The sequence below is a fragment of the Anabrus simplex genome, chromosome 14 (genome assembly GCF_040414725.1).
Source record: "Anabrus simplex isolate iqAnaSimp1 chromosome 14, ASM4041472v1, whole genome shotgun sequence".
NCBI lineage: Eukaryota > Metazoa > Arthropoda > Insecta > Orthoptera > Tettigoniidae > Anabrus > Anabrus simplex.
Genome location: NC_090278.1, coordinates 86,092,041 through 86,230,102, shown reverse-complemented (window position 1 = coordinate 86,230,102; position 138,062 = coordinate 86,092,041). Strand labels below are relative to the sequence as shown.

Genomic DNA, 138,062 nt, shown 5'->3' with positions numbered 1-138,062 from the left:
GCCAGGTCAATCCCACCATTTAAGTATTATCCCACGGGCAAAGCTATTTTGTATTTCATTTGTTTTGTGGTATTGTAACGTCCACTTTTCTGAACTCCGATTACATTTGAACTACACATGTGTAAACAGAGTTCAAGTTTATACAACGCCACAAAGTCGTAATCTCAGTTCATTTTCGGAACTAAGTTCTAAATTGATCTCGGTCAGATGTCTTTATGCAATCAGGCCAAGTGAAGTAAAAGGGTAAGGAATGAAGAAACTAAGAAAGTGGTACACCTTGTACTGGATGGGTAACAGTAAAGTGAAAAGAAATGGAGAGGGATTTATAGTGAATCAGAATTTTGAGTTATGTAAAAGATTTATAATAATGCGCTTACATATAAACAAGGAACTACTGAAGATTGTACAGGTGTATGCTCCACAGACAGGATGTAGGGTGGAGGAAAAAGAAGAGTTCCTCAATGAACTGGAAATACATTTTATTGACGATGGGATCATGATAATGGGAGATCTGAATACTTATGTGGAAACTGATAAAATGGGATATGAGAATGTTCTGGGCCCACATGGGTATGGTGATAGAAATGAAGATGGAGAGAAACTGTTGGACTTTTGTATCAGAAATAACCTGATAAGAACACATGGTTTATGAAAAGGAATAGCTATAAGATCATCCGATATAATTAGGATGGACAGTATGGAACACTCATGGATTTTATAATAACAGACCGAGAATGGGGAAGATACATCATGAATACGAAGATAAATCTCCAGTGAAAATATGGAAAGTTATCATAGATTATTAATTACAGAATTAAAATGAATAAAAAGAGCCTAAAATTGTACTGAAGAAGAAACCAAAGATCAGGATTTGGGAATTTGAGGAGGAGGATAAAAGAATAGCATTCCAAGATTTGATAAAAAAGGAAGTTGCCTAACACGCAAATACAAAGTGGAGAAGAAGAGTGGGACAATTTAGGTCGGGCATTTGTGGAAGCAGCAATGAGGTATGCGGTAAAACCAAATCAAATGTTAAGGTAAAGGAGACACAGTGGTGGACGGACAAAATAAAAAAAGTAAATAAAAGAAAGGAACAAGGTGAAGAAAAAAGTGGATAAGGAAAAGCATTAAAACATATTAGAGGGATGAGCAGTGGCGGCTCGTTTGGGAGGCGCTAAGGCACGCGCCCCCCACGGGGTTCCATTAAATTCGGGAATTTTAATCTTATATGTTAACAAGGGAAATATTTTACTATAAGATTATTATCAAGGGCGCGAGTTGTACTATGCTGCGGTGCGATGCGCTGCTGGCCCTACGCAGGAGGGCGCTCTCTCACAGCGGACCAAATACTCCCGAGTCTCGCTTGACTGGCCTTGAGGGAGCCAATCAGAGGCGCAGTAGAGATGTGCTGTTCTACGGATATTCCGGCGCGTTTCTGCCGCGGCCCATCGTTGCAGCCAACCTACCCGAAACATTGGTGATCTGATTTCTATTTAACAGGGGTCAGTTTATGCCATTTCTCTCCTAAAACTAGGAACTATTTTACTGAGGCACTTACCTGAGTTAAATGTGCCGGTATACATTTAAAATAGTCTTGTAATTTTTAGGATTATTTACTAACGAAACGAGTAACGACTGTAACTACTGGCTCCTCGCACTTGACTCATGTTGGCCATACTCATTGGAGAGCGCGATGTTTAACTTTGTGTTGGTGAATGACCGTGATGTGACTGTGACAAGGTGAAATTAGGAGAAAGGTTGTGATTTATATGTAGGCGTAGTGTTATGTATGCACTTCGTACAGTATGATTACCGTCGAACATATTAAAGAACTAACGTTTTCTTCTCTTTCTACCGAGAAGAAAGTCGAACTGAAGGAGTGTTTTAGGCCGACACCAGACTTGTTGAAAAAAACCGGAGTCAAAGAAAAATGAAAATAGGGCTTTCCAAAGACAAATTAGTTCTCCTGACGTATATAACAAGAACTCGCGGATATGTGGAAGTGATATCTCAGAAACCTTTTACTGCTTTCCTTGCCCGCTATTCTCCCGTTCTAGGAAAGGAGATAAATGGATCACCACAGGGGTGATATCAATAGTACCATGGACTTTGAAATGCTTGGTGAAGTCAATGTCGTGTCTTGTGTAAGTGATCACTACAATGAAACTATTCGTAAACATAACTCGATGGTGGACAAGAACAGGCAATTATTATTATTATTATTATTATTATTATTATTATGTATGTTCAGTCTTCAGCCCTAAGGCTGGTTGGATCCTCAACAGCTCTGCCATCAGCTGTCATAGATGGCCTAGGCATCACTGAAGAGGCATACTAGGGAAATGAGGAGTGAGGTAGTTTCCCGTTGCTTTCCTCACTGAGCCAGAAGTTGCTGTTACATATCAGTCTGCGAAGCCCACTGAAATGCACGCACCAACCGACCCTATGAGCAACATTTTCACACCATTCATAGCAGGGACTGGCTGCAGAAGGAATGGAATTACTAGCATCGCTCATACCTCAGTCACTTTCATATTGTCAAAGCCAAGGATATGACAGAGACAGATCAATGAAAGTAACAAAATTGCTCTAGCCCATACCAGAAGACATAGTGCACTGTAAACACTAGGTCCTGCCAGTAAAGGCATATAATAATAATAATAATAATCAAAACAATTGCGTATTCATTGCACCGTATAGTGTTCGAATTGTGTATCTTGATAACATGTTTTGAAGAACTTGAGATATTTGTGGAATTATGAAACTAAGGTGCGCCCCCCACTGCTGATATCCACGAGCCGCCACTGGGGATGAGAATAAGATAGAGAGGTTACATGTGAAATACAAAAGATTGAAACTACAAGTAAAGAGGAGTATGAAGGAAGAAAAGGAGAAATTTTGAGGAGAGTTTACCAACAAAACTGAGCAAGATAGTTGAGGAAATAGAAAAAGAGTAATAAAATCAAGGCATTAGAGAGAGAAGATGGGTCCATTGTACATGACGAACAGGGTCTTCAGAAGGTGATGGCAAAATATTTTGAAGAACTTTATAATGAGGATGACTGCTCGGAGGAAGAAGGAGATAAGAAAATGGAAAATACTAGATGGAGAAAAAGAAGAGAAGCTGATAACATGGTTGGAACTTAAAAGGGCAGTGAAAGCAATGACCAAAGGTAAAGCAAGTGGAAACGACAAATTCAGTGCTGATTGGATTAAGGCAGCAGGAAGCATTGGACTACAGTGACTATTGAAATTGAAATAATAACATTACGTTATTTATTAGACCACCTAATCAATACAAAATCGTCTTGGATGATTTACATAAATTTGTTAGCTAATAGTGGGACATGTTTCGCCTTCCCTGAAGGCATCATCAGCCATAGTCTTAACTTTAAATTAAAAATAAGCGTCTAAATAACATGTAGTGATGAAATGAATTTTAAAATCTTGAAGAGATTTGAAGTAAAATAACATTAAAAATAACAATGATGGTTTGAAAATACAATGTGATGAGATACAATAGTGGAAGTATTAGCAAAATTAACATTAGAAGGCTACTAAAATGATATTTATTACATGTAATGTACAGTGACTATACCGAGCCCTCAATGCCATATGGAAGGATGAAAGGTTACCTGAAGATTGGCCACAAGGAAGCATTGTACCATCATTCATCATCATTGTACAGTTCCAGTTTCCTGGGTACTGTTAATTGTACCATTATTCAAAAAAGGAAATCTGAAGAAATGTGAAAATTATAGAGGTATAACCCTATTATCACATGGGCTAAAAATAATGGTGAAAGTCATAGTCAAAAGACAGGGAAATAATAGAAACACAGTTGGAGGAAAAACAATATGGCTTTAGACCGAATAGATCAACAATGGACTTGATATCTACAGAGCGAACGATAATGGAAAAGGAACAAGGAAATCATCTTCGGAAGATGTCGCAGATGTTAAAATTGGTAGGCCGTACTTGGAATCTCTTTTAAAAATATATGAACGCACTCTTTCTGGAAAATCCACTTAAGGGGGGTGGAAAATGTTTTAAAAGCGGGTGATATCTTAAAACGAGTATCTTCTCTTCTATCGGTTTTCCCACACCTGTGGGGTCGCGGGTGCATGTGAATTTGACACTGTTTTACGACAGGATGCTCTTCCCGATGCCAACCCTGTGTGTAGGGATGTAATTACTATTACGTATTCCTGTTTTGGTTGGTAATGTGGTGTGTTGAGTGAAAATGAAGAGGAGAATATTGGGACAAACACAAACAACCTGTCCTCAAGCCAGAAGAATTAATCGCACGCGATTAAAATATCCGACCCAGCCCGAAATCGGAACTCTGTGAACCGAAGGCCTCAACGATGAACTCTCAGCCAAGGAGTGGGGCAGTTTTTAAAATTAGTATATCTCATAAACTCAATATGTTACAGGCATGAAAATTGGTATTTGTAATCTCCTTCAGAATTAAAGAAACCTTTTTTTTCTTTTTGACTGCTTCTCACATGTATAGTTCCATTGTTCCAGATTTAGCTCTGCCAGTAGCTTGATCATCTTAGCCCCAAAGGCAGTGCCAAAAACGTGGTTTACAGAGAGGTTCTGGCATAAAAGAAATGCAATTTTTTGGCGAGTTTTTATACTTAGGGATTTTCAGATAATGTCTTAGTGCAGTGCCGAGGAACAATTAATTTTTATCAACTTACGAAATCCTCGCGAGCGAAGCAGTGGGTAACAGCTAGTAACTAATAAGAGTAATTTCATATTTGAATAGAACTGTGTGTCAGTAAGCTTGCTAGATATATTTATTTAAAAGCCCCCATTTATACTATCACAGCAAACTGTGAAATGTCTTTGGTTATGCTGTAAGAAATAAGCCTGTAATATTATATTTTTGTGTCTATGTGTAATCAAACAAAATCTTCTAAATGTAAATGTTCGAATAAAATAAAACTAATTCAGTAAAAAAAAAAGGGCTATTGTACAGAACAATGTGTATTCAAAGACTCGCTTAGCCAAGATGCCCACAATCATATCTCCCATTCCTATCACCTCTATTTACCCTTGTACCTCATCTTGCACATCACCTTTAACCCCCCCACAACTCTCTTGGCCAGAGAGTAGGTGGCCGCCTCCCCCTTCAGGTGAGGAATGAAAGCTTGAATAGATGAAGACAGTGGAACTGGGTTATCAAGTATCCGGGATACTGGAGATGACTGGATGATCGAGTGAATGGCCTTTGGATGGTTCATATCCAGACGCAGGTGTCACAAGTTTAATAATAAAGAATCCTGCTGGTATCCTGGTCCAGGTACCACTTCAGTGGTAGACTTGGTTTGGTAAGGGCTAACGAGCAGCATAACAAAGGGTAGATTTTGGCATAAAGCTTGGCAAGCAGTTTCTTATTGGTAAAGGGAACTGTTCTGGGATGATACCACTTGTGGACTGATGTGGTTAGCTGGACAATGGAGTGCAAGTATTCACTAGATGTAGGTGGGTTAATAGGTTACCAGTACAGCTGGGAATGTTCAGTGCAAACTTTGGATCAAAACGGTGCAATAATCTTTCACCTTTGCTCCTAGTTAACGTGGATCATCTGCTGAAAGTTATAGTCACAGGGAGGGATTCAGTTAGGTGTTATAAATCTTAGAAGTAGCAAGAATGATTGCTGGTACAAACAGTTGGGAACAATGGCAGGAAGGTACTTGGAATGGGGAGATAAAAGCTAAGTTAGGAATGAACTCAATGGATGAAGCTGTACGCATAAACCGGCTTCGGTGGTCGGGGTCATGTGAGGCAAATGGAGGAGGATTCCCTAGCAGAATAATGGACTCTGTTATGGAGGATAAGAGAACTAGAGAGAAACCAAGACGACGATGGTTAGACTTGCTTTCTAAAAATTTTAAGATAAGAGGTATAGAACTAAATGAGGCCACAGCACTAGTTGCAAATAGAGGATTGTGGCGACATTTAGTAAATGCACAGGCTTGCAGACTGAATGCTGAAAGGCATAATGGTCTATAATGATGATTAGAGATGAGAATTATAGGCACTAAAAACAGTTAAAATAGACAGGCATATAGGCTCTTAAATTAGCCCAAATAGGCACTAACATGTAAAATAGGCATGAAAAAATTACTTATAATTTAATAACACTCAATTACTATAAAAGGAATTTACAAGCGACGTTTCAATGTTTTCCGGTAACAATCTTGTTCTCTCATGCATAATGTTTTTGTACTGAGAGAAAGATCTCTCAGGATCACATGAAGTGATTGGAGAAAAATTCAATGAAGTCACTTCATCTGGTTTTATTTTGCTGACAGCGGCTGCCTTCCCAGAGGTTCAATCAAAACTTCCCCTGACTTCTTCCACAATCCTAAATGACTCCACCAGGGGCATGCCACTCTTCTCCAACTTGGTGATTGCTCCCGGCAGCTTGTTAAAATTTGAAGATACTCCGGTTTATGCGGGCATATTAGCTCCCAACAGTGCAGTGCATAGGTCTGAAGAAAATGGTTGTTGGTTGCTGCCCAAAGTGGACTGTTAGAAAGGCTGCATTGATACAGATTTCTGTACTCTTATCAGATACATTGCAGTATTTCTAAGTTGATCTATGTGGTATTTTTCTCATATTTGATCTGAAAAATAATAAAATTGACATAAATTATATTTTCTCTATATCTTAAATTTCTAAAGTTGGGCTAATTGGCAATAATGCTTAGTATATGTCATGCATTTGTTTCATGAAAAAGGTCTATAAGAGATGATGTTTCTAGAAGTACAAAACTTTAAAGTAAGAACAAGGGAATTAGTAATTTACATGGAAATATGTCCTCAAGAATTTTCAGTTATAATTTTGGCAGTATCGTGTCGAGTTCACTGGGTGGAAAACATAAAAAGACATGAAACGATACCGGAGTAGCGTAGAAGAGAGATTCCATGTATTGAATAGGTTGATCCTAATAAATTTTAGTAATATCTTAAATTGAAGAGAGATTTGTCGGTTATGTTTGCCAAGGACCCACCAAGCTGGCCCTAGCAGTATTCTTACTTGCATAGAAGAATGAAAACGGAGGCACTATAAATCTCAGATTTGCAAACATTTTATTTGTTTCTATTCGCCGGCTTTGGTCCGCTGTTTCTGTTGCCTGCAATACATCCTGCATCATGTGTGCCCACAAGGCTGCCACCCTCGTTGAAAATTAAAAACCACGTAATTTGAAAGGGTCGTGACATGCGCCCATAACCTTATTTTTGTCACAATTTAGCAAGACGCTAGAGGTTTGCTAACTTGGGAGCTTAAGCCCCTCAAACTCTCTTTGCCTCCCCCCCCCCCCAAGCACAGTGGTTACTAATTGGACCTCACCAGTCCAGACCAATGGTCTTTTTGCTAGCCTGGTCTTGTAAAGATAGTCTTGGCAACCTTGTAAACCACGCTGTGGCATTGTCCTAGCCGGGCTACATTGGATCTGCAACCTGTGTTTCGCGAAGGCTTAGCGGAAATGTAATAGAATTCACGATTTTTTAAAGGGAGTTTTAAAAATTGCATTTCAGTTGTAAATCTATATTTTCACAGGAAATGAATCACAGTTCAAAATACTGATTTAATGTTCATCCATTCTGTGACAAGAGACCACCAGCGTTCTAACTCCTCGTTCAGTAATTTAATGATTATTTACATTTTAGCAATATAAATGATTGAAAGTTCACGACTAATACAGCATTGCAACAAAACAACTTGCCACAATACATAAATTAATAGGCCTATTTATGCTACAATGAAATGCGATCATAGTTATCAATCACAAACAAGATAAAAGGAACAAACGAACTTACCTCCTTACCGCAAGCTTGACAGACTACCCTTCCATCCGTGGTGAAATTGGGATCCCGTGATCCTATGGTTCAGCCTGTAGGACTTCAACGATTTTTCTTTGAGCATTGCCGCAAACACACTTCTTCTTCCACTTCACAATAAATTATTATTACAAAATGCACACAAGTTGTGTATATATATATATATTACATAAGTTATATAAGTTTTGACGATACATTTTACCCCACATTTTGATTGTATACATTTTAATTAAGCACAGTAATCTACCAGGGGTATTCCTCGTTTTTTACAAGTGGTAATGTGGTAACGATCACAAGGTTGATCGCGTAACTCATATATACAGTTATTCCCGGGATCGTGAAAATGCTTATTCCTGCATACTTTGTGGTGGTACCCGTGCACAGCTACTGCGGTCATCAGGTGTCAGAGGTCTTGATTCTTGTTGGCGATGGCTTTTGTAGTATAAAAGTCCAGCCAAATTTCTCTTTGTTTCTTTTGTCTTTCAAGGAGCAGTTTATTCGACCTGTTGGTAGATGGGAGTCTCATACGCAGTTCATGTATAAAGAATGGTTCTCTCGCGACCTCGTATACTAGCCTCAACTTTGTGTGTTTCGAAACACCTAGAGCGGCTTTTAAGAATCTTCATTTAACTGCTTCCAAAGTCATTAGATCTTTTAGACTTAACTTATCTGAAATAATATCTATTCCATATGTTGCAATGGGAACTATTTTTGTGTGGAATAAGGCTATAGCGGTTGTTAATGATAATCTGGATAATTCTTTGATGTCAAAAATTGCTTTTGTGGCAGATGCTACACGGGATTTCACGTGTATTCTGAAAGATCTGGCGGTGGTTTGCAGAGTCACTCCCAGGTATTTGAAACTGTTGACTGTCACAAGAGGTTTCAGTCCTAGATATATCCTGTCCTCCGCAGCTTCTGAACATAAAGCGAATGCGTACAACAATTCGCATCGAAAGGGAGGTACAGGGCATATGGGTTGTGCAATATAGTTCGACGTTGACTGGTTCTCGCATATGTCTTAGGAGGTTGGAGGGATTGAAGGCTTCGAGGTCAAATTGTTCCTTGTTTCTCCTGATGGAAATTTCCCTAGAACTATTTCTGGTGACTTCTGAGAATTCCCATTTTTGTTTGTGGGGTAAACAGATATTGACAAAAGAGAAGAAAATTCTGTCGAGCACACAAGCTAGAAAGAAAATCAGCTTTTTAAAATACAGTCAAAAGGCATCAAATAGGCAATTATACTCCAAATAGGCATTTATAGGCACAATAAAACAAACGAAATATAGCTAAAAAGATCCTAAAAGGATTTATATCTCAAAAGCCTATGTTTCTGAACACAGGAATAAAATAGGCAAATTCCCGTCTCTAATGATGATGTATGTATGCAATAATTTAGTTTGAAAAGGTGAAAGTTTAAAATGTAAATATTCCTATGCATAGGAATTGGTAATCGATTTCATGATTCCTTAATGAATTTATGTGAAGTTACATGCCTGCGTTAAAAAATAAATAATTGAAAAAGAGGTTCAACCTATTCAATACATAAAAGAAAGAAATGTAGTGATTACATTCTTATTTAATAGTTACTATAAATGAGACCGGTTTCGACCCTAGTCCAGGTCATCGTCAGCTGTAAAAACATGTAAAACAATGCATATGAAAAAGATTAAGTGAACTCTGGATCGGTATAAGATGAAACATAAATTAACGATGGGGGTAGAAATTGTTTAAACATTCAATACGGCATGTTAAACTGATATTCTTGTACGAAAACACGTGGCAGTAACATGAAGTACCACCGGGCGAGTTGGCCGTGCGCGTAGAGGCGTGCGGCTGTGAGCTTGCATCCGGGAGATAGTAGGTTCGAATCCCACTATCGGCAGCCCTGAAAATGGTTTTCCGTGGTTTCCCATTTTCACACCAGGCAAATGCTGGGGCTGTACCTTAATGAAGGCCACGGCCGCTTCCATCCAACTCCTAGGCCTTTCCTATCCCATCGTCGCCATAAGACCTATCTGTGTTGGCGCGACGTAAAGCCCCTAGCAAAAAAAAAAAAAAAAAAAACATGAAGTACGGTACTATAAAGCTGAATAAAGTGGAGACAGAATGGGGTAGATCACAGAGTTTATTGAACGATACAGTTCCTGGTCCGAAGTTGTGCGTAATTCTCCCTATTTCTAGGTTACATATTGTTGTCCATTTGAAACCGGGAGTGGCTTTGTAGCTGAAGACTCACAAAACCAATTGATGTTAACCTCCCTTATTATCTGTTCTATCGAAAAGAGTAAAATGGCTCTTTAAACCATTTAACTCATCTTGAAATGACATGACAGCCTGTAGAACAGTCCATTAATGATAACTCCCTTGTTATCCTCCTATCAAAAAGGTGCACACGAGAAAAAACTTTAGAAATTGATTTCTATTATGGTTGGTCATGTATATTTTGTGGGAAGGTAAAATCACTCTTTCAACTTCTTATAAACCCCCAAACCAATCTGGGATTTAGAAATAATATTGACCCTAGTACCTACTCAAGGACAGATATAAAGTTTGGTAGAAATATATAGAGTAGTTTTCCAGTTATAAGAACTCAACAATCAACTATCGTCGCCATAAGACCTACCTGTGTCGGTGCGACGTAAAGCCCCTAGCAAAAAAAAAAAAGAACTCAACAACCAGACAAACACACAAATTGACGAAAAAGCTAAAAAAAGGTTTGCAAAAAGTTAGACTGAAAAACGTTAATAATGTCTCTCTTATTAATCCTTGTATCGAAATGATGTACATGAGGAAAAAAAGTTCAGAAATTGATCTCCATTAAGGCAGGTAGATTTCCATTAAGTTTAGTTGTGTATACTTTGTGGGAGTGGAAAATCAAGGTTTTGGTTTTATATAAACTCCCAGTCAATTCATGGATTTGGAAACAAAATTGGCCCTAAAACCTACCCAAGAACAGGTGGATTCTAAATACAGATAAACCCCGTTATACGCCGATTCGTTATCTGCAATTTTGCATACACGCGATTTTGGTTTTAAGTCTAGTGTTGCAAACTGTTAACAGTACGTGGAAGTATGCCTTAAGGCAGGTACAGACGTACACTACGTCACGCGCCGAGGTTAAACGGGTCAAGCACATCTGTCGTGTTTGTCGAGACGTGAATAGTTGGTTCCAGTCAGTAGAGCTGTGAAGTTGCACTTGACAGGCTTCGTATTTAAAATACCATGTAAAAGGAAATAAGCGTGAACCACAACCGTATTTGTTAGAAAGAAGTTTTGAATCGCTATGGGAAAGGTGAGCGTAATGTTGACATTCAGCGTGCTTTGCGACTTAGTGAATCCTCTGTGACAACTATTCATAATGAAGTGGAATGAATTAGAAACACTGCTCAATCTTCTACTAACTTCAGTGTAACTAGTGACCAGATCTCGCTCGGAAGCAATGGAAAAATGGATTGTATTGAGCATCACAACCAACACCACATGTCTCTTTCTGGAGCTGTTGTTCAAGCTAAAGCCAAGAGCGTGTATACAATTTGCATTAAAATGCTCTCCAGAAACATGATAATGGTTATTTTTGTGTAAAAACACTAAGAGTCTCTGCTGTTTTAAACTTATGTGAGTAAACAGAAACCTAACCCTATATTTTGCATATAACGTGACTCAATTTACTTGAATTCGACATGCACTGTAATTCCACGGAACATAACTATCGCGTATAACGAGGTCTACCTGTATGAAGTTTGGTAGAAATATATATCCAGTAGTTTTTAAGTTGGAGAATGTAATGGACTGTATCGCGATTGACCTGTCTAAAGCATTTGATAGGGTGGATCATGGGAGACTACTGGCAAAAATGAGTGCAATTGGACTGAATGGATTGCTATATTTCTAGAAAATAGATCTCAGAGAATTAGAGTAGGCAAAGCTTTATCTGACCCTGTAATAATTAAGAGGGGAATTCCTCAAGGCAGTATTACTGGACCTTTATGTTTTCTTATATATATAAATGATATGAGTAAAGGAGTGGAATCGGAGGTAAGGCTTTTTGCGGATGATGTTATTCTCTATAGAGTGATAAATAAGTTACAAGATTGTGAGCAACTGCAACGTGACCTCAAAAATGTTGTGAGATGGACAGCAGGCAATGGTATGATGATAAACGGGGTTAAAAGTCAGGTTGTGAGTTTCACAAATAGGAAAAGTCCTCTCAGTTTTAATTACTGCGTTGATGGGGTGAAAGTTCCTTTTGGGGATCATTGTAAGTATCTAGGTGTTAATATAAGGAAAGATCTTCATTGGGGTAATCACATAAATGAGATTGTAAATAAAGGGTACAGACCTCTGCACATGGTTATGAGGGTGTTTAGGGGTTGTAGTAAGGATGTAAAGGAGAGTGCATATAAGTCTCTGGTAAGACCCCAACTAGAGTATGGTTCCAGTGTATGGGACCCTCACCAGGATTACCTGATTCAAGAACTGGAAAAAATCCAAAGAAAAGCAGCTCGATTTGTTCTGGGTGATTTCCGACAAAAGAGTAGCGTTACAAAAATGTTGCAATGTTTGGGTTGGGAAGAATTGAGAGAAAGAAGAAGAGCTGCTCGACTAAGTGGTATGTTCCGAGCTGTCAGCGGAGAGATGGCGTGGAATGACATTAGTAGACGAATAAGTTGGAGTGGCGTTTATAAAAGTAGGAAAGATCACAATACCGTATGAAGATAAAGTTGGAATTCAAGAGGACAAACGGGCAAATATTCATTTATAGGAAGGGGAGTTAGGGATTGGAATAACTTACCAAGGGAGATGTTCAATAAATTTCCAATTTCTTTGAAATCATTTAGAAAATGGCTAGGAAAGCAACAGATAGGGAATCTGCCACTTGGGCGACTGCCCTAAATGCAGATCAGTATTGATTGATTGATTGATTGATTGAAGACAAAGACACCAAAGCTAAAAAATATGCAGATGGTCATTATTACACCTGAAACGGATAACTGAATGAAAATTTTGCCCAAGTAGTCAGTGTACAGACAAACGGTCAATACGATTTTATTTATATAGATTAGAACACAAATTCATACATATTAAAAAGACTGCTAAAAATAGTCCCAAAGCACAATTTTCTTTTACAATTTGCTTTACGTCGCATTGACACGGATAGATCTTACGGCTACAATGAGATAGGGAAGGAAATAACCATTGCCTTAATTAAGGAACAGTCCCAGCATTTGACAGGTGCGGAAATGGGAAACCATCTTCAGGGCTGTCAAACCCTCTATCTCGCGAATGCAAGCTGACCGCTACGTGCAGCCGCTCGGTCGATCACAACGTTATTAAAGTTGCTCGTCCAGAAACTTTTTTTTTTTTTCTGTGCGTTGCACCTCTGCTCACTTAAGTACTTTTATATCGAAAAGAAACATCATCAGACAAAAGGGGTGCATATTTTGTTTGTAGTCAGTAATGTAGATCCTAGTTTGTTGCACCTTGCAAAATCTTCAGTGTCAGGGTTTGTGACTAAAATTGCTCCGCTTTCCAGTATCCTCCAGCCCCATCTTCCAATTCTGCAGAACAGACCATTGTGCATCTTTCTGAGGACACTGTTCCTCCAATTTTGTAACGGCAGTTGTCAGAAAAGAGTGACCATGCACAGTAAAATGTTCATCGTGCAATTCCTGTATCGGTGGTAGTTCTTCATCCTTTGCCACAGCTGAAGAATGATTCGGTAAAGCACCTAAGAAATTGCATGCAGCCTTAATATGGTTAAAGATAAACACCACAACCTTAAAGCTCATGTACTGAAAACTGAGGAAGTAGTTATTGAAAAAATGAAAATATCAGGAACATTGCACCGCAGAACAGACCAGTCACTTTGAATATCATCTGTGCTAAAATGTTTAACATAATGCATTTTCCCAGCAGTCAGTTTTGACATGCTGAATATTGGCTACAAAGGAGAATGGCAAAAACACCACTCACTAATCAAAGTGTAGCCTGGACTGAAAAATTACAGCAATTTAAATTTGTCCCCCATTACAGCTGTCAGTGATACTGTTTGGTGGGATCACTAAATGGTCAGTTTGACTTCACTTCCCCCTTTTCTTACTGTTTGAAAGATTTCGCCTCACTGTACTGCAGTAAAGCGTAAACTGATTTTTAGAATGGGAGAAGAGTAGATAAAGCCACAGATGTTTGGTTTCCTTGTTGGATTTCATAGGAATCTACAGTGGACCCAATCTTTAGCAGGAGACAGCTGATGGAAAAGAACTGGGAATATGGAAAGAATCTGGTCATGACTTTCATAGATATAGGAAAGGCATATGATAGTGTCCCCAGAGAAAAGATTTGGGAAACCATGGTTAAAAAGAAACTTGGAAGAGAAATGTTAGAATTGGTGCAATGTACAACAACTGTGTTAGCAGAGTACTGACCCCAGTTGGAAAGACAGAATGGTTTAGGAGTAAGGATGGACTAAGACAGGGGAGTGTGCTGTCACCTCTTTTGTTTATTATGGTCCTGGACAAAATTGTAAAGGAAACAAAGGAAGCCTGTGGAGATAAAGAGATGATACTGCTATTTGCAGACGATGATGTGATCTGGGGAAAGAACAGCAAAGAAGTGCAACAACTAGATGTACTGAACGAAAAAATTGAGAAGTATGTCATGAAAAAGCAGGACTATGGTGATGTCGAGAAGGGAAAGGCAAGGAAAGGCCACTGTGAAAATTGAAAGCCAGAGTCTGGAAATTGTGGACAGTTTTAAATGCCTAGGAAGTGAATTAATGCAAAATGCTAGTGTGGACATGGAAATTAGCAGGAGGGTACAGCAGAGTAATGCATTCTACCAAAGTGTAAGAAAATTTGTTTGGAGCAAAGAAGTACCAAGGAAAAGTAAAGAGATAATGTACAAAATGTACTATGTACCCATACTGACACATGCAGCTGAGACTTGGACTTCGACTAGCAGGAAAGAGAGTAAAATTCGAGCCAGTGAGATGAAATTTCTAAGAAGTATGATAGGAAAGAGAGTGAGAAATGAATATGTTGGGATAGGAAAGCTAAATGAGAGAGTTGAAAAGAATAAATTAAGGTGGTTTGAACATGTAAAGAGGATGGAGGAGAATAGAATTCCAAGACAGATGCTGGAGGCAAAGTAAGAGAGCAAGAGGAAGACCTAGAACAAGGTGGATTGAATTGGTGAAGAGCGGCATAAGAAGACGAAATTTAAACTGGGACAAGATTATGGAAGGAAAGAGGAAGATGGAGAAGTGCCATAAATACCCCGACCCAGCAGGAGCTGGATAAGGGGAAATGATGATGAAAATGCAGAAAAGGAGAAAAAACATGACTTGGGAGAGAGTGCTAAAAGGTGCTGACATTGATTTAAGGTGCAAAAATATACTGGCATTGAGAAAAGGTGCAACCAGAACACAGTTAAGATTGTTTATTTCATGTTCTCCTTGTATAAAAAGTCAATTGGAATGTTTTAATAGTAAAACATTAAGATGCAGCACCTAAAATTCCTAGTTCTAGTTACCATTTGCTTGGACTCCCTGACTCTTAAATCCCTCTGAGCTGGATAAGCCATGATCACCAATGTCTGATCATTTTTTTGTTCAAACTGTTTGTCACATTTAAAAAGAAATTTGCTGATTATTTGAAATTACTTAATGCCTTGTATTCTATTGATGACATCTGTAACCTTCAAATTGCACTTGATCATTTTGGGCAGTGGTGTCAGTAAAATGATATGAAAGTCAACACAGCTAAAACTAATGAAAATGGTGACAGGATTTAGACTGAGAACAGAAGTATTGCAAAAAAGAATCTCGTTCAATCGTATGCAGGTGAATTACCTTACTCTTGTTTGTTAAGAAAATCAACAAAGGGATCAACAATACAGCCACCTGTAACAGTTAACAGGATAGAACAAGGTTACCGTACGTCTACAAACATTTTGGAAATTCTCTAATTTGTCTTCAAGCTTTATTTATTCATTATTGTTTTGTACATATGAAAAATGATATTCAGCGTTCTTTATGCGTTTAGAGTTGACAATTTGTGCAAATGAAGAGCGCGAACGTTGGCCATAGACAGTAGAATTATTATTTTAATTTCCGATTTTCAGTGATCAGGGTTTTTTTTTAATACGAAGAAATATTTCACTTTGTAATATGGGAAAGCAGTCAGGCCAAGAAGAATGGTGTGACCGTATTAAACTTTACGAAATTCTCTAAAAACTGTAGAAGTAGTTAGTGGGACGTAAAAACCAATAGCATTAACTTTACAAAAGTGAAGAAAAGTACGCAATGATGTGAAGATCGCTCAGTTCCTTCTTGTAATACCAGTACAGTCTTTTTTTCTCGAATACAGGCGCAGTTGAAATAGTCTACCATATTTTCTTCAAAATAAGGGAGGGACATTTAACTATAATCGGTTTTCTAAGGAAGTTAAAAACAGTACTGGTAGCTAATGAAAAGTGTATTGAGTAAAACAGAAACAAGAGAGTTAAGATTAATTCTTTGCAGAGGTTTGTTTTCATTCCCATTATCTCTTGAGCCCATCTAATAATTTTTCCTTTCTGTCCTGAGAGAGTGGTTTCCGGGACTTTCTAACTTTTAGGTGGAGGGTACCAAGAATGATCCATATCACAGAATTTGGAGCAGTCTAGGAAATGAAAGAAAAATCTCCCAGCAAAAACCAGGTCTTTTTAGACTTTGTTGAACCACAGGCTTCCAGTTTTATCAGTGAGAAGATCTTCTTTGTAAGCTTATTGTCCATTCATGAAAGGTGCTTATAGAACTTCAGCTGCCTACATCACATAATTCATAGTTCACTCTTGGTACATTTCCTGAGGATATGTCTTTCAACATTTTTCAGGACTTCCAGTATTTGACCAGTTCTCTACCAACGGTTCTTAGCATTCTTCGAAATGCAGTTCTTGATGTATAGGTTTTGCATTAGCTGGTAGGCTGTGTTGAATTTTTTTTACATCGTTCTAGGAGGGAGGTGCCATTTCTACCATTGGGTTGAGCTCGTTAACCAAGGTATCAGAAACAGTCAGCTCTCCCAATCATTCCCTTTATAGTTGTTGTCATGCGTTTCTCCAGAGTGCAAGTTCTTGAAGTACTGTATTTGGTCTTATATGATATTTGCAGTCATGTCTTCAAAACTGTTTTGTGTAGGATTTGGGCAGCGATGGTAGCTTTCTCAGAGCTGTTGGCTAGGATTACAGTGTCATCTGCAAAGGCCAGACACCGATTTCTGTCTTTCTAGTCCTGGCTCCAATGATAGCTGGTTTTATTCCTAGATTTCTCTCCTTTTTCCCATGGTTTTGTTGAGCACCAAGTTGAACAAAATGAGCGAGAGGTCATACTCTGGTTTTGATTGAGAACTCCCTGGCAGTTCTTCTCTGAACTTCACCTTGGATGTGGTGTTCGTGAGAGTCTCTTCAATGAGGGTGTATTTGTTATGGTCCACATCTCATTATCATAGCAGCAAGAAGAATGTCTGGCGGTCAATCAAGTCATATGCCTTCTTGAAGTTGACAAATATTACAGTAAATTCCATTTCATACAAGCTGTGGCATGCTCATCGACTACACGGTTACATTCAGTGTTCCATCACCGATTACATCGCTTCCGTTGTCCAAGGTTAGTGATGGTTTTGCTTAAAGTGGACTTCAGTTGGTTCCAGTCGCTAATTTCTCTTTGTCAGATATCAGTTGTAAAATGTTCTTAATTCTCATGAAGGAACTGAGGACTTATTCTCAGCAGGGCTTCATTAGGGAGTAATTTTCATTTTAAGTCACTATTCATGTTAATAAATTGTCCGAGTCTACGTTCCAGCCTTTATGAGCTCTCACATATCTCTTTCCCGTACCGAGCAAGTGGCTGTGCAGTTTGGATCACGTAGCTATCAGCTTGCATTCAAGAGATAATGGGTTCGAACCCCACTGACTGCAGCTCTGAAAATGGTTTTCCATGGTTTCCCATGTTCATACCAGGCAAATGCTGGGGCTGGATTTTAATTAAGGCCACGGTTGCTTCCTTCCCACTCATAGACCTTTCCCATCGCATCGTCACCATAAGATCTATCTGTATCGGTGCAACATAAAGCAAATTGTAAACAAACAAAAAAAATGCTTTCCTGTGTTTACTCTGATTGCTACATGGTCTATGGTCTGATATCTTGGATTTCTAGAAAGTACTGTGGGAAAATATTCATTTACAGGAAGGGGAGTTAGGGATTGGAATAACTTACCAAGGGAGATGTTCAATAAATTTCCAATTTCTTTGAAATCATTTAAGAATAGGCTAGAAAAACAACAGATAGGGAAGCTGCCACCTGGGCGACTGCTCTAAATGCAGATCAGTATTGATTGACATGATACACATATGGTACCACCAACACAGTTGTCTTATATGCTTACTGTTGGTGATGTTACACTTAACCTGTGTGCTTTGTAAGGTCCTATTATGTCGTGGTGTCTTTGGTCTTTCCCAATTTGAGTGTTGAAGTCGCCTTGACATGGTGGTCGGCGATCTTGTCAATTTCGTCTTTCAAAAGCAAAACAATAATATTGTCATTTTATGAAGAAACTATCTCTGTGCCTCTGCAGTGTAGTTGTTAGTGTGATAGCTGCCACCTCTGGAGGCCCAGGTTCGATTCCTGGCTCTGATATAAAATTTTAAAAGGCATACGAGGAGTGAAACAAGGTCCACTCAGCCTCAGAATGTCAGGTGAGTAGAAAGGGGTGTGATTCCCACCTCCGCCATCGATCCTCGAAGTGGTCTTCCCATTTCTCCAGACAAATGCCGGGATGACACCTAACTTAAGGCCATGGTTGCTTCCTTCCCTTTTCCTTGCCTATCCCTTCAAATCTTCCCATCCCGCACAAGGCTTCTGTTCAGCATAGCAGGTGAGGCTGCCTGTACGAGATACTGGTCCTCCTGCCCAGTTGTAACCCTGACAAAATATCTCGCACTCCAGGATACTGCCCTTGAGGCTGTAATGGGATTCCTCGCCTAGTAGGTGCGGGGGGAAACCAACCCTGGAGGGTAAACTGATTAAATAAATAATAAAAATATGAAGAAACATCATTTTTCACAGTATGAAATGCATTTTTTAAAATACGGGGCTTCTGTGTGCCCCGACAAAAATTTCTGGGGCACCAGACTCCTGAGCGAAAATGCGACGGTCCCATATTTTTCGTATGGTAGGCTTAAACGAAAACAAATATACTTACCATCGATTCTGTGAAAGGATTTGCTTTAGTGAAATTATAATTTCAGACGTCTTTACATGCAAACCTATGTTTGACTTCTGCACAGTAATCGAGGAAATATAAAGGTAAATTAGGGCTAATGGTAAATGTGCAGAATCTGCAAAATGATATAAATAACCAAGTTGGTACATGGAATTTGTTGGTGAGAGGAAAGCGTCAGTATTTCCTATTACAGAATACGGTAACCCCAACGTAGATTGTAAAATTTGGTTTAGTAACTTCAAAAAAAAAAAAAAAAAAAAAAAGTGTATGTGGCTCAGACGGCAGCGCGTTGGCCTCTCACCGCTGGATACCGTGCTCAAATCCCTGTCACTCCATGTGAGATTTGTGCTGGACAAAGCGGAGGCGGGACAGGTTTTTCTCCGGGTACTCTGGTTTTCCCCGTCATCTTTCATTCCAGCAACACTCTCCATTCTCATTTCATAGCATCTATCAGTCATCAATAAATCACTTTGGGAGGGGCGACCCCATCGTACTAATAGCCCCGGTCAATGACTGGAAAACAGGTTACTGTAGGTTTTCATTTTCAACTTTTAAAAAATGAACGCGCAGGTGTTTTGATTTAATCATTGTGGTGTAGAAGTCGTCATTTTCGTATTCTACCTGCGCGAATACCCTAAAATTTCATTACTTTACCAGCTTTGAATTCTCGCCGAAGTCCGTAACTACATTTTAAGCCACATCCACATCCTCACAACAGTGCTGCTCACTGTAGACAGCGGTAGTCTTGATAACCAAAGAGCAATGTTTGAGTGAATTGCTATGAGATGGCAGCGGCCATTCATGGCCAAGATGCCTGAGAAATAAAGACCTTTCATAGTCTCTTCCTTCCCGAACTTTGTTTTTGTTAATTATATTCTTAAAATGTAACAGTCCTATGATGGGACCATGTACAAAACTTAGACCAAACTTACAAATGTTGTTTATATAACTAAAATAACACACCTGGATGTCACGGCACTGCTGGTGTAGTGGTATCATGCAAGATTCCCATTCTTGCGACCCGGGTTCGATTCCCGGGCAGTGCACTGTTTTTAAAAATTGTCATTTATTCATTATTATTTATAAAAATGTTTCTTTAGAGCACTGTTTTTAAAAATTCTCATATATTCATTGTTGTTTATAAAAATGTTTCTTTAGCGCTCTGTTACGAATACGTAACATATCTCAAGAGACTTACGAAATTCGAAATAATGGCTTTTCATGTGCAACATGTTTTTTCTTCTTTTTTTGCTAGTGGCTTTACGTCGATATGTATGTATTGATACATTTTAATCCTTCCGATTACCAGAGATAAAAAAAGGTGAAGGAAATGCAAATGCAAGGAGAGGCCGTGAATGACCACTATTGAGATTGAAGGACACAATGCAACGCAGTATTATAGAAAGAAACCTGGACTGGGGCACAGCGTTGGAGGAGGAGTGGTGGAAAGGCCAAAGAAAGAGGAGAGGAACCATATTTGCCCCTACCCAGCTACAGCTTGATAAAGGGAAATGATGATGAATGACATGATAGCCTACTAGTTCAGTCTTTTTTTACCTCTTTCCCGACACCTTGTGGTGTCACGAGTACGACGGGTGTAGAGCACGAGGCTTTGGACCTGTTTTACGGCCGGATGCCCTTCCTGATGCAACCCTAATTACTTCTTTCTTTCTTTTTAAAATCTGTTTACCCTCCAGGGTTGGTTTTTATGCATTATCCAAAACTCTTACAACATTTTGACTTTTTCACATTTATAGTGTCAAACCACTGTGTTTTCACGATTTTTTTGCAATTTCTATTTACTATCAGATACATTGTGCAACTCGTGATTTGGCTGATGATGAACTTAAAAAATGGGCCAAAACTAGTTCCATTAAATGTTTCTTCCATAATGTAACCCACATTACGTGATTTTGTATTGAAAATGTGGAAGTATTTTACTCTTAATTTTTAATTTAATTGTAATCACAGTTCAATGCGGACCACTCAAAATGAATTTCATATCTCTTAAGGATACAACTGGGCAGAATAGCCAGTACCTCACCTCACCTGCTGTGCTGAACAGAGGCGTTGTTTGGGATTGGAAGGGATAGACAAGGAAGAGGGAAGGAAGGGACCATGGCCTTAAGTTAGGTACCATCCCGTCATTTGTCTGGAGGAGAAGTGGGAAACACACTTCCAGGATGGCTGAGGTGGGAATCGAACCCACCTCTACTCAGTGGAGGCTGAGTGGACCCCGTTCCAGCCCTCGTACCACTTTTCAAATTTCGTGGCAGAACCGGGAATCGAACCCAGGCCTTTGGGAGTGGCAGCTAATCACACTAACCATTATACCACAGAGGCTGACGATGTAATTACTATTGTGTGTTTCTGTGGTGGTTGTGTTGTCTGAATAGGAAGTGTCGGGACAAACACAAACAACCAGTCCCCAATGCAGAAGAATTAATCACACGCAATGTGAATCAAACCTGGGACCCTCTGAACCAAAGGCCTCAACGCTGACCATTCGGCCAAGGAGTCGGACATCATGATACTAGACGTAAGACCTTCTGCAGAACGGAGGCCCACAATTCAGGAAGTAAAGATCTATCCACAACCTCAGCACTATCCCGTATTAGTGTCGGGAGTGTCCGAGGCAGCATTGCCAACTCTATGGATTTATCCGTTATTTTGTAAACATCTAGGGATACCATACACCATCTTAAGATCAGACATTATTATTAAACTTTTAGGTAAGAAATTAATATGCTCTTTTAATGTGCTAATTTAGTACTTTTTCTTTTTTGCCAATAGTATTTTGTGTTCATATTGTTGTTCCTCATGTCTGTCCGTCTCTCTCTCTCTAGATATATATTTATATCATACACGGTGCTCTTAGCGCATTTGTTTGCAGTTCTCTCAACCTGCAACTTTCCTCAGTTTGACTTCTGCAACATTATCATGTAGTGCCATACCTGAAATACCCCTAGTTGATTACTGTTTGCATGAAGGAGCAATATCAAATGAATGGAGAGTCGCTATAGTAGCCCCTATAGGAGGGAAAGGGTGACAAACAAAAAGCAGATTATTACTGGTCAGTCGTGTTTGTAAGCTCCAAGAAAGCAGTCTTTCCAATTATATTAGACATGTTTTTGGTATTACTAATTGGATTGATAGAAGGCAGTTATTTTAGTGAGGTAGCAAGATATAGCAGATATTTTAGATTCAGATTGTTAGATGGACTCTATCGCTATTGACCTGTCTAGGGCTTTTGATAGGGTAGATCAGGGCACAGAACTGCAAAGAAATGACTGCAAATGGACTAGGCAAAAGAGTGACTGAATGAGCCTAGAAAACAGAACTCGGAGAATTAGTGTAGGTGAAGCAGTAACTGTTCCTGTAATCATTAAGAGGGGAGTTCCTCAAGGCAGTATTATTGGACCTTTATATTTTCTTATATATGTAAATGATGTGAATAAAGAACTGGAATCAGAGATAAGGCTTTTTGCAGATGGTGTTATTTATTACAAGATTGTGACCGACTGCAAGAAAACCTCAACAATGTTGTGAGATTGACAGAAGTCAATGGTATGATGGTAATGGGATCAAAAGTCAGGGTGAGTTTCCCAAAGAGAAAACGTCCCCTCAGTTTTAATTGCCTCATTGATAGGGGGTAAAAATACCTCATGGTGATCATTAATATAAGTTAATATAAGGAAAGATTTTCATGGGGGAATCACACAAACAGGATTGTAAACCAAGTTATAGATCTCATCATGTGGTTATGAAGATATTCAAGGGTTGTAGTAAGGATGTAAATGAAAGGGCATATAATTCTCTGGTAAGGCTCTAACTAGAGTCTGGTTCCAGTGTATGGGACACTCACCAGAATTACTTGATACGAGAAATGAGAAAATCCAAAGAAAAGCAACTCGATTTGTTCTGGGTGATTTCCGACAAAAGAGTAGCGTTACAAAAATGTTGCAGTTTAGGCTGGAAAGACTTGGGAGAAAAGAGACAAGCTGCTCATCAAAGTGGTATGTTCTGTGCTGTCAGTGGAGAGATGGCATGGAATGTCATCAGTAGATGAATAATTTTGAGTGATGTCTTTAAAAGTAGAAAAGAGCACAATATGAAGATAAAGTTGGAATTCAAGAGAACATGGGGCAAATAGCTGTTTATAGGAAGGGGAGTTAGGGAATGGAATAATTTACTAAGGAAGATGTTCAATACATTTTCAAATACTTGGCAATTATTTAAGAAAAGACTAGGTAAAAAGCAGATGGGGGAATCTGTCACCTGGGTGACTTCCCTAAATGCAGGTCAGTGGTGACTGATTGAAACTTTTATGTCACAAGCCTGTATCTGTTGCTAGAATCTTGCATCCATCGTGTTTTCATGGGTTTATTTTAACACTCAGTTTGTATGTCATTTGCATTACAGGCACATTGAGGATTTGAGGAGGAGTATGAATTTATCATAATGACTGTTGTCCGTATTCCCATCTGCTTCTCTGTAGGAAATCGGATGTTATGTATTGAAAATGTGAGCACAGTTATTGTTGAATGTCAATTGTTTCAAGAACTACATGTATGTATGTCTACTCGTTAGTCCCGTTTCTTGCTGTGGGGTTGGGGATGAGGTGGGATGAATTCGTTGCTGGATGCCCTTTCTGTCGTCAACCTCAGCTGAGGAGTTAATGAAGATGTTTGAGAACTACATACAATAAAACTGATGATTATGAGTTTGGTATTGCAGTGGAATATTCAGTGTTTGAGGACATTTTTGTTTTGTGTTTGGATAAATGATTATGCCCCAAACATTTACAAAATATTTTTTTACACGTTTTTGCTGATACATTTGTTGTATGACCGTTATAGTACGGTACACATCGTTGTAAGAGTTATGTTGCAATTACGGACTGCTACAGGGTGATACTGATCATAAAAACAAGAGGAAGAGTAACTTATACGGGACACCTCCATATTTCGGAGGCTTTTCATGTCTGTTATGAGCTGATATCCAGGATCAAGTGTCCTGTACGCAGATGGCTTGAGGATTGCAGGAAGATTGGGCTGTTCATTGATTGTTAACGAAGATAGGTTTCTCTTATTATTATTTTGTTTTGGCCGATTATGGACCACATTAATTCGGTTTCAGCTTCATCTGTTTCTGGACTTTAATCCTCATCCATTTCTCCTTCATCCTTTCACTCTTCAATCTCTTCCTTTCTTCTGTCCACGGCACTTGGGTACGGGATCTAACTTTTTCCTGAAACTTCTTCACGGCCTTGATTCTCGACTTGTAGGTATCCCTGTTGCTGATTTCCATTCCTTGTATTCCCATTTCTTCCAGGTCCTTCTTCACCTCCAATACCAGCGCACCATAGTTTTCCTGATCTCAAAAAAATCTTAGTATCTGATTGGTCAGGCTTTCCGGTTTCATTCTGTAGATAGTAGGTTTCTCTATTGATTTTAATTCAACTTTGATTTAGAGGTAGTTATCTCCTTTCATAGTTGTTTATTTACAATGAAATTTATAAACTGAAATAGGTTTCTTTCTTCCCTTCCTGAAACCTGCAACGCGTGCTACAGAGCTTTATGCCATCGAGGAAGCTCTGCAGTATGCGCTGTCCAGTGCATGTCAACATTACCTCATGTGCAGCAACTCCTCGAGCTCAATGCAGTCTTTAAGAGATAAGAATTTCATATTGTTCCATACTGAAGTGAGTTCACTAATAAGTTAAAAGAGGGTATAAATGGTTCAACCTTTCAATACTATTGAAATGGGAAATGTGAGTTTACATTCCTATTTAGTTGGGATTGGTACCGGTTTTGACCGGTGTTTTTGGTCATCATTGGCCAATCAAGAATAAGTGTAAAACAATGCACAGTGCCGATCTACTCTTCAAGAACTTGCTCCGTAGTACATTTGCGTGTTTGATCGGCGACTTCTTCATAATTTTTGGATCTATTGACGGGCAGTGCTATTCCCTAAAATTACACAGTGTCTCAAACTGCAATTAAACTCTTCAAGAATATGCTCAGTACTATATTTGGATACGTATTTGATTCTGGACTTCTTCCCATAGTAAACCCAGGTGCAACATGTCCACGATCTGCTGGCTGGATTGTGAGAAGCAAGCACCAGAATCACATTCGTGTGGCTTCCTAGCAGATCAGGCTGCCAAGAAGGCCTTAGTTCTTGCCAGGGATATATATTCTCAACAGAGACATCTCCCGGAGAGAATCAGTGGTATTGTGTCGTCTAAGGATTGGCCATGGTATGACAACACTCTCCTATCTGCTGAAGAGAGAAGTCCCTGCGGTGTGTACTTGCGGGCACCATCAGACCGTAGTACACATTCTTTTGGAGTGCCCGGACCTGTCCGATCTGTGCCGTAGTCTAAAACTTCAGCATGCTATTTCACTCATTCTACGACAGGATGAGCAGTCAGTAGACCTCGTCATCTGTTTTATGAGAGATAGTAGCCTGTTTTATTTTTTAAGAAGTGAAATTTTAGTTATTTGCCTTTAACTTTTCTTTTATTGTGAACTACACTTTTATTCCTTTGACTATGTGTATTTTAATACTTACTTCCCTTTCTTTCTTTCTTTCTTTCTTTCTTTCTTTCTTTCTTTCTTTCTTTCTTTCTTAATCTGTTTAGCCTCGAGGGTTGGCTTTTCCCTCGGACTCAGCAAGGGATCCCACCTCTACCACCTTAGATGTTAGGGCCCTTTAAATAACAAGCATCGTCATCATCTCACCTGCTTTGCTGAACAGGGGCCTTGTGGGAGGATGGTGAGATTGGAAGGGATAGACAAGGAAGAGGGAAGGAAGCGGCCGTGGCCTAGGTAAAATCCCAGCTTTTACCTGGAGGAGAAGGGGGAAATAACTGAAAATCACCTCGAGGATGGTTGAAGTGGGAATCAAACCTACCTCTACTCAGTTGACCTCCAGAGGCTGAGTGGACCCTGTTCCAGTCTTCGTACCACTTTTCAAATTTCAAGGCAGAGCCAGGAATCAAACCCGGGCCTATTCAAATTAACCACTACACCAGAGAGGCAGCCTTTATTTTTTATTTTTTAAGTTGAATAATGTAGGTGATTTTCCTTTGAAGTCAGTGCGCTATTCTACTACATTTTGATTTATGTTTTAATCATACTATAAACATAAGGCATTGAAAATTATATTGACTGACAACTTTGAAATTAATCATCCTCATCATTATTATCCTTTTTTAAAATCTTAGCCGGTGGATAAATATTAATCCATCACCTCGTTTCACTTCTTCACCTACCACTAAGGGCTAATCACCTAGATTCTAGGCCCCTTAAAACACCGTCCACCTCTAACGATATTCCCAATGTACCTGAGCTGCAGTTCTAACAAATTGAGGACTTCCTCACTGGTCTTCCTTTTTACCCAGGATTTTCAAAGCATTATTGTGTACAAGTACACTTTGAAAGCTTCAATCCGCCTCTCCAGAAAAAGGCTCAGCAACCAGCCTTCAAAACCACACAGAAGGGCAGGGACAAAATAACATCACAATATCCGAACTCAGAGCTGAAGGTTGAGATTTCTACTGGTGAATAGGGGTCTAGTGTTGAACAGATATTTGGCTTGCCCAATCCTGGATAAGATTGCATTCTTGGGATCAGAATGCTCATTTACTATGTGGTAGTTGCACAAAATTTAGTGTGAGTCCTTCTGAACTAAGGTTAGTTTGAATGGAGAATCCCACCTTCCAATACTTATTTGTTTTTATTGCTAGTCTATGTAATTATGTAACATAATCTGCACATGCTTATGAGGGTATTTAGGGGTTGTAGTAAGGATGTAAAGGAGAGGACTTATAAGTCTCTGGTAAGACCCCAACTAGAGTATGGTTCCGGTGTATGGGACCCTCACCAGGATTACCTGATTCAAGAACTGGAAAATATCCAAAGAAAAGCAGCTCGATTTATTCTGGGTAATTTCCGACAAAAGAGTAGCGTTAAAAGAATGTTGCAAAGTTTGGGCTGGGAAGACTTGGGAGAAAGGAGACGACCTGCTCGACTGTCAGTGGAAATATGGTGTGGGAAGACATCAGTAGACGAATAAGTTTGAGTGGTGTCTTTAAAAGTAGGAAAGATCACAATATGAACATAAAGTTGGAATTCAAGAGGACAAATTGAGGCAAATATTCGTTTATAGGAAGGTGAGTTAGAAACTGGAATAACTTACCAAGGGATATGTTCAATAAATTTCCAATTCTTTGCAATCATTTAAGAAAAGGCTAGGAAAACAACAGATAGGGAATCTGCCACCTGAGCGACTGTCCTAAATGCAGATCAGTAGCGACTCATTGATTGATTGTTATGACTGTTCACACGAGCATTAAGATGAAACTAGAAATTTTACATACGAGGGTACTGAAATGATAACTGTCTCACCATGTTAACAGCTGAGATTCAGACTGGCGACTCATGCTTGCCAGGTCGAACACATACAGGCTGCTTACAAGGTCAAGAATTAGGCGTGTGCCTCGCATACTGCAAGTGCCGTAGCGCAGAGTATGAACACCCTGTGTTTGGTCTGGGTTATATGAGAGACCCTGTATTTAAAAAATTTACGAACAAGAGCTATATGGAGCTCATCCGGCCATTCTATTACCAATTTGCTTCATTTTTGTTTTTATTCTCTCCGGAGTTACCTGCCAGTGAATCATCAGACAGTGATAGGTCTTCAAGTTCAGTCAAATAATTGCAGGCGAAGGCTTACCTTAGCCCGCAATACATTTTGTACTTAGCAGGTTGCACACAGTTAAGGAGCAAAATCTTTACGTAAAGATGTCTGCGAAGTTAAGCGATTAAAAATGACAGGCAACCATAGGCAAACTTCCAATTTCAACCAAACTTGGTACACATGTGAGTTAATACTGTGGGGAGGGGGAGGGTTTTTTTGCAAACTGCTTTACGTCGCATCGACACAGACAGGTCTTATTACAAGACATTAGAATCATTCCGTATTGACGGTTTTCACTTTACAAAGATAAAAAATTGAGTATATCCTCCTAATTCAATACATTACATAATTCCATCATTAGATGGAGTAATCAAATTCAAACATGATGTAGCATTTTGCCTCTAACACCCCTAGAAGTGGGGAGGGAGTGACATTTAAAAATAATAGAAAACTACTTATTACCAGACCCCGGATTATATGTAATATAAAAATGAGAAATTTGTACATAAATATATAGCTAAAATTGACAAAATATGTAGTTAAATATGTAATAAATAAAAAAATATGTAATCTCTAAGCTTTATTTCATGTATTCTTGTACACACAAAAGAAAACAAAACCGAAAAAAGTTAAAACTGCATACACTATTCAATCTCTAATTTTCATTTGGAGGTGCAATTAATCACTAAAGAGTTTTCCACATTTTCTGCAGTCATCAAATGCCTTCTGTCTGTTAGGATGTTCTTACATACAGAAAAAGACCTTTCAACTTCACATGAAGTCACTGGTGCGTATTTCAAATTAGGAATGATACTGGAAGATACGTTCTCATTTTCAGGCAGTTCTTTGTAAGAAGAACTTGTTTCTTCAATGGAGTACTTTTTTATTTCTCACATGAAGATCAGTTTTTAAATGCCATTCTAATTGTGATTTCATGAAGCACCCAATACGTTTGTCACACACTCTGTCCATGGCACGATTGTTCTGTCACTTGTAAAGGCTTCATCAATTGAAATCCAGTCTTTTAACTTTGACGTCAGTTTGGATGAGACTGGTGCCATAACGATTCACTAACTGTGACTCAGAATATGGTTTGAGCAAGTGTTTTCTTTCACGGGTCATCCCAGCCGCAGGGCAACTTTCACTTTGTCTCTTTCTCCGTAATAGAAGCAACATGTCATTGACCAACCCTTCACAGTGTACCATTACTTCATCAATATAGCTAAGGGATGCAAATCTTTGACAGAATACTTCATTTTAAATTATTCAATTATTTTTAATGTTAGAAATGTACAGGCTTTAAACTATTTTCAGGTGTTTTAAATTGCTGTAAAATTAATGAAAAATGAATTGTTTTTTCTTTCAAAAGCGCAGTATTTTTAAAAAATATTTAAAATAAGTAATATTTATTATGCATCAAAATACGTAACTCCTGTAATAATGGTCATTTTAGTGTGATTCGCCAACATTTTAGCTTTTCTTGTAGCTACTTATAACAGTGTTGAATCCATACTTTTTTGAGGTGGCCGAGATGCACAGTCACATTCCAAATGCTGTTGAAGTCTTTGTCGGTAGGAGGGTGGGAATAAAATATATGTGGGTGTGTTCCAACATAGCTCTCAACCAAACTTAAACTCTATACACATATGACTAATGTGGAAAAAGAACAATACTGTGGGAGTAAGACAACTCTTCAGTTGAATGTTAGGAGGGAGTGACATGTAAACATTATCTAAAACAACCTGTATTAGGATAGAACACATATTTTTTGATAATGAAAATGAATGAAAGTGTTTTGTTCTGCAAATTTTGTTTCAAAAACGTCTCTTTCGAGACTAGCATATATTCTTATGCAGGAACCTTTCATAATAGAGGGGTTAGGAATAACAGCACAACTATTATACCATCTACTAGACAAGAGCAAGAGTTTTCAAGTATCAGGAGGATGAAAGCAGGAAGCATTCTACACCACGGATGCCATGTGTAACAGGAGCTAGACGGGACCGAACTGTCAGATGAGAAGTGCTATCACAAGACTGACGGTGCACGAATTTCACCATAAGCTGGGTATGCGAGCCGGATTTCATCAACCCAGCAATGCTCGAGAGAGAGAGAGAGACCTTTACCACTTTGTTAAGTGCTCCAAAAGAGTCAAAACACTGAACTACTATAGTAAAGAATAACAGTGATAACTGGTGGTATCTGAAGCTGGGTGTTGCACCAACATTTTCAGTGTCACATTTTTATAGCTTACAGAAATAACAAGAAACTCCATTATTGTTAAGTAATGATCCACACTCCTATTAAAACTGAAATATATCTGGCAATTACAACCCAGGAAATAAGAGGCTAGTTATACACTGTGACTATATCCTCCAGTTGTTCATTTCCATTTCGGACTGTCATAATTCCGGCACATGTGCAAGGTATCAGTTGATTGTCTTCTCCTACAACCTACAACACTACTTATAACTTGTTCTCTGACGTATAAAATATATCATATATATATATATATATATATATATATATATATATATATTTTTTTTTTTTTGCCAAATATTTTAACTTAAAGATTGACCAACCTTATGCATTAATCCACTAGAAGACCCGTACTGCTCCTCAGCTAGATCAGATAACGTGTCTTGATTTGAAACGGCTCCGTGCGCTGCCCAGGTACTGTTTTGAACGTTTACTTTTACCTATTAATTATGTGTCAAGTGTTTTGTAGATTTCCTTATTGTGACATTGACTGATAATTTACGAACTGTTTAAAAAAAGTTTTACATCGCACCAAGACTTATGGCGATGATGGAATATCTTTCAAATTATAAAAATCAGTGATAATTGTATGCATTTACATGTAGCGCTATAGATATGAAGTATACGGTTCCAACTGTCATTGGAACTGTTACCAATCAGCCTAGAGAACCCCAAAACTGTAAATTTAGTACCGATATCTGTCATTTTGGACAGTTTTTCCTCACCCCTTATGACCCGCATACCGGGCGAGTTGGCCGTGCGCGTAGAGGCGCGCGGCTGTGAGCTTGCATCCGGGAGATAGTAGGTTCGAATCCCACTATCGGCAGCCCTGAAGATGGTTTTCCGTGGTTTCCCATTTTCACACCAGGCAAATGCTGGGGCTGTACCTTAATCAAGGCCACGGCCGCTTCCTTCCAACTCCTAGGCCTTTCCAATCCCATCGTCGCCATAAGGCCTATCTGTGTCGGTGCGACGTAAAGCCCCTAGCAAAAAAAAAAAAAAATGACCCGCATGTCGATGGAGGTCCCCCTGTGGGTGGGGGCGGTAGAATAACACCCACGGTATCCCCTGCCTATCGTAAGAGGTGACTAAAAGGGGCCCCAAGGGCTCTGAACTTTGGAGCGTGGATTGGCGATCAAGAGCCCTATAGCTGAGTCCTGACATTGCTTCCACGTACTTGTGTCAGGCTCCTCACTCTAATCTATCCTATCCGACCTCCCTTGGCCAACTTTTGTTCTTTTCCGACCCCAACGCTATTAGGTTTCGAGGCCTAGGGAGTCTTTCATTTCCACACCCTTCGTGGCCCTTGTCTTTCTTTGGCCAATAACTTCATTTTTCGAAGTGTCGGATCCCTTCCATTTTTTCTCTCTGATTAGTCTTAACTAGAAGATGGTTGCCTAGTTGTACTTCCTCTTAAAACAATAATCACCACCACCACCTGTCGATGAAGGCTGAACTTGGACTTAAATGTCATGTATACTTTTTTTGCTAGTCGCTTTACGTCGCGCCGACACGAATAGGTCTTATGGTGACAATGGGATAGGAAAGACCTAGGAGATGGAAGGAAATGACCGTGGCCCCAGCGTTTGCCTGGTGTGAAACTGGAAAACCACGGAAAACCATCTTCAGGGCTGCCGACAGTGGGATTCGAACCCACTGTCTCCCGGATTCAAGCTCACAGCCGCGCGCCCTTAACCGCACGGCCAACTCGCCCGGTATCATGCATATTATTCACTGTCACAATTCATCCCAGCGGCGGCGAAAACTGTGGATCCTGGACTAATATAGGTCGTTTTCGATTATGTTTACTCCCTCCCCATCCCTAGGGGTGCTAGGTGTGTCTTACTCCCACGGCATTTCTCTCTAGACTGTAAGTGTATGTATGTTGGGTAGTCAGCCCGAAGGCTGATTTGATCCTCTGTAGCTCCGCCAACAGCTGTCATAAACAGCCTAGGCGTCACTGAAGAGGCGTACTAGGGAAATGAGGAGCGAGGTAGTTTCCCGTTGCTTTCCTCACCGAGCCAGCCGTTGCTATTACATATCAGTCTGCCAAGCCCACTGAAATGCATGCACCAACCGACCCTATGAGCGATATTTTCACACCATTCATAACAGGGACTGGCTGCATAAGGAATGGTATTACTAGCATCACTCGTACCTCAGTCACTTTCATATTGTCAAAGCCAAGGATGAGACTGGGACAGGTCAATGAAAGTAACAAATTTGATATAGCCCATACCAGAAGACATAGTGCACTGTAAACACTACATCTCGCCAGCAAAGACTGTAAGTATCAAGGGATAGGGATAGGGAAGGGCTAGGAGTGGAAAGGAAGCGGCCGTGGCCTTAATTAAGGTACAGCCCCAGCATTTGCCTGGTGTGAAAATGGGAAACCACGGAAAACCATATTCAGGGCTGCCGACAGTGGGGTTCGAACCTACTATCTCCCGAATACTGGATACTGGCCGCACTTAAGCGACTGCAGCTATCGAGCTCGGTACACGAATGGTTACCTGGGTGTGAGGGGAGTTAAATAATTTCCTATTCTTTGGCTGACGTCTTTTTCAATGCACTGTATTTGATTGTAGATACTATTTTTAAAATAGACAATGTGCTGCAGCACATAAGGTACGGCCGCCCCTGCCCTTGAGGTTGTATGTTAAGTATTCAACCCGAAGGCTGGTCTCATCCTCAAAAGTAGACGATGACGGCAACGCCATTCCTGCTGGATGCACCATGGTAGATCAGTTCATAGCCATCTCCGATATCACGCGATTTCTCTCCTTTCCAACGTGCACGCATGCAATGTCTACTTTCCGCTCTTTAGGTATCGTTGCTAGTTCGCGACTGCGTCTATAGTAAGAGACCCAGTGTTGAGCGTGGAGATGCGTAAATGCTGTCTGCGTTGGGCTAGCTTCTTTAGCTGGGTCCGTCCCTGAACCAGTAGCCCTTGTCCATTTGTCGCGGCGGTCAGACGCGCGTCTCTTCTGGGAGACATCCTAGCATTATCCGACAAAACTGAGGTAGACATGATTCACGGGTTGCGACTATACTCATAAAAGTCAGCCTCAAATGTCTAAAATATAACCCTCTTTTATGCTTTCTTTGCACTTCTACGCATACATCTCAGAAGACAGCTACGAAAGAAAAACATAAGGCACATAATTGTCGTCAAAATACGATAAGGCGATTTATGAATTGTTTGAACAGAGCATGTGATGAACAACAAAACTACAGCGTCAGACTGGACTCGGAAGTGCTCGAAATCCGAGTTAACTCGTGCTTGGGACAGCGGAAGACATGTTGGCATCCGAGTTAAGGTCATTTAAGATAACTTAGGTTATTCATATATTGCAATTCAGTGTGGGTTAAGGTTACATAAGGTGACAGAAGACCATTTTTTTATTTCTTCTTCTTCTTAATCTGCTTTCCCTCGGACTCAGCGGGGGTCCCATCTCTACCGCCTCAAGGGCGGTGTCCTCGAGCTTCACACATCGGATCGGGGGATACAACTGGGGACGATGACCAGTACCTCGCCCAGGCGGCCTCACCTGCTATTCTGAACAGGGGCCTTGCGGGGGGATGGCAAGATTGGAAGGGGATAGACAAGGAAGAGGGAAGGAAGCGGCCGTGGCCTTAAGTTAGGTACCATCCCGGCATTTGCCTGGAGGAGAAGTGGGAAAGCACGGAAAAACACTTCGAGGATGGCCGAGGTAGGAATCGAACCCACCTCTACTCAGTTGACCTCCCGAGAGCCGGGAATCGAACCCGGGCCTCCGGGGGTGGCAGCTAATCACACTAACCACTACACCACAGAGACGGACACCTTTAATATCGCTGTATGTAGATGCTACAGCGGATAACATAGCCCTGTGAACGTGATCAAAGTACACATGTTAAAACGATATTTTGTCACAGATACTTCCCTGACAGCGCATCCGATATATCGGAGACAGAAAAATATCGGCGACAAAGTAACAGGCTGTGATTTATCGACCATCTCTACCCACGGGAGTTCGTTAAGTCTACCGACGCGGGGCTGACGTATTTGAGCACGTTCAAATACTACCGCACTGAGCCAGGATCGAACCTGGCAAGCTGGAATAAATAATTGCTTGCTTGTTGATGATGCTTGTTGTTTAAAGGGGCCTAACATCGAAGATCATCGGCCCGAAATAAATAATTAAGTGACCTCTAACCTTAAGTAATCTTAAGCAAACTTAAATGTTCTAAGTTACCGCAAGTCACCTTAAATGACCTTAAGTAGGGACTGCCTGGCCGAGGCGGTAAAGGCGCTCATCCAGAAGGACGTGGGTTCGATTGCCCGCCAGGGAGTCGAAACATTTAAGAAACGAGATTTCCACTTCCGGAGGTGCGCATGGCCCTGAGGTACACTCAGTCTACAGTATACCAAATATGAATACCAGGTTAATTTCAGGGGGTTACGATGACCGGATCCAGAGATAACCACTTTACCCCACCAAGTGTCGAGGTTACGGATAGTGGAAACCTTTACCTTCCACCACTCAAGGGCCTTCTCGGTCTGCACGGAGATGACTTTGCTCTTTTAAATGAGGAGTGTGTTCAACAGGTGCTATTTCCACTTGTAAAAAAATCGGTATTTGGTTCACATGCATCACAGAAGATGTATTTAAAAAAACACTGTGCCATACCCAATCATGAGTACGTTTTATGTGCTTTTTATTATACGTTTCTTGCGTTTTCCTCTCAAATAGCGCCTTTTGAACACACTCTCCTCAAATTACCTTTCGTCAGTCATGACGCGCAGACCTGAACCTGTCGAGCCGAACATGTCCTCGGACACTCCCGGCACTAAAAGCCAACCATTTCATTTTGAAAAATTGACGAGCTCATTCCAACACACTTTGCAACTTGAATTCTGATATACATTCATACAGTACAAGAGGATCTACTAAAATTCACTGTAAATCATCAAAGTCTACTTCCTTCCCTCTTCCTTGTCTATCCCTTCCAATCTTCCCATCCCCCCACAAGGCCCCTGTTCAGCATAGCAGGTGAGGCCACCTGGGCGAGGTACTGGTCATCCTCCCCAGTTGTACCCCACGACCCGATGTCTGACGCTCCAGGACACTGCCCTTGAGGCGGTAGAGGTGGGATCCGTCGCTGAGTCCAAGGGAAAAACCGACCCTGCAGGGTAAACAGATGAAGAAAAAGAAGAAGATATTAAAGGTGTGCAATAATACATTGTATCGTAGTGTATTTCTGAGTACAGTAGAGAGAATACCTATCTAGTAACTCTATGCCAATAGCTTGCTCATGTTTCATACGTAGCTTGAATCGAACAGATTAGTCCTCAGCTGGCAAATAAGGCATGTTTGAATACGTCATATTTTTTCGAGAAGTATTGCCCGATTTTCAAAATAATCACGGTACAAAATAGTGTGGTACCATGATCCCAGAAAATATTAACGTCATGGCCAGGGCCCGGACTTTTAAAAAATGCATATGCGCACATACAAATGTATATTTTGAACGTCAGTGCATATACAGACATATTTTTCTATTATGTGTGATCGATTATCTAAGATTTCTGAACGAAATGAAAAAATCAATGAGCTCTGTATGTAGCACATCACTTGGCAACACGAGAAGACTTCCCTGATCAAGGAAAGTGCTTTCAGTGTCGCAATACAAGTAGGTAGATACATAATCATGTTTTTCACAACAGCAATTTCCTTCTTTCTGACATTCCTTTCTCCTTCTCCTTACAGTAGCCTCGCAAGGTTTGCTTAAACAAGTGCGTTCATCTGTTAACTTCCTCTTCGTCTGTTGCAGTGTTTTTCCAAATTAAATTGTAAAAATGCCTAAAGTCTTTGCCAGAAGAATGATCCGAGCAGTCAGTGCCGGTGTACAAGTATTGCCCAGTTACGTCCGTTGACGTAGAACGATCATTTTCACCTATAAATTCATTCTGTCCGACAACAGAAAGTCATTGACTCCTGAAAACATTGCAGGTCATTATCCTCATGGTTGTTCCGTAGTGAATGATGTTATTTACAGCAATTATAATAAGAAGTATTTATATCCACCTATACAATACAAATGACCTTTATTGGTGTTTACACTTTCATACAATTAATTCTTGTGTCGGTGCGACGTAAAGCCCCTAGCAAAAAAAAAACAACAATTAATTCTTCTATGGGACATGTTCCACTCTTATAAAGAGCATCTTCAGCCATTAATTTTAATCTTAAAGATGTTCGTGAACAGTCGTAAACATATTAAAAAAGACAATAGTCAAAATTAAAATCACAGTAGTCTAAAAACCAAATTACATTACATGCAAAACAACATTAAAGCACTTCAAAAACGTGATAACATGAACATTTTAAATTATCACAATGTCCATTCAAAACCTTGTGTCTGAAACTATTGTTGAATCTTCGTCTTAAAAACAGTAGTAAATGTTTTTCTATAAGAACAGCACCAAGGTGAACACCAATCTTACGGAAAAACGAAAATTAAAATGCAACTTATGTGACGTGGTGTTTCCAGAATGTAAGTTAAAATAGAGTGCCCACAAGCTAAATTGTGAAAACACAATAATGTATATTGTTTTAAACATAACAGACAGGACGTAGAATGTGTGCAGGAGTCAAATGTGGGCTCTAGTTGAAAATGCTGATCAACTTGTTTACAGATGTAGGTTGTAAGTTATGTTACGCAAATTTGCGAGGTAATCTTGACCTCCCACCAATTTATACAGATAGTGGAATTTGTTATTATTAAGATGATGGGTACGTCCTGCTGATTTGGAGTTGCTAACTTGTCTCTTGTCCTGAAAACATGGAGAAACTGTTGAAACCTACTGCCGTGGATCATTTCGCAAGGAATTTCATTGAGTAAAAATTAGATAATGAGTTTGGTAATTTATTCTGTTTCATTTTTAGTGCATATTTTGGTGCATTTTTCAACATTTTAGTGCATATGTGCATGCTATTTTCGGAGTTTTTAGTGCATATGAATCCAGGTCCCAGTCATGACACAGTAGGCCTGCTAGCCCGCTTATTAGCCCTTTGACACCAACCGAAAGTGAAAACAAAATGTCAATATCTTTAACCGTTCACGAATTATTTGACGTGGACACCTTCGCTGAATAGTACTGTATATGGGAGGAATTTTTGTATTCATTATGTTTAGTCTTTTTATTTTTAAACCTACATTAAGTAGGCCATTGATATCCCGGAGACACGACACGGGTAATCACAATCCGCTTGTTAATTTTTTGCGCATCATTTTAACAAGCTCTTCCATGTCTGTCTGTTAGGTCATCAGCCCAGAGGCTGGTTGGATCCTCAAATAGCATCACCAAAGGCTATGCAGTTATAGGGAAACCACAAAAACCTTCCTTTTTCTTCTTGATTACCAGCGGCTATGGCAGCCCCGACACCTGTATCAGCTTTAGTACACTCATCAACATTGGTTACGGCAGGGGTTTATCTGTTGATTCGATTTAATAGAGCATTTGTGGATACTTGATTGTCTAAGTTTTTATTGCTTATAGCTGGTCTTACTATATTTATGGCGGGCTTAGGAGCTAACTTCGAATTTGATTTAAAGAAGGTTATTGCTTTATCAACTTTAAGACAGTTAGGTTTGATGATAAGAATTTTAGCTACCGTATGGGTTTTCCTAAATTAGCATTTTTTCATCTTTTAACACACGCATTATTTAAGGCCCTTTTATTTATATGTGCTGGTTCATTAATTCATAATATGAAGGATTCCAAAAATATTCGGTTTATAGGAAATATTTGTAGTCAAATGCCACTGACGGCTGTTTGTTTTAATATTTCTAATCTTGCGCTTTGTGGTATACCTTTTTTAGCTGGATTTTACTCCAAGGATTTAATTTTAGAAATTGTTAGATTATCTTATGTTAATATATTTAGTTTTTTTAAATATTTTTTCTCTACGAGGTTGACTGTATGTTATTCTTTACGATTAGATTCAATAACAGGTGAATTTAATTCCACATCATTTCACCCATTAAATGATGAGGGATAAATTATGTTGAAGAGAATATTAGTGTTGGTCATAATGGCAATTTTAGGGGGGTGTATATTAAGTTGAGTTATATTTCCATCACCTTCTATGATTTGTTTACCAACCACTTTAAAATTATTAGCTTTAATTGTAAGAGTATTAGGGGGTTAGTACCAAAATGGGGCGTACTAGGCAAGATGAGGAGTGAGGTAGTTTGCCATTGCTTTCCTCACTGGGCCAGACAGTGCTATTGTAGCACAACTAACCCTATGAGCAACACCTTTCATGACACTCAGACACACTGGTTGTGCTCTGAATGTCATTAATCAGCACCACCCATACCCCAGCAGCTTCCATATTGTCACAGCCATGGATGAGACTGGGACTTCAGTGGAAGCTACACTTTGCTCTAGCCTGTGCCAAGAGATGGATGCAAAAGTACTGTAACCATCAAGAAATGACAGCAGGCAGAGCTCTTCCATATGTATTATTAAAACTTCAAATTATAAATGTGAATATTATTTTTCTCACTTCGAATGTTCTGAATCTTCCCGAAAAATATCAATTAGAAGTATTTCCATACTAGCCGCTCGCCACCAAAGAGTGACCGTGACGATAATCATATGCTCGTGCTTCCTGTGACTGAATCACAGATGTATGTATGTTCAGTCTTCAGCTCTAAGGCTGGTTGGATCCTCAACAGCTCCGCCAACAGCTGTCATAGATGGCCTAGGCATCACTGAAGAGGCGTACTAGGGAAATGAGGAGTGAGGTGGTTTCCCGTTGCTTTCTTCACCGAGCCAGAAGTTGCTATTACATGTCAGTCTGCCAAGCCCACTGAAATGCATACACCAACCGACCCTATGAGCAACATTTTCACAGCATTCATAGCAGGGACTGGCTGCAGAAGGAATGGCATTACTAGCATCGCTCATACCTCAGTCACTTTCATATTGTCAAAACCAAGGATAAGACAGAGACAGATCAATGAAAGTAACAAAATTGCTCTAGCCCATACCAGAAGACATAGTGCACTGTAAACACTAGGTCCTGCCAGCAAATGCATGGATCACAGATAAAAGTCAGATATTTTTGTACAAAAAAAGAAAAAAAAAGAATCACAGATAAAAATCAGATATTTTTGTATCACGGATGTTCTGAAATATAATTTAAGCTCATCTCTACCCGCCGGTCCCGAGGCGTAGGGGTAGCGTGCCTTCCTCTTACCCGGAGGCCTCGGGTTCGATTCCCGGCCAGGCCAGGGATTATTACCTGGATCTGAGGGCTGGTTCGAGGTCAACTCAGCCTACGTGATTAGAATTGAGGAGCTATCTGACGGTGAGATAGCGGGCCCGGTCTCGAAAGCCAAGACTAACGGCCGAGAGATTTCGTCGTGCTGACTACACGTCACCTCGTAATCTGCAGGTCTTCGGGCTGTGCAGCGGTCGCTTGGTAGGCCAAGGCTCTTCAAGGGCTGTAGTGCCATGGGGGTTAATCTCTACCCGTGGGTCAAAACTGTGGCACTTTGCTGTCTCCGAAAAGCGTAAAACTTGTTAGTGGGACGTAAGTCCAATAACATTATTATTATTATTATTATTATTATTATTATTATTATTATTTACAACTTTCTTCAGCTTCTTCCACTAATTTGTGGGGTCACTGGAACCACCGAGGCTCATTTTGGTTTTAGCCGACAGTTTAAGGGCGGTGGCCTTCCTGACGGCACGTAGTTTTTTAGATGAAAATCTCAACCCAGAAACGACCGGGATTCGAACTTCAGCCTTCCGGGCGGGAAGTCAGCAGCTAAGGCACTGAGCTAATATGGGCCCTTATGTATGTTGGGTATTCAGCCCGAAGGCTGGTTTGATCCTCCACAGCTCCGCCAACAGCTGTCATAGATGGCCTAGACATCACTGAAGAGGCATACTAGGGAAATGAGGAGTGAGGTAGTTTCCCGTTACTTTCCTCACCAAGCCAGACGTTGCTATTACATATCAGTCTGCCAACCCTACTGAAATGCATGCACCAACTGACCCTATGAGCGATATTCACCATTAATAACAGGGACTGGGTGCATAAGGAACTGTATTACTAGCATCGCTCACACCTCAGTCACATTTTTATATTGTCAAAGGCAAGGATGAGATTGAGACAGATCAGTGAAAGTAACACATTTATTCTAGCCGATACCAGAAGAGTGTAAACACTACATCTCGCCAGCAAAGGCATCGGCCCTTATGATGATTGATTGATTAATTATTTTGTGTATGCTTTACAAGTGGCGAAGCTAATGCTCTTGGTCCTCTCTTACACTTAACTACTTTGTCCGGCTCCATGGCTAAATGGTTAGCGTGCTGGCCATAGGTCACAGGGGTCCCGGATTCGATTCCCGGCAGGGTGCGGAATTTTAACCATAATTGGTTAATTTCGCTGGAACGAGGGCTGGGTGTGTGTGTGTGTCTTCTTTATCAACATTTCATCCTCATCACGACGCGCAGGTCGCGTACCGGCGTCAAATCAAAACACCTGCACCTGGCGAGCCGAACTTGTCCTCGGACACTCCCGGCACTAAAATCCATACGACATTTCATTTTTTTTCTTTTCATACTTAACTACATTATTTGTTATAGGTTACATTTCCTATTCTTACAAATAAATAAGATACTGATGATGATGGGGAAGACAACGGCGGTGATTAGGAGGGATGAGGGTGCGGTCGCTGTCCGCACTTCGTGGGGAAAACATGAAATCCTTGCTCACTTCGTCGCCATCCGCAATGCTGCAGGTTTACTTCCGTATGGCAAACATCCGTACTCGTCTTGTCTAGAAATGACCTTGGACTACAACTGAGATTCCCCTCGAGCGAGAAATGCTGTCACTAATACGTAGAATAAAACCTATCATGAACGTTCTTGTTAGCACGAAGCGGGGAGGAAGTGAGAAGTGAATCCTCTCGCAGTTCCGTGAATATACGCTTGGCGCTGCGTGTGTATTGTTGACGTAGAGCAGAACCTGTTCACCTTCCTCCTGTAAGCGGGCGTGCGGGCATCAGCCGTCATAGTCAACCTGTTTGTGGTGTGGCTCTGAGTCAGGTGGGCTTCGCGGCGTGAAACAACTAGGGCGTGCTGTGTAAGTAGCTAAGAGCTTTCTCTCTTGTTGATTATCTGTTTATTTCAAATCACTGTGTGTTAATGTTCTGAACTATTGAATTCCTGGCGTGTTTGAGATATAACGGTTCTTTGTTTGCTCTTGAAACGTGCGCGCGTGTTTCTCTGTTTTCAAAACAAGTGTGGTGCTATCAGATGGCGGTTGGTTATCGTGTGGATGTTCTTTGAATGGTGTTATGTTCTATGAGGTAATTAGCTGGAATACAGTAAAAGTCGAAAAGAAGGCTGGCTTAGTTTTACCCTGTGGCGTCATTCTTGTGCTATATTGAAACGCATTAACACAGATCACGCCCATGAAGTTCAGTGTGCAGGCAGGTCTGGATTTCTCAATAGCTCCGATGCTAGGACGGCACTTCTCTGCTTCCCACCCTTAATTTAAGGAATAGCTTACTTAATATTCGGATTGCCCTGTTTTTAAACACAGAGTGACTTCATGTAACCTGTAAAATTCATGAAGAATATTTTAAAGTAATACTCGGAACATTAAAGGTAAACATCTTCATTATAGAATGTTAGGCCTCACAGCGTTCAGCCTCTAAAATGTCGTATGGCTTTTAGTGCCGGGATATCCCAAGACGGGTTCGGCTCGCCAGATGCAGGTCTTTCTATTTGACACCCGTAGGTGACATGCGCGTCGTGATGAGGATGAAATGATGAAGACAACACATACACCCAGCCCCCGTGCCATTGGAATTAACCAATTAAGGTTAAAATCCCCGACCCGGCCGGGAATCGAACCCGGGACCCTCTGAACCGAAGGCCAGTACGCTGACCGTTCAGCCAACGAGTCGGACTTCAGCCTCTGTGAATTTACTAAACTCCTCTACAGTCTGTTTGTAACTAGCTCTGTCGCCCCGTTTTTGTTCCTCTTATCTTTACATCATTAGAAACTGACCATAACCATTGTCGCCTTTGCCTTCCTCTACTTCTCTTATCTTTCATAACAGAGTACATATCATCCTGGGTAACCTATCTCCATTCGCCTCACATGACTCCACCACCGAAGCCGGTTTATGCACGCTGCTTCATCAGTCGAATTCATTCTTAACGTAGCCTTTATATTCTTATGCCGAGTACCTTCCTGTCATTGTTGGCGCCTGTTTCTATCAGCTATCATTCTTGCTACTTTCATATGGAGTGCAGTCGAAACAAGTCAGGTAGAGCAGGCAATACTAGATTAGGAAAATAAAGTACCACCTAGATGAATACTGTTACTTGGATTGTAGAATAATGATGGCAGAAGAAAGAAGGGCATAAAATGCAGAAAAACACAAGCAAGGAAGGCTTTTTTAGACGATTGAGGCGCCGGCCTTTTGACCCCAACTTGGTTCATTTCGATGGTTTTTGAAGGTGCTAAAATAGGTCAGCCTCGTGTCAGTAGATTTATTGGCACGTCGTAAAAGAACTCCTGTGGGACAAAATTCTAGCACCTCGGCGTCTCCGAAAACTGTCGAAGTAGTTAGTGGGATGTAAAGTCAATAACATTATTCAGGAAGGCCTTTCTTAAGAAAAGAAATTTTCTCATCTCAAACACTGATATAGGAATTAGACAAATGGTTTTGAAGAGCGTGGCGTTGAATGGAAGTGAAGCATGGACGATAACTAGCTCAGAAAGAAGGAGAATAGAAACTTTTGAAATGTGGTGTTACAGAAGAGGAGATGGGTAGATTGAATCACGAATGAAGAGATACTGAATCGATTTGATGAGGGGAGAACGATTTGACTAGAAGAAGGGACAGAATGATAGGTCACATCTTAAAGATACTCATGACTTGTTCAGTTGGTTGTTGAGGAAAGTTTAGGCGGTAAAAACGGTAGGGGTAGACCAAGGTATGAATATGACAGCAGCTGTAGGATGTAGTGGTTACGTAGAAATGAAAAGGTTAGAACAGGATAGAGTGGTATGGAGAGCTCCATCAAACCATTTTGTGGACTGTTGACCTAAAGGACAACAAATTGTGACTTGTGTATGAATAAGATATCCTGAGTTCACCCAGCTTTCACTTCCTTACAGCAAAGTCTGATTTTTGCTTGTTGTTTAAAGGGGCTTAACAACTAAGGTCATCGGTCCAACACTTCTTTCATTTTAGAATAGCGTTGACTGTAACTGCGAGCACACTGGATTTGCTCTATCTTGATTTAATTCCACGTACAATACGCGCGTGATAAGTACTTGAAATGATTTACCTGACAGAGTTCAATCAATCAATACTGATCTGCATTTAGGGCAGTCGCCCAGGTGGCAGTTTCCCTATCCGTTGTTTTCCTAGCCTTTTCTTAAATGATTTCAATGACATTGGAAATTTATTGAAAATCTCCCTTGGTAAGTTATTCCAATCCCTAACTCCTCTTCTTATAAATGAATATTTGCCCCAATTTGTCCTCTTGAATTCCAACTTTATCTTCATATTGTGATCTTTCCTACTTAAGACACCACTCAAACTTATTCGTCTACTGATGTCCTCCCACGCCATCTCTCCGCTAACAGCTTGGAACATACCACTTAGTCGAGCAGCTCGTCTTCTTTCTCCCAAGTCTTCCCAGCCCAAACTTTGAAACATTTTTGTAACGCTACTCTTTTGTCGGAAATAACCCAGAACAAATCGAGCTGGTTTTCTTTGGATTTTTTCCAGTTCTTGAATCAAGTAATCCTGGTGAGTCCCATACACTGGAACCATACTCTAGTTGGAGTTTTACCACAGACTTATACGCCCTCTCCATTACATCTTTACTATAACCCCTAAACACCCTCATAACCATGTGCATTTATGTGATTACCCCATTTAAGATCTTTCCTTATATTAACACCTAGGTACTTACAGTGATCCCCAAAAGGAATTTTCACCCCATCAACACAGTAATTAAAACTGAGAGGACTTTTCCTATTTGTGAAACTCACAACCTGACTTTTAACCCCGTTTATCAACATACCATTGCCTGCTGTCCATCTCACAACATTATCGAGGTCACGTTGCAGTTGCTGACAATCTTGTGACTTATTTATTACTCTCTAGAGAATATCATCCGCAAAAATCCTTATCTCAGATTCCACTTCTTTACACATATCATTTATGTATATATGAAAACATAAAGGTCCAATAATACTGCCGTGAGGAATTCCCCTCTTAATTATTACAGGGTCAGAGAAAGCTTTGCCTACTCTAATTCTCTGAGATCTATTTTCTAGAAATATAGCAACCCATTCAGTCACTCTTTTGTCTAGTCCAATTACTCATTTTTGCCAGTAGTCTCCTATGATCCACCCTATCAGATGCTTTAGGCAGCTCAATTGCGATACAGTACATTTGACCTCCTGAATCCAAGATATCTGCTATATTTTGCTGGAATCGTACAAGTTGAGCTTCAGTGGAATAACCTTTCCTAAAACCGAACTGCCTTCTATCGAACCAGTTATTAATTTCGCAAACATGTCGTATATACTCAGAAAGAATGCTTTCCCAAAGATTACATGCAATGCATGTCAAACTTACTGGCCTGTAATTTTCAGCTTTGTCTATCACCCTTTCCTTTATACACAGGGGCTGCTATAGCAACTCTCCGTTCATTTGGTATAGTTCCTTCATGCAAACAATAATCAAATAAGTACTTCAGATATGGTACTATTCATACACTTCTCTCGCAGTCACGGATGATCACCAGCTGGCGAGAACGTATTCGTTTATTGTAATCTAAAACATTACATGCAGTTAAATTTGAACGTACTACAAAATAAATCAATAATCCTTATTAGGTATTTCCTGGGTTTAAACTTATACACTCCAGGATACCTGTTCCTTAACTACATGTAATTTTCTCTGATTTCCTTACATTTCTTTTCCCAGATACCTCTAATAATATTAAATAATTTTACTGTTTTTCCAGGTTTCTTCCATTCTCTGTTTAATAGCTTAGCAGGTGTGTAAAGTTCCTGTTCATTTAGAATGTTATCCAAATCTTTCAAATCTATATATTTATCTCTATTACTCGTATTTATCGTTTCTTTACACTCCTTAATCAGATGTGCCACTTCCATATGTGAATTATATAAATTAAATTTGTTTTCGTCATTTTTTTTCTCTTAAAGCTTTATTTCTATATACTCCCATCAACCACCAGATTATTCCTCTCATTTCCCTTTTTGTTAACATTTGTGCCCTTATAGTAATATTTTCACTTATTTTGCAAAATTCTATGAGTGTTATCTTGCTGTTGCATTCTGTCATTATTTGTCTTTCTATATTTTTCACTCGTTGGACGACCTTATACAACCTCCTGTCATCCCTTGACGCATTGCTTTCCCAGTGAGATCCCATTCCTCTGTATTCTAGAAGCTTCTTCATCCCATCTACCCAGTAGCCTTCGTTTAGATGTTTCATTTGGTGCTGATAAGCTAGGCCTAAAATTTCACTACCTCCCCCCGTTTAGTGATAATGGAGGATGATTGCGTAGTTGTGCTTCCTCTTAAAACAATAATCACCACCACCACTCTCACCCTTCAGGAATCCAACAACAGTACAGGCAAAGGAATATTCAATGTTTTGTATAATGAAATGAAGAAGATGGGGATTCCGTGGGATAACTGCGTAGATTTTGCGTGGGGCAGTGCAAGTACTATAAATGGTGTTTCCAAAGGTGTGAGAGCTCCTTTATTTGTAAAGAAAATCCTAATATTCGTCAGACTCCTCGGCTGAATGTTCAGCGCTGAGGCCTTCGATTCAGAGGGTCCCGGGTTCGATTCTTGACCGGGTTAGGAATTTTAATCGCGTCTAATTAATTCTTCTGGCTTGGGTGTTAGTGTTTGTCGCAACACTTTCTTCTTCATATTCAGACAGTGCACTACACTACCAACCACCACAAAAACACGCAATAGTGATTACTAGGGCCCGGATGTTTATGACCTAAAATGTTAGAAATATGATAATAAATATAACTTAACATTTTTTTGGTCACATTTTCGAAATCTTCAAATTCTTGCCGCTGTTTAAATTAACATTATATTGAACATGTACTTTTTAAAACTAGAACATTCAATAATAAATAATTATATTAATTTTATACATACATTATCATTATGCCTTTCAGCGTTCCGTCTGCAAGCCTCTGTAACTAGTGTTGTGGCCTCATTTAGTTCTATACCTCTTATCTTTAAATCGTTAGAAACTGAGTCTAGCCATCGTCGTCTTGGTCTTCCTCTACTTCTTTTACCCTCCATAGCAGAGTCCATTATTCTCCTAGGCAACCAATCCTCCTCCATTCGCCTCACATGACCCCACCACCGAAGCCGGTTTATGCGTACAGCTTCATCCATCGAGTTCATTCCTAAATTAGCCTTTATCTCCTTATTCCGAGTACCCTCATGCCATTGTTCCCACCTGCTTGCACCAGCAGTCATTCTTGCTACTTTCATGTCTGTTACTTGTAACTTATGAATAAGATATCCTGAGTCCACCCAGCTTTCGCTCCCGTAAAGCAAAGCTGGTCTGCAAACACACCGATGTAAAGATAGTTTCGTCTGGGAGCTGACTTCCTTCTTACAGAATACTGTTGATCGCAACTGCGAGCTCACTGCATTAGCTTTACTACACCTTGATTCAATCTCACTTACTATATTACCATCCTGGGAAAACACACAACCTAAATACTTGAAATTATCGACCTGTTCTAGCTTTGTATCACCAATCTGACACTCAATTCTGTTGAATTTCTTGTCTACTGACATCAATTTAGTCTTCGAGAGGCTAATTTTCATACCATACTCATTGCAGCTCTTTTCAAGTTCCAAGATATTAGACTGCAGGCTTTCGGCACAGTCTGCCATTAAGACCAAGTCGTCAGCATAGGCCAGACTGCTTACTACATTTCCACCTAACTGAATCCCTCCCTGCCACTTAATATCTTTCAGCAGATGATCCATGTAAACTACGAACAACAAAGGTGGAAGATTGCAGCCTTGTCTTACCCCTGTAAGTACCCTGAACCAAGAACTCGTTCTGCCATCAATTCTCACTGAAGCCCAATTGTACTCTGCACGAAATGAAACAAATGTCATATTTTGATGGGCGATCAGAAAGAATTACAGTAGGAAATTACGTATATTTTAAAGTTGTCAAATAGGAACGATCTTCTATTTTCACGCAATATTGACTTGTAAGGGGAAAGCTCAACATCGCAGGATTTTATTGGGGCATATTTGAAATATGTCAAATCATTGGGATTCGATTGAGGCTCACTAATCGCATCTGTCTCTTTCTATACAGCCTACCCTCCTAATTCATATAAATATATATTTCTTAGAAAGATAATTGTAAGGAATTACAAACAACAATTAGGAGATGTGAAAAATCCCTCTTTGAGACGACTCCAAGCAGGTATGCGAAAACAGAATTACAATATAAAAATATGACAAACACAAACATTCACGGGGAAATATTTCCATAATGCGAAAAATTACCAGAAAATGACAAAACGTTAAAAAAAATCCAAAATATGACCCGTGAAAAATGCATAATTTTAGTCACCGTAGATAAAATCATATGCCTTTGCTGGGGAGATGTAGTGTTGACAGTCTTCTGGTATGGGCTAGAGCAATGTTGTTACTTTCATTGACCTGTCTGTCTCATCCTTGGCTTTGACAATATGAAAGTGACTGAGGTATGAGCAATGCTAGTAATCCCAATCCTTATGCAGCCAGTCCCTGCTATGAATGGTGTGCTCATAGGGTCGGTTGGTGTATGCATTTCAGTGGGCTTGGCAGACTGATATGTAATAGCAACTCTGGCTCGGTGAGAAAAGCAACGGGAAACTACCTCACTCATTATTTCCCTAGCACGCCTTTTCAGTGATGCCTAGGCCATCTATGACAGCTGATGGCAGAGCTGTTGGGATCCCACCAGCGGAATCGCTGACGGACTGAACATGCATACATACAGATAAAATCATGCTTAATTTGCAATTTCCATGGAAATACTATAAAGAAAAAATATGACGTCATAAACATCCGGGTCCTAGTGATTACATCCCTCCATATATAGTTGGCGTCAGGAAGGCCAGCCGGCCGTAAAATAAGGCCAAGTCCACATATGTATTTACACAGTTCGGACCCACGTGCCCACAGGTATGGGGAAAGCGGCAGAAGAAGAAAAAGTTGTAAGGAATTGAAAATTAATGACTTTGACTTGACCTTTCTCAGTGAATGTTTGCATCTGAAATGTTATCTGCAATTAACAAGAAGGAAGCAGATTTGTTATATCTGTGTCACTTCTTTTGCAAGGGCGGTCTTGCAGGATACAGCTAAGTAAACCGACCTCCATCTGTTCAGAGGAGGACTTAACTGACCAGGGTCGGCTAATTAGGCTGCAACTACAGAATTAAAAAAAAAAAAAAAAAAATAGTTAAATATGTTAAAAGTAAACAGCATTTTAGCTATTAAATATGGCCTAATCTTGAATATACAAATTTTTTAGTTGGTGTATTTTCTCTGCTATCCAAATGTTTGTTTGTCTACCCCATAGTCTCGTTTCTTGATACGGGGTCGGGGAAAGGTGTGGTTAATGATATGTTTTACGACCGGATGTCCTACCTGACGCCAACCTCAGTTGAGGAGCTAAAGAGGATGAAATGAATGGTGGCGAATGAAATTTGGTACACCTGAAAGTATTCGTACACTGAGAAAAAAATATATAAATAATAATGCATAAAGATAATACAGTTCTAAGTTTTAAGAAATGTATATTTTTCTTACAAAATAGTAGTCTATAATAATAATAATAATAATAATAATAATAATAATAATAATAATAATAAGCCAGGGGACATAAACAAACATACATACATGCATACATTATCATTAGACTGTTATACCTTTCAGCGTTCAGTCTGCAAGCCTCTGTGAATTTACTAAACGTCGCCACAATCCTCGATTTGCAACTAGTGTTGTGTCCTCATTTAGTTCTATACCTCTTATCTTTAAATCCTTAGAAACTGAGTCTAGCCATCGTAGTCTTGGTCTTCCTCTACTTCTCTTACCCTCCATAGTAGCATAGTAGAGTCCATTATTCTCCTAAGTAACCTTTTCTCCTCCATTCGCCTCACATGACCCCACCACCGAAGCCGGTTTATTCGTACAGCTTCATCCATCGAGTTCATTTCTAAATTAGCCTTTATCTCCTCATTCCGAGTACCCTCCTGCCATTGTTCCCACCTGTTTGTACTAGCTATCATTCTTGCTACTTTCATGTCTGTTACTTCTAATTTATGAATAAGATATCCTGAGTCCACCCAGCTTTCGCTCTCGTAAAGAAAAGTTGGTCTGAAAACACACCGATGTAAAGATAGTTTCGTCTGGGAGCTGACTTCCTTCTTACAGAATACTGTCGATCGCAACTGCGAACTCACTGCATTAGCTTTACGACACCTTGATTCAATCTAACTTACTATATTACCATCCTGGGAGAACACACAACCTAAATACTTGAAATTATCGACCTGCTCTAGCTTTGTAACACCAATCTGACATTCGATTCTGTTGAATTTCTTGCCTACTGACATCAATTTAGTCTTCGAGAGGCTAATTTTCATACCATACTCATTGCAGCTCTTAAAGTTCCAAGATATTAGACCGCAGGCTTTCGGCACAATCTGCCATTAAGACCAAGTCGTCAGCATAGGCCAGACTGCTTACTCCATTTCCACCTAACTAAATCCCTCCCTGCCATTTTATACCTTTCAGCAGATGATCCATGTAAACTACGAACAGCAAAGGTGAAAGATTGCAGCCTTGTCTAACCCCTGCAAGGACCTTGAACCAAGAACTCATTCTACCATCAATTCTCACTGAAGCCCAATTGTCAACATAAATGCCTTTGATTGATTTTTAATTATCTACCTTTAATTCCATAGTCCCCCCAGTATGGCGAACATCTCTCTCGGTACCTTGTCATATCTTTCTCTAGATCTACGAAACATAAACACAACTGCCTATTCCTCTGGTAGCATTTCCCAGTTACCTGGTGCATACTGAAAATCTGATATAAAATGGCAGGGAGGGATTTAGTTAGGTGGAAATGGAGTAAGCAGTCTGGCCTGTGGTCTAAAATCACACTGGTTTTCATCCAACTTCCTCTCAACTACTGATCGCACCCTCCCTTCCAAGATGCCAGTGAATACTTTGCCTGGTATACTAATCAATGGGATTCCTCGATAGTTGTTGCAATCCTTCTTGTTCCCTTGCTTGTAGATAGGTGCAATTACTGCTTTTGTCCAATCTGAAGGTACCTTACCAACACTCCATGCTAATCTTACTACTCTATGAAGCCATTTGATCCTTGCCTTCCCACTATACTTCACCATTTCAGGTCTAATTTAAACTATTCCTGCTGCGTTGACAATGGACATAAACATGTGAAGGTTAAAATCTACTACCCAGCCGGGAATCGAACCTTGGGTCCTCTGAACCGAAGGCGACTACGCTGACCATTCAGCCAATGAGGCGAAAATAATAATAATAATAATAATAATAAGAATAATAATATGGCCTTAGTTATCATATGCAGGCAGGCATTTTGATTTGGCGCCATGTAGGATTCCTTCCCATCAATTTCGGCGTTCCGATTTGCTCCACCAGATGGCAGGGTAAACCGGGCAATCCTTGGCTGATGTTTAGTAAATTTTGTCGTGTGGACATGGAGTGTCGAATGGATTTCTTTCCAGCTTTCAAAACTCCGACTACCTGTGCCGGGTTCGAACTCATGATCTTCGGCTCCAACTGATCCACAGAGGGAGCCACAAATCTTGGTACTTGTTTTAAAAAAGCTGTGGGTACTACTGGAAGGCCTGGGATTCACTTATCCTACACCAGAAATGAATACCAGATGAATGATTGGACAAAAAGGAGGTAGGATGTAGCGCCAGCCTCTGTGTCGCCTTTGGTTAGCCAATCTATCATTCACGGAGCGAGGAGCTACGCGGTGTGCGTCACGTAGATGTGATCTGGCACTCGGCAGAGGCGATGGTGATCATTATTTTAAGAGGAATTACCACTGGGCAAGCATCCTCTATTAATACAAAACTGAGAAACATTGAAGGTGTCTGTTCGTATCCCCTGCCTGTTGTAAGAGGTGACTAAACGGGGCCCAGGGGCTTTGAACTTTAGAGCGTGGGTTGGTGACCATGGGGCCCTTAGCTGAGTCCTGGCATTGCTTCCACTTACTTGTGGCCGGCTCCTCACTTTCATCTATCCACTCTGGCCTCCTTTGGTCAACTCTTGTTATTTTCCGACCCCAACGGTATTGGAGCATTCGAGGCCTAGGGAATCTTTCATTTTCACGCCCTTCGTCACTCTTGTCTTTCTTCGGCCGATACCTCAATTTTTCTCTCTGATTAGTGTTATATATTGGATGGTTGCATAGTTGTACTTCCTCTTAAAACAATAATCACCACTACCACCATCTGACTGCTCGAAAAATGAAGGTATCGGCCGAAGAAAGACAAGGGTCACGAAGGGCGTGAAATGAGACTGCATAGGATTCGCAAAACTAACCCCGTCGGGGTCGGAAAAGACCAAGAGTGGTCGGATAGGATAGATGAAAGTGAGGAGATCGGCACTAGAAAGTGAAAGCAATGCCAGGGCTCAGCTAAGAGCCCCGTGGTCGCCAACCAACGCTCCAAAGTTTGAGGATCTGGGCCTCTTTTAGTCGCCTCTTAGGACAGGCAGGGGTTAGCATAGGTGTTACTCTAACACCCCCACTCACAGTGAATCGTTCGGAAGATAGTGGGTTCGAACCCCACTGTCGGCAGTCTTGAAGATGATTTACCATTTTCACACCGTTCGTTACCTTAATTAAGGTCACGGTTACTTCCTTCCCACTCCTAGCCCTTCCCTATCCCATCGTCGCCATAAGACCTATTAGTGTTGGTGCGACGTTAAGCAATTTTTTTATTTTTTTTATTTTTTAAATCGCATACGATAATAGGCTGCACTGGCCTATTTGAGACGATATAGAATTTCAGCGTCAATGTTCGCATTTGTTGAAAGGTGACTGCCCAGATAAGGAAAGTGTTCGATATTTTTAAAGCTAGTTCCATTAATTATGGCAGCAGGAGCAGTAGCGTTACAGGTTGGTGCAGATTGATATAAAATGTGCGTTTTACTGTTGTTTGACTAGACCAGTGTTCCTATATGCCTCGTTAAATGCATCCAGGGTATGCTGAATGAAGATCATCTTCTGAGTTTGACAATATAGCATTATCGTGTGCATACTGGAGTTCAAGAATAGAAGTAGTGATAACAAGAACATTACTGTATTTGATCTGAGTGAACGCTTATGAAACCGGTGTAGTCAGATTAATGACGCGCGAGGGGATCTCCAGATTAGGAAATAGAATATTATACAAACATAGCCTGGAATATTACACGAACTAATCTCGACATACGCAGGATTAATAGCGTACTCTTCTTGCCATCTGCCAATACTTATGTTTACATTTTATCCCATTCATAAGGTACTTTCTAATATTATTTGAATAAAACAGCTGAAATACATTGCCATACTGAATCAGCTGATTTGAGACACTCGTGCTTTCATGCACTGGTTCACAAAACGAACATATTTTTATCCATGGAATGTATCAGAATTCAATTCTCAAACTATAAAGGGTTACACACACACAAAAAAAAGTTTTAATCAGTGCTTTCTGAGAAAACATCTAAAAAATTGTATATTATAAAAATCTGTTCAGTAAGTCAAAGGCTGTAAGCACAAATCTTTGTTCAGAGTTTCTGAAGAAACCGAAGTCAGCCGACAATCATCAGCACTATAATAGTCACATAATGTTCAGGAAGTGGAAGGATGAAAAGCTATGTGCTTTAATGATAAGATATGTGCAGTATTCTTAGTATTTGTTTGTTGGGTATTCAGCCCGAAGGCTGGTTTGATCCTCTGCAGCTCCGCCAGCAGCTGTCATAAATAGCCTAGGCGTCACTGAAGAGGCGTACTAGAGGAGTGAGGTAGTGTCCCGTTGCTTTCCTCACCGAACCAGCCGCTGCTATTACATATCAGTCTGCCAAGCCCACTGAAATGCATGTACCAACCGACCCTATGAGCGACATTTTCACACCATTCATGACAGGGACTGGCTGCATAAGCAATGGTATTACTAGCATCGCTCATACCTCAGTCACTTTCATATTGTCAAAGCCAAGGATGAGACTGAGACAGGTCAATGAAAGTAACAAATTTGATATAGCCCATACCAGAAGACAGTGCACTGTAAACACTACATCTCGCCAGCAAAGGCATTCTTAGTATTCATAAATCGAAAACAACTATGTAATAGAGATCCGGTTATGTCGTTTAAGTCATCAGCCCATAAACTGGTTTAATGTAGCCCTCCATGCCACCCTATTCTGTGCTAGCCTTCTCACTTCTACGTAACTACTGCATCCTACATCTGCTCTAATCTGCTTGTCATATTCATATCTTGGTCTACCCCTACCGTTCTTACCGCCTACACTTCCCTCAAAAACCAACTGCACAAGTCCTAGGAGTCTTAAGATGTGCTGTATCATTCTCTCTCTTCTTCTGGTCAAATTTAGCCGAATCGATCTCCTCTCACCAATTCGATTCATTACCTCTTCATTCGTTATTCCATCTATCCATCTTACCTTTAGCATTCTTATGTAACTCCACATTTCAAAAGCTTCTATTCTTTTTCTGGAGTGAGGGTTGTGAAATACGAAAATATAGTTTGTGCAAATGTTATTTTTTATCTATAACATTTAAATGAAATAATTGTTCTTTGTTTCTTTCTTTGTTATGGCCAATTAAAGAGCACGGTTGAACTTGTTACGTTGATCTGACGGCTTCTTATTCTCCTTCCAAAATCTGTTCACGAATTCATACTGTTGTTTCTTGTGTTCTGCTATCCCATTTTTTTCCTAGTGTTCTTTTTAGCTTTCTCCGCGAATGTGTAATTTGCAACGACGATGGTATCTTCTCTAGTGTTTATTTCTTGTAAACCCTGTTTAATTTGTTCTAACCAGTTGATCTTGACCTTTTTTAATTGATTATATTAATAGTTTCTTAATAAATCTATTATTGTCCAGTCCTGTACCGCAGAGGAAATTAATGTTCGCATGGATTAAGACCAATTTTCCTCAAATGAGAGATCTCCTTTCATTGTGTCCTTGGCATTTAATCGAAGACCCCCCTCAGTCTATGAGGCGTTAACACTTTTTTTACAACCTCCTTCACGCTATAATCAAAGACACTGTACCGTCCAGGATAGTTAGCACGTGGAAGTACCCATGCTGGTACGACACAGAGGTAATAGATAAATTAAAAGAAAAGGAGAGGGCAAGAGGGAAGTTCAAAAAAACGGGCCTTAGTAGTGATTACTAGAGCCCGGATTATAAATGTAATATGAGAAATATGTACATAAATATGTAGCTAAAATTGACAAAAAATGTAGTTAAATATGCAATAGATAATAATATGTAACTTAATATCTAAGATTTAGGCTATTTGATGTGTTCTTGTACACAGAAAATGAAACAAAATCGAACAAAGTTAAAGTTAAAAGTGCACATGTCATTCAACCTCTAATTTTCATTTGGAGGCACCATTAATAATTAAATAAACCAAACCAAACCCCATGTTGCCTACCAAGCGACCGTTGCTCAGCACGATGGATCCTATCGCCGTCAGATAGCTCCTCAATTGTAATCCCGTAGGCTAAGTGGACCTCGAATCAACCCTGAGACGCGGGTAAAAATCCATGACCTGGCCGGGAATCGAACCCGGGGCCTCCGGGTAAGAGGCAGGCACGCTACCTCTACACCGCGGGTCCGGCTAATAACTAGTTTCCCAAATTTTCTGCGGTCATCAAATGCGTTTTATCTGTTAGGACGTTCTTATAAATTGAAAAAGACCTTTCAACTTCACATGAAGTCACTGGCGGCGTATTTCAAATTGCCCGGCAAAGAAACATTTAATTGTAGACTTGCTCAAGCAAAGAAGGTCCTTATTAAGAAAGAAGAAATTTCATCTCATCAAACACAAATATGCTTATTAGAAAAAATGTTTCTGAAGAGTTTTGTGTGGAGGGTAGCCGTTTGTGGAAGTGAAGCATGGGCAATAACCGATGACATTAAACCGAGGACTGGGAAAGGGATCACAAAAGAAGTCTGAGAGAAGAACAATGTGACATAGTTTGTGCAAGGGAAGATTGATAAACACAGGTGGAGACACCCAAGACTTGCACCTTCAACACAGCTAAGGGATGAGATTCTTTGACAGAACACCTGAGTTGAAATTGTTTTTAGATGTTAGAGACGTAGAGGCTTTTATAACTATTTGCGAATGTTTAATTAAAAAACTTAGTTCGATGTAAAATTAATGACAAAGAAATTCACCTCGTACGGTCGAAAATTGCACGTAATCACTAGAGCCCGGATTATATGTAATTTAGATATTCTGTTTCCATATGTCGAATCACACTAAAAGAACCATTATTCCAGAAGTTTAAAGTTACACATTTTTACATGTTTCAATGCATATTTTGATAAATACTACTTATCTTAAATATTTATCGACCATCTCACCTTCCTATAAACGAATATTTGCCCCAATTTGTCCTCTTGAATTCCAACTTTATCTTCATATTGTGATCTTTCCTACTTTGACAAACACCACTCAAAATTATTCGTCTACTGATGTTATTCCACGCCATCTCTCCACCGCCAGCTCGGAACATACCACTTAATCGAACAGCTCGTCTTCTTTCTCCCAAGTCTTCCCAGTCCAAACTTCGCAACATTTTTGTAACGTTACTCTTTTGTCGGAAATCACCCAGAACAAATCTTTGGATTTTTTCCAGTTCTTGAATCAAGTAATAATCCTGGTGAAGGTCCCACATACTAGAACCATACTCTATTTGAGGATCTTAACCACAGACTTATATGCCCTCTCCTTACTACAACTCCTAAATAGCCTCATAACCATGTGCAGAGATTTGCACCCTTTGTTAACAATCATATTTATGTGATTACCCCAATGAAGATGTTTTCTTATATTAACACGTAGGTACTTACAATAATCTCCAAAAGGAACTTTCACCCCATCAACGCAGTAATTAAAACTGAGAGGACTTTTCCTATTTGTGAAACTCACAATCTGACTTTAAAACCCGTTTATCATCATACCATTGCCAACTGTATATCTCACAACATTATCGAGGTCATTTTGCAGTTGCTCACAATCTTGTAACTTATTTATTACTCTGTACAGAATAACATCATCTGCGAAAAGCCTTATCTGTGATCCCACTTCTTTACACATATCACTGATATATAAGAGAACATAAAGGTCCAATAATACTGCCTCCTCTTCATTATTACGGATCAGATAAAGTTTCGCCTACTGTCGGCGTGCCATAATTATGATACGATTGACATCACTGGTGGGAAGTAAAACAATTATGTTTAAAAAAACTTCTCATTGTGTGTAGTTCGACAACTCCTCTGCTCTTATAATCTGCAAGCAATATAATATTCGGAATAACTACTGTTGGAAATGTCCCGTGCCAGTACGTGCTTGAAAGTGCATTTAAGTAATCTCCAGTGATAAAACCTTTGTTAGGCAGTGAAACATACGAACAATAGGTTTTTTTTTCTATTTGCTTTACGTCGCACCTATACAGATATGTCTTATGGCGACGATGGAAAAGGAAAGGCCTAGGAGTTGGAAGGAAGCGGCCGTGGCCTTAAGGTACAGCCCCGGCATTTGCCTGGTGTGAAAATAGGAAACCACGGAAAACCATCTTCAGAGCTACCGACAGTGGGGCTCGAACCCACTATCTCCCGATTACTGGATACTGGCCGCACTTAAGCGACTGCAGTTATCGAGCTCGTTAACAATAGGTTTGTGGCCGCATGCCTTACAATACCCACTTTACTGTGCTTATACACAAACTAGCTGATATGCCCGTGCTTCGCTACGGAATCCTCAGAAAGACTGTGGTTTTCCCAACTGAAGTCGACATATGTCATCACGATGGTGTCAGGAGGAATGTAGCGATTAAAAGCAATGTTATCATATAAAATACTCGATCAAATGAAAAACCGCACATTTTCTCGCTTTTAACGAACAGTACAACGCTGCCGATCTAAGAGTCCAAAGTTTCATCCAGTGCTGGAATGACCAGGCCACGAACACTTCTCTGCTATTATTCCGTTAAATGTGCACACTGTTCATTCCAATCAGCGCCTCTGAGAAGGGATCGAATTGCTCTAATACTATGATGAGCCAGTGTCTTACGTACCAGTAGTATCAGAAAATGTATGAACCAGAGGAATGGCATGCTAAAGAAGAGAGATCTAACTCCCCAGCTACTTCCCGCCAATATTCTGGCAGGCGTTCTACTCTGTACGGAGCAGTAATCCCATCTATCGGAGATAAGTGGCAGCAGAAGACACAAAGCACATCACAACAAACAATGGTCAATGTAATGTTGTTGTTGATCAATTTTATGAAATTTCTATATTGTAGGCCTTCATATTTAGTTTTCTTCCGACTCTGTGATATTAGGGCATCATGAAAATGAAAACCTACAACCTGCCTTCCAGTCTCTGACCGGGTCATGGATGTAATGAATGAATCAGATATAGGCTATTAGTACGATGGGGTCGCCACTCCCAAAGTGATTTAGTAATGACTGATAGATGCTATGAACTGAGAATGGAGAGTGTTGCTGGAATGAAAGATGAAAGGGAAAACCGGAGTACCCGGAGGAAAACCTGTCCCGCCTCCGCTTTGTCCAGCACAAATCTCACATGGAATGACCGGGATTTGAACCGCGGTATCCAGCGGTGAGAGGCCGACGCGCTGCCGTCTGAGTCACGGAGGCTCGTTCAGGGCATCATATAAAATTATTTATACCGTAGACTGTAGTTCCTTATTCCCCGACTTAACATACCTATTTTCATTACATTTTATTTACCCATTTTCTCGTTATTTGGCGCTGATATGGACTTAGCAACTAGAATCTAAATTCATGAATATCTCTGTTATCACAGCCGGTACGGTTCCGGTAAACATGTATAAGAAATAAATGATTGGGAATTTAATACTGCATAACTTAAGTTGTGTAGTATTTATCGATAGGCTGTCTCACTAATATCATAAATATTTGGGAATTACATTTTAGGCCTTCCCCTAATCTACCATTTCACTCAGCATGAATAAAATTAATTATGGCCTAGATTGTAGTGACTTATTTCTCGACTTTATATTCCGATTTTCATTAAATTCTTTTTTGCCGTTTTCTCGTGATGCGCGTACATACATACGTACATACATACATAAATTACGGAAAATTAAAACGTGCATTTCCTTGTTAGTGTACATACGACCGATACAGAAATACCAATATTTTTAAATTCTGACCATTGTACAGACAAAACTCTTATATATACAGATTATTTTCTATCGGTTGTGCTCTGTGGTTGTGTAACCCATTAGGGCCACACTTCGAGGAGACTTACTGAAATTTATATGTTTGAAGGAAATAATAAAACAATTATGTTATTGGCTTTCCGTCGCTCTAACTACTTAGTTTTCCGAGACGCCAAGGTGCCGGAATTTTGTCCCGTAGGACGTCTTTTTACGTGCCAGTAAATCTACCGACATGGGACTGACGTATTTGAGCACCTTCAATAACCTCCAGACTGAGTCAGGATCGAACCTGCCAAGTTGGGGTCAGAAGGCCAACGCCTCAACCGTCTGAGCCACTTTATACGAAATGTTAGCGTTAACTGATACGGCTCTAATTAAGAACATTAAAATGTTGCCTAAACAGAGCAAATATTTCCGAAATTACGACATTTCTTAAAAAGAAAATTGGTCATTCTCAGAATATCCCGAATAATAATAATAATAATAATAATAATAATAATAATAATAATAATAATAATAATAATAATCCACAGCCTGTTTCCAGTCGTTAGACCGGGTCAGGGATGGAATGAATGAAGGCCTCGTCTAGCAGCAAGGATAGGAATTGCGCTGGCTGCTCGAAGGTTGTCGCACCCTGTGGGTGGGGGCGGTAGAATAACACCGACTGTGTTCTCTTCCTGTCGTAAGAGGCGACTAAAAGGGGCGCCAGGGGCTCTTAAGTACCGAGCTTGTGTTGGCGACCACGGGGCCCTAAGCTGAGTCCTGGCATTGCTTCCACTTACTTGTGCGAGGCTACTCAGTTTCATCTATCCTATCCGACCTCCTTTGGTCAATTCTTGTTCTTTTCTGTATTAGAGGACTCGAGGCCTAGGGAGTCTTTCATTTTCACGCCCTTCGTGGCCCTTATTCTTTTTTTTTTTTGCTGATACCTTCATTGCTCGAAGTGTCGGATCTCTTCCATTTTTTCTCTCTGATTAGTGTTATATAGAGGATGGTTGCCCAGTTGTACTTCCTCTTAAAACAATAATCACCACCACCACCACCACCAGCAGCATTTAATGGCGAGGTTAGGAATTGTGCCGGCTGCCGAAGCCTGTCGCACTCATTTGGAGCAATGATTTATGACTGTCAGTTGAAATGAAATGATGTTGGAGAGTGTTGCTGAAATGAAAGATGATAGGGAAAACCGGAGTACCCGGAAGAAAACATGTACCGCCTCCGCTTTGTCTGGCACAAATCTCACTTGGAGTGACCGGGATTTGAACCACGGAACACAGTGGTGAGAGGCCTACGCGCTGCCGCCTGAGCCATAGTGGCTACCCTAAGTATATTATTAAATCAAAACCTTAAAAACCTATTACCGCAGTTGACTTGGTTAACCTTTACTTGTCTGTCGAAATTCTCTCAGAGAGCATGAAATACTTATTTTGTAGCTTTTTTTTCTTTCAATGTTGTTGTTTACCTACAGAACCCTCCGGTATTTTTTGTTGTCTGCTTTTGTGCCTCCCCCACCCCTTTCCACCTAATTCCCAGTCGCGCTACTGGCGACGTTATGCTTCAGAATTTACTGTAGTCGGATATTCCAGTGTCCCCCCTTCTAACTCCCAGTCGCGCCACTGGTGACGATATGCTTCAGAATTTACTTCCGACGGATATTCCAGTGTTCCCCCTTCTAATTCCCAGCCGCGCCACTGGTGAAGATGTTCTTCAGAATTTACTTCCGACAGATATTCCAGTGAGTATGATGATGTGGAGCGTATACTGAGTTGTTTGCACAGTTTCGCAGACACATACGGTTGACTCAGACATGCTCCGCTTCCTCAAATTGTCCCTGGATCTTGTCACATGTATTGAGAACTTTTCTTCTCGTGCCTAGCTTCAGTGCGCTCGGCTCAACTGGTTCCATCCAGCGATGCTCAGCCCTCTCGTTCCAGGTAGCTAACCGGGATTTCGGGTTGGTGAACCTCTCTCTGGGTTGGGGGAGGCTGGTGGCCAGGTATAGCTGGTGTTTTGTCTCTCTCTGTGTGTGTGCACTTCACCCGTTAAATCGCTCCGAGCTAACACGCGATGTGGCGTACGCCGTCATTTGATATAGACATGTCTTCCATCATTCCAGCCATTATAGTGAGCGAAAACCGAACTTCTCAAGAAAGTAACCCTTTATAGCCCGATGGACGAACCTTTCTTAAGTTGAAATTTTCATCGCTCAGGGAAAAATATGCAGGTCTTCATGCACATTTTAAATCATAGCTTATAACGATTTTTGGAAAATTTGACATTTTTTCAATGAAATAACTTTACTAGGCACGACGGTAATTTTGAATTTATGGTGATCCTTGTAGTTTCTCCTGATGTAGTAGGTTAGCTCCGGTTGTGTTGGACCCAATTCCTTTGAAAGTAATTTAGAGTTTTAGTTTGTAAATATCTCACTTGATTCATTTAACTTACTGTCAATAAATCAAGTAATCGAATATAGCTGACACATCACATGCAAATGACACTTTAGTAACTATAAAGAAAAAAAAAATCTTTACTAAAACGTATGAAATAGCGACATGCACCGTAAGCGCGCCCTACAACAGACAGGAACTGTGTGTTTGGTTCGGCCTGGCCAACACAACTGCATGGAAAACAGACAAGCAGGAAACGAAAATCCGCTTAGTTACTTTATCGTAAGTGAATAATAAAAATAAATTTTTATTGCAGTCAATGGCCAAAAAACACTTTACATTAATATCACATTATTCATGTTTGCAAAAGGCTGTCGGAGATTCGTGCCGACAAGTACAAATCATATCATGGTATCGTTCACAAATTTTGCCACAACGTACACGAACACAGTCCGTCACTGGTTGATGGAACTGCTTGGTTTTTACACAACTTATCTATATATTTTAAAAAATTATGAAAATTAAAGTCCGTTAGTCCGGATATTCCATCCGGTCGATTTCCTTCATTTTTTTTAACTGAAAGGTCTTCATGCACAGATTTGTCATCAAACACTATAAATCACTTAACTTCCGCCTTCTTCAAATTATTTGATATTTTTTCAATTTTTGTATCTTTGAAGCGATCATATCTTTGGTTCTAATTGAGGTGCGGAGTTCGTTTTGGCCTAAGAACACTCAGTGGATCAAGATCTTTCATTTCGGCTCTTAACTATCCAAATTGGTTGATTCTGAGGAAAGTTATGAGTGCACATTCAATTTGACGTCTAATTTCTTCAACATTTTTTCTCATTGAAGCAATCATATCTTTGGTTCTAATTGAGGCACGCGGTTCGTTTTTATCTAAAAACATTCAGTGGATCAAGCGCTTTCTTTTGAGCTAATAACTACTTAAATTGGTAGATTCTGAGAAAAGTTATGAGTACATTTGTCTCCATGACTAAGATCTTTGAAGGACTTTTCAATAGTTCGGCGCGTAGTGTTGTTCCAAGGAACGTTTAATTCAATTTCTTTGCGTGATGTATTTTCGTGTTTTGTTGACATAATATTACATTCTATTACCACAGCAGATCATGTGCTTTATTCCATTAACTCGAAACTTTGCAAATACAACCGTGAGGATAGTAACGAACACCACCATACTTTGTACTTTGCGGGCAGAACGAGCGGGAAACTGGTAGTCATAAATTAAAAGGAATGTTTCTATGCCGCTAGAAGAAGTTGAAATAATCACCAAATACGTACTTAAACACAGCATTATTTTTCAAAATTCCTCTTGCAAGAAACATTCCGAATCCGGTAAGTCTAGTGGAAAAAAGTGCTACATTGGGATCGCTGGTTTGGTTCACTCTAAAACAATGACAAGAAAAACTGCAAGAACATTTCATTTTTTTTGGCCTCATTTAAGTTTTTAGCCTTGGTGTGTGCAGTTGCAGGGGCTGCTATTCCAGCCAGAGTACGGTGACCGTACTTTTCGAATTTCAGAGGTCTGTCCCAGTGTGTCGGGAAAATAATGGAAGTCCCGATTTTCATCCTGATTAATTTATTCGCTTTTTTATGCACGAAGGAATAACAGCCCGGAGACTCCTTCAGAGCGGAATGATAGGAGCTAACACGGACACGAGAACATCAAAGGACCTGAAACGAGACATAACCGTTCCCAAATATGATTAATATTACAAGCGAATGGACCACTAAGGATCACGCTGCAACTTCAAACTTTTCTCTTCGTGCGGAGTATTGTGTCCAGTACTCCTTCATGCGTTCGCTGGCCTGCTTCCGTTGTTCATCTGTCCAGGCTTGAACCCCTTCCAAATTCTTCACTGTGTTCCTAAACGTATTCCTTTCTAACAGCTGGACTTCCGAGATGCTTAACCTTTCCATATCCTTCTTCCTTTCCTTAATCCATGCTATAGTGGTCTTTTTTTCTCCAGAAGTAATCAAATAATCTGTACATATGTCCGAGAAACGCCAGTCTCCTTTTCTTCATGGTCTCTGAGATTATTTCCACCTTCTGGTAAACTTTAGTTGTCCCGAAATTTCCATCCGTTTTCAGTTTGGACAGCTCCCATAATTTTTCTGAGGATTCTTCTTTCCAGGACCCTGCCTGTTGTGAGAAGCGACTAAAAGGGGCGACCAAGGGATGATTGAATTAGAACCATGAAACTACTTTTGATTCGTACCATCACGCAGGGAACACCATGGGTTACCTGTACTTGCGAATAGTACCACTATATTAGGTACGAAATAGGTTTGTGATTAGTAGCAGTAAAGAGGCTGGTCTGTGGGTTTCCAGTACCAGTGCGTCGTACCCATGTGAGCAACACCGCGGGTCTGGGCGTTTCCTGTGAGTTGTACCACTATATGAGCGACACCGTGGGTCTGCGTTGCCTGTGATAGTACCCACTATGTGAGGAACACCACGGGATATTAAGAGTCCCTGTGGTTAGTACACCTAGGTGAGGAACCTCATCGGTTTGCGTTGGCTATGGGTGGCACCATTGTGTGAGAAACTCCATAGGTTTGCGTTACCTATACGAAGTACAATACTTGTGAGTAGTACCATCTTGTGTGGAACACCGTGAGTCTTCGTTACTTTTGATTAGTACCCCAACATGACAAATACCATGGTTCTACTTTACTTGCAACATGTACCATTTTGTGGGGCCTTAGACGTGGATATTGCACCCCTTTAGACATCAAGCATCATTGTGCTTTATAAGTGGTCCCTTGGTCAGTAATACTATTATTTATGACCTTTTTTTTTAGCCGGATCAACTGGTTTTTTTTGGGGGGGGGGGGTTCATGTCCATTCATTCATTTTTCATGACATTTGTTTTATTTTGGTCAGTGGATTTTTTGAACTTTTTGTTATTTCATTTCGTACCATTAGGGGCCGATGACCTCGATGTTAGGCCCCTTTAAACAACAAGCATCATTATCATCTTTCCAGGACATCCGGCTTCCCCAGCTTGTAGTTCACTGACATAGACATTTTGTTTTGACCACGTTGTTGTAATGTTTTCATTTGTAATCATTACTATTGTTATTATTTGCGATGAGGCTTGCTATGGACCACGTGTCAAATTCAGTTCATCCTTGTTTTCTCTTCCGTTCTTCTTTCCAGTATTCCTTCATTATTGGACCATGCTTTATTCATTTCTCCTCAGAACACTTAGGATCGGGTTTCCTTTTCATTCTTCTTTGGAATCCTTCCATTCTTAAAACTTCTTTCTTTTAAAATCCCTCATTCTGTAGTTTCCTATTCTGTTATTTTCTTTCTAAATCTTTCTTGACCTCTTGTATCCAGCCTCTTCACATTTTCTCCGAAAGGTACTTGAATATTTGTTTTGTCAGACTATCATCTATTCTATAGATATGTCCCCAAAACATCATCAATCTCCTTTTTCTTATTGTTTCTGTTACATTTTCTATGTTCTGGTATATTTCCTTATTACTCCTTAATTTCCATTGTTCTATTGTTTTCGTTGAACCTAAGATTTTTCTCATGATTCTTCTTTCTAGTACTTCCAGTTTCTACAGTTCGAAAGTATACATGAGTAAAATGACCTCGATAATGTGAGATGGACAGTAGGCAAATGTATGATAAACGGGGTTAAAAGCCAGGTTGTGAGTTTCACAAATAGGAAAAGTCCTCTCAGTTTTAATTACTGCGTTAATGGGGTGAAAGTTCCTTTTGGGGATCATTGTAAGTACCTAGGTGTTAATATAAGGAAAGATCTTCATTGGGGTAATCACATAAATATGATTGTAAATGAAGGGTACAGATCTCTGCACATGGTTATAGGGTATTTAGGGGTTGTAGTAAGGATGTAAAGGAGAGGGCGTATAAGTCTCTGGTATGACTCCAACTAGAGTATGGTTCCAGTGTATGGGACCCTCACCAGGATTACTTTATTCAAGAACTGGAAGAAAAATCCAAATAAAAACAGCTCTGTTTATTCTGGGTGATTTCTGACAAAAGAGTAGCGTTACAAAAATGTTGCAAAGTTTGGGCTGCGAAGACTTGGGAGAAAGGAGACGAGCTGCTCGACTAAATGGTATGTTCCGAGCTATCAGTGGAGAGTTGGCGTGGAATGGCATTAGTAGACGAATAAGTTTGAGTGGTGTCTTTAAAAGTAGGAAAGATCACAATATGAAGATAAAGTTGGAATTCAAGAGGAGAAATTGCGGCAAATATTCGTTTATAGGAACGGGAGTTAGGAATTGGAATAACTTACCAAGGGAGATGTTCAATAAATTTCCAATTTCTTTGCAGTCATTTAAGAAAAGGTAGGAAAACAGATAGGGAATCTGCCACTTGGGTGACTGCCCTAAATGCAGATCAGTATTGATTGATTGACATTCACTTACTCACCACTGTATTGCAGTTCCTTATTTTAAGATGTTTACAAAAGCATTTCTTGAAGTGGATATTCTTAGTGATGCCATATGTTCTTCGTCTTCTTCTTATTCTTTCTTTGCCCTGCCTGACTAAGGAGCGCGATTGAACATAATTATTTAGCTCATGTCGTTGCCGTTTTTTTTTTTCTGTGTCTTTTCTTGCGATCTTCTGACCAGGTTTTGTTGGTGATAGTGCTTGAGCGGTGATTGTCGATTAATTTTCTGAACTTCTGACTTGTCTAATACAATATCATCTGTGATGCCTATTTCCTGAATATTTTTTTCCAACTTCGAGCAGCCAATTGTTTTTTAAAAATATTATCATTGATAGGGCAAGGTTCAGAATTCTTTTGGCCAATTACTCATTCTGAGAATATGTCCGTAAAATTTCAAACATCTTTTCCTAAATGTGTCTGTATTTTCTCTGAGTGTTGGTACAGCTCATGAGATTTTCTTATCATCCAGATTCTCCCTGTACAGATTGATCCCAAAAATTTCCTTTTTTGCCTTTTTTCTTTTCTACATCTTTAATCAGTGATATGCCCCCAATGATCAGTGTTTCAGATGCTTGATTACAGTGTTGTAATGCCTTATTTTCTTTTACATCGTTATGCCCTACTTAGGAGCTGTGTTGGCCTTCTTCTCCTCCCAAAATCTCTTCATCCTCTCGCTGAGCTTCTTCCTTCGTTCTTCTGTCAAAGTTATAGTGGCTCTGGTGTTGGATTTGTCTTCAAAATGGTGATTGTCGATTTTGGTTCTGAATTTACATCTGTCCTGTACAGTGTCTTCCGAGATGTTGATTTCCTGGAGATCTGTTTCAATTTCAGGAAGCCAGGTCTTCGTGGTTTTAGATGAAAAGGCCAGATTGAGAATTCTTTTAGTTAGTATGTTACTGTTCATTCTCATAATGTCCATAAAATTTCAATCGTCTTTTCCGAAAAGTGTGAGTTTTTTTTTTTTTTTTTCAGAATGACAGTATATTTCCTGGGATGATTTTTTCCTCCATATTCCCTCTACACAAATTGGGCCAAAAAATTGTCTTAGAATTTTCCTTTCCTGTTTCTCTGTGTCCTTGATTAGAGACCCGCCACCAATGATTAAGGTTTCTGAAGCATATAACGCTTCAGGTTTGATTACTGTATTATAGTGTCTTAAGTTTTACTTTCCGAGATGTTGATTTTCTATTGTACCTGTTCCAAGTGCTCCTGTAAGCTTTCTGTAATTTGGAAATTCATTCTTTATTTGCTTCGCGGTTTAAAACCAGACGGCTGAATAATTTCTCCGAAGTATTTGATGAATTGGTTCACCTGAAAGATTTTGTCGAACTTATTTATCATAGGTTGTCCATCTTAAGTATCGTGAAGCTCCTTCCATGTATAGAGTTTACTCATACGAGATTTGAAATCCCGTTTTAATGGCAATTTCATGTAATTTTTCAATGCCTGTTATTGGAAAGGATTGCTATGTCATCCGCAAAGGCCAGACAGTGCAAGTGAAATATAGTTTTATTATCTGTAGCTGATGAGATGAGCTCAGTTTCTTCTGTCACTGAACTCCTCCCCTCTCGCACGGTCATGCAGCTAGTTTATAACTGTGTAGAGATGGTCGAAAAATCACAGCCTGTAACTTTGTCACCGATATATCAGATACGCTGTCACGCAAGTATCTGTGACAAAATATCGTTTAACTTTTGTACTTGAATCACGCTCACGTGGCTATGTTATCTGCTGTAGCTCAAGGTCTATATCCGTTTTTCATTTAACAGTTACCTACGGCAATATTAAAGGTGTTAAATCATACATTTTATCATAATGTATTTAGCAACTCAATATGTCAGTAGCTAGCTCATGTTTCATACGCAGCGCGAATCGAATCAGTCCTCAGCTGGCAAATAAAGCATCTCTGAATACATATTATTTTTTCGAGAAGCACTTGTTCGATTTTCAAAATAATCACGGTGCTGAATTTATAATGTTAGTAGATTTAAGGCAGTGTACAAAATAGTGTTGTACTGTTTAAAAAAAGCGAAGTTAGTACACGCACGCACATTAATGGTGTCCCGACATAAACAATCAACACTGCCCCACTCCAGTACTGAAAAGGAGGGTAAGGGAGTGAACAGGTAGTGTTCAATACACAGTGTGTGTATTCCGGCGTTATACTTTAACATTGTAATAAGATGGCTCCTATCATATCACAAATGAATCGAGGCCGTATTATTGGCATGTGAGAGGCTCACATGGTCCCCCAAACAATAGCACAAGCAATACCATGCAATCTTAAGACAGTTTGGAGATTGATAGAAATATGGCAAGAACGAGGTGAAGAAGGATTGGTAGACCCGATATAACGCAGCTACAAAATATTCCTAACTAGTATAAAATACTTTTCGGTTAAAAACCTCCTTTACCTCTTAATACTGTAATTAACTGAGTAGGCTACTTTTTAATTATTTTATGTTAAAATGCTATTTGTTTGGGGCGTCGACCTATAGAGTTCTTTTGCCCCTACTTGCACAATATATGATGAACCTGCATGTAATTGGAATTGCGGAAGTGTTGAGTGTTGAATGTGAGGAACGTTGACGACACAAATACGCAGTCCCCAGGCCAGGGATATTAATCATTACAATAAATAAACTTGATATTTCCACCTATTCAATACAATTTTAATGCTGTTATTCAATTACAACATATTAAATTTCACAGGACTAGTTTCGACGCGGACTTGCGTCATCTTCAGCTTTTTTCGGAAAATAGGCAACCTTAAAATTCATGACATGTCTTAAAATGTTTGGCATGAAATCAATTAAAACCCCCTGACCCGGCCGGGAATCGAAGCCGGGGCGGCCGGACGCGTTGCCCCGTACACCGCGGGGCCGGACGAATAGGTAACCTAATGTTGTACTTCAATACATCCGCCACTGTGCCTATTTCGATCACAACGAAGTCTTGTAGCGGGCAGTCTGCATGCAGTCCATGCAGCAATGCGTTAAGCGAGAAGGTGAGTCATTGTGCCTTCGACACTACCCCTTCACTCTCTCCCCTTCTTTTCAGTACTGGAGTGGGGCAGTGTTGATTGTTTATGTCGGGACACCATTAATGTGCACGTCTGTACCATGATCCCAGAAAATATTAACGATACCATTACTGAAAGTGAAAACAAAATCTCTATCTTTAAACGTTCACGAGTTATTTGAGGTGGACAACTTTCCTGAATAACCTTGTATATGTGAGGAATCTTCGTATTAAGTTCATGCATTTATTATTTTTAGTCATTTTATTTTTAAACCTTCATTAAGTAGTGTACTGTAAATAACTCGCTATCCCGGAGACACGGCACGGGTAATCACATTTCGCTTGTTAATTTCTTGCGCAAAGTGTTAACCTTTCCCCTATCCAATATTAAAACTTCAAATTATAAATGTGAATATTATTTTTCCCTGTTCTAATGTCTCGAATCTTCCGAAAAATACTACCCGACATTGTCATCATATCAACTAGACGTATTTCCATACTGGCCACCGCGACCAAAAGTACCGTGACGATAATCATGTGCTCATGCTTCCTGTGACTGAATCACAGATAAGTCGGATACTTTTGTGTCACATACACGCCTGTCACAAATATTCTGAAATATAAGCGTGTATAGGTCTCCGTCTCATAGTGTTCCTACGGTCAACAGCTGATGGCCTTGACCACATCGTCCTCTTCACGGAAGTAAATAGGGAGCGGCGTGCCTCAAGGTTAGGAGGGGAAAGTTAATTTCGTCTCGTACAGATGTTCTTGTTTGTTGGGATCACCATCCTTGTCAGGAAGGAATCAACACGAACAAGAAGAGAACTTGAGGTTCTGTCACGTTCCTAATGTTCAGTAATAATCAGGACTCGGAAGTTCAAGACTTATTATCCCTACCCCCCCCCCCCCCATGGCACTACAGTCCTTGAAGGGCCTTGGCCTACCAAGCGACCGCTGCTCAGCCCGAAGGCCTGCAGATTACGAGGTATCGTGTGGTCAGCACGACGAATCCTCTCGGCCGTTATTCTTGGCTTTCTAGACCGGGGCCGCTATCTCACCGTCAGATAGCTCCTCAATTCTAATCACGTAGGCTGAGTGGACCTCGAACCAGCCCTCAGGTCCAGGTAAAAATCCCTGACCTGACCGGGAATCGAACCCGGGGCCTCCGGGTAAGAGGCAGGCACGCTACCCCTACACCACGGGGCTGGCATACCTAAAAAAGACCTAAGATATTCAAAAAGAAAAGGAACAAAACACTGAAAAAAGGGACATGAAAATGCGATCTAAATTCATTCATAATTTTTGATTTAATGACTTATTTATAGTGGTTAAAAATGCAAAATTTTGGAGGTATACAATATACAGTGCCAAAATATATGAATGAAATACTTCTTTTTTCAGACAGTATATAGTTTTAGATTATAATAACAATGGCGTATGGCCTCCGGAGAGGCCTGGTGCAGGTCTTTTTCTAGTAGACGGCCTATTAGGCGACCTGCATGTCTGTGAAGATGAGGGCCCTACCTAGGATGATTTCTAATGTTGGATACGCCACACACAGCCTCCGAGCCATTGGAATTAACCAATTAAGGTTAAAATCCCCGACCCGGCGGGGAATCGAATCCGGGACCCTCTGAACCGAAGGCCAGTACGCCGACTACTGAGCCAACGAGTTGGATAGTTTTAGATTAACATAATTAGAAAAGGAATACCGCGTTTGTTAAAAAAATGTACTTGCAGAATTTAGAATGAAATATTCTTTCCACCTAGAATGAATTCAAAGAACCTGCAATGGAAATCCTGAGAAAATAAATTGAAATTGAAGAGTCCAGGGGAAAAGGGGGATGTCCAGTTTGGATCATTTCTCAGGAAATGGTATTAAAAGTTTGAAACAATATAATTCTGAAGCTAGTTAAGAACAGTACCTCATATTCATTCTGTGTATGAACTGTAATATACTGAACTATGGTGAACAGCTGCAGGGATAATAATTGCTTATTAGAAGAACAATAGTTGGAAAACACACTTAACGTTTCATTCTACAGTGGAAAAAGGGGTCTTCGACAAGACCAGCAATGACTAAACGGTGCTCACGGTACTTTAAAACATAAAACACTCAAAGAGCCGCCTATAGATTATGACCTAGTATTACATAAATTTTTGCAAAACAAACCACATCTCAACAGTACGGTACTTCTGAAATCACAAAATATTCTACTTTGTACAACATATTTCTCAGAAATAAACAGTGGTTCTCTTTTAGAATGCCTCATCATGAATATTCACTTTCTTGGCAATTCTGCATAGAACTTCGGGATTCAGCTCTACACAAAAACTTTAAAGCCTGCAGATCTCGTCACTTCTGTTGTGTTATCGGCAAATCACCTAAAATGCAAAGTCGTGTCTGGAGGTCATATGAACTTACAATGTAAAATACAGTAATATCCCTACCATTATATTGATGCTCTATCAGGATACAGGAATTCTCCTTCTGATAGTTGTGCATTCATTGGGCGGGGTACGTATCACAGAAGAGTACCAAATATCATTCTTGGATGGTTCTCTTGTATTCGCAACTCCCTTATAGGCCTTGATTGAAAAGGGCACCTCTTTTGGTAGAATGATACTAGGAACATGGTCCAGTGTCGTACCATCGAAGAGTCAGCTTCATTAACTCGAAATGGGGTTGGTTTTGATCGTGCACTCCTCATTACGTTGTTCCAGTCTTCAGGCATTTCACTTCGTGATTTTGAGTTTATTAGTCTCATATTTTTGTCACATTTCAGGTAGGACTGATCTCGATTCGGGAATATGACACAAACAGACCTGAACATTTTCTTCATGCACCATGTGATGGAGATATCAAGGTGTAATTCTTGTTTTGGCCACTGCACGAGTCACAAAACGGTTCGAGGTGGTTAACATAAGCAGATAATTTAGCCTGAAAATAGCGGTCCAAAAAGGATACTAGTTCGTTAGCACATTTTCTAGCTGTAACTTCTGTGTACGTGGAAAAAACTGATTTAGAATCCGAGAGCTCGTGAATATTGAATAAGTAGAATGACAACTGGCGCTTGTAGTACACTGTTACATGAGATGTTCGGCAAAGGAAGATTGGCTTTTTCTGGTAGTCCATCACTAAACTCTCGACTTCTTCAGACTTCCTGCTTCGGATTTTGGATTTGCGTTTTCGCTGATAAAATGTCTGTGCTTTTAAAAGGTGTACTTTCTTCTCGACTTCTAAACATTTCCTTTTTCATCTCGGCCTTCCTTTCAGCCTGTTTCACTGAAAGATTGTTGAATTCGGTACTTTATGCTTTTAACTTTACTTCACACTCGTCGTAGGTACTGCATGTGTCCGATCTAGGGTAGCCAAACGATATATTAAATTCAGTAGAAAATATACGTTTCTATACGTTTCGTAACTCACTCGATTCTCGCTGAGCATCTCGCAATAAATTTCATACATTTTCTTTATGTTAAGATCATCGGGAAGGCAAACTTTAGAAGTTTTCTCCGTGGCTTTGTCGGCCCTTGAAGGACTTGATATGCTCGCAAATTCTATCATGAATGTCCACTGGAAGTTTGTGGTCGATTTGTGTGTTTCCCTCTGCCATCCTTAGGTGCTAGCCCACACAGTTTCAAAGAGCGCTGAATAGTTTGCAGTCGTTTTTTCCTTATTCCGTGAAGGGATAAGAAGGCTTTCTGACATACCAAAACATCAGCAACGTTTGCATCTTCGTCAGTTCTCCTTATTCTGTAAGAATACGAAGCATCGTGCCATTATGCTTCATCCTCATTCTTTCTGTTCCTTCGTCGTGTTATCCACTGGACTGTAATAAAGTCCGCCAGGTGAGCACTTTGTGAATTCAAGTCACTGAACGCTTTAAAGTCACGAATAATCCTCTGTATGTCACAAGCTTGTAACTTACTGATACACAGTAATCACCACAATCGCCACCTCCTCACAGACTATGTTTCTCTTATTTAAATAGCTAATAATTTTCTCAGTAGTCGGGTTTCTCGACACTTAACCTACGTATAGCCAGGCTCTTCTTTCACCAGCTTGGAAGGTGCCGTCTTCGTCTTCTCTTGTACCCATTATGGTGTTAGGGAGTTGCAGTCTACGTCGTCTTCTGTGAATAACTTGAGTGTATGCCTCATTGAGTTCCTCTTGTTCACTCGCTGCCTGTCCGTGGCTGTTCGTGAGAGGGAGGGTTATTTGTTATATCCTCCCTTCTGTTTTCCAGTTGATCTTTCTCTAGCTCCTCGTCCTGTGGTGCTTGTTTGTTGCTCGTCTCTGAGGTCCGTGCTTCATTATCTGGCTTTTCCTTTGGTTCAGATGGTCCTGCTTGACGGAATGGCTCGTTCCCCTGTACTTGCGCGATTCTTATGCTTTGATCATTTTGCCGTTCTTTTCCATTTCTCTGGATAGCTTTTGGTTCCAGATTTTGCGTCTCTTTCTGGAGGTTGTGTTTGGTTTACGGTTGTGGAGTCGTTCTCTTGATAAATGTTCCATAATTCGTCTAATTTCTCATTTACATACTTTCTCAATGATTCCAATTCCCTTTGCATGGATTTTCCCGCTTTATATTCTAGGAAATCCTGTTCACAATCACAACACAACAACATTAGTTTGGATTTCTTTTTATTTGTTGTTTTAAGGGCGTTGAATTGTCCCTGCTTTAGCTCTGCACATGTTAGATGGTGCCATTTCTGGCATATTCCATCACACGGGACAGCTGTTTAATCTTCGAATCTCTTCTTACAGATGGGGCAAATGTCGTTTAAGGCGCACTCTTTTGGGTTTGGTATACACAGTTCAAAAAAATTAGGGGAACATGTTTTGTAATGTCTGGTATGTGAACGTTAATTTGGTAGATGGGGTTCCAATAGTCGTACAGCATACCTTGAGAACTTAGCTACTCAAGGTATGTCAAGTCGAAGTTTTACTCCATCTGTAGGCGTAGCCATGCATTAAACTGTCAGGTGACCCCTCAAAAAGAAGTGAATAGGGGTGCGTCCGTGTGTCGTTGTGAGGTACACAGACTACTCCGGTCATTTGAGCACATTTTACGTCAACCAGCACATCCCATGAGACCTCTTAACGAGGTTCAAGTCGCAAGGGCCGTCACTTTGATCCAGGAAGGATGGAATTTTCGTCGTGTTGCTGTGGATCTCAGTGTCTCTTCGTCAGTTATTCACCGCTTGTGGAATCGCTACAATGAACATGCCAGTTCACAATGAGGGTTGGACAAGGTCGTGGACGCATGAGAACCCCACAGGATGACCGATATATGACCATGTGTGCGTTGTGGCGTCGTTCAGCAACAGCCAGAGAACTGCAACAAGACGCAGGAGGGTCACTGGAGTCAGGGTGTCTGACCAGACAGTAAGGAACAGATTAAGAGAAGTGTCCTCATGACCCAGACGTCCTGTTCGAATGGCCCGTTTAACGCAGCAACATTGCGCAGCTCGCCTTCTGTTTGCCCGTACTCACGTCAACTGGCATCTTCGCCAATGGGGACCTGTGTTGTTCACAGACGAGTCCAGATTTCCCCCAACGCAGCGTTATGGACATCAACGTGTATGCAGACGCCGTGGGGAGCAGTACATGCCAAATGTTATCCAGAAAGGTGGCAGATTCGGACAAGGTTCTGTGATGGTGTGGGGTGGCATCAGTATTGATGGCCGTACAGATCTTGTCGTCGTCCGTGGTAATCTTACCGCTGCGGGGTACATCGAGCAGATACTGCCACAGCATGTGTTGGTTGCTGCATACGGTGTTGGCCCTGAATTCGTACTCACTCATGCACGACAACGCCAGGGGTCATGTAGCGCGCATCACCAGAGTTGTGTTGCGAGAACTGGGCATTCAAGAGATGGAATTGCAAGCAGTGAGTCCCGACCTTAATCCCATCGAGCATGTGTGGGATAGGCTTGACAGAAGTGTTCATGAGCGTCCAGTTCCACCACATACTCTCCAAGACCTCGAACAGGCTGTCATTGAAGGACGGGACCTGATACCGCAACGTGACCTCCGTCGACTTATACGGAGCATGCCACGTAGGTGCCAAGCTGTGACAGATGTTCGTGGAGGACATACACTATACTGAAGCTCTCCATCTGTGATAAAAATCCACCCTGGAGGACTGTTGTTCTCGCCCCTGTTTGGACATTTCCGTTTGTGTTCTGAAAATGAACGTGAATTCATCGATGTTCTCTTGTATACTTCAATGGTAAAAAATAAAAGTTTAGTTGGTAATATACCTGGGTGTGAGGCAATGATTTGTGGAGCGTGGCATACGTTCAAAAACATGTTCCCCTATTTTTTTAACTGTGTAAATGTTTCGTGCTTTCGTGTTGTCTGATATGAAGACAAGGAGGCTAGCTTATTCCGTACTTCCGTATTTGTTTTATATTTACCTATGTGTGATAGTCTCTTGACTTCTAGAGAGAACTTATACGTTAATTCGGGAAACTTTATGGTCACTAGTCACTAACAACTAATCCACTTGATATTATTCACTACAGTTCTTCTCTTTTAGTGGCTTTCCTCAGGTCCTTAGAAAAAAGTCAATGCAGTGATTCCTCAGAAGAATTTTATGGGTACGCAGCACGTATATTATTGTACTATGATTATTGAGCCACCAGGGAGCTCCGTACTGAAATCGCCCATTGCCTTGAACGCCTGCCGCTTAGCAAGGAACAAGTTGAACATCTCGAAAACCCTATTTCTAAGCTCATCCAAAAAGTACTCCGCGAAGATTCCTTTAGAAGTTGGTGCACATTACCATCCAAGGGTGTTGTTGTTTGAGTCATCAGTCCATAGACTGGTTTGATGCAGCTCTCCATGCCACCCTATCCTGTGCTAACCTTTTCATTTCTACGTAACTATTGCATCCTACATCTGCTCTAATCTGTTTGTCATATTCATACCTTGGTCTACCCCTACCGTTCTTGCCACCTACACTTCCTTCAAAAACCAACTGAACAAGTCCTGGGTGTCTTAAGATGTGTCCTATCATTCTATCTCTTCTTCTCGTCAAATTTAGCCAAATCGATCTCCTCTCACCAATTCGATTCAGTATCTCTTCATTCGTGATTCGATCTATCCATCTCACCTTCAGCATTCTTCTATAACACCACATTTCAAAAGCTTCTATTCTCTTTCTTTCTGAGCTAGTTATCGTCCATGTTTCACTTCCATACAATGCCACGCTCCACACAAAAGTCTTCAAAAACATCTTTCTAATTCCGATATCAATGTTTGAAGTGAGCAAATTTCTTTTCTTAAGAAAGCTCCAAGGTAAGGGAGTGATATTCTTTTCCTACTGGAAGAAAGGAAACGCTTGGATCAGTAATAAGAGAGGTATGTCATGCGGACAATGGACAGAAGCAATTGAAATGAACTGTAATGTCATTCTAGTTCGATCTCTCCCTGGAAGGAGCCTGAATTCATCCCGTTGCAGAAGATGTGACGAGTTCGAAACCTTATCTCATGCATTAGGTTTCTGTCGTAAGGGCGAGCTGATGAGGATCCATCGGCACAAGAAGTTCGCACATTGATTGCTGGAAGCCTTCGTAAACATTTCGAGATCCATGAAGAAGTAGGATGTCTTTCCACAAATTGTTCTACAACACAGTAGTGAAATCAGAATGTCTTTATGCCAGCGAATGTCTAGCACTGAACTACAAGCTCGATAAATTAGAAATATTAGAAAGAAGAATGATAAGGGAAATATTAGGTCTTCTAAGAATTGCAGAGTTTTGGAAATTAAGAAGTAACAATGAAATTTACCGGAACATAGAAAACATATCAGAAACAATAAGAAAAAGGAGATTGCCATTTCTTGGACACATTTACAGAATGGATGACAGTAGACCAACTAAACGAATCTTGAAGTACCTTTGGGAAAAGAAATCAACTACCACCTGGATTCAAGAAGTCAAGAAAGACCTGGAAAGGAACAACATACGAGAAGAAGAATTATTGGAAAGAAAGATTTTTAGGAAGAAAGTCTTACAAATGGAAGGATTCCAAGGGAGGAAGGAAAACAGGCACAAAGTGGACTGAAGACAGGAGAAAGAAGCACAGTGAAACAATGAAAGAATACTGGAAGAAAAGGAAAGAACTAAGGAGGAAGAATTGAAATTGTAACGTGGTCCTTAGAAGGCTGGAACGCAATAATATAAATGAAAATCATAAGTTTAAAATGACTGAAGTGTTTATAAACTTCAGTATTCAATAGGTAGGGGATAAAATATGGACATGTGGGCTAGTGTACAGTACTGCAGAAGAATCCAGATTATTCATTGCTGAAAAGGGTACACCAGGTAATGGATGGGGAAGAAATTAGACTTATCTTGTGAAACTGAACTGAAAATTGTAGGTAAATTTTCCTATGCCCCTCCAAAATCTGAAAGTGTGGAGCATTGTTTCTTTCAAAATGATTTTAAGAGGCAAAAGACAATCTCTGAAAAATTTATAGAAGATTATCATTATGTACTGTAAAGCAAACTTCGAATGAAAGTGTTGTAGGTTTATTCCTCACAAATAAATACCTCCCTTGGAATCCTTCCATTTGTAAGACTTTCTTCCTAAAAATCTTTCTTTCCAATAATTCTTCTTCTCGTATGTTGTTCCTTTCCAGGTCTTTCTTAACTTCTTGAATCCAGGTGGTAGTTGATTTCTTTTCCCAAAGGTACTTGAAGATTCGTTTAGTTAGTCTATTGTCATCCATTCTGTAAATGTGTCCAAGAAATGGCAATCTCCTTTTTCTTATTGTTTCTGATATGTTTTCTATGTTCCGGTAAATTTCATTGTTACTTCTTAATTTCCAAAACTCTGCAATTCTTAGAAGACCTAATATTTCCCTTATTCTTCTTTCTAATATTTCTAATTTATCGAGCTTGTAGTTCAGTGCTAGACATTCGCTGGCATAAAGACATTCTGATTTCACTACTGTGTTGTAGAACAATTTGTGGAAAGACATCCTACTTCTTCATGGATCTCGAAATGTTTACGAAGGCTTCCAGCAATCAATGTGCGAACTTCTTGTGCCGATGGATCCTCAGCTCGCCCTTACGACAGAAACCTAATGCATGAGATAAGGTTTCGAACTCGTCACATCTTCTGCAACGGGATGAATTCAGGCTCCTTCCAGGGAGAGATCGAACTAGAATGACATTACAGTTCATTTCAATTGCTTCTGTCCATTGTCCGCATGACATACCTCTCTTATTACTGATCCAAGAGTTTCCTTTCTTCCAGTAGGAAAAGAATATCACTCCCTTACCCTTGGATGGTAATGTGCACCAACTTCTAAAGGAATCTTCGCGGAGTACTTTTTGGATGAGCTTAGAAATAGGGTTTTCGAGATGTTCAACTTGTTCCTTGCTAAGCGGCAGGCGTTCAAGGCAATGGGCGATTTCAGTACGGAGCTCCCTGGTGGCTCAATAATCATAGTACAATAATATACGTGCTGCGTACCCATAAAATTCTTCTGAGGAATCACTGCATTGACTTTTTTCTAAGGACCTGAGGAAAGCCACTAAAAGAGAAGAACTGTAGTGAATAATATCAAGTGGATTAGTTGTTAGTGACTAGTGACCATAAAGTTTCCCGAATTAACGTATAAGTTCTCTCTAGAAGTCAAGAGACTATCACACATAGGTAAATATAAAACAAATACGGAAGTACAGAATAAGCTAGCCTCCTTGTCTTCATATCAGACAACACGAAAGCATGAAACATTTACACAGTTAAAAAAATAGGGGAACATGTTTTTGAACGTATGCCACGCTCCACAAATCATTGCCTCACACCCAGGTATATTACCAACTAAACTTTTATTTTTTACCATTGAAGTATACAAGAGAACATCGATGAATTCACGTTCATTTTCAGAACACAAACGAAAATGTCCAAACAGGGGCGAGAACAACAGTCCTCCAGGGTGGATTTTTATCACAGATGGAGAGCTTCAGTATAGTGTATGTCCTCCACGAACATTTGTCACAGCTTGGCACCTACGTGGCATGCTACGTATAAGTCGACGGAGGTCACGTTGCGGTATCAGGTCCCGTCCTTCAATGACAGCCTGTTCGAGGTCTTGGAGAGTATGTGGTGGAACTGGACGCTCATGAACACTTCTGTCAAGCCTATCCCACACATGGTCGATGGGATTAAGGTCGGGACTCACTGCTTGCAATTCCATCTCTTGAATGCCCAGTTCTCGCAACACAACTCTGGCGATGCGCACTACATGACCCCTGGCGTTGTCGTGCATAAGTGAGTACGAATTCAGGGCCAACACCGTATGCAGCAACCAACACATGCTGTGGCAGTATCTGCTCGATGTACCCCGCAGCGGTAAGATTACCACGGACGACGACAAGATCTGTACGGCCATCAATACTGATGCCACCCCACACCATCACAGAACCTTGTCCGAATCTGCCACCTTTCTGGATAACATTTGGCATGTACTGCTCCCCACGGCGTCTGCATACACGTTGATGTCCATAACGCTGCGTTAGGGGAAATCTGGACTCGTCTGTGAACAACACAGGTCTCCATTGGCGAAGATGCCAGTTGACGTGGGCACGGGCAAACAGAAGGCGAGCTGCGCAATGTTGCTGCGTTAAACGGGCCATTCGAACAGGACGTCTGGGTCATGAGGACACTTCTCTTAACCTGTTCCGTACTGTCTGGTCAGACACCGTGACTCCAGTGACCCTCCTGCGTCTTGTTGCAGTTCTCTGGCTGTTGCTGAACGACGCCACAACGCACACATGGTCATATATCGGTCATCCTGTGGGGTTCTCATGCGTCCACGACCTTGTCCAACCCTCATTGTGAACTGGCATGTTCATTGTAGCGATTCCACAAGCGGTGAATAACTGACGAAGAGACACTGAGATCCACAGCAACACGACTTAAATTCCATCCTTCCTGGATCAAAGTGACGGCCCTTGCGACTTGAACCTCGTTAAGAGGTCTCATGGGATGTGCTGGTTGACGTAAAATGTGCTCAAATGACCGGAGTAGTCTGTGTACATCACGACACACGGACGCACCCCTATTCACTTCTTTTTGAGGGGTCACCTGACAGTTTAATGCATGGCTACGCCTACAGATGGAGTAAAACTTCGACTTGACATACCTTGAGTAGCAGTTCTCAAGGTATGCTGTACGACTATTGGAACCCCATCTACCAAATTAACGTTCACATACCAGACATTACAAAACATGTTCCCCTAATTTTTTTGAACTGTGTATACCAAACCCAAAAGAGTGCGCCTTAAACATTTGCCCCATCTGTAAGAAGAGATTCGAAGATTAAACAGCTGTGCCGTGTGATGGAATATGCCAGAAATGGCACCATCTATCATGTGCAGAGCTACAGCAGGGACAATTCAACGCCCTTAAAACAACAAATAAAAAGAAATCCAAACTAATGTTGTTGTGTTGTGATTGTGAACAGGATTTCCTAGAATATAAAGCGGGAAAATCCATGCAAAGGGAATTGGAATCATTAAGAAAGCATGTAAATGAGAAATTAGACGAATTATGGAACATTTATCAAGAGAACGACTCCACAACCGTAAACCAAAGACAACCTCCAGAAAGAGACGCAAAATCTGGAACCAAAAGCTATCCAGAGAAATGGAAAAGAACGGCAAAATGATCAAAGCATAAGAATCGCGCAAGTACAGGGGAACGAGCCATTCCGTCAAGCAGGACCATCTGAACCAAAGGAAAAGCCAGATAATGAAGCACGGACCTCAGAGACGAGCAACAAACAAGCACCACAGGACGAGGAGCTAGAGAAAGATCAACTGGAAAACAAATAAATAAATACTGTTATGGGATACCTACAGTGCAATACTTGTGTTCAGTGATTCTATTATTAAGGTTTTTGTTCAGTACTGATTATGATTTTTCATATAATCCATAACTGTTTTTGATAAATGTCTTTTTAATTCTGTCTTAATTTTGTTGTTATTCCTGTTAAGAATAGGTATACCAAGTTTCTTGAAGTAAAAGAAAGATAACATTAAGTGTATATTGCAATATTTAAATCTATTTCTGTCTATTTACACATTCTAAAGCATATTTTAATACCTATTTTCTCCATTAAAAACATATTTACTTGTTTTTAAAAGCCTATTTTAGGTGCCTAAAACGACATTCTTTAGAGCCTAAAATCCCAGGTCTAGTTATGACTCAAGCCCTACATAATCCGAACATCATATAAAATAAATATTATTCGTATGAACTGCTTAGGAGGCCGATCTTTTGAATTGGGGTGGCTATCAGGTGGAATAAAAGGGATCATAGAAAAATGAACGTAGCATATGTTTATCTGACACGTAAACCTTGGTACTCTAGAATATTTTTTGCTATTTCATTTCAATTCTAAAAGAAGTTCCTTCCGTTAACTAATATTCATGCCAGAGTCGCAAATTAATACACCCGAAGTCAATGAAACACACATCGTATAGATGTGAATACAGTTCTAACTTAAACATAAATAGGACTCTCCTGAGTAAGCATTTTGAAATCAATCTATTAATGCGCATCAGTTGAGAGTATGAGAGCAACCAGCAGCGTCTCAAACAAGCTGTATACACACATATACACACATTCTCAGTACTGACGTGATTCATCACCACCCGTTTTGACGTGCTAACTGCGCCACCAAAGATCCCGAACGACCTTCTGTATATCGATATTCAAATCGGTAAAACAGTGCAGAGAAATTAACATGTAAAACAATCCATTTACAACTGTTGTTGACAGTCTGCATTATTAACAAGAACTTTACAATGTGTGTCTTTTTTTTCGTAGGCGTTTTGGTATTTGGTAGAATAACATCCACGGTATCGCCTGCCTGTCGTAAGAGGCAACTAATAGGAGCTCCAGGAGCTCTGAACTTTGGAGCGTGGGTTGGCATCCACAGAGCCCTTCGCTGAGTCCTAGGATTGCTTCCACTTACGTGCATCAGGCTCCTCACTTTCATGTATCCTATCCGACCTCGCTTGGTCGTCTCTTGTTCTTTTCCGACCCCGACGGTGTTAGCACTCGAGGCCTAGAGAGTCTTTCATTTTCACGCCCTTCATGGTCCTTGTCTGTCTTTGGCCGATACCTTCAGTTTTCGAAGGGTAGGATGCCTTCAATTGTTTTCTCTCTGATTAGTGTTACATAGAGGATGGTTGCCTAGTTGTACTTCCTCTTAAAACAATAATCACCACCAGCACCGTCACCATTACTTCAGAAGTTTCAAAATGATTCCGTCTTGGTTGGTGGAGATCGATAAGAAAGTGTCGAATCATAGAAACAGACATTCAACTACGAGCACCACTCAAAGAAAAACTTAGATTCATCAAGCAGAAGTCCCAACTTGACTGAAGCTTGTCCATTGAAGAAAGCACACTCCGAAAGGATGAAAACATGGTGGGCCCGCAGGAAGACAAAGAGTTGAGATCTTGCGGTCCTTATTGGTCCTAACGATGAATAATAATAATAATAATAATAATAATAATAATAATAATAATAATAATAATAAAGCAACTGAGAAATTGTAGTACCAACAGGAGAACAGAAGGCTCTCAAGTTCCGCATCCAGAAAATGAGGAGAGTCCTCGGCCGAATGCAAAACATTTACAACAAAAAATGCCTCTCAGTCTTCACCAAAATTCGACATTACAACACAGCGATCAAACCTGTAATACTATACGCGAGTGAAACGCTGGATCTCCACAGAAAAACAGCACTCGAAAACATCCTGAAATCATCAGAAAAATTATCGGCCCAAAACTGACTGACGAAGGATACAGACTGCAATCTGGTACAAAAACTGAGGAGCTCTCAAACCTTGCTGCCGACATCAGAAAAAGACGCCTGAAAATTTACGGACACATCAAACGCCTTCCAGAAAGCAGACTGACAAGAATCTTACTACCGTGGCAACAGATATCATCAAAACAAATAGGTGGACAGGGGAAATGCACCAAAACCTGGAAAAATCAGGAATGAAAGTAGCCGACATCGCAGACGAACCTGCTACAGAACGAAAATCAGCAAGTGGGAAGTAGAGGCAGAGAGAAACCACAAGCAGAAGACAGGAGCCAAGTGGACAGAAGAACCACGATGAGAGAACAATTGAAGGCTGCCTGGCAAAGAAGAAAATGCACAACTTGTAATTGAGCTTTGTGTGATCATTTTTCTTGTCTTTTTCTCATCTAATGATAATTTACAAAAGAACCGGGATTAAATTCAAATGCCTCGAACTTGCTGATTATTTTCATTTGTTTGTAAACAACCTACAAATTGCCACTAAGCAGACTGAAGTCCTCAAGGAAGTAGCAGAAAAAACAAATTGCAAAATATTTTGGAGAGACATAATTCTGTGGCTTGGTTCTAAAAGGGCCAGTGTCATTTTTTATCGAAATTGAGATATTAACTTATACAAACGCGTTTTATCCTGGCTTGCAACATGTTAAAAGGGCCAATGTCTCTGTTAAGTACTAAACGAACAGTTAACGCTTAATTAAATAAGCCCTTGCCAGTAATGTTAGATTACCAAAAAAGATTAGAGACCTGGCAATTTTTAAAGAATACGATAGAAAAAATTAGCGTTTAATAAGGTGACTTCCACAAAGAAAGTATAAAGTTATTTAAAGTTAGTTGTTGAAAAAAAAATTGGAAAACTATCAGCAAAACTTCAAATGCTCATAGCTCAAAAACAAGTTTTTTGATATTGGCCCTTTTAGAACCAAGCCACATAATTATCTGAGAAAGGCGTTATATTACATATGGTCGATGTGATCTTGCACGCTGAGATGATGTGATGGCCATGACTGAGACACATATAGAAGGCCTCATGTTATCATGGTTTACGGTACTGATTATTTTGTTACTGGTAGTTTCAGAGACCGTGAGTCAGGTTCCCTCGTACGATCCACTAAATCCTACACTTGTCGACTACAAATTCCATCAGATGTCTGTCGAAAACGATTCGTTAAGATACAAATAAATTAATCTTATCAAATTCAGTTTCATTTATTGAAAAATATATTTATAATCATTTGATGTTTTCGAGGGAAAATTTGACACAATTTTGACATAAATACAATGTCTTATAGCTGGTTGTAATCCGAAATTAGCAGCCGTTGATGGATGCCCATGACCGGGAGACATATTTGTGATTAGGGCCCGGATGTTTATGACTTAAACATAGTAGACATGTGCAAGCATTTATGACCTTAAAAAGTCTTAAAATGTGACAATAAATATGACTTCAAAGTTTTTTTGTCACATTTTCGAAATCTCCAGAATCTTGCCGCTGTTTAAATTAACATTATCTTAAATATACTTTTAAAATTTAGAACATTAAAATTTAGAACATTCAATGATAATAAATAACTAATAATATTCATTTTTATTATTATATATATTATAGTAAAGGCATTCGATAATGTTGATTGGACCAAGCTGTTTAAGATTCTGAAGGTGATTGGGATAAGATACCAAGAACGAAGAATTATCTACAATGTGTATAAAAATCAGTCTGCAGTGATAAGAATCGAGGGCTTTGAAAAAGAAGCAGCAATCCAGAAAGAAGTGAGGCAAGGCTGCAGTTAGCCCCCTCCCCCCCTCTGAATGTTTTCATAGAACAGGCAGTAAAGGAAATCAAAGAAGAATTTGGAAAGGGAATTACAATCCAAGGAGAGGAAATCAAAACCTTGAGATTTGTCGATGATATTGTTATTTTATCTGACTGTGCAAAAGATCTCGAAGTTGCTGAATGGTATGGACGCTACCCGTTCGAATATCCCCGGTGTCCGTTTGAACGGTGTCGCAGGCAGCGATAATTCTTGCCAAGAGATCCTCTTCAGTCTCGACAGGTGACTCATACACAAGGCTTTTCACATGGCCCCACAAAAAAAATCAAGTGGGGTGAGATCGGGTGAATGTCTTGGGTAAGGAGTACAAGATGAAAATAAGTCCAAAACAAAATTAATGGTAGGGGCCGATGACCTTCGATGTTAGGCCCCTTTAAACAAGCATCATCATCATCGAAATTAATGGGGGTGGATTTGAACGAAGTCAGGCTATGCAGGAAATATTAGATTAGGAAATGAAGTCTTAATGGAAGTAGATAAATATTGTTACTTGGGTAGTAAAATAACTAACTATGGCAGAAGTAAGGACATAAAATTTAGACTAGCACAAGCAAGGAAGAGCTTTCTTAAGAAAAGAAATTTGCTCACTTCAAACATTGATATAGGAATTAGATGTTTCTGAAAACTTAGATCCGGAGCATGGCATTGTATGGAAGTGAGACATTGAGAATAAGTAGCACAGAAAGAAAGAGAATAGAAGATTTTGAAATGTGGTGTTACAGAAGAGTGCTGAAGGTGAGATGGATAGATCGAATCACGAATGAAGAGATACTGAATCGAATTGGTGGGAGGAGATCGATTGAGCTAAATTTGACGAGAAGAACAGATAGAATGATAGGACAAATCTTAAGACACCCAGGACTTGTTCAGTTGGTTTTTGAAGGAAGTGTAGTGTAGGGGGTAAGAACGATAGGGATAGGCCAAGGTATGAATATGACAAGCAGATTAGAGCAGATGTAGGATGCAATAGTTACGTAGAAATGAAAAGGTTAGCACAGGATGGGGTGGCATGAAGAGCTGCATCAAACCAGCCTATGGACTGATGACTGAAACTAAAATAACAGCAACAACAATTATTATATTTTGAATTAATTTCATTACTCAATCTAGAAGTAACTCTTGACTCTGCACAGAAATAAATAAATGACACATGTTGATGTGCAATCAGAAAGAATTACAATAGCAAATTGCATACATTTTATAGTTTTCAAATAGGAACGATCTTCTATTTTCACGCAACATTGACTTGTAACGAAAAAGAAAAAATAACACTAGCTCAACATCGTAGGATGTTACTGGGGCATATTTGAAATACGCCACATCATTAGACTTCAGTTGAGACTCACCTTTCTCTAACTTTATACGCATCTGTCTCTTTGTACACGGTTAACCCCCCCCCCCAATTCACACAAATATTTCTAAGAAATATAATTGTAAGAAATTACAGACAACAATAATTAGGATACGTGAAAAATCCATCTTTGAGACAACTGCAAGCAGGTATGCGAAAATGGAATGAAAAAGATTAAAAAAAATGACAAAAATACGAAAATTCACGGGGAAATATGAAAAATTACACGAAAATGACAAAAACATTAAAAAGCCAAAATATGACTAAATGACCGTGAAAATTGAATAATTTTAGTCACCTTAGATAAAATCATGCTTAACTTGTATTTTTCATGGAAATTATTTAAAGAAAAAATAGGACATGTCATGAACATCCCGGCCCTATTTACGATCATTTAATTTTTAAAAGGAAAAGTGTTTTTATTTATTTTTAAGGCCACCTCTCATCATACCCTACAGAGTAGCTTATTTACACTTAAGAAAATGGAAATTGCAACACCATGAAGGCATTGGTCGTTTGTGTTCATTTTCAAGATATGGAATGATGCCGTGTAGGTATGTAAACGATCAAAGTTTCAGACCCATTGGATTGTTGCTATAGATGTCCCCACGTGATTGGTCGCGGAGGAATCAACTCCACCGGGCGAGTTGGCCGTGCGCGTAGAGGCGCGCGGCTGTGAGCTTGCATCCGGGAGATAGTAGGTTCGAATCCCACTATCGGCAGCCCTGAAAATGGTTTTCCGTGGTTTCCCATTTTCACACCAGGCAAATGCTGGGGTTGTACCTTAATTAAGGCCACGGCCGCTTCCTTCCAACTCCTAGGCCTTTCCTATCCCATCGTCGCCATGAGACCTATCTGTGTCGGTGCGACGTAAAGCCCCTAGCAAAAAAAAAAAAAGAATCAACTCCAGTATACGGACTCTGGTGTAGCGTAGTTGACTTGCAGTCTGTGCAGTGAAGTGTTCCCCGTCAAACATGCCTCGACGACAGAGAAGAGCACGCTCTCAACAACTGTCGCCGTTTGAGAGGGCTGGGATAATTGGACTGTGTGAGGCTGGATTATCGCTAAGGACTGTCGCTGCACGTGTTGGCCGACAGGCATCGACGGTACAACGTGTATGGCGGCAGTGGTCAAATGAAGGTACCCACACTCGTAGACCTGGCACAGGTCCAGCGCGACAGACTACTGTGGGAGAGGATCGGCGCATCATTCGCATGGCCCGGATGGAACCCCATGCAACAGCAGCGCAAATTCGAGCAGCTGTGGCACCCCACGTTACACAACAAACAGTTGGTAATCGCCTACGTGCAGCTGGCTTACGAACCCGCGTCCCTGCAGAAGGTCTTCCATTGACCTCACAACAGCGACGTGTAAGGCTGGCCTGGTGTCGAGAAAGATCGACGTGGGTCGACGAATGGCATAGGGTCGTCTTTAGTGATGAATCGCGCTTCTGTCTTGCCCGCAGTGATCGCCGCAATCGTGTGCGCCGACGTACCGGGGAGAGGGGCCGCCCAGATCTTATTGTCGAGAGGCACACAGGGCCAACACCAAGCATTATGGTCTGGGGAGCTATTGGCTTTAATGTGAAATCACAATTAGTGCTTGTTGAGGGCACTATGACTGCTCGACAGTACGTTGATAGGATACTCAATGCAGTGGTTTTCCCTATGATGGCGAACATTGCTAATTGGATATAACAGCAGGTCAATGCCCGGGTTCACACTGCACGCATCTCCAGAGAAGCTCACCACGACATCACAACCTTAGAACGGACCTCAGTCCTATTGAGCATGTGTGGAACATGATGGGTCGACAACTGGCCAACCGTCCTCAGCCACCCACATCTCTGGAACAGTTGACCCGTGCAGTGCAGCAAGCATGGGCCATAATCCCTCAGGAAGCGATCCAGGGCCTTATTGACTCCATGCCTCGACGAATTCATCAATGTATTGCAGCTCGTGGTGGGCACATCCTGTATTGATTGTTGTCCAAACTTGCGGTCAGAGGGACCTGAAAGTGTAATCATCGAATCACATCCGAACACTCGTCCTGCATTTTCAGTTGCAGCAATGTAGCACCACTCCTTCTGGGTGTTCCAATTCCCATTTTCTTCAGTGTAATTCGTGGTAGTTTCACAGGCCCTGCGTCAGTTTTCTCGTTTGGATGGACGGAATCCTACACTGTCGACTACAAATTCCACACATGTCTCTAAAACGATTCGTTAAGATAAAAATAAATTCAAGATTATCAATTTGAGTTTCAATTATTTATGATCCTTTGATTTCAATTGGGATATTTGTTGATGGAGGATGTTATTTTGTAAGTTCCCCAATTGTTTTTTCTCACAGGTGTTACATTACCGTACAGGAGTTCTGTCATATGTGTTATATTGAGCCGTTTCGTAAGATTGCGTAGGAGTGTCTGGTTGTAGGCTAACATTCCACAAGAACAGCTCATTGAATACAAACGGTTATTGTCGCTAACTCTCTTCTGGTTGATCCCATGCGGATTATTGCACTTGTGTTCTATCAGGAGCAACTCACTGCCTTCATAACTTTAGTTTAGGCCATATCTGATACTCGTTCCTCCTCAGCTATCCTGTGCAGGCGTTTTTAGTTCACACCATTTATGCTCCCTACATGTAAATTTCTACGTTCCATTTTACCCTACCAGATGACGGAGAAACGGATCACTGTTGAGCGACCTATGCCTAATTCTCAATTAACTTCGTCGGGTAAACACCGAATGTGTTGCCGGAGATCTGCCATCAACATCGTACGAGATGAAGATGATGATATTCTGTACAGAGTAATAAATAAGTTACAAGATGGTGAGCAACTGCAGAATGACCTCGATAATGTTGTGAAATGGACAGCAGGCAATGGTATGTTGATAAACGGGGTTAAAAGTCAGGTTGTGAGTTTCACAAATAGGAAAAGTCCTCTCAGTTTTAATTACTGCGTTGATGGGGTGGAAGTTCCTTTTGGGGTTCATTGGGGTAATCACATAAGTGGGATTGTAAATAAAGGATACAGATGTCTGCACATGGTTATGAAGGTTTTCAGGGGTTGTAGTAAGTATGTAAAGGAGAGGGCATATAAGTCTCTGGTAAGACCCCAACTAAAGTATGGTTCCATTGTATGGGACCCTCACCACGATTACTTGATTCAAGAACTGAAAGAAACCCAAAGAAAAGCAGCTCGATTTGTTCTGGGTGATTTCCGACAAAAGAGTAGCGTTACAAAAATGCTGCAAAGTTTGGGCTGGGAAGACTTGGGAGAAAGGAGACGAGCTGCTCGACTAAGTGGTATGTTCCGAGCTGTCATGGAGAGATGGCGTGAAATAACATCAGCAGATGAATAAGTTTAAGTGGTGTCTTTAAATGTACCGTAGGAAAGATCACAATATGAAGATATAGTTTGAATTCAAGAGGACAAATTGGGGCAAATATTTGTTTATAGGAAGGAGAGTTCAGGATTGGAATAACTTACCAAGGGAGATGATCAATAAATTTCCGATCAATTTGCAAGTATTTAAGAGAAGGCTAGGAAAACAACGGATATATGGAATCTGCCACCTGGGCGACTGTCGTAAATGCAGATCAGTGGTGATTGATTGATTGATTGATTGATTGATTGATTGATTGATTGAAAAATTGTTCTTTACCCCACTGTCAGCACCCCTGCAGGCGGTTTTCCGTGGTTTCCCATTTTCACACGAAGGAAATGCTGAGGGTGTACCTCAATTAAGGCCAGGGCCGCTTCCTTCCCACTCCTAGGCCTTTCCTATCCCACCATCCACATAAGACGTATCTCTGTCGGTGCGACGTATAGAAACAACAAAACGAACAAGAAGAAAGAAAACTTCGTGAATGAATCAAGCAGGGTTGATTTGTGTCGCGATAAATCGAAATTAATTATAATTAAATTAATTAAATAAGTGAATTCACCACAGTATGAAATAAAACATTGTACACAAGAGTCACTAAAGTGATAAGTTTACGTTACTAGTTTCAAAATTCTGTAAACGTTTCACTCATTACGTAAAATATACATTTCCGTGGCAGTTGGGTAAATAAGTGATTTGTTTATTTTATTTATTTATTTATTTATTTTACTACTGAAAGTGTCCGAGAACATGTTCGGCTCGCCTAGTGCTTGGATTCTAGTTGATGCACATGGTCGACTTGCGTGTCTGGGTGCGAGATGATGAGGTAGGGAGTGGATAAAACCAAATACAGTATAGACAATACAGGACACTTCCGGATTTAGCCTTGTTAAAATGGAAGAAAATTCGCAAGTGGCGCTCCTAGTGGCGTGACCTGGAAATTCCCGCTAAGTTAAATATCAAAGGAAATGCATATACGGAAATGGATAAATAAATTACGTCTAGAAAGAAAGTGTTATCATGATATTAACTTCAAAGTTGTTAAAGCGATTCCGGATAAATGAAAGAAGAATTATTTAACTGCTTTTTATTAGACATATAATCAAGATGTGAAATGAACTGCTGTGAAGGGGCTTGATCTTTCATTTGTGCATTACTGTCTTTTATTTTAGCATTCCTGCCTGGACGTTTCCGGTTAGATTTGTCTATTCCCTCGTTTAAAAAACATTCTATATCACATTGACACTTGTCAATAAACAGATCGACACATTCCTGTCTTTTTCTCTTGTCTTTTGTCTCTTTTCCCTTACCAAGGGAGATGTTCAATAAATTTCCAATTTCTTTGCAATCATTTAAGAAAAGGCTAGGAAAACAACAGATAGGGAATCTGCCACCTGGGCGACTGTCCTAAATGCAGATCAGTAATTGATTGATTGATTGATTGATTGATTGATTGAAGGACTACCCCTTTTGGAACGGTCGGTAGCATTTGATGTTTAATGTTTTAAATTCTGTGTTGGTACAGATCACGGCTTTAATCTGAGGAGAGGGATAAAATAAAGAAAAGCATGAAAATGCTACCTATCAACAGTTATGCTTTGAGGAATATTTGCGTACAGTTAGAGTAAGAATTTAACACACACTTCGCTGTATAGTCGCGGATTTGTAAAGTCGCTGACCTTAAAATGATCTGAACAGGTCGTATACTTCTTATTCAAGCGTAACATCCTTCTTTAATATTTATCTTACAGAAGTCACTTCTCCGGCATTTCTGAACCCACAGTTCACACCTACAACACATCGGTATTGAAGATTAACTGCTGCACTATACAATAAAATAATCTTATTATAGTATAAGCCATTTAAAATATGGGTCGCGCAGGTCAGAAGTTTAGGAAGCCTACTGTTAAAATATCTTTGTCACTGAATGTAAATACAATATTTACTTAAATTTTTTTGTCACGAGGGAAACGGAAGACCGCGAATCCTTCTGCACATCATAGTTGTTGCAGCCAAACACAGCACATGTCTTTCCAATCATGTTGAGAGGAAATAAGGAATGACACACGCTACTATTTACTTATGTCAACTTTATGCAAACGCATAAATAACACCAAAAACTTCTCAAACAAATACACATGCTCTTATGGCAGAATCAGTAACTCCAGGTCACTCCGCTAGACAGAGTGATCGCTGTCCGTCGATATCTCGCAGACTTGTGGAGATTTCTTTGCGTCGTCTCAGAACACACGAGTTTTGAGTAGGGCTCGGAAGTTGAGGAAATTTGTTTTTCTTTTTTTTTTTCTTTTTTTTTCTCGAGTGTCCGAAAGCGGGCCCCAGAAAATGGGACAGAAAAGGGCTAGGAGTGGGAAGTAAGCGGCAGTGGCCTTAATTAAGGTACAGCCCCAGCATTTGCCTGGTTTAAAATGGGAAACCACTCTCTCCCGGATGCAAACTCACAGCTGCGCGGCACGGCCAACTCGCCCTGTATGGTCGTACAGAAGAATACTGCAGTTGAGCTGGGCAGATAAACGATGAGGTAATGAGGCGAATGGGAAAAGAGAGGAAATATAAAATACTGTCAAAATCAGAAAGCTGCAGTATCTCTGTCATGTGATGCGAGGAGATAAATAATTATCATCTACTGCGGCTGGTCATTCAAGGGAAGATACAAGGCAAAAGACGGATTTCTTGGTTTGATAAACTGGAAACTTGGTTCTGCTATTGAGCTGCTTCGCGCTACATCATCTAAAGCCGACCTTCCAAGAGGAGATTGTGCTTGAAGAAGAAGAAGAAGAAGAAGAAGAAGAATAAATCCACTCGACGGAATGTTTCATGATTTTTTTTGTAAAGATCACTGATTATTATTATTATTATTATTATTATTATTATTATTATTATTATTATATTTAAAAAAACTGATAAATTTTGAGAATAAGGTATATGTTTGCTTTGAAGTTAAAATTGTAAAGTATGGCCATAGGATTGAGACTGTCTGTCTGTTAGGTCATCAGCCCAGAGGCTGGTTGGATCCTCAAATAGCACCACGAAAGGTTTTGAACTTTGCATTTTTTAACATTGTGCTTTAATAACACTGTTGCATAAAGTTGAGAACAAGCTAGAATTAACTGACATCGCTCACTTTTACAAAAGATTACAATAGATCTTCGATTTGTACAAGTGAGTACTTGGTGTCGACTGCCTGGTACATCGCATAGTTTACATTCGCAGGATTCAAATATGTTCGTAAGTTGTCTGACGTGCAACTGAAGTAGTGCTCGCGTGTCACTGACTGGCACGCGTGCCATAGGTTCGCCATCCCTGCATTAGAATGATGTTAATTTAGTTACTAGTTTGTAGTCGTGAGTTTTGAACAGGTTTCGTTGCCTTGACTTCAAATTACAGAGGTTCTTGTAGCCAGAATAATTCGAATTGAGCTAGATTTCTGTTTGTTACGCTCCAAAACAATCTATTTGTCTATCGTGTTTTCTTCCAGGCTTTTTGTCCTGTTTATCGAAGCTTTGCTGTGTATGTTTATTTGATTACAGCGACATTGTACAAAATAATGCTGCACACCCATGCGCACACCTACACTCTCTTGTTACCCACGCTAAAACACGTCCTCTGCTCTTGTTTCAGATAGAGCTGCAACATGGCGTTACGGATATTAATATCGATACTGATGGTCGTTTCTACTGCCCATATTGCAATATCGGAAGTTATTCAAGGAAGAGGCATCAGAGCATCCAACACGACCAACTCTACAAACTCTACCAGTGACTCTGTGTATGACTGCGAGCTGTATGGCAATGTCTCAATACCTGAAGGTGAGGGCATTCTTGTGTATACTCTTCCCAGGGGCCTGCAGAATGGGGAGGATTAGGGGATAACCCCCTCCCCCCGCCCCGCAAAATTTGAATTTTAGAACTTCTGATTAAGATTTTAGGTGGCTCAATGTTTTGCTTTTAATTTGCCAACAATGTGCTGATGCTTCCATTGTTAAATATTACAGTGAGCTTGGTCTGGCATTTCACCTTCAGCCTATGTTATATTCTGCAGATGTTAATACATCGCGTTTCGGAGGCAATTCCCATACGGTATTGTAGGACCTCTACACGGTCCTACGATTTAGAGACGGGATTTTACCCTTACCTTTACTGCCAGAGCTGAGTGAGAGGAAGTGTGGATATGTGGATAAAAGGTACAGTTAAGTCGGGAGCTAAATGACCAACAGCAGAGGGCTGTGTGAACAATGGATGCCACGAACTGGTAAAATATTTGTGAAGTAATGAATTCAAAACTTCAGACGGATAGTGACACCAGACAGTACGCCTTGTGAAGTAAACTAGCGGTGTCGGTATCTGAGGAAAAAACACAATTGTTGTCGATATGTGTTTTAAATAATTGTGTTATTTTGAACATTTTAATTTAGTGGTTCTAATTTCACAATATGCACCCAGCATTATTTTAAAGAAGTCCTCAAATTTTAATATTTAATATCCCCTCCCGAAAATAATTTCTGCGTACACCCCCGACTCCGGGGATACTACGGTGGTGCTCGAACAACCCCTCAAACAGGGAGAAGATTACAAACTGAGATAACAGAAGAAAGAAAGGGGGGAGGGAATTTCATAATTGTTCTTAACCTTAACAATATCATGCTATTTTTGTCCCTACATTACCAGCGGGGTGGCTGAGGAGCCCTCTATCGTCAGCGGGTAGGGAAGGCAGATGATGAATACATTCACGGTATCGCCTGCCTGTCGTAAGAGGCGACTAAAAGGGGCAACCAAAGGATGAAATGGAAATGGCGTATGGCTTTTTCTGCCGGGAGTGTCTGAGGACAAGTTCGGCTCGCCAGATGCAGGTCTTTCGATTTGACTCCCGTAGGCGACCTGCGTGTCGTGATGAGGATAAAATTATAAAAATGACACATACACCCAACCGCCGTGCCAGCGAAATTAACCAGTTATGGTTAAAATTCCCGATCCTGCTGGGAATCGAACCCGGGACCCCTGTGGCCGAAGGCCAGCACGCTAACCATTTAGTTATGGAGCTCGACGACCAAGGGATGATGGATGTTGAATCGTGAGATCACCATTGATTAGTACCATCCCGCGAGGAACACCATGGGTCGACTTTACTTGCGATTAGTACCACTCTGCGATCCTAGCTCAGTCTGGTGGTATTTGAAGGTGCTGAAATAAGTCAGCCTCGTATCGGTAGATTTATAGGTACGTAGAATAACTCCTGAGGAACTAAATTCCTGTACTTCGGCGTCTTCGAAAACCGTAAAGTTATTATTAGTACTGGCCTTTGGCCACCGGGGTCCCGGGTTCGATTCCCGGCAAGGTCAGGAATTTTAATCATAATTGGTTGATTTCGCTGACACGGGGGCTGGGTGTATGTGTCGTCTTCATCATTTTGTCCTCATCACGACGCGCAGGCCGCCTACGGGAGTGAAATCCAAAGACCTGCGTCTGCCGAACCGAATTTGTCCTCGGACACTCCCGTCACTAAAAGCCATACGCCATTTCATTTCAGTACCACTATGTGAGGAACATCATTGGTATGCATTACCTTTAATTAGTACCACTATGTGGGGAGCACCATGGATCTGCAATTAGTATTACCTGGGGGTGGGTCACTATGGGTTTACATTAAGTTTACCCGTGATTAGTACCACTATATGTGGAAACCATAGGTTTATGTTACTTGTGATTAGTACTCCTACATGGGAAACGCCATGGTTCTACTTTACCGGCGAATAATACCAGTATGAGGAGGCGGTTGTCTGGATTTTGAACCCCTGTAGACTACTCATCGATTTAGGATTTTGCTTTGGAATCACTCCCTTGTTCAGTTTATACCATTGTTTTAAGTTATTTTAGGAGAAGGTGGGCATTGCGGGTTGGATCCACTAATTGTTTTAAGTTCATAATCATTATTCATCATTGACTTTTTGAATTCTTGGATGGGTTTTGTAATTACTTTAACTTTGAATATTCTGAGTTGGATCCATGAATATTTTAAATTCATATTCATTCATTCATCTTTCATCATGTTTTGAATTCTGGTCAGGGGATGAATTTTGGAATTTCAATTGCTTTTATATTTCATCTCGTATCTTACTATTAAGGGCCGATGACCTAGTGTTGGGCTCCTTTATGCAACAAGAATAATCATAATGAGGAGCCCACCAAGAAACTTTTTCTTTATTCTCACTCACAAGTGACTAATATGGATATTTTATTTTATTTTATTAATTACACCTGATTCATACAAAAATTCATGTAGAGTAGGTAATTGATTCCAGAGGTAGTTAAGTTTGCTAAAAATAGCCTTAAATACCAATTTTTATGAGCGACGGTCAAAAAGTTTCCGTTGACAGCCGTACAGTCCTGAATCGGGATGTCAATCAGGCAAAATCGCAGTGAGCATTGAGGCACTCGTCCCGCCAATGCACCAGATTAAAGATTCCCATAGTTCACATGGCCGCATTTAATGCACGCACCTCGCCACGACACGTTGCTACACTAATCCTTTTTTTTTTTTTTTATCGGGGAGGAAGGGCTTCTCGTGGCGATAGACTCTTATCTTAATACCAATATAATGGTCTGTTGTTGGACATTATAAATTTTCCAGCTAACTCATTCTTCGTTGCCTGCGTTTTGCCCTGTATCGTCGCTGACATGCTTTATGATTTTATGATTTCATCCATCAATATAATAAACAATAATGGCGACAATGCACTTCCTTGCTTGAGACTTTTTTGTTTGTATAAAATATTTGAGTCACCGCTCCCTACTTGTACACTGCTTTTGCTCTCATGATACAACATTTTTATCTTGTTAATGAATGATTTGGGTACATTCCTTTTCAGTAGGCATTCCCATACATGTTTTCTCTTAACTGTATCGTAAGCTTTTTCCAAATCCAAAAGTACGAATATGATTTCCTTGTTCCTTTCCAGATGTTCTTCCATTTTTTTATAGAAATATTGAAATAAGACATTTCAGTCTCCATAAAATACAAAGTCATGTATTAAAGAAGAAAAACTTCATCCAGCTCTATACCAGGTGGTTGTGTTCCAAGAATGGATGTGACATTCCCATGCATTAGAGCTATGCTGATGCGCTGAATAAGAAAAGCAGTTAATCGTGCATCGCCGGAAATCCAAGCAATCAGTTGGCCAACCTCTTTGATAGAAGTGAGGCCATCATTACCCCAGGTACCATTTGATTTAATAGCTACTGGCACAAAGAAGAATTTGTCCAACAAAACTCTGTATACTTTTCTCTTAACATTTTCCCTATTCACAGTTCACCTCAAGCACTTACTGATGACAGGGAAAGATTGGTTGGGCAAATATGTTGGCACAGGTATAATCCCGCAGGAGAGATCTACCCCTTTTTCATGGCACAACTGTCACTCCGTTTGGCCTTTAAGATTTGAACGGCAGCAACCAGTGTGCTGTTGTATAGAAGGAACTTCTGCTGAAACCAGAGTCAGCAAAATGACATCAATTATAGTGGAGTGGCGGATGTGCATGCCTTTACTTTTCACACAGGAAGGGCCATGGAGGCCATGCCGATCAACGTACCTGCCACAAGGAAAGCATCAGTGAGGCTCGCAGACTCCTACACCCAAATGTAAAGCCACAGCGATACAGAAATTAGTTCTATCGACTCTTTGTTTCTGAATCCTATTTAATTTTTCATTTTGTACAAATTAATTTCTCAATTTGTCTCTTATTTTTAAAATGTTTTTGTAGACCTTAATTTTACAAATCTTAATTTATTATTTCGAGTTCTTATCAAACTTTTTCTTTTTCAACCAATATTCATTGTCTTCGAAAGCCTCCAAATAAAAGGTCTATCTTATGTACTTTGTGGGCTGATGACCTAGCTGTTAGGTCCCTTTAATCAACAAACAACAAATTATCTACTTTCTAAGTTCGTGTCTAACCTATTATTCTTTGAAGGATTTTTAAACATAATTTTTTATCTTTTTATAATGCATTTTCTTAATTTTTAGGTCATTTGATAGTAGTTTTTAAGTGTATTTTAAATTTATTCTTTACGTCATCAACATTTGGGCCTTAGTTATCATATACATGTCTCTCTTATAAATCCAGACCGAGCGCGCAGTCTTTGTACTCTGCGCTACATCAGCTGCCTTAACCCAGCTTATGTTTGCGCGCGCGCGCCCTGCTTTAAGCGTGTGTATAATCTTATATGAAATCTTACCTTATAAAAGATGCTGTAAGCGTCATCCTTCATAATGCAGGACTTCATAAACACAATTAGGATTTTCTGCACACCAACAGCGAGAGTTATGACTATTCACATGACCATTACGATGAAACCAGGCCTCATCTGAAATGAACACAAGCTGTGGGTCAAATAAACGAGCATTCAATGATGCGAGATACCACTCACAATATCTCTCTTGTGGCTGGATCAGCAGGTTTTAAACAATGGGCCCGTGAAACCTGTACGGTTTAATGTGTAACAGCTTTGTAGCTCTGTGTGCAGAAGAAACCAATTGCGCTAATTTCCAATTTCTTTGAAATCATTTAAGAAAAGGCTAGGTAAACAACAGATAGGGAATCTGCCACCTGAGCGACTGGCCTAAATGCAGATCAGTAGTGACTGACTGAATTTTGTGAGAGATGTGTTCGGTGACCGTTCAAGATTTGCACCAATGTCATCTAGCTTTTCTCTGTTAAAACTGTTTGTGTGCGCGCATTTTTTTTATTGAGCACTGAGCCAGTAGTTTCAAATTTATTTGCAATTACATGAATCTGTGCTCGTCATGGTGGCACTTCACCAGGAAATCGGAATCGCTGAACAAATGCATCGCGTACCTGTTGAGCCGACTCATACTGTCTCACCATGTTAACAGCTGATATTCACACTGGCTATTGATGCTAGGTCGAACACATGCAGGCTCCTTGCTCCGAGCACCTCTCGCTGGACAGTGTGGGTTTATAAGAGAGACCCAGCATTACTTTTATCATGGTTTTCTTCTGGGAATATTTTAAATATAAAAAGTTTGATATCTTTTTTTTTTCAGTTTCTCTGCCAGGAGCACCGCAGAATGTCAGAGTGGTGGACAACACAACTGGAATCCACATCAGCTGGGATCCACCTTTAGAAAATGCTGAACTCGTCCAGTCGTATACGATCAAGTATCGCAATGACTCAACATGGAAAGTTCTGAACACAATACCTCTCACTTCTAGCAATACCACATTCGTAGGTTTGTATAATAATATTGATTATATTAAAGTAAGTTCTTGTATGGTAATGCACATTGGAGCGCTTTCAGTCTTCCTAGATTCATCAGCAGCGTGAACCTGTGCAGTTTCCGTTGTGTAAAGGCAGCTGTCCACAGTGGAATTTTTTCACTCATGGTTGGTTATGTAGGGGGGTGAAAAACATGAACTGGATATACGAATGTTACAGGGTTGGTCATACTGATTAATAGGGCTAGGAAGTTGAGAAAATCTTTTCTCGTGTGGCCGAAGACTAGGCCCAGTATAATACAGGGTGTCCCAAAAAAACACAGACAACAGTTAGTACGTTGTACAGGAAGCCAAACTGACCCATTTTCAAGAAGGAACCCATATCCAAAAACGCACGGCTTCGACGCTTTAGCGCATCGAAGTGTGAGATGGATGCGCGTTCTGCATGTCGTCAATAAACCCAACATGAGTAGCACATCGGCCTCATTACAAATGGGGTTCAAACTGTGTACCTCTTACGTCATTGCAGAGCCTACATCGGCAGTGCTGAGTCTTACGCACATGACTCAATACGTGCGGTTGTCTTTGAAAAATTTTAGTCGCTCTGTGGATTTGAGCAATAAGGTCCTTCACTGACATTACAGGAGTGTCATAGACCATACTCTTCATACTACCTACGTGGAACTGCCCGGCTTTCCTTAGTTTTCTCTCGACGGCCGTGAACATGGATTGATGTGAGATACGTCTGTTTGGAAAATGTTCTGCATACTCTATCACTGCAATCTTCTTTGCCGTATGCTAGCACCATGTCGGTCATTTCCGCAACTGTGTATGGTACATGTCACACTGATGTTAACGATACTGCACGGGCAGGCTATAGTACACAAGTAACGCAGTAGGATGCGCACCAAGGACTGTGTGGAGGAATATAACGCATGCGCAGGAATGTTGTTAGGCTGAGGTCGTCCATCTGCAGTACACTGATGGCTAAAGGGTTGCATACCTTCCGTATTAAGATACCAAATCGGAACAAATTGTCGCATCCGTTCTCAGACTTCGATGCTCTCCAGCGCCCAAACAGTGCATTTCTGGACAGGGGCTCCTGCTTGAAAACCGATCAGTCCGCCATCCCGCACAGCATACTAAGCCTTGTCGTTGTTTTTTGGGGACACTCTGTATATGTTCATTCTGTGTCACTGTAGACCAGAAAATGGTGGGTTTTATTTGTCCTTTCTTATTTTTTTTTTTTTTTGCATTTTTGACATTTTTGGCTTATTCATTGTTTTCAGCCTTTGTTTAGGTTTAAATGTTTTTTTTCTAATTTCACTTTTTTCAACTACATTTTTACTGCCCATTCTCAATTTGACTCATCATTAGTTCATCCATCACCTCTTAAACACCTTTTCTTTAGTAAATACATCATTTGAACCGTATCTGAAAAAGGAGGAAATGAAATGAAATGATTGAAACTAATGCTTGAAAAAACTTGGGGTATCAAATTATGTGCAAGATAATTGAAATATTGAAAGGAGACAATTTTGATGCGAGTGTTTTTGCAGCTTATCCAGCTGAGACTTGGACTTTGACTAGCAGGCAAGAGAGTAGAATTCAAGCCAGTGAGATGCTCACCACACAGTTGTTGTACATTGCTTGCACCATTCCTAACATTTCTCTTCCGAGTCTCTTTTTAATCATGGTTTCCCAAACCTTCTCTCTGGGGACACTGTCATATGCCTTTTCTGTATCTATGAAAGTCATGGCCAGATCCTTTTCATATTCCCAGTTCTTTTCCATCAGCTGTCTCATGCTAAAGATTGGGTCCACTGTAGATCTTCCTCTCCTTCAATCTTTCTTCTCATTCTTCTTTTTAATATCCTTTCCTGCGATATAAGTGTGGTTCCTCTATAGTTACCACAAACTCTCTTGTGCCCTTTCTTAAACACTGGTATAATTATCCCTTTTTTCCAGTCTTCTGATGCACATTTGTTTCCACATACACTTTAGTAGTCGGTACAACCATTGCATACCATCAGGTCCAGCAGCCTTTATTATTTCCACACCGATTTCATCCATCCCTATTGCTTTTCCCATCTTCATCTTTTGTACCACTAACTCCACCTCCTGCATTGTTATATCATCCTCTGTTGTTGAGTCCTCACACTGTATTGCTTCTATCTCCCCTGTGCAGTTGTTCTCATTCAATAGCTTATCAAAATACTCCTTCCATCTTCTCTTATCTCTTCTGGGTGTGTTAACAATTCCCCATCTTCCTTTTTCAATAGCTTTGTGGTAACTCTTTTTGTCCTCTTACTTCTTATAAGTCCATACAGCATCCTTTTACTGCCACTTACATTCATTCATTTCCATTTTTTGTGTAAATTCTTCCCAAATCTTCTTTTCTTCTCCTACCATCTTCCTACATCCCCCTTTGCTGTTGAGATACTTCCTTTTGCTTTCTTCTGTTTGATCTTGGTTCCATTTTCGCCAGGCTGTCTCCTTTTCTTTCACTCTAAAACTAATCATTAAATATAAAAATTGATTTGACATGAGTAATCGCAACTTCTTTCAGCTCTTGTAATTTTTTTACAGTTTGCAGATTCGTTAGTTTGCTAGAAGGGCGACGATATGTAATTTAAACTAAAATTATGAATGAATTTGGCAATCCATATTTTTAGGTCTTCAAATTCTGAGCCTTACTGATGAATAATTTTAAAAAATTATTCAATATTTCATGCCGTTGTCATTTTGAGAGATGTTTAAGTTAGCCACTCCTTGTGTCCTTTCCTTGCACTGCCCTGTCATTTTGTTTAGCCTTTTACATGTTGCTATCTTTCCATTTGCGACTGTTTTGAGACGTGTGTGTTCCTTTGCATTACTTGCAAATACTAAAGATGAATTGACAATATGCTTTAAGTGACGGACTTGGTGTGGGGACGGACCTACTACGTGCGGATCCTAGCCAACCTGGAGAATGGCTGTGTTAGCAGCGAGGAAGTGTCCTTCACTGTCCGGCTGACGGCTATCATAGGCGTCGTGGTGGCTTGCATCCTTCTCGTCATGGTGATCATCATCCTCGGTATCTACGTCGTCAAGATGTATAACAAGTCGAGACGGAGGAGGATCTCTACCAGTAAGTACCAGACCATCCTTCACTCAGTGAAATGTTGTATCAGAGCAATATTTGTAATGCAATTATAATACTTAAAGGGCTGCTTTCAGAAATCTCTTCCCTCGTTACCATTTCTAATATCAGGCGTACGATACGTGATTGAATGTGACCGCAAAAATACTGTTCGAATTTCCAGAAGATGCAGACTGAATGCCTAATTAACCCATTAAAACCTAGTGAAGAGAGCACCTTCTTAAAACATACTTCTAGGTGTGAATTAGTAAATTTAGTAGGAGGAGAGAAAACAGACTGATTTGAGCAAAAAAGTCAACCAAGACAAGGAAGTGCTCAGTCAACTTTTCTCACCATTGTAGTAATGGACGAGTTAATGACAGAAGTACCCCCTGCGGGTGGGATATGCAGACGAAGATTACACCCACGGTATCCCCTTCCTGTCTTAAGAGGCGGCTGAAAGGGGCGATCAAGTGATGGTGACACGAGAACCATGAAACTACTTGTGATTATTATCATTACGTGCGGAACACCATGGGTCGACGATACTTACCACTAGTACACCTTTGAGGAAAACCATGGGACTACGTTACCTAGGAGCAGTACCATTATGCGAGAAACACTACGAGTCTGGGCATTGCTTGTGATAAGCGTCATCGTGTGTATTCCACCGGCACTGTGTTCAGAATGGGTCTGCGTTAAGTATGAGTAGTACCACTTTATGAAAAATGCCATGGGTCTATGTTGCCTGTGATTAGTTCCTCTATGTGTGAAACATCATGGGTTTGTGTTAACCTGAGAGTGGTGCCATTGTTTGTGACATACCATGGGTCTACATTTCCTTTGTTTAGTATTACCGTTCAAGAAACGCCATAAGTCTACCACTGTAGAAGGAACACCATGGTTCTGATTTACCAGTGATTAGTACCATTATGAGGGACCAGTGACCTGCATTTTGGACCCATTTGTAGATAATGAGTATCATCCTGGTAATTAAAGCATTGTGAATTGGTTCCACTGATTGGTTTTGTTTCACGATCATTTTTTCATCATCATTCAGTTTAGATTCTAGTCGGTGGATACATTTTGAAGTTTTAATTTTAATTTTGTTGTATCTCGTACCATTAGGAGCTGAAGACCAAGCTTTTAGTCACCTTTAAACAACAAACAGCATCATCATCAACATCAGGGAGAGAAGTGGCAAAAGAAAATTCAGGAAGAAGAAATGAAAGTGATGATGTTTGCAGATGACTTGTTAGTCTGGGGAGAATAGGAAGAGGATATCCAGGAGCAGTTAGATGCAGTTAGGGAAGATGAGGTGGAACAATATGAAATGTAATTTAATGCCAACAAAGAGTGAGTCGTGATCGCAGATTGAAAGAAGGAGAGACCTATGAGAGGGGAACAGCTTAGGAAGGAGGAGAGTTTTAAGTACCGAGGAAGTATCATAGATGAAAGTGGAAGAATTGATAAGGAAATAATGGAACGTGGACTGGGATCCCAGTGACTGAGATTGAGGCAAGTAAAATGAAGTTTCTGAGAAGCAGGACAGGAGTGACAAGAATGGATAAGAGGAGAAAGGAGAAGGTTAAAGATAGAGTAAAAGAAGAGCCACTACAGAACAGGATAGAGGCATCTAGACTTAGTAGGTATGGACACATGAAGAGAATGACAGAGGAAAGAATACCGAGGACGAAATGCAGATAACAGGAAAACGACCAAGAGGCAGGTGGATAAAATGAGTGGAGGAGTGTGTAGAGAGAGGAAGAGAGGACTGGGCAAGAGTGGAGAGGGAGAAGTGGTGGGAAGACAAGAGAAGATGGAGATGCTTATGTTCCATGCAGACCCGGCCAACAGCTGGAAACTACATATGACGGCGATTATGATTACCGAATCATAAATTTGGCAAAAAATGCGTTTGTTATTAAAAAAGTGCAATATTCCTAATTTGTTTTTCAACTTATCAAGACTGTCAACCAGATTGATGATATTGCCATCAAATTGAGAGCGAAGAACTGAATAACTGATGTCAAAACAGTTCGGGTTGCAGAAAATGGGAGCGACCACATTCTAGTCAGAGGCCAGTTCCAACTGAAATTGAAAGGCCAGAGTGTTACCATATTGGAAAAAATGAATGGCCCCATCAAGAAGGCTGAATTTCAACTTCAGCAACCAATCTGAAGCTCTTCAACATTAAGGCCCGGTTTCACAGTATACGCTTAAGCCTTGGATCGGGCTTAAGCGGGAGCTTAAACTCTGGACGAGTTTCACAGTGGGGAGTGCAAGTGGTAAGCCGAGCTTATCTGTGACTGGCTTAAGCTGTATGAAACTGAGGTTTAAGCTAAGGATTCAGATCAGATGGTAGAGCGCTGGCCCTCTTATAGCCCAACTTGGCAGGTTCGATCCTGTCTCAGTCCTGTGGTGAAGGTGCTCAAATTCATAGTTAGTGGGACGTAAAACCAATAACATTAATAAATAACGTATATTTCTGAATATATTTCGAGGCTCAAGAGACAAAAATGTCGGTCGGTCACTTGCTTTCTTGGCTTACGCTGCGTGAACCATCAACGATAGACCCCAAGTGTAAGTGTACGAATTGTAGAGCATAGAAACCTCTACAAAAAAGTCCGCGATGGTATATACCTATTTCCAACCGTTTGCCCTCTAGAAACGATGTATAACCTACAAGTCAATCAATCATAGGCTACGGATGTAAACAAAGATGAGAACTGAATCACTGCGCATGCGCAAGCATTACCAACTTCGGAGATGTTCAGCTTAGTAAAGCTGCACATGGTCCCCCTACTGTGAAACTCGTAGTGTTTAAGCCAAAGAGTAAGCCTTGCTTAAGCGGCGTGCGTGGCTTACTAAAGCTTCGGCTTAAACTCAAACTGTGAAACCGGGCCTAAACAGAACAGAGCTGGATTGTAATAGGAAACATGGTTATAGTGGATGGCCCAAGAGTCCATTAACATTTGACGAGGCAATACTTCACTAAATATTGGCGGTCCAGAGTTAGTAATTGACATACTTGATTGGTATGACATGGGGTTTTATTGACACCAAAATAAATTAAACACAGTTATTGCTCTTCAACACAAATTATAACAAAGTAAAAAAGATACACCTACTTTGCAGCCAGCGTGTATAATACTGCGTGTTTACATGTTTAAGTTGTTTTGACTTTTTTTTTCATAAATCAATTCCAGGCAAGAGTTTTTTTCCCTACTCTTCAGGTTATATTTGTTAAAGTTTTTATATTCCTGTGTTCTTCACTTTTTCTTTTAGACCTGGCAACAGCAAGGCATCGCCCAGCTGGTCGGCAGGTACCGCAGTAGTGGACTGTTGAATCTACATTTTGCACCGTAAGTGTCTCTCATTTCTTGCTGTTATAAATTGCACATAGTTGTTATGGTTCATAGCTGTGTTGTCCGGCTCCATGGTTAAATGGTTAGCATGCTGGCCTCTGGTCACAGGGATCCTGGGTTCGATTCCCGCTAGGGTCGGGAATTTTAACCATAATTGGCTGATTTCGCTGGCATGGGGGCTGGATGTATGTGTAGTCTTAATCTTCATTTCATCCTCATCGCGACCTTCATCTGGCAAGCCTAACTTGTCCTTGGACGCTCCCAGCACTCATAGCCGTACGCCATTTTCATTTTTTGTAGCTGTGTTTTTCATTACAACTAGATCACCATCTTGGTTGTCTTAAAAGTAATGTATATATATGGGGCAAAAGATAACGGCCTCGCCTCCTGGGAGCGAGCTGGAAACTACCAGTCAATCAGTGGATTAACAAGATATAAGTATCCTCATTAAAAGCATTCAAGCACTTTTTCACCTCTCCTAGTAGAATTTTCCGAAAACAAAAAATGTGTTTATTTTCAAAGGAGATTCTAAATACCAGTTTTTACATCTGTAAACTCTTAAAGTTTTGAGATATAGATACATTCATTTTAAAAATTGCAATGGAACATCCAAAAATCCTCCCTCAGCGAGCACCAAAATTGTAATATAAATGTATCCTCAAAATTTCATTTCTTTATGTCCAGTAGTTTTGGCTCGGCGATGATGAATGAGGCAGTCGATCAGGACAGGATATATATAGATATTGTGGGTTCTGATCCCACTGGTGTCCGGTTGGCAATTTTTGTTCTGTACTTAACCCTAGAATACTAACATACATAAAATTAATGTGTATGCATCATATAACTGTGCACTGCTCCTTCCCACGTTTCCCACATATTTAGGGGTTGTAGTAAGGATGTAGAGAGCTTACTTGTCTCTGGTGAGACCCCAACTACAGTATGGTTCCAGTGTATGGGACCCTTACCAGGATTACTTGATTCAGGAACTGGAAAAAATCCAAAGAAAAGCAGCTCGATTTGTTCTGCGCGATTTCCGACAAAAGAGTAGCATTACAAAAATGTTGCAAAGTTTGGGCTGGGAAGACTTGGGAGAAAGGAGATGAGCTGCTCGACTAAGTGGTATGTTCTGAGCTGTCAGTGGAGAGATGGCATGGGAGGACATCAGTATGGAAATTCTAAGTTCCCATGGAGGGAATTAGATTCTTTTCCACCAATAGACATCAGTAGACGAATACGTTTGGATGGTGTCTTTAAAAGTGCAATTATTAGGTCGACTGAAATAAATTAGAGTTATGAAACAAATGGAGTTTTATTCGTAACAGTATCAAACAGGTGAAAGTTTACTTTTATTGATTTAACTAGGAATCCGTTTGCCCAATCAAAGGGTCAGCCTGTGAGGTGATGTATCAGCTGGAAAGATTTGCTTAGAAGTTGTATCATTGCAGTGTTACTTGTTATTGTTTTAATTTTTAATTGTGCCTAATTGTCATGTGTTTTTTCACATCTTATTTTTGTGTGTCAGATTCCATGGCTGGCTAAAGGAAGGTCAAAGGATGAAATTGCCACAACTCACCTCAGGAGACTGATGAAGATGAACTGTTGATCACATTCCTGTACCTTGTTTCTCTGTCTCTAATTTATTGAACAAATAATTGAAGTCCAGGGAAATATGCTGTTTGTATTTAACTTTTATACTAATATAAATATTTTTGAATAAGACATTTTGTGAATGTGCTATATTTTTCTATTGTTGATTTTAACCCTAGAACTGGCAATGTTGATTTTTCTTAAGGCAGCCATATTTGGCACCTTTTACTTGTCTACAGTAAATAAAATACAAAATATCTGCAAGACATGAAATAACACGCTGAGGATTGGCGTGGTGACATGAAATTGCATAAATGTTTTGACTAGGAAACTGTACACTCTGTTTAAAAAGTGGAATTTCTAAATTCAAAATAATTATAAAATTTTCTATCATATGTACATAGAACTGGAACATGTTGCAAACAAACTGAGATATACAGATTGTCAATAATGTACCTGTAAGCACTGGCAGAGGTTTTATCACTCCGAGAGGTATATTCTTGAAAATATTAGGGAAAATTTATTGGCATGCCATCATTTGGAGACGAGATCTTAGACCACGTTATGATCAGTTAAAATGAGTAGTGTTATATTCAGACAGCCCAAAAGCAAACTCCTGGATGACTCGTAAATCATCTCTGTCCTCCTCTGAATACATGAATGCAGTGAAGATGACATGCAACCTCACCGCAGTCAGGTCGGCTCCCGGTAGGTCATTCAACACAACCCGTTGCTGCCAAAATGGCTGCAGTGAGACAGAAACCCTTGAACATGTGCTGGGATTCTGCCGGAGCACTGAACTAATGCACAACCACCGCCACCACCGTGTAAGATCGTCGATCGCTCAAGGCTTGAGACAGCGCGGATGGGAGGTGTACGATGAGGTTCACTGCGTCTCTACCGATGACTCTTATTGGAGAGCGGACATGGTAGCCATCAACAGAGAGGACATGAAAGCGATGGTCTTAAATCCCACCATTCGCTTTGAAAGGGACCTGGATCAGGCTCGGGATGTGGACCTAGAAAAGCAAGCTATTTATGTTCCATGCTTGCCTTACCTTTCATTTAAGTATAAAATACCTATCGATCGGTGGATTGTCAGAGGCCTGCTATTCGGAGAAAGAGGCACCCCCCCAGTCGGACATCGAACTTCCTACAAAACTTGAAAGTTCCATTCTGCGAGTTAGAAAAATAGTAATACAGATACTGAGGGACTATCTGCAAATCATTCACTTCCATCTGTACCTGAGAACATGATTGACATTTCTCCCCCACTAACCCCGGGAGAAAGAAGATAACAGCTTCAACGATTAAATCTTCATTTCTTCATATTTTTAAACTCCATTGAAATTGAAACTGTATTCCGGATCCAAATGGTCACCCTCATTGGAGGACGGACGATTTATTTCTTTAATAAATCTTTCTCTCTTATGGGAGGTTTGTCATCACTGTCATCGCTTTCACTTTCCGATGTTTGATGCAAAGAAATAGCTGATAAACATTCCAAGTCTGAGTCTGAATCTGTCAGTTCATTCTCAATAACCTCAGTCAGATGAGTCACTTTAATCTTCCAACAAATTTCGCACCACTTCATTACTAATTTTCCGTTATGAAGTGAAGATGCCATGTTTAGACACAGACTGTACTAAAAATGTATATAATCAGTCAAGTAATATCTACCATGTGCTGAAGTAAATAACTCGCACTGAACGGAAAACTACGAAATAAAATGGAATAGAATAGCAAAGCCGAGCCCTTGAAGAAACAATAACCCCACCACCACCACCACCACCACCACCACCCTGTATATCGGATAGGATAAAAAGCACATTAAAAGTGCTTTACGCCTATCATTGAATCCAGAAAATCCGTATATATGTATAATGAAAAGGTTGGAAACTCTGATCCTGTAGGCAGTGTTAATGAGTTGTGACAGCAAAAATATTGAGTACTCTCTTGTGAATAACAGGCTAATTCCATATTATTCTGGAAAGAGGTATGGGGAAAGGAGAACTCGTGTATAAAGACACATGTTTAACAACTGAAATTATATCGATCATACATCAAGAACATTCACAATAACAGACTTGATATAGGCTTTTGGGTTTATGCCGTGTCAAGAAAATGATGTAAAATTATTTACGTTTTGCAGAGAACTTTGCTCTGGATCTTCAGAAGAAAATCTCTACTGTCCACGAGAGCGACTTCTTCGCTGTCGACTGGCAGTCCTTTTAGGTAGCAGTCAGAAGTGCGTAAATTTGCTGCTATTTTAATTCAACACTAACTCCAGTAATGAATTTTCACAATGAATTGTGTTCTTTGAGAAGTCTTCCTCATGAATAGTCGAGATTCTCTTCTGAAGACGCAGAGCAAAGTTCTCTCTGAAACATAGAGTTCCACCTTGTTTTCTTAACACGGCATAAGCCCAAAAGCGTATTATGATCTCTATAAGTATGGGCTGGATTCGCAATAATGTTTCTTTAAAGTGATTAATGATGCAAAATGGAATATCTATATATATATATATATATATATATATAATAAGAGTTTTGTCTGTACATTGCTCAGAATTTGAAAATAATGGTATTTCTGTATCGGCCATGTCCATAGTAACAAGAAAATGCACTTTTTACTTTTCCGTAATGTCTGTATGTATGTATGTATGTATGTATGTATGTATGTATGTATGTATGTATGTACACGCATCACGAGTAAAACGGTTGAAGAGAATTTAATGAAAATCGGTATGTGAAGTCAGGTGACGAGCTTCTACAATCTAGGCTATAAATCATTTTACTCACGCTGAGTGAAATGGTAGTTTAGGGGAAGGCCTAAAATTGAATTCTCAACTATTTGTTATTAGTGGTCGTATATTAAAGAAAATGGGTATGCAAAGTTAGGGAATAAGTTGCTACAATCTAGGCTATCAATAATTGTATTCACGCTGAGAAAAATGGTAGTTTAGGGGAAGGCCTAAAATATAATTCTCAAATATTGTTGTTATTAGTAGTCCTATCTTGATGAAAATCGGGATGCAAAGTCAGGAAATAAGTCGCTATACTGTAGGCTGTAAATTATTTTATTCACGCTGAGTGAAATGATAGTTTAGGGGAAGGCCTAAAATGTAATTCTCAAACATTTATTAGAGGTGTAATCGATGAATGCTACGTAACTGCGGTTATATAGTACTAAATTTCCTATTATTCATGTCTTATACATTGTTACCGTACTGGCTTTGATCACAAAGATATTCATGATTTTGGATTTTTGTTACTAAGTCCATATCAGCGCAGAGTAACCAGAAAATGGGTAAACAGTATTTAATGAAAATCGGTATGTAAAGTCGGAGAATATGAAACTACAGTTTATGATATAAAATATTTTACAAATCAGAGTCGAAAGAAAACTAAATGTGAAGGCCTACAATATAGAAAGCTCATAACATTGATCAACAATAACATTACATTGACCATTGTTTGTCGTGATGTGCTTTGTGTCATCTGTTGCCCTTCATCTCCGGTAGATAGGATTACTGCTACGTACAGAGTATTTTTTATTTGATTTACGTCGCACCGACATAGATAGGTTTTATGGCCACGATGGGATAGGAAAGGGCTAGGAGTGCCTTAGGCCTTAATTAAGCTACAGACCCAGCATTTGACTGGTGTGAAAGTGGGAAACCACGGAATACCATCATCAGCGCTGCCGACAATGGGGTTCGAATCCACTATCTCTCGGATGCAAGCTCATAGCTACGCACCGCTAACCACACGGTCACCTCGCCCAGTCGTACCGAGTGTAACAGCCTGCCTGAATATTGATGGGAAGTAGCTGGGGAGTTAGATAACTTTCTTCTTTAGCATGACATTCCCCTGGTTTATAAATTTTTTTATACTACTGGTACGTAACACACTGGATCATCATAGCATTCGGGCTATCAATCCCTACTCTGAGGCACTGATTGGAATGAACAGTGTTCATATTTAGCGGAATAATGGCAGATGAGTGTTCGTTAAAAGTGATAAAACGTGCTGCTTTCCATTTGATCGAGTATTTTATATGATAGCATTGCTTTTAATCGCTACATTCATACTTACGTTTTTGTAATGACCTATGTTGATTTCAGGTTAAGAAAACCACAAAGTCAGTCTTTCTGAGAATCCCGTTGCGAAGCATGGATACATCAGCTAGTGAATTATAAAACCACTAAATATGAATATTAAAAAGATGATATGGTTAATACGATGACAATGAAAATTGCTGAATAAAGAAAACCACAGCCTACAGCAGTTTTCTAATATGGCTGAGCACGCCTAGCACTCTCAACAACACAACTGTAGGCTCCAAAAGCTTTCTGTAGAACGGTGCGCTCATTTTTCAGCTGGGCTGTTAACAAAACAAAGACTCTACAAGAATGATGATGAACATGGCTTCACGTGGCCCCTACTTATGCACGAAATGAGTGGCCTATTCATCACTGAAGGCAAAAACAAAAAAAGCAAGAAAGCTGAATTTTCTTGGAAATGAGCAACGAAGAATGAAGGGCGGATCCTTTTCTCACCAGAGGGGGATGACACGGCCGGACAGTAGTTTTAGGGGTGGCGTCTTGCACGTGGACTGGTTTTCTGCCCTGTGGGGGAGGGGGCCCATAAAGTTAATTTAGGATTATAGGCTTAAGTTAGATGTAGGTGTACGGGTGGTCTGTTTGTTTGTTTGTTTGTTTGTTTGTTTATTTGTTTATTTATTTATAAACAGGCATTTCTGCCCACTTACAGAACATTTCATATTTCTAATTTTATAAATAATTTACAATAAAAATTAAAATATGAAACCTAATACTATACTTATGAACTATGGGTAATTTTGCTGGCAAGACCTAGTGTTTGCAGTGCACGATGTCTTCTGGTATGGGCTAGAGCAATTTTGTTACTTTCATTGATCTGTCTCAGCTTTATCCTTGGCTTTGACAATATGAAAGTGACTGAGGTATGAGTGATGCTAGTAATGCCATTCCTTCTGCAGCCAGTCCCTGCTATGAATGGTGTGAAAATATTGCTCATAGGGTCAGTTGGTGCTTGCATTCAGTGGGCTTGGCAGACTGATATGTACTAGCAACTTCTGACTCGGTGAGGAATGCAACGGGAAACTACCTCACTCCTCATTTCCCTAGTACGCCTCTTCAGTGATGCCTAGGCCATCTATGACAGCTTATGGCGGAACTGTTCAGGATCCAACCAGCCTTCGGGCTGAGGACTAAACATACATACATGAACTATGGACAGTGGTAAGTGTGTGTTTCAACTTATTTTAATTTCTCCTAAAATATACATTGTTAATCTAAATCTAAGGACAAAATTATTCATGGTACACAAGTATGCTACTCTATTTACTTTGTCTTCTCTCTGTGTGAGTTCCCCTCTGACTGACTTAACAAGATATAGTCTCGTCGTGAAATATGTCCACGTTTGGCATTTTATTAATTGACTGACATATTCTGTTTAATGGTGAATTCGTATGGTGATTTGTTTGACCTTTTAACAAAGAAAAATATTGTTTATTACTTCCAAACGTTGCATACAGGTTTGTTTGGTGGAGTAACTCTGTTATCTGCTTTACCTTGGAGAATTCTAAGTAGGTATTTTACACACGTTAATGTTCTCCTAATATGCAACATATCTATCCCAAAATTTGTTATTAAGTCGCTATATACCAAATATTTTGCACTAGTTTTAGAGATACAGAAATGCATATATATTAGAAATTTAGCTTGAACATTTTCTTTGTCTTTTATACGTTTAATACATGATGGATTCCATACTATAGAGGCATGTTCTATTACTGTTCGAACTAGTGAATTGTATACCTGTATTGTGGCTTTGATATTTTTGAATTTGTTTGTGTTTCTCATTAGAAATCCTAGGTTCCTATAGGTCTTATTTATGGCATTATTTATGTGTATGTTGAACAGAAGTTTACTATCAAATATCACTCCTAAATCCTTCTTTTCTTCAAGTAGATTTAGATTTTTTTCAATGAGGGTAGCATCTCGCATGTGGTCTGATTTTCTGCCCGTGTGAGGGGCCACATAGTAGGTATAGTAGGTCAGTGTTTTAAATATAGGGATGGCGTCTTGCGTATGAAACTGGCTATCTGCTCATGTGTGATTTTAATCTGTTTATAATTATTCAGTGTTGTTGGTATTAGTGGTTCATTCTGTTTTTTTGGAAATAGGTATTGGGAACATTTATTTGGGCAAAAAGCCTGTAAAGTTCAATAAATTACTCAAATAATAAGGATGTAAAGGAGAGGGCATATAAGTCTCTGGTAAGACCCCAACTAGAGTATGGTTCCAGCGCATGGGACCCTCACCAGGATTTCTTGATTCAAGAACTGGAAAAAGTCCAAAGAAAAGCAGCTCAATTTGTTCTGGGTGATTTCCGACAAAAGAATAGTGTTACGAAGTGTTGCAAAGTTTGGACTGGGAAGACTTGGGAGAAAGGAGAAGAGCTGTTAGACTAAGTGGCATGTTACATGTAACTAATCTCATGATTAGACCGTATTGAATTTGCTATAATATGTTTACAATATTGTGATTTTTTATTCCACCTTTTCAATACAATTGGTTTTATGTTGTTAGATCATAATGCTACAACACTATTTTATAGGGACATGTTTCGCTTGAATTTCAAGCATCCTCAGCCTGTATAATCACCTCAAGGTTAAGACCTGTCATATTTGATTTGCTTTGACAAATTTGTGCTAAATCATAATTCTAAAATTAAGTAATAAAATAAATATATATATAATAGGAAATGAACACATTAATAGTTTAACAATATGAATGACTATACTAAAATTGGAATAACCGTTAATTCTAAAGATATTGACGTCCAAAACACAGTATCTTCAAATGTTGAAAATTTGGCTAAAATTGTTTTCTCAAAGTTCTAGATTATTAAAAACAATTATAATTTGAGTCGTAATTATAGTTAAAACTTATTGGTGTCTGAAGATTAAAATCTTGGATACGTTGGAATTCAGCTTCAAGTTTTAATTTTGAGGCATGCTACTGCAATTTAATAGTTTTGAACAGTAAAATATTGAATTAATTAGTTTCATCGAACTAGTCTTGCTTTTATGATCAGATTTTCCATTGGTAGTAGTTTGTATTTATGAGGGTTTTAGTCAAAAGGGACGTCAATCCAAAATCTTGAGGAGTTGATCTGTTTTTTTCATAATATTTGAATGATGATGCATCCCTTTGACTGCTACTATAAAACCTTGTGGACTTTGTTACATTACGGTGACTGTTATCTGTTGTGGTCCTACTTACTAAGGGAGATGTTCAATAAATTTCCAATTTCTTTGCAATCATTTAAGAAAAGGTAAATTACAAAAGGAAGAGGTAAATTATAAAGTTTACAAAATCATGTTCACCCCAATACCAAGTTGAATGGGAATTGAAAGAGGGTTCACACTCTTTATTTCCTAAGTTAGAATAAAGTCTTAGACTTGTTTGGAATTTTAAATTGAAAGATTGAGTTTTACATTAAGAAAGAGTTTAAAACCTTCCCCTCAAGTTAGCTTTCTGAGACTATTACATGATTACAATATGTCTGCCATAATTTTGAGGTGGTGGGCCTTCTTGAGATGGGCAAGGCTTTCCCTCTGCCTCCTCTACGAACACATTGTAAACCTCTTGACTGCAGCGATCAAAAAGACAACATGGCCCAAAAAGTTCCCAGCTTTTATACCAGAGAGGGAGGTTCCAGAACTATCTGGGTCGAAGCCTTGTACACACCCACAATTTTGTTTGGTTACAAAATTAAATTCCGAAATTTTTTGACTGGCTAAAATTTCAAGATGGGATGGAAGGGCTAGTAACCTTAGAACACCAAAAACAATCTACAAACAATTCAGTTTAGATAACTTGTAAATTCCAAAATTCTCTTGAATATTAATTGTCCATCCTCTCGCCATAGGGGCCAACGGCCGTAGTCGTGTTGAAACATCGAATGCCGTGAGATCTCCGAAGTTAAGCAACATTGGGCGTGGTCAAGATCTGGATGGGTTGCCACGCGCTGTTGGCGGGGATAAGGAAATGGAGGAGCGGAAAGGAACTGGCCACTTTACTGTTCGTAAACTCCGGCTCAGGCACACCTCTGCGGAGATTCGGACCTGCCTTCGGGCAGAATACACCCTTACCTCAACTTCGCCAGAGGGAGCACATAAATCGACTGTAGAGCCATCTGGAGATGAAGTTCGAAACTTCTGCTGGTATGAATTTCACTTTTCGTACAACAGATGGCCTTCTAAAAGGCGCTCACTTTAAATGAACGGAGTTGGTGTACCTCCGGTACAGTTATTATTACTATTATTGTTATTATTACTATTATTATTATTATTATTATTATTATTATTATTATTATTATTAATAATAATAATAATAATAATAATAATATTATACTTGCTTTACTTCAAAAATGAAGGTATCAGCCAAAAAAGACAAGAGCCACGAACGGCGTGAAAATTAAAATCTCCCTAGGTCTCGAATGCTCTAATACTGTCTGGGCCGGAAAAGAACAAGAGTTGACCAAGGGAGGTCGGATAGGATAGATGAAAGTGAGTAGCCTGGCACAAGTAGGCACCAACACAGACAGGTCTTATTGAGACAGTGGTGTAGGACAGGGATAGGAGCAGGAAGGAAGCGACCGTGGCCTCGTTAACTCCTCTGAGTTTGACGTCGGGAAGGGCATCCGGTCGTAAAAAATAGCTACGAAGCTTCATCAAAATTGACTCCGTAAAGAAACGGGACTGGGGTCGGACATACAGCTTGTTTTATATTCAATTACAGTACCGTATCTACTCTCATATTGTTTAGGATAAAATTCGGTTGTATTTTTAAATTATTGTTAATACATAACTCAGCACTTAACTCAGCTTTTCTCTTAATAATTACTTAAATGTCTCTTTTAAATTCATTTTACAGTACAGTAGAGTAGTTATCTGGAAAGGTAACATCACCATTAAGACAAAAAAGAAGCTCGTTGAATCTCTAGTCTTCTCAGTCTTCTTGTATGGCGCAGAGACGTGGACCATCCTCAAACGTGATCGTGAACGGATAGAAAGCTTTGAAATGTGGTCCTGGAGGAAAATGTTAAGGATTCCTTGGACAGCTCTTCGCACGAACACATCAATCCTGAACCAACTTCAGATAAAAGTTCGTCTATCGTGTAAGGTCTCTCAACGAATTGTACGCTACTTTGGACAAATAATGCGCCGAGATGGTAGTCTACAAAAGCTGATTGTTGAGGGCAAAGTCCAGGGAACCAGACAACGAGGACGAATACCAACGCGATGGATTGACATGGTGAACGGCCCCCTACAGTGTTCTCTGAGTAACCACATTGAAAGCTTTAGATAGGGAAGAATGGCGGAGTATGGTTCATCGGCTAGAGGGCTGAATATTATGATAGTCACGACGCCTCAGTCATGAGGCAAAACGAAGAAGAAGAAGAAGAAGAGTAGTGGGATTTTTTTTTTTTCTGATCCTTTTTAAAGCGATCGACTTCATATACCGGTACCTGTTCTGAACTCCCAAGAGTGGAAAGTTATCCATGAAATGTGTAAAATATTAAAGCCCCTTGAAAGTGTGACAAAATGAGCTAGTGGTGGAAAGTACATACCTGGATCACTTATCATAGTTTTAACCAGTGGGCTACAGTCATTATATGAAAAACTTAGTACCGTACTGAAAGTTTTACTGACTTGTCAGAAAATATCAAACAAACATTGAGTTCTGGGCTCAAGGGAGAGATTTGGCCATGTTGAAGTCAGCAACACTCTTGGATTATATACCTTTCCTGATCCAAGATTTAAAAACTTTGCTTTTCAAAATCACCAAGCATTGGAAAACTGTAAAAAGAAGCTACAAAATTTGATAGCTTCAAAAAAAAATTAGGTCTCTGTAAGGTGATAAACACCAAAGTCCCACTGTTGAGAACAGAGATGAATTTTCACCACGGTCACTAATAGACCTCAAGCACTTCCACAAGGGACTCCGATATCCAGGTCAATTATTGAAGTTCAGAGACAGTATCCAGTAATCGGGAGATAGTGGATTCGAGCCCCACTGTCGGCAGCCCTGAAGATGGTTTTCCGTGGTTTCCCATTTTCACACCAGGCAAATGCCGGGGCTGTACCTTAAGGCCACGGCCGCTTCCTTCCAATTCCTAGGCCTTCCCCATCCCATCGTCGCCATAAGACATATCTGTGTCGGTGCGACGTAAAGCAAATAGCAAGAAGTCCAGAGATACTTAGAATGTGATATTCTAAGTAGAACTGAAGATGCATTAAAATGGTGTTGCGAACACTAAGTTCATTTTCCCTTCTTGAGTGAAATAACTCGAGAAATTTTGTGCGTTCCATCTACTTAAGTACCCTGTGGACGAGTCCTTTCTAAGGGGAGCTTAGTCTTCAATGACAGGAGAATGAGACTGCATGGGGAAAAAAAGGCACAACAAATCTTGTTCCTCAATAACAAACCTTGGAGTGTAGAAAAGGGTTCTTTCATTGTCTTGTGTAGGTCTACATACTGCAGCTTCCAAACCTAGCAACATCCTACATTTGCAGTTCTAGTTTCTAATGTGTATATTTCAATGTATTTTATACTTCCTACTATGTGATAAATGTTTATATTCTGAGCCGTAATAAAATCATGTTTGCTTGTATATTCATTCCCCTATGCTTCAGTATTATTATTAACAAAAATTTGCACAATGTACATAAGCTTGTAAATAATGTTTTCACTAATCTCTGGTACAGAACTCGGTTATGGGCACTTGTCTTTTCTCACACATCATGATGTAACGATCACAATGTTTGTTGCCCAGTTCATCTGGGTTTTGGTGCTTTCTTGTTGCAGCAGCACCTTTGCTGTTGTGCTACTGGTTTTTTGAGGCTAGGTGTTGTTTCAAGAATAGTAGAACAGTTATTTCAGCGACTGCTTTTGTCATCTTGAAGAAAGTAATGATGGGCAATGCTCTCTCTCGAGACTGACGTCGCAGATCTCGAGACCAATCCTCCCGTAGTGCAAGCTGTGCGACGTACCAGTAACTACGACTGTTAGCGCTGTGAAGAGGAGGCGGACCTCCTGTTGATTGAATCGGATAATACGATTACAACGCTCCTCCGGTGATCTCCGGTACTACCGACGGAGTCAAAGCAGGTACGGAGCTCCGGAGGTTAACCGGAGGGCCGCCTCCTATTCGCAACAGTAGCTCCGAGTGTAAGGACGTATTGGGCTGTAATAGGGATGTATCACGCAAAACGTGTCCGCTAGGCAGCGTAATGGTAATACCCGGTATGCGCTTTCCGCTGCTCGATTGTTTTACATGAGACTTATATGGAGTATTCCTACATTTGCGATCATCGAAACGAAATGCTTTAAATGCACTAAAATGGAGTTACCATATTCTGCTAATGTTTTCTACAGGACGGGAAATGGTATAGGTGCAATGGCGATTGCGGATTTGGAAGCAGAATTAAAGAAAAGGGGCGAAAAAGTATCCGGAAAAATGCAAGAGTTGAATGAAAGGTACCATTAAGGAATAAATGCAGCAACTCCTTCTTTTAGCGTTTATTTTAGAGTGAATTTTTGAAGTACAAATAGCATTTTGAAAACATTCCTAATACGGTTTTTTTTCTTTTCTTTGCCGGTTATATGCGTACATAAGGCACGACATTGGTGTGACAGCAGTGCCTGGGGCTACATCCAGTACGACTGAACTTCATTTCCGTGTAGCGCACGAGTTTCAGGATCTTGTTTCGGACCATAAGACAAATACCGGTATAAAAATTTCAAATTTGGAAGTAATGAGTTATTTTCTGTTCAGGAAGTCTGAAATTGATGGTGCTCCAGTGTGATTCAGTGTACCGTACTGCACACGGTGTTATGGCTGTTTTCCTACTTCTATATCTTCTTGCTCTCGGAGTTATTTCCAAGGTACCGGTGCCACACCATGAAAATATCGAAGGTACAGCGTTCTCCTTAAGTCTTCGTCTTTCGCCTAAAATTATTGAAATAGGTCATATTAACTTTTAAGAATGTACTACCTTATTATAAAAGTATTTCTCAATTAGTACTAATTAGCTTACTTACCAGTTTCAGTAATGACATAATCTTCATCTGTAAAATGTTTCGAGCACACTTTGATATTAGGAGTCATATTTTTATTTCGTAGGTCTTGCCTACGAATCGCATGCAACCACTTTTTACGGAAAGCATCTTGCTTAGGAAATTGATGGTATGAATACGGTCGACCTTGATTTTGGGACATTGGGGCACAGCAATTGTCAGGCATCACAATTTTCTCGTCGTCTTTGTTGTCGTAACGATATATTAAATCTTTAACATTTAACTAGGTAACTTCCATTAAAAACACATACAAACAAATGACGATCGACAAGCGCATACCGGGTACTACACGTGAGACATCTATCGGTAGTGTTTCAGTACATCCCTATTTCAAACTTACGTCCATGAATGTAGGCGCTCTATAAAAATCGTTACCTACATACACAAAAATTGATCTATATCGCTGATATTCCATACAATACCCCTTAAAAAGAACGTATAGTCATTCAGAATAATTAATGCATCTTCTCATTTATTATCAAGAAAATGCAATTATATCGACATATAATACATACCTGTAGGTATAAACCCTGTAGATACAACAGATAATATATCTAAATAGGTTCAGTTGTTTCTCAGAAAAGTGCAGGCCCTACCTATGCAGAACTTACACAGTACACTTCGTTCATTATTATTATTATGGAAATATTCCCATTATATTGGCGCTAGAATACAGTAGTTTAAAGTTAAATTTGAATTCGCTTTCAATTTCTGGACATATTTAAAAAACGCGAAAAACATGCAGAAGTAAGGGATGATTATTTACGAGCGGACGGAGGAGTTCAAGCGGTTCAAGTCTGTAAGTGCTGCGCTATAAAACGTGGCACAAATGACTCTTAAAAACCGGCCTCGAGGTGTAGGTGGCAACGCGTCCGCCTGTCACCCGGCGGCCCCCGGTTCGATTCCCGGCCGGGTCAGTGTGTTTTTATTTAAATTATTAATATCCCTGGTGTGGGGACTGGGTGTTTGTGTCATCCTTAACGTTCCTTTCCTCACATTCAACACTTTACACTACCGTCATTTACATAATACACGCAGGTTTCCTCACATATGGTGCAAGTAGAGGCAAAAGATCTTCAAAAATCGACGTCCCGAACATATAGCATTTTAAAAAAGTTAAAGGAGTAGTGTAGTTTCGCGCAATAATAGCGACAAGTTAGCAATTCCTGAGAAAATGCAAGTTCATTTCTCCCTACCAAGTTCACCCTACGCGCTTGTATTCAACCGGAGGTTCTGTTACATAATTATGTTTGTACGTAAGAATGCTATCTGTAATATCGCCAAATAACTAAAGTATTAACGGAGGGGCGTAGTTTCTCACATTACTAGCGATAAGTTATAAATTCCTGTACAAATGCTCGTTCATTTCTCCCGTACCAAGTTTAAACTACGCGCTTGTAATTCAATCGGAGGTTCTCCGGAGGCACCGATTGAAAGCGCCCGGAGCCTCCGCTCCGTTAACAGCGCTAACGACTGTAAACTTGATATTATATCATTGGTAGTTATTGCGTGAAATAGCGTTCTCATATGAAAACGTGTGAGCCAATACATTTTGTGAAAAGCTTGGGAAGTACTGCATGTTCAACTATGAACCCCTTTATACCATTAACGAAAGTGAAAACCGAATGTCGGTATGTTGAAGTGTTCACGGCTCATTTGAGGTGGACATCTTAGCTGAATAACCCTGCATAATTTGTGAATAACTGTAGATAGGATATTCACCTGCTTGGATACTAGAGGCGTGCATTATTCGAACTTGAGACGGGGAAGATGTGCTTTGCTACATATGCAACCACCATTACACATGAGTGGAACGTGTAATCTAAAATGTCCAACTTTGCTCCAATGCTTTGAGTAGGGGTGATATGCAACGCTCTCGAGACCTATTCTCGTGTGCTGCGAGCTGTGCGACGCGACGTCCCAGTAACTACGAGTATAAGCTTGATAGTTATCATCAGCAGTTCTCATATGGAAACGTGTGTGACGACAAGTTTTGTAAAAAGCCTAGGAGAGCACTGCATGTTGAACTATGAGGAATTGTACAGGACATTACATACTGACGGGCACTTACATATTAAAATTATAGGTTGTCAACATAAGATTATAGTATACGGTTGAGCATATAAACACATACAATATATAAAATGTGTACATCAATGAGGATTACAGAGAATTATTTCTGACTGTATTTTCATTTACATAACGTAAGAGTTGCAGAAGTACAAGAATATGGATGGTTGTTAGAATTCAGAGTATATGTAGTGTTGTGGTATATAAATTTGTTTTATTTTATACATGAGTACAGCTGTATTGAATTCTGTACTCATGCTTAGGGGTGGTATTTTAGCACTTAGGTATAGATATTTTATTGGCGTTAAGTAGGGAAGATTAGGTATATTTCTAACAGCTCTATTTTGTACTACCATTAGCTCATTCAAGTCAGACTTCTTACAGCGCATCCAGATTACATTCAAATATTGTAGGTGACTATGAACTAAAGAGTACTAGATCTGTTTTAGAAGATGTTGTGGGATAAGTTTCTTTAAAATTCCTGCAACAGGTGTGATCTTTAGTAATGTATTCAACATGGTCTGTCCAGTTCAAGTTCCTATCAATCACGAACCCAAGATTTTTGACAGTACTAACTAGTTTTATTTCAGTATTCTGCATATATATTTTACTGTGTGGGAGTTCATTCTGACCTTGTTTTGTCATTATCATATAATTAGTCTTTTGCACATCAATTGTTAATTTATTTGCTTGAAACCAAAAGCACAGAGTATTGAGGTCTTCCTGCATATCCTTAACAATGGAGTCTATATTGCAACCAGTATAGAACATGTTTGTGTCGTCGACATTAACGAAAGTGAAGACAGAATGCCTGTTCACGAGTTATTTCAAGTGAACTTCCTAGCTGAATAACCCGTATAATTTGTTAGTAATTGTTATGATGTAAACCTACCTGGATGCCTCACAATCGTTGTCGGCAGGGTAGCTTCTTGTGAGTCAGACCGGGCCGGAGGTGTTCTGTGACTATTCCTCTTCATTTATATTATGTGTTTGTAAGTGCCGGATCATCCCAGAAGAATTTCTGCCGACGTATTTTACTTCTGTTGAAGAAACAACACAGCGGGCTGTGCTATGCGGCATCTCTTCAAAATAACCGATATCCACGACTTACGTTGCGTTTCAGACTTCGTCTTCAAGTAGTCGCGTACAACTAGACACAGTTACACATTGCACTGTCATGGTGCTTCGATAGCTGGTGGTGGTGATTATTGTTGCACGATTAGTGAGTTGTTCTTGCCGTGCGAACATTAGGATGGGACCTGGACAAAACCAGTGATATAGGGACAAGCAAAGGGAGTCTGAGGGCTCGTCCCCCAGGTTAGAAGCCGCGAAGCGGCCCTAGGTCCCTAGTTTCGTATTGAAACACGATTGGTCTGGACTGGTTCTTGCCGTGCAGACGTTAGGATAGGACCTGGACCACTGGTCTGGAGTGGTTCTTGCCGGTACATTTTCTTGCGCTTTTCTTGTGCTGGGGTTGGTAACGGATTATTATTAACATTATTGACGGGAGCGAGATCACGTGCTACTTTAAATTGGCCAATAGGAATGCAAGTAGCTACTTCAGAAATGAAAATGGCGTATAATACTCTTCATTAGGTTATACAAGTAAATGTACTTCTTGGGGCAGGCAGCTCTGTTGGGGGATCCACTTCGTCAGCGGACGCATACTCTCCGTCGCAGCACCTTTAACATATGTGCATACGTTTCTCTGCTGAAAAGATGGGTGATGGAACCAGCACTGTACATTATCACCAGAAAAAGTTACACCTAATTTCTGCATAACAGATTTATTTGTAGGTGTTCCATCACAGACTACACTTACTATACTCATTCGTGTTTCATGCAGTTTCGTAAGATACTGCTGTATTAAATTAGCTTTCATAGAAGCTGATGTGCCATCTGCAAGGCAATAACCAACAGGTATCTTCCAGTTACGATTTAAAACCGTAACCATAAAAACAAGAGCTTACCTGGCCAAGGGACAGTCATCACTTCCAATAAAACCTTGCCATAAATTTACATAACCACAAATTTGAACACCGTCCCACACAAGATCTTTCTTTATTGCCATTTCATCAAACATTAAAGATGCAAGGATAGGCTCGGCACTTCCCTTTACCTCCTGTGTAATTTTCACGAAACTTTCCTCTGTGAAGCCTGGATTACCATCCAGAACTGCTGCCCAACGACGGAGAGTCCTTGGATGAGGAAGTTTAATGTGTTTCCTGAGGTTCTGATAGGCTCGTGAGGAATAAAACTGTAGCGTCAAAACAAATCTTCTTATCTCCTCAGTATAATTCTGACCACAACCCTTGATCTGAAGTTCTAAAAGTTCCTTCAGTACACCTGTAAAACACTTGTCTAAAATTTCAGAGCCAGATTCACACAGTCTTTTATTAAGTCCTAAAATTAGCTGCTGGTAATTAATTATTTTACTCCTCTTTCTATTAATGTTCTGTTGAAGACATTTCATTTTTTCTTTAAATTGGCATTTTCTTCCATTGCATTGTCATACATTCTTTTCATTTTGCGTGGACTAGGGACACAGTATGCATGATCATTTCTTATGATCTTCAGTTCAGCACTTCCTGAAAAGAGGAAAAAAGTAAAAGTGAAACAAACGAATGCACACAATCCACTGTTACTGTTAGCATTGCTATTGACAAATAAGGACTAGATCTTTCTACTAGAAAAAAAATTGCCAGTTTACTGGATGTAGCGGCTTGACTTGAGACTTATTAAAGGAAATCTATACAGTATTCAGACTTTACAAAAGCATTTGATAGTATTAACAGACAACAATACGTTAAAACCATGATGATAGGTAATTACTAAAATAGCCTGCCGTATTTACTCATGTATTAGACCCCTTCGCGTATTACACCCCCCTTGGCTTTTCGAGACGAAGAAATAGAAAAAAAATAAACTTGCATACAAGACCCCCAACGTAATTCTTCAAAGAACAACGATTCCACTTTGAAGCAGCTGCAAGCCTTATGCATCTCTGATGACATCACACGAATTCTAGGGGTTCTGATAGGCCCTTAAACGTAAATCGCAAAGCATAATCGTTGTGCAGGCTAGAGAATACTTTGCTACTTGCGTTAGTGAGTTTGTATTCTAACCTGTGAATGCCTAACCATAGCGTGTCCAAGCTCAGCCGAAAGCGGGAGAGGGGAGGGGGTTATAGTTACAAAATGATCATAGAACACAATGAAGATCCGTTTGTGGTGCGCGCATGCAAGACACTGACAAGCGAATTATGTTGATATTCAGATTGCAGTACACCACCAGTTCATATACAGAACAATATGATCAAGGTCAACAGTTTTACAGCGAATGGTATGTTCAGATTACAATCTAAAATCCGACTTTCTAGGCTTCTTTGAAAATAGATTCAACAGATCTGTTGGTTCTACAACGATGTCTCTGAATGTTTATCATCATATATATATATTATTTCAGTAGTATAGATCCCTTTTGCGGCGCTCACAAGTAAGCAACCGTGAGAAATGAGCATTCAAAAGAAAGAGAATAGACATTAGCAGTGACGAATTGCACTCTCATTTCAAACGAGTTTTAAAAATTGTATGAAGTGTGCGATTTGCAAATCCTGTTGCTGTAGTAAAACACGCGCCACCATTGCTGTCCACTTCACATTTTGGCCGCTGGGACGTCTGTTTTATGTCATTATAATATGCTGTAATTATCAGTCAAGAAAAGAATTATAGCAAAACCAAAAATTAGTTCCGGAACATTCGTCAATACAATAATGCACCTGCATTTGCTTCCGTTCAAGTGGATACCATAAATGTTAAAAAAATCGAAGATTATATTAAGTGGTGAGTAAGAATGTCTAATATTGGACTGATTTGTGTATTCCGTAGTTCACCAGGGGGCTACTCTACCACATACTTTATGAACATGCGAGATTTCACGCACGGGTCCCTAGTTTAGTTTATTTTCAGTTTGTTTTGTTTTTTGCAAAATCTCTATCAGGGGGTCTAATCCCTCTCCCAGTAACCCCCACCCTGGCTACGCCTCTTATGCCTAAACATCCCGGCCCTCTGATTCTACTGAAAAGCAAATAGTATATTTGCGTGAAAACTGCTGTTACTTGTAACTTGTGGGTGTAATCCAGTCAGCTAATGCGCTGTTGGATGGGGTTTGAGACGCCAGCAATTGATCTAATTAGAGCGTTAATTCTTGTATATTCGAGCGTTTCGCAATGCTCAGCCGTCTTATTGCCAAGTCAAGAAAAGGAAGACGAAATGCCGGATGTTTATGATGTTGGTAGTGAGATCATCCACTTAAGACTAACTGAGGGCAGGGACAGAGCGGGAATCGTCCGTTCTTATTACTGTATTTATTCGCGAATTTTAAACATAAACGGCCGTAGCTGTGTTGAAACACCGGATCCCGCGAGATATCCGAAGTTAAGCAACATTGGACGTGGTCAGGATTTGGATGGGTTACCACGCGCTGTTGGTGGGGGTAAGGGAATGGAGGAGCGGAAAGGAACTGGCCACCCTACCGTACGTAAACTCCGGCTCAGGCACACCTCTGCGGAGGTTCGGACCTGCCTGTCCAGTGGCTGGTTGCCATCTGAAAATTTGTGACGGAGTGTTACCTAGCAACCGTGCAGGCTATCTTACGGCTGGTCGCCATCTGAAATTAGCAACCGTTGATGGATGGCCATGACAGGGAGACATATTCATGATAATTTGATTTTCGCGAAGGGATTTTTTTTTTTTTTTTTTTTAACAATTCGGAATTGCAATCAGAGCGTGAGATACAGTATGTAGGGGGAATTCGGAAAGCGAACTTGACGAAAACTAATATACTTCTTAAAGGCCCTTCCCATTACATTCCGTTACGTTCTGAAAGAAACCAAACCAAACCCCATGGCGCAACAGTCCCGAAGGGCCATGGCCTACCAAGCGACTTGTGCTCAGCCCGAATGCCTGCAGATTGCGAGGTGTCGTGTGGTCAGCATGACGAATCCTCTCGGCCGTTATTCTTGGCTTTCTAGACCGGAGCCGTCATCTCACAGTCAGATAGCTCCCCAATTGTAATCGCGTACGCTGAGTGGACCTCGAACCGGCTCTCAGATCCAGGGAATCTGGACATCCCACGAGCCCGGGGTCTCCTGGTAAGAGGCAGGCACGCTACCCGTACACCGCGGGGTCGGCTATGTTTTGTACCATGTTATTTTATATTATTCTATAAATACGCAGTCGAATCGCATTATTCTGCCCACCTGCTAGACGTGTTAATCTGCATGTAGCCCATGACGTACGGCCGTTGACGTGGAGTGGTGAAGCGGGTATATGATGCGACCGACAAACTGGCTGTACACAAGAAGGCTACTTTTCTAACCAAATTATTTAATGCAGTATTCCGCTTTGCACATTTTCAGGCCGGTTAGAAAACTGCGAACGTAATTATGATGCCCAAAACCCAGTCTGACCGGACGTTACCACAGAACTACAGACCTATCTCTCTCCTATCCATCATTTCAAAATTCCTCGAAGTGATACTCCTGTCCCGTCTCCAAACGACTGTTGACGACCTCAGTCTGGAGCTAAATGATCAGTTTGGTTTCAGAAAAGAGCACTCCATGACCCATCAGCTTTCAAGACTGACAGAGGACATTACCAAAATGTTAGCGATAACAGACACAGAGGAGGTTTTTTTTTTTTTTTGACATCGAGTATAGATTGAGAGGTGTAATGTTGTTTCTACTGCAAGGGATTTGCGAGGAGTAGCTCATTGCAGAAGTAACTCACGTCAGAAGTGCTACGTACATCAAAATTAAAATTCCTACGAGTGTGGAGCAACTTAATATTTCCCTCTCAGAACAACACAGACTTGATTACCACCAATTATTGTAGGCGAGCCCGTACACGAACTGGCGAGTAACTCGTGCAGGTTAAGTATGCTGAGTATGGGCGTGGATTCCTCCTAGTGTTACCATGATAAAAGAGGATACTTTCTTGAAGAAAGAACATTTTCTTTTCCTGTTAACAAAAGTAAAATGAGTAGAAACTCCGGACGTGAATATTCTTTGTAAAATGGATAATCGTTCGCCTCTGTGGTGTAGTGGTTAGTGTGATTAGCTGCAGCCCCAGGAGGCCCGGGTTCGATTCCCGGCTCTACCACGAAATTTGAAAAACGGTACGAGGGCTGGAAAGGGGTATACTCAGTCTCGGGAGTCAACTGAGTAGAGGGGTGTTCGATTCCCACCTCAGCCATCCTCGAAGAGGTTTTCCGTGGTTACCGGGATGGTACCTAACTTAAGTCCACGGCCGCTTCCTTCCGATCTTCCCATCCCTCCACACAAGGACCCTATTTAGCATAGCAGGTCAGACTGCCTAGATGAGGTATTGGTCCTCCTCATCAGTTGTATCCCCTACCCGAAGTCTCACACTCCAGGGCACTGCCCTTGAGGCGGTACAGGTGGGATCCCTCCCTGAGGCCGAGGGTAAAACCAACTCTGGAGGGTATAGGGATAAAGAAAGAAAGAAAGAAAATGGATAATTGTGTTCTTGGGCCAGTGGTCTATGCGGAATTAGCGTCATCTTCTCACTGTGCCCTTTCTTCCTGTGACTAAGAGCTTGACAAAATGTCGTATCAACTAAATCCTTTCTACTCCTCAGTACAGAATTATTAAAATCCTTGAACTGGCCGGAGAAGAAACCCAGGGCCTTGGAATAAGAGACAGACACTCTACCTCTACACCAGAGCGGGCCAATAATAATAATAATAATAATAATAATAATAATAATAATAATAATAATAATAACACCACCAGGCGTGTTGGCTTCTACTCTATAGAGTCTACCCCAGAATTACCACGCTACACTCATGTCCATAAAAACCAGAACACCTTGAAAGACTAGAGATAGGAAGTTCATATTCACAAGGCATGTGGAAGAGTATGTTCTGAAGAAATGATTAGCATTTGAACAATATCGGCCCTCAGACTCAAGGTCCACATCGATATCCCAGCGCATCACCACCGACTGGTAAAATGTGCCTGCGGCTCTCGTTGTCGCTATAAACCGATCAGTGTGACTTGAGCAGACGTGCAGGATGCCTCGCAGTCGTATACGAGAACCGTGCCGTCAAATGAGTGAGTTTGAAAGAGGGCGCATTATTGGCATGAGAGAACGTGATGCATCCATCCGGGAAATTGGGACGGAGTGTATCGGCAGTGCAACGGGTATGTACAGGGTTGTTCACAGGAGGCCGTAGAATACAACGAGATGGGTCTGGTCGCACCACCCAGACTAATCCCCGAGAAAATCGACACCTCATCCGAATGGCATTGCAGGACAGATCTGCCATTGCAGGACAGATCTGCGTCCGCGTCCTCCTCCTCCAGTGGAACAGTGTAACACATCATACACTGTCAGAATGACAGTCCATCGCCGTTTATTACGGTCTGGGTCACCGGCGCGTCGTCCACATCTCCGCCTACCTTTGCGTAATGTGCATAAACATGCTAGACTGCAATGGTGTATGGAACGACGTCACTGGGGACAGGAATGGCAGCAGATAGTGTTTTCAGACGAATCTAGCTTCTGTTTGTTTGAAAATGATGGCCGCATTTTGGTTCGCCGCAGACAGGTGGAAAGGCATCAAACTGACTGCAGTCCCACAAGACATACAGCGCCAACTCAAGGCCTTATGGTATGGGATGCTATTAGGTACAACCATAAATCACAGCTGGTGCGTGTCCAGGGCACTGTGCCCATTTTGACCTACGTGAATGACATCCTGTGACCCGTAGCCATACCCTTTCTGCACCACACGCCAGACGCCATATTTCAGCAGGACAATGCGCGACCAGATGTTTCTGCACGAAGACGTGCCTTCTTGTTGTCACACGATGTCAGACTGTTGCCCTGGCCCGCCCGATCACCGGACTTGTCGCCAATCGAAAATGTGTGGGATATGGTGAAACGACGGGTGCGGCTCTGTGACCCCATGCCAACCACCAAAGATGAACTGTGGAACCAGGTGAATGCAGCACGGATGGATGTAGCCCAGGACGCCATTCGCGCCTTATACGCGTCGATGACATTACGCATGGGACAAGTTATCAGTGCCTATGGAGGACCCAGTGCCTATTAGGCAACAGGATACATGCTGAACCTAGGTGACTGAAATGTTAATCGTTTCTGCAGAACATACTAATGAACATATCCTGTGAATATGAACTTCCTATCTCTAGTCTTTCAAGGTATTCTGTTTTTTATGAACATGAGCTATATGCCGTGCATTCCAGCGGGATGACTCGAGTACAGCTGAGGATGTTGAGATAGACCCTGACATCTGAAGGTGCTGAAATATTTTGCTTTCCATGGCATTAGTTCAATATCTGATTTAACTGAAGTTATAAATACCTTTTGTGAAGGAACAAAATATTTATAGTAATCGGGTATTGATGGTGAGTGCTGAGTTAGACTGACAGGAAAGTGGACAGATAGACGGAAAGATGGAATTATACGTTTCTCCATTTGATGTCGTAATTAGTTGGAGAAAAGAAAACTTTCTGACGAAAAGGAGACGTAAAAGGAGCTAACATTACGGTGCAGACGAATCTAATTTAAGGGGAGGTGGTACACCAATAAGGGACAAAAATATAATTGTTATTCTTTACGAATTTCAGTTATTTGAAGTATGATACATACGATTCCAGTAGTTATGTCGATGAAAGTCGTTTCTAACGGGTCATATTGCACTTAAATGTCAAGTTGACACTTGAGGTTACGCCCACCCATTCAACAAGGTACGGATATTTTTTGAAATAAATTCCGTAATTTAAATCTTCGCAGTATATCAGTGCAATCTGGTGGCACGTTCGTCTGTTGTCTGTTTGGCCATGTTTGGAGTTGTTTATTGAAACTACGTTAGTTTGTTTTGGCAGTGAATCAAACATACTTTTAGGGTTATGTAGCGCAAACATATCTACGAAATGTCACTGTAATTATTCCCCCAAATGGAACATAATAATGACTTTTACACAAATTAAGAAATACCGTCATTACTAGAGAAATATGTGTACTAATTACGAGCTGTAGACAGGACTCCCTTATGTTGTATTGCGCTGCTCGTGCCATCTTTTGTTTCTTTCTTGAGGTCCAGGGCTAGCACCGAAGAATGGGATTGCTATGTCTGTGAATTCTCATTATCTTTGTCCATATGACTAGCGTGGGCAGTTCAAACAGCAAAATAGCATAATCCCTGGACCAATAAATATATCATTTAATGAATGAGTCAAGGCACAAAACGAATGAGCAGCATGAAGAAAACGACACCTAATTAATTCAAACAACTTCAGTGAGCAAAGACATCACACACAAAAGTGTTAGACAAACAAAACGCACAAGGAAGCGCTGCGACGTAGCAGAAAAAATAGTTGAAAAGTAGTAAAGTATGTATCCATATTATTCTCTACAAGTAAAATATTTCGTACTGTTTTTTAAATTACCGCAGATTTTAGACTTTAGACACGTATTTTTAAAATGTATGTTCCTTTTTTATTTAGAACCACTTGAGTTAGAATATGAAACTTGCACCGCATCATCTTCTTGGAGTTTAAAGTACACTGAGTTTATATAATACTTTTGTCTTTTATATTTTCAAAATTATGGTTATTCAAATTATTCCTTTTTTTAATGAAAAATTGACCTCTAAGGAAATATCGTTCAAAAATTTCCTTGTGGGTTAATATTTATAAAACCAAACTTTAAGTTGCATTAAGCTTCATTCTTTAAGTGTGAAAATCTTGTCAACTTCTCTGCAATGGTCTTTGAGAAAAGGAACGTGAATTAGGCAAATTGGACATTGTGAAGATAGGGTGTACCACCTCCTCTAGAAGCAAAGTTATTTTGTTTGTTCGCAGGTGAAAAGGGCCTAAGTACGCGATTCAGTGATGGAATTACATCTTGTAAATAATTTCCTAAAGAGTTCGGAATGTATACTTTGAGATGTAAACAATAGAGAATATGTTAAGAGGAACATTTTTCTCTTTATTAGCCAAACACAAAACTCAAAATATCTCAGTTCCATCTAACTCTGGCATAGCCCACTCAATCACTGCCTCAATTGAAGAGCCTGGCGCAAGAACCAGACAGGTCCAAAATAAGTACATTTTCAGGAGAGACAAAAAACTTCATAAAACAATTATATGTTGAAAAAGTAAGGGTTGTCTATGTACACTAGCTAGAAGCAGTACTAACGTACATATTGGAGTGGAAATAGTGCGGGTTGTATTACTGGACTCGTCTCACAAGGGGGCATTCCCTACTCATCACTACAGCCCGGATTTTTATGCATTAATAGGTTAGAATGCAAACTTTCTGAAGCGAGTAACGAGTGTAGTCTACCTTTACAACGATTATGCTACGGGGTTTGCATAAACATTAGGGGTACGGCCATCAGAACCCCTATAATTTATGTTACTCTTGCTACATTATGGAAGAGCGGGTGGCCGACACTTCCTACTAACCAAATTAGTTTGCAATCTAACCTGTTACTGCATAAAAATCCGGGCCTTACTCATCACCACCGATTTCGCTCAAATTTATAGAACACACAGGGGTTGGCTAGAAATGAAAGTACCCAAAGTGGGAACACCAGATGGCCAAGCGTATAGAAAATAAAAATAAAAATGTTGACGTGGCTCTCGCACCGTATACGCCACTTACGTTAGAGTTCCCGCCGAGCAGTTGTTGCTGTAGCGGTAAGAGCTCGGACTGGTAAATCTATGGCCGTGGGTTCGACTCCCCGTGTCGAGAATATTTTTTTCAATTTTTATATTATTCATTTAATTTATTTTCTTTATTTATTTATAGGCAAAAGGCTAGGACGTCATTTTTTAATGAAGGCACAATTGTAGAAAATTTGGAGTTGCGAACTTTCCCGACGTGTTGAAGCAGAAATTCTTTTTTTTTTTTCTCCTTTATTGGTTATCTGCCCTCCTTGGGGAATGTGCCATAAACGTGAATAGTCGTTTCGCTGTAAGATTCGTTTTCACCTGACAAGTGAAGATTGCTACTGGCGACTGTACAAAAACAATAGATTCTTGGCGCAGGAATAAATAAAGTCTGACAATGAACTCCCAATTTTTACCTTTTCTATGCCTTTTGCGTATAAATGAATAAAATTAATTATTCACATCTTTGCTTAATTGGAACATGAATAATATAAAAGTTGACAGAAGAAAAACAGTCTCCACACGGCGAGTCGAGCCCACGCCCATCGAATTACCTGTCCGAGCTCTTACCGCTACGCCAACAACTGCTCGGTGTGTGCAGTAACATTAGTGGCTTATACAGTGCGAGAGCCACGTCAACATGTATATTTTTATTTTTATTTTCTATACGCTTGGCCATCTGGAGTTCCCACTTCAGGTACTTTCATTTCTAGCCAAGCCCTGCATGTTCTATAAATTGGAGCTAAATCGGTGGTGATGAGTAGGGAATGCTCCCTTGTCAGTTTATTCACACAACCGCTGGCTCGGTAAACTATACTTACTGTGGAGAATGCAATAACTACTACTATTTACCTGAGTTATCAATAGAAGATGCTTTATTATACAGCAGACTGACTGTGAGTAAATGTCGTTGCAATGCAACAAGATTTATATACATCAAGGAAATGAGGTTCATTATTCATCACTGTCTGGTTGTAGAACCACAAACAGTCAGGTGGAACATACAACCTGTGACAATAAAGTTCGGTGAATGAAGTCAGGACGGTGGAACCGGCAACACTGGCGACACAGAACGCTGCACCTGCGTAGCAGCAGGTTTTGACCACCTGCTCCCAACGTTGTTCGGTTGAGCATCGTGTGTGTGTCGTGTAAGACCTGTTTGACACAGTGCGTGTTTAGTGCGCGGTTCTGAACTGCGAACTGGAACATGAACGACCAAAAGATCAATGTACAGTTTTGTTTTAAGCTTAGCAAGACACCGAAAGAAACGCATGCGATGCTGGTACGTATTTATGAAGATCAAGCACTGCCCTTGAAGTGTGTGTACGACTGGTTCGCCCGTTTTCGAGGCCGGAAAAGTGTTTCTGACAATCCCCGCAGCGGAAGACTGGCGACCGGCATCAGTGACGAAAACATTGAGAAGGTGAGGACATTCGGACGATCGGCGATTGACTGTGCGCATGATAGCGGATGAACTGCAGATTAACCGTGAATCCCCGCGACAAATCGTTACCCATAAGTTAGGGAAAAGGAAAACGTGTTCTCGTCTGGTGCCACATCACTTGACTGACGATCAGAAGCAGGCACGTTTAGAGGCTTCACAGGATTTTGTCGAAACAGCGGATGCGACACGAAATTTCTTGAACTGTATTGTCACTGAGAATGAAACCTGGTGTCTCAAGTACGACCCTGAAACGAAACGGAAAGCATAGAATGGCGTTCTCCGGGATCCCCTCGTCGGAAAAAGGTCAGAGCCGAAAAGTCACGCATCAAAACGATGCTCATAACGATATTCCTGACATTCAATGAAACGTGACGAGGCTTTTGAAACCATTCCAAAGGAAGCCTTCTTGCAAAGTTTCCAGGACATGTATCACCGATCTCAGTAATGCATAGTTATGAGAGGGGACTATTTCGAAAGACAGTGAGGTCACCGTCGTTCATTGTTCATCTATGTTGATAGTACAGGACTATTCACCGAACTTTATTGACACAGGTTGTATTTCGAAGCTGTATCTTTAACATCCTTTGCCTTATTTGCAGTGACTTTTAAGACAGTGCGATGTAGAAGAACACTTGATGCGTCTGGTAAGCAGAGAGTACCTGCTTTCTCCAAAACAAAGACATCCCTCACCATGGTTCTGCACGACAGTCCATTGCTACTGTATTCACCGTATCTATAGTTTGTCACTCTCAACGTTGCACGTCTTCAAGGACTGACGTTTGTCTTGAAGAAGGTTCCGAAGTGAGTCATGTAGTCCAGAAACATTGTTTGTGTTACATCGTGAACAAAGAACTTGCGGCTCGCATTATGTACCGGGGCACGATAATCTTGTGGCAAATATGTTCTCTCCCGCTTTCATTTTTCGTATTCCCTTCTCGATTACACCAAAGGTCCGATTGCAGTGGTTGAACATTTAACTATAGCTCCAGGAGCTATCTGGGTCCATTTGCCGGCAGAAGCAGTTAAAACAATCCCGACAGCTTCTTTTACACCCTTACTATGCACAAAATCAGTGGAGCAGTACAGTTCATGCACCGGCATACTTTACAGCAAAAAAAAGAAAGAAAGAAATTTACCGAAAAGTGGAGCTGTCTGGTTCTAGCGCCGGGCTCTTCAATTGTAATGCCTAGTTAGGATGCCTGAAGCAGGAATTTTGATGTCTGACTGTCCTCGGCTAAGTCATTAGCAGGGTCCTGACTTTGATGATATCTTTACTGGTGCACCATCATACACATTGCTAACATATATATAAATCCTGATCATGGCCTCCTGATTACAGAAATATGTATTTGTTATATCAATTTACGTCGTATTCCCCATTTTACTTTACGCTCACGTTTCAATTTTTCCGCATTATTTTGTCCTTTCCTGCAATTAATGAATTATTTTTAAAGTCATTTTTCTTTGTTTTGCGTTATGATTTAGTAATTTTAATGCCACGAACCTGCTACGCTGGCGTAGCCGGGGGAGAGGTGATACTCCCACGTGGCGCGTCCCAGGTGGCGGATAGGGGGGTCCTAACCGGCTTGCCGGCGGACTTGAGGGAAATAAAATACCTCTCGTGGACCAAACACACTGCCCCTGCGGGTGGGGGACGCACATGTAGAACACACCCGCGGTATCCCCTGCCTGTCGTGAGAGGCGACTAAAAGGGGCGACCAAGGGATGATTGAATTAGAACCATGAAACTACTTTTGATTCGTACCATAATGCGGGGAACACCATGGGTTGCCTGTACTTGCAAGAAGTACCACTAAACTGGTACGAAATAGGTTTGTGATTAGTAGCAGTAAAGAGGCTGGCCTGGGGGTTTCCAGTACCCGTGCGTCGTACCCATGTGAGCAACACCACGGGTCTGGGCGTAGCCTGTGTGTTGTACCGCTATATGAGCGACACCATGGGTCTGCGTTGCCTGTGATTGGTGCCCACTATGTGAGGAACACACGGGAATGCCGGCGCCCGTGATTAGTACACCTAGGTGAGGAGCCTCATCGGTTTGCGTTGGCTGTGAGTGGCGACATTGTGTGAGAAACACCATAGGTCTGCTTTCCCTGTACGAAGTACAATACTTGTGAGTAGTACCATCTTTTGTGGAACACCGTGAGTCTTCGCGTCTTTTGATTAGTACCCAACATGACAAATACCATGGTTCTACTTTACTCGTGACATGTACCATTCTGTGGGGCCTTAGACGTGGATTTTGCACCCCTTTAGACATTAAGCATCATTGTGCTTTATAAGTGGTCCCTTGGTCAGTAATACTATTATTTATGACCTTTTTTAGTCTGATCCACTGTTTTTGTTTGTTTGTTTGTTTGTTTGTTTGTTTGTTTGTTTGTTTGTTTGTTTGCTTTTTGTTTTTTGTTGGGTTCATGTCCATCCATTCATTCTTCATGACATTTTGGATGAATTTGTACTTTTTGTTATTTCATTTTGTGCCATTAGGGGCCGATAGCCTCGATGTTAGGCCCCTTTAAACAACAAGCAAAAAAAAGTAATTTTAATGCATTTGCGTTGGATAGCCCGCCTGGTGGCCGACCCCGCCGTGCCTTCTTCTTACTCTGAGGCCCCAGGTTCCATTCCCGGCCAGGTCGGGGATTTTTACCTGCACCTGAGGGCTGGTTCAAGGTCCACTCAGCGTACGTGATTACAATTGAGACGCTCTCTGGCGGTGAGATGGCGGCCTCGGTCTAGAGAGCTAAGAATAACGGCCGAGAGGATGCGTCGTGCTGACCACACGACACTTTGTAATCTGCCTGCACGGTTGCTAGGTAACCATACCTTACATCACATCTGCACTGTTGCTAGGTAACCATACCTTACATCACATCTGCACTGTTGCTAGGTAACCATACCTTACATCACTGCCTGCACGGTTGCTAGGTAACCATACCTTACATCACAGCTGCACGGTTGCTAGGTAACCATACCGTACATCACAGCTGCACGGTTGCTAGGTAACCATACCTTACATCACAGCTGCACGGTTGCTAGGTAACCATACCTTACATCACAGCTGCACGGTTGCTAGGTAACCATACCTTACATCACAGACTGCACGGTTGCTAGGTAACCATACGTTACATCACAGCTGCACGGTTGCTAGGTAACCATACCTTACATCACAGCTGCACGGTTGCTAGGTAACCATACCTTACATCACAGACTGCACGGTTGCTAGGTAACCATACGTTACATCACAGCTGCACGGTTGCTAGGTAACCATACCTTTCATCACAGCTGCACGGTTGCTAGGTAACCATACGTTACATCACAGCTGCACGGTTGCTAGGTAACCATACCTTTCATCACAGCTGCACGGTTGCTAGGTAACCATACCTTTGATCACAGCTGCACGGTTGCTAGGTAACCATACCTTACATCACACATTTTGTCGCGTCACGTTACACAAATTTTCGGATGACCCACGACCATAAGACATATTTATGTCAAAAATGTCCGCTGGTTTATTTTCTATCTTTGTAAATAAAAGTATACCGTGATTATGACATATGAGAAATGTTTCCATGTTGCTGAAGGTCTGTAAACCCCGTGGCATTACGACATCAGTTCAGGAAGCCTTGGAGAGTAATTGAAGTCAATTTCTTGCCCGAGCCAAAGATAGACACAACAGCAGTGGCCTCTTAGACCTAATCATCTTTTGTTTTCATTTAAAGGCCGTCTCGTTCTCGAATTTAATTTTTCTTCAACTTATCCCGTCTATCTGGGGTCGCTGGTGTCCCAACCAGACTCAGTTTGGTTTTAGTCAGATTCCATTCCTGACGTCACGTGATTTTTGAGATGAATACCTCAACCTAGATAGGGAGTCGAACTTCAGCCTTCCGGTTGGGAAGCCAGCAGTTAAGTCACTGAGTTAAACACCCACCGAGCGAGCTGGCCGTGCGATTAGGGGCGCGCAGCTGTGAGCTTTCATTCGGGAGATAGTGGGTTCGAACCCTGCGGTCGGCAGCCCTGAAGATAGTTTTCCGTGGTTTCCCATTGTCACACCAGGTAAATGCTGGAGCTGTACCTTAATTAAGGCCACGGTTGCTTCCTTCTCACTCCTAGCCCTTTCCTATCGCATCGTGCCATAAAACGGTGGGACGTAAACCCAATTGTCAAATAATAAACATAATAATTACCCCCCTCCCAACTCTTTCTCATTCTAGAATATCTATATACACTAGCTGATGTACCCGTGCTTCGCTGTGGAATTCTCAGAAAGGCTGTCTTTGTGTTTTGCCAACTGAAGTCGATATAGGTCATTACAATGACGTCAGCAGGAATGTAGCGATTAAAAGCAATGTTATCATATAAAATACTCGATCAAATGAAAGACCGGCCGGGCTGAGTGGCTCAGACGGTTGAGGCGCTGGCCTTCTAATCCCAACTTGGCAGGTTCGATCCTGGCTCAGTCCAGTGGTATTTGAAGGTGCTCAAATACGTCAGCCTCGTATCGGTAGATTTACTGGGTACCGAGCTCGATAGCTGCAGTCGCTTAAGTGCGGCCAGTATCCAGTATTCGGGAGATAGTAGGTTCGAACCCCACTGTCGGCAGCCCTGAAGATGGTTTTCCGTGGTTTTCCATTTTCACACCAGGCAAATGCTGGGGCTGTACCTTAAGGCCACGACCGCTTCCTTCCCACTTCCAGCCCTCTCCCGTCCCATCGTCGCCATAAGACCTATCTGTGTCGGTGCGACCTAAAACAAATAGCCAAAAAAAAAGAAGAAGAAAGATTTACTGGCACGTAAAAGAACTCCTGTGGGACTAAATTTCGGCACCTCGGCGTCTCAGAAAACCGTAAAAGTAGTTAGTGGGACGTACAGCAAATAACGTTATTTATTATTATTAAATGAAAAACCGCACATTTTCTCACTTTTAACGATCAGTACTACGGTGCCGATCTAACAGTTCAAAGTTCCAGTGCTGGAATGATCAAGCCGCAGACTGCCGCGAATATTCCTCTGCCATTATTCCGTTAAATGTGCACACTTGGTCATTCCACTCACTGCCTCAGAGTAAGAATTGAATAGCTCGAATGCTGTGATGAACCAGTGTGTTGCGTACCAGCAGTATCAGAAAATTTATGAACCAAAGGAATGGCATGCTAAAGAAGAAAGTTATCTAACACCCTAGCTACTTCCCGTCAATATTCAGGTAGGCTGTTACACTCGGTACGCAGCAATAATCCCATTTATCGGAGATG

General features: G+C 40.5%; 1 protein-coding gene and 1 non-coding gene across 3 annotated transcripts; both read left to right on the top strand.

The window, feature by feature from the left end:
* Positions 1-20,100: 20,100 nt before the first annotated feature.
* Positions 20,101-20,171, top strand: TRNAG-CCC (transfer RNA glycine (anticodon CCC)). The gene has a single exon. It is a non-coding gene; the product is annotated as a tRNA-Gly (tRNA).
* Positions 20,172-41,058: 20,887 nt separating this feature from the next.
* On the top strand, positions 41,059-106,491 carry LOC136885267 (protein turtle). 2 transcript variants are annotated; one of them, XM_067157757.2, is made up of 6 exons: positions 41,059-41,246; positions 92,677-92,860; positions 98,112-98,297; positions 101,198-101,413; positions 104,693-104,769; positions 106,295-106,491. In XM_067157757.2, the coding sequence occupies exons 2-5, from the start codon at positions 92,686-92,688 to the stop codon at positions 104,740-104,742; spliced, it is 627 nt and encodes a 208-aa protein (XP_067013858.2). In that variant the 5' UTR covers positions 41,059-41,246; positions 92,677-92,685; the 3' UTR covers positions 104,743-104,769; positions 106,295-106,491. The 2 variants fall into 2 exon arrangements, with proteins under 2 accessions (XP_067013858.2, XP_067013857.2); XM_067157756.2 differs by having other exon boundaries at positions 92,673-92,860.
* The last annotated feature ends 31,571 nt before the right edge of the window (positions 106,492-138,062 follow it).

Bases quoted from the DNA above. Each gene is read 5' to 3' on its own strand.
- LOC136885267 (XM_067157757.2), top strand. From the start codon at position 92,686: ATGGCGTTACGGATATTAATATCGATACTGATGGTCGTTTCTACTGCC. The intron at 92,861-98,111 runs GTGAGGGCATTC...TTTTTTTTTCAG, and splicing joins CAATGTCTCAATACCTGAAG to TTTCTCTGCCAGGAGCACCG. The intron at 98,298-101,197 runs GTTTGTATAATA...ATATGCTTTAAG, and splicing joins TAGCAATACCACATTCGTAG to TGACGGACTTGGTGTGGGGA.